A 144,179-nucleotide genomic window follows, 5' to 3' on the forward strand; every position below is an offset into this window, starting at 1 on the left:
TGGTTGTGGTTGTGTGGTGAAGAAGATGAAGCTTGTCGAGTTCTTTTCTTAGCCCTATTCTCTTTTTGCTTTTGCTTCTTCCTTAAGGCATTGTTTCTTCTACAAGTTCTTCGAATCTCTTGATCCAAAGGGACTAGATCTTCTTAAGAAACTCTACCTCACATACATGGAACAAAGCAACTAAAGAACATGTTAGCAAAGTACTCAAGAGTAATACAAAAACAGAATTTAAAAGCAAAGAATTGAAGAATAACGAATCATTGCATAGAATATGAAATTAGCATAAGTTGCCTAATACGAGAAACAAGTCCCCGACAACGAAGCCAGAAAACTTATTACATCATTGACGAATGTACCAATTAGTGTAGTATTTTCAATAGTAAGTAGAAAGATGGTCACCTCAAGGACTTGTTTGTACTAAGCTTTTTTGTGTAAACTCAACAACTAAGCAATGGTAATTTCTTGTTTTGAGATAAGGTTGCAATAAATTGAAGTTCAGCTCTAAAATTAAACTACTTAAAATAAGGTACATTTCACAAAGACAATATATCAAACAGTTGATGTGCAGTAATTGGAAACAACAATTAAACAAACTACTTAGGGTTTTTAGTGGTACTTGGCAAACATCTCGATAAAGAATTATTTTTATCTATTTAATGAGAACCATAACAATATCTCAATCCACTCAAGTCTTCTAACCTTGATTTCTCGAGTAAAAGAGGCTAAATCACTTAACTCTACTCCTAACTCCTAAGCAAGTTAAGTTAAATGAATTATTTAAGAGAAAGGATTGCCAAGAGAATAATAAACATTACTTTATCCCCAAATGAGACATTCATTATATAGTATTCTCAAATCTCAGTTTTAAAGCATTTTCTAATGACAATGAAACATACAAATAAGTGTTTGGGTGATCAAGCCAAGAACAAACATTAAAAGCAGAGAAATAACATTATTATTGAATAATCATTAAATAGATAGTAGACATAGTTACATGAGATTTGTTAGTACACAAAATCCTCAACTTCAAAGAGATTAACTCCTCATTGTCATGAGAAGCTACCAAAACATACAAGGGAAAGTTAAAAAAAAAATGGAAGATTGGTGAAGGAAGTAAAAGAGAGTAAGTTCTTGAGTCTCTAACCGCTACACACGCAACCCTAGATTGATATTGAATGTCTCCAATGATGAGTGGATCCAAATTCCATGCAGTATCTTTGTTTTGTTGTTTCCTCATTAAAGCACACTAAGTGAATTTTTCATGGGATCACTTTTTTTCTTCTTCCAAAGAGGCTGCGTCACTCAACGAGCCTTGATGTTGTTGACATGGCTTCTTCAAGAGAAATTTGCTAAGAGAGATAGACTTCTCGCTTAGCCACCAGCTACCACGTGTCTTCTTCTAATATGGCTTCCTAGTTAAGCTACTTGGCAAACTCATTGAGTGATCAATTTTCACTTCCAAACCCTCAATTTTTTTCCAGGTGCACTAAAATGACTAAATTACTGTAAAAACATGTAAAAGCTAATAAATTTTCTAAATTTTCACTGTATGAAAATATCTAACTAATTATATATATTCCCTAACTTAAACAAGGACAAACTTAGCTACGATTCAAGGAAAAGTGAGATAATTGTTGTGAAATAGATTGCAAATATAGGAATGCACAACCGTTATCAAACTCCCTCAAATTTAAAGCTTTGCTTGTCCTCAAGAAAAAGTAAAATAAACAAAAATAAGTTAGATTAACGACAAGACTAAGGACTAGGATCAATTACAATTCCCAAAACATAAGCATGTTCACCAAAACAAAACAAGTTCACACGATTTCAAAATCACACTTGTTATGGTGATTTTGATATATAGAATCATAAAAGAAATGAACTCAAGAGTTCAAGGGATCAACAAGAATGGCAATTGGCAATGAAAAGATAAAAAAATACAATTCATTTCTCACAAGGATAGTATTTTACTTAAGTACACAAGTGTTTCAGCTGCACATGATATTCAATCAATCCATATTGGAATTACACAATCCCAACTTTGCATACCATCTCATTCAATGCAATTGCACACACACAACATGGATCACTAAGGACTTTATTAAAGTTGTAATTTGACTAGGCTACAAAGGAAAATTGTTTTTTTATATCCTAGAAATCAAAGCGCCCAAGGGTCTAGGAGAACACTAACTAATTTCCTTTTCAATTCATGAGACAAACAATTCTAAACACTGTTTCCCAACATTTTATTCACAAATTTAAAATAGCAACAACAACTTGAAATTGTTTTTGAATTTGATTGATTTTCTACTTCTTTTTAAACATTGTAGCTTTCCCAAATGTGTATGCTTTTGTTTTACAACAATCCCTTGAGCATTACAAAACAAACTCCCCTAAATTTGGAACAAATTTGCCTCAAACCATATGATATGATTTTCTATTCCTTAAAGTAAGGTAGATATTTTTTTCCTTTTTAGGCTCAAGGATTCAAGTACAAACTCATTTATTGTTTTTGGGTCAAAGGTTAATGCAAGGGAATTCATAATTAAAAAGTTTTTTTTTTTTGCTATAAGTGGCTGAACATTTAAATTAAAAACACACAATGCCTTAATCATATCCACATAATGGATGCACTTAAACAATCTTCAAAGAATCATGCAAAATCGAGTGTGCAAAACCAATGGAAAAATAAAATACAAATATATTTTACTTACAATTAATTTAAGTAGTTATGAAGGTACATCCCATTTTGGAGTTTATGTAGAATGACAAAAAAGAGATGGAAAGAAAAAAAAAGTAAAAGAAAAGAGAGAAAATGACATATGATGAGTGATATATAATTGGAAATATAAAGAGAAATAAGAAGAAAATTCAATGAAAGAAAATAGATAAAAATATGAGCATAATTATTATATTAATATTCTATATTGTAAATCTACTTATAATCAACATAAAATTATTATAAAATTGAATTTATTTTTTTGGATTTATTTTGTTAGAAATATAATTTTATCTCAAAACAAATGGGCTAAAGAAAATAAGGTGACCTTAAATATCAAACTATTATGTAATACATAATTGCATGATAATGATTAATTATAACCTTGTAAAATTAATTTAACTTTTTAAAAAGGTTTAAGTCTCTAATTGGTTCTTGAAATATACTCAAATTTTTTTTGGCTCCCTAGTAAGATTTTTCTTGTCTTTTCGTCATTGGATTTTTTTTATTTTATATTTGGTCCTTGCCATTAGGTTGGCTCTATTAAGTGTTGACGCATATGTGAAAATTTTTAAATTTTTTTTTGGTGGTTTTTAAAATTGGTTGTATTTATTTAAATAATTAAATTACAATTTTTGGTATTTTAAAATTTTCTAAAACCATTTAAATGCAACCACACCATGGACCAGTTGTTTTAAAACTTTAGATGTCATTTAAATAAATCAATAGCTAGGATATAAACCACTAATTATTATTAATTTAAAATCTGTAAATAATCAAGAAAATTGATTCTTGTTAACCCTAAACCTAAAGGCTTCTCCTTCCTTTTGATTCTTGTTAACCCTCAATTGATTAATCCTAATTCCTTAGGTGATTAATCTTTTATTCCTTAGCTAAATTCCTAATTCCTTAGGTAACTTAACCAAGAACTTAGAACATGAACAATGAATCTCTTCAATGCAAAAATTGATTTCATTCCTAAAATTAAGCTCTCACACAATTCCAATTCAAATCTAGAATCAATTTTTTTCAACACAATTCAATTCCTAAAAGTTAGTTTGATCAAGCCTAAGCATGCATTTAAGCAAATATTTGGAATATGATCACATGTATAACAAAGAAAATAAATCAGAAAATGAAGAATCACATACTTGGTTACTACTTCATTCAATTAACAACTTCAATGTTTAGCTGCAATGGATCTTGATTTGGTCTAAAATAACATTAACATCAAAAGTTACAATAGAGAGAGAGAGAGAGAGAGAGAGAGAGAGAGAGAGAGAGAGACAGGAAAAAATGCAAATCTATAAGTCTGAATCGAAAAAATGACAAAAGGTGCCAATTATGATGTTACAAGTTATTTTATTTAGAGCCAAATCTATATATTTTTTCTGTCACATTAGACTTTCATTGTAGCGAGGACACTTCTTACTACAACGAGGCTTCATCTTTTGCAAATGACACTTCACTTTAATCTTCTTGCTCTATGACCAACTTACGCTATGGTGAGAGTTGTACTCATTGTGGCGAGTGCTTGCTCAATATCTTAGTCTTCAACATTCATATTCGTTGTGGCAAGTCTTCACATTCATTCACTTGATAACTGGTCCTCTTTTGCTGTGGTGAAGGGTCATCTAGCTATGGTCAGCTTAAGTCTGCAACTTATCAATCCTTTAAACTAAAAAATATCTTTGTAACATCAAAATTTAAAACAAAACAATAAAAACTGTCTTTTTATTTTCTGAAATGATTTTTTATAATAGTTTATTCACAATAGCAACAATATATTAACAAAAATCCTAAAAAAGTTAGGCTAATTGCTCACAAAAACAAAGTGTGAGAAACAATTATCACCTCACCCGCACACAACATTGTGGAAGGATAATAAAAGGGTCATCTTCAATTACCTTTGTGTTTTGGGTAGCATTGGGGTAGTTATGAAAAAATGGTCAAGGTTGTGACATCTTTAATTCAAGTGTTTGGACTTTTTTTTTTTTGCTTTAATTGATGAGGTGCTTGTCATTGAAGGGAAAGTTAAAGTTGTGGCCTTAATGAATCATCCTTGTGTTCCAATGATGTTTTTGTTTTTATTTTGGATTGTGAAGAGTTGCATAAGAGTTGGGGATTTATGTACTAGATCTATTTTCTTGGAAAATGCATATGTATTATTGAGAAGAGTTGCATGAGATTTTGGATTGTAAATTGTCTTTTCTTCCAAAAAAAAATTTCAAGGTAAGTGCATATGTATTATTGTCAAGAGTTGGCATGAGGTTGTGGATTGTGAATTGTCTTTATGTTCCAAATATGTTTTCTTTCTTTCTTTTTTTCTTTAATTGATTTGACGGTTTTTAAGCTGCTAGAAATTTTAATTTGAAATTATAAATGAATATTGATGATTTAAAAACCCACCACAAATTGTTGTTTAAAAATTTAATGGACATATGAACACTTAACAGAGCCAACCAAATGGTCGGGACTAAACACAAAATATAAAAAATTTTAAAATATTGATTGCATGCATTTTATGAATTCCATTTTGGCTTAATAATACTTTTGGTCCTTAAGGTATCACAATTGAGAATTGAAATACCTAAAGTTTCAATTGAGCTAGTTGGATCCCTCAGCTATCACAAATGTGTGACTTTAGTCCCCTATATATCAATTGCGTCAATTGGATCCTCATGTACACAATTGTATAAATTTCATTTAAGTATTGTAATTGTGGGATTTTAGTCCCCAAAGTATCACAATAATGTGATTTTTTCCCTGAAAAATGATAGTTCTAATAGTGCAATTATAAATTTTAAGGTACTAAAATCGCACAATAGAGACACCTAAGGCACTCAATTGTCACAATTGAAATCTAAGGGACTAAAATCACACATTTGTGATACGTAGGGGATCCAATTGGCATAATTGAAATTTAGGAGACTAAAAGAATAATTAAAAATATATTTTAATTACTTAAAATACATTAAATATTTTACTTATCTATTTAAAATACATTAAATTATTCTTTGACCCCCTACGAAATTGAATGGAGATTTAATTATTTGTGCTGTTCTATTTTAAGCTTACCTCCAAACTCGACCTACCTTAGTTGAAGATGAGAAAATGAAAATCCTCAACCAAAGTTCAAAAGGTTGGAATTTCTAATAGAATTGGATTTTTATGTATTTAAGATGCCCTTTCATTCAAACACTAAATCATGTAGAAACTACATCACAATTACAAACTCCACTAACAAAGCAAAGAAACAACATAAAGGAAACATAGTTTACCAACACATGATGAAGACTATTCAACATAACGAAAACATAAGTCCTAGATAATCAATCCTAACCACATCCCAAACATTAATTTGATTAAGCTAGTGCTCATTCTAAAACATATTAAATTAAAAAACATTGACTAAAACTTTAAATAGGGCATCATCAGTTGAGGTTCCCACGTTTTTCTTTGAGTTGTCTCTTAAACTCCTCTAACATCTTCTTATACTTGTCAAGTTGGGAATCGGTCATGCTTTCAATAGGCCTAGCCCACCAGAACTGATCCTCTGCAGCCTTCGCTAAATGATTTAAATCCTTTGTGCGCTTCTTCTCAATAGCAATTTGGTTGGACAAGCAGTGGAGGTGTGTGTGGAGCTCAACTTCGTCCGCAGTGGAGTGCACCTTGTTGAGGTCCAAGGTAAGGAGGGGAGGTGGGCCCTGTGTCTTATAGCGTTGGACAACAGAATCAACACTGGGACTGCCAAACGAAAATACTCGATTACCGGGTGAGAACATAATCACAGCGACATCCACGCCACAAAGGGTTGCAAGCTCACTGGCTTTCTTGAAAACCCCAGTGCGACGCTTCGAGAATGTCACCCGAAGGTTACTCTCGTTTCTCATCTTCTTCATTTCGATCTTTTGTCGGCCTTTAGTCTTCTTAGCGACACCGTTCAAGTCTGGCATGTTGTTTGACTCCATGGGTTATAGGCTTTGCTATCTTATATGATATGAAATATGAATATTGATGTGCAACATAGAGGAGATGTTAGGCTCAATTTATAGGAAAAGGTTTGGTTTGGCGAACTAGAGTCTGATATGGTGAGCCAAGCGCGCCTCTGTGGACTTTCTGACCTGTATTTTGACTGCATTAAAATGGTTTCAAGATTAAGTGAATCTCAATTGAATGCCTTATATGGTATGTGCAAATTATTTTCTATATATACCATTCTGGGTACATAAATGTATATCTGTACTGAGTTTTTTTCCAGGTAGTTTTCTTTTACAGTGTCAGTCTTATCTGTTATTTGAAGAATAATTTGGTTCAATAATTAATTAAGGAAAATGATAGTTAATTTATTACCAAAGGATGGCTATGAAATAGTTTTTAGCATACTCCTTCTAACACGCCATCTGTAATTAGTTGGAATTTATTGAAAACTACAAATTCAAGAGAGAGAAAATCATTACATATGATGTGGGACCCAACAAATTTTGTCATTTCCAATGAATGTCAACCAATAAAAGAAAATCTATTGAAAATAATTTGTTCCTAATTTTTATCTTTTTTACTATATGTCAATTATATTTTGGTACAATTGACTTTATACTCCCGTTGCAGTTTGCACCATTGAGAAATGAGTCATATCATGTTGAACTTGTTTATCTCAATTTGACTGGATAAGAATCAGTTATGTTTGAAGCTCATTTTAATTTATTTTTTTTCAAGCTGAAAGTCAATTCAATTCAAGCTCATGAACGAATTAGGTTTAGAGCTGAAAGTCAATTCAATTCAAGCTCATGAACCAATTTCAAGCTAAAAGTCAATTCAGTTATGTATGAAGCTCAATTTGAATTTATTTTAGAACTAAACATTGGTTAAGTTGTTTTGATCTTTTTCCGCAAGATCGATTTTAACCGCACAAAAAATCGTTTAAGGCATTGGACCATTAAACGATCTTTTGATTCTTTTGAAAGGACAAAAACGCTAAGGTGTTGGACCATTAACGATCTCTTATTTTAGAAACGTTAAGACGTTGGACCATTAACGATATCTTGTTTTTGAAAGGAGAGAAACGTTAAGGTCTTGGATCATTAACGATCTCTTGGGGTGGTCGACAAAAGCAGGGCTTTTGCTCCTACGCATCCTCAATTGCAATGAGGAAATCAGATGTACGTAGTTCTTGCAAAAGCGGTAAAGTTATGGGTTGATTTTATGCTTTTGAATGGTCCATGTTAACCGATAAAAGCAAAGAGGACCGTTTAAGGCGTTGGACCTTAAAACGGTTTTAAGTGACTTTTACGGACAAAGCTTGATGTGTGAGTTGATTTTAACCTTAATTTCACTTTGGTTATTAGTCAATTCATTCAAGGAAACTTCCAAAGAAAAACATCCGATTGATTTTTTTGATTATTTTATTCAAAGATATTTTTATTATTTTATTATTATTTTTCAAGATATTTTGATTATTTTATTATTATTTTGCTTTTTTTTTGTTTAACCGAGGTTATAGCGTGAACGATCGGTTAGATTTTTCTTTAATAGTGATTAAACGACATTACAACATAAATGATCGGTTGAAATTCATTTTATCATTTATTAGGCGAGATAACGGCTTAAATAAACAGTTAAAACACGTTAAAAATGGAAGAAAAGAAAATCGAAAGTGAACGAGATGAAGATGAAAGCAAACAAAACAAGAAATGAATTGAAATTCTCGGATTCGAACACTTACCGATTGAAGAACGAAGAACGGACGAAGAACGATGAAGAACGCAGGAAAATCTTCACAGATTTACTCACGGAAACGTCTCGGAAGCGTTACGGAAGCACTTCGACTCGATTCTTCTTCACGGAAACATGTTTTTTTACCCAAAATAGCTGAAATGCATAGCCTAGGGGTCATGAATATTTTGGAAACAGCACCCTCCCCTATTTATAGGGAAAAAGGGAGTTGCTTGCCGCCCAGAGGCTTCTTGAGGAAAATTTCTAAGCGCATCCCAATTACTAAGTTCACCCCCTTTTCGTACTTTATGAAAAAGTTACGGAAGCCTTACGGAAGTTTTTCGGATTTGATTTTCATCTTTTTTTCTCTTTCCTTTCACCAATATAAAGTGAAATATGCTTACCCAAGATTTTTGGAAATTTTACAGAAACCATTTTTCAACAAAACGTGGAGGAGCTTGCTGCCCAGTTGCTTCCTCCTTAAGCAACCCAACTTCCAAAATATTCCAGAAGGGCCTAGATTCGAATTTCTATTTACACCCTATCTTGATAAGTTCACCCCCTATTTTTATGTTTTTGGCTGTTTTCTTTCCAAAATCTCACAAAACTTTACGGATTCCACCGCGATGAGTGTTAAGCCTTCCGAAGCAATCAACAATGGTCCTCAGATGAAATTATAGTATAACAGTTTATTTACACAAACTCCACTTTGCTAAATACACTCCCGTTTTCGTGTTTTTGACTGGTTTCTTCCCGAAACATCTCAGAACTTTACGGATTCTACAACGATGGGTGTTAAACATTTTGAGGTGGTCAAACGAAGGTCGCATGCTGACAAACAATGGTTCCCGGATGAAATTAGGGTATGACAGTTGCCCCTCTTTACTTATCTTTTATCGGAGATAAAAAGGAAGTAAAGATAAGACACTAATTTCATTTGAGCGGATCCTTACTCGAGCAATCAATAGCCCAACCAGCGAAACGCGTCGTCAGACTTGGACGTCTTTGGATGGCAAAGGAAAAAATTTGGGAAAACCTGCAAAAATCTTCAAAATGATTAGAAATGGCCGACCATCATCATTCTGATGTCATCGGACTTGTTTGTCTCTGGATGATAAAGCTGCGGATAACCATAAGGTATATCCACGTGCTACCGGACCCTTGAGTCTGACGGATAGCAAAATGAGACTTTTTCACAATCTCGACCAAAAGACGCTGACTTCTCCGAAAAAGGTGCAGATGACGATGTTAGTCACAAAATGCTATCAGGCTTTGAGTCTTACGAATAACAAATGAGACTTTTTTGCAGTCTCGGCCAGAAAACGCTGACATCTACAGGAAGGTGCAGATGACGACGTTAGTCACTGCATGCTACCGGGCTTTGAGTCTTACGGATAGCAAATGAGACTATTTCGCAGTCTCATCCAGAAGACGCTGAAATCTCTGGAGAAGGTGCAGATGACGACGTTAGTCACTGCATGTTATCGGGCTTTGAGTCTTACGAATAGCAAATAAGACATTTTCGTAGTCTCGACCGGAAGATGATGACATCTTCGGGAAAGGTGCAAATGATGATGTTAGTCACTGCATTCTATCGAGCTTTGAGTCTTACGGATAACAAATGAGACTTTTTCGCAATCTCGGTCGAAAGTCCCAAACATCTCCGGGAAAGGTGCAGATGACGACGTTAGTCACTGCATGCTATCGGGCTTTGAGGCTTATGGGTAGCAAATGAGGCTTTTTCGCAGTCTCGGCCGGAAGACGCTGACATCTCCGGGGAAGGTGCAGATGACGACGTTAGTCACTGCATGCTATCGGACTTTGAGTCTTACGGATAGCAAACGAGACTTTTTCGTAGTCTCGGCCAGAAGACGCTGACATCTCTGGGGAAGGTGCAGATGACGACGTTAGTCACTGCATGCTACCGGGCTTTCAGTCTTACGGATAGCAAATGAGACTTTTCCGCAGTCTCGGCCGGAAGATGCTGACATCTTTGAGGAAGGTGCAGATGATGACGTTAGTCATTGCATGCTATCGGGTTTTGAGTCTTACGTATTGCAAAATGATACTTTTTCGCAGTCTCGGCCGGAAGACGCTGACATCTGCAGGGAAGGTGCAGATGACGACGTTAGTCACTGCATGCTATCGGGCTTTGAGTCTTATGGATAGCAAATGAGTGTGTGCGGGTTACCGTATAAGGCGTCTCCGCGTGCCAACGGACTCACAGGTCACGATAGAAAAAAGTGGGGTGGTCGACAAAAGCGAGGCTTTTGCTCCTACATTTCCTCAATTTATGATGAGGAACTCACACCAACATAGTTCTTGACTTTGTGTGAGACTAAAATAGTCTCGGAGTTCTTTCGCTAAAATGCGAACATGCTTTAGCAAAGAAACAGAACCTCCAATTGATTAGAGCAACATATAGTTTTTGGAGAAAAACAAACGTGTCTACCGGGGGGAATGAGGGTATGCTGATAAAATTTTCTTCTAAGCGACCATTTAGAGGAAACACTGGGTCCAACAAGAAAGAAGAAAAATCACTCAAAGTGTATAAATCTCACACAGGTAAGTGTTTTATCCTAATTCCGAACCATAGATATGTCATGACTTGATTTTGCAAATCATTTCCTATCAAATTAAATATTACACGTGTAATCATGGATCAATATGACTTTTTCAGGAATGTTGCTTTGGTGGGATATTTGGCTCTGAGTGTTTGAGCCTTTTCCTTTTCTGTTTTTTTTAGTGCGGGGCGAGAAAGTCGTCGGTGCACAGGATTTTGATTGGCGATCAAAGGGAGAGGACCACTTCAAGTCGTGGTTTCCTTTCTTTTCTTGTTTGCTCGTGACAATTCTGTATTGTTCAGATATTGTCTAGTCCAAAGACATTTCTGTATATTTCTTTTTTTTTCTTCGATCTTTGATTGGGAATTTTCTTCTTTTCCTCTTCTTCCGATCTTTGATCAGGAACTTCTTTTTTTTTCTCTTTTTTTTTCTTTTCTTTTTCTTTTCTTCCGAGGGCAAAGATGGACATTCTCACCCTTGGTCAATGTTTATGGTGAGTTGGTATTTTTGGCTCAGAGCTTGTAGAACGACTGGACATGATATATGTCAGGGTGTTGGTTTGGTCAGCAGTCCAGGGGTAAAGGGATGTCCCACATTATTTCCATGACACGCGCGCAACGATGATGATTCAGAAATTTAATGCAAAACTAGTCACGCATGCACCTATGTGGACACTCAAGCATCAAGTTTTTGTGGTCACGCGACACTAGGGTTCAGGATTCATCATTTTTCCTATTTAAGTCACCCCAGTGTTTCCAAAATATGCTCTTTTATCAATTCATACATTTGTCCGAGTTTATCTTGGGCGTCCGGGAAAATTTTCACAGCATTCACCCTTTAGGTGCGTACACACATTTTTTTTAACAAAGCCTTTGTGTCACGATCAGTAAATCTTTTCTTTCAAAGAAAAGCCAGAAGTTATTTCTTTTCCAAAGCATGTTGGCTTTTTAGTTAACCAATTTATTTTTATTTTGTTTTTCTTTTTGACAAAGTTGATATCTACGATCACATATGTTTTTTTTCTTTTCTAAAAAGTCGTGCGAACGAGGGTACGCAAGGCCCACCTACGTCAAAATAAACGAAGAAAATGCAATGATAAATCGCAATAAAAAACAATGACAAAACAAATTGAGAGACGTAATGCCGGACCACGGTGGGAGCAAACACAATAACTGAAAGCAGCAGTGTTAAATCACAATGGAAACAAAAACAATAACTGAAAGCAGTGATGTTAAACGACATGGCATCACAAGTGTGACGACCTTGGTTGTGTAGCTTCGCCCTCTCCCAGGTAACCGAGCAGGTCGGTCATATCCTCATCCATGTGGGCTTCCTCCTCTTTGCCCAGGGATCCTGCGGGCTCGGTTCCCTCCTCAGTGGGCCAATCTCCAGGCCACGCGACCTCAGCCCTGAATTGCTCTGGGGTAGGGCATACAAAAGGTGGGGAGCCCTGCCCCTACTGGCTGAGGCTAAAACGGTAGAAGCACTCATGTAATTGCACCTGCCCGCGGTGGTTGGCCGTTTGCTGGCGAACCATATGCTGTAGATACTGCTCCACACTCAGTGGTATAACCGGATCGGGCTGCTGAGGTGGTGGTGCATCCGCAGCCTGTTGTGCGTCACCCTTCGCTTGCCTAGGGGTGCAATATTTCTCGATGAAAGCTCGAGTGATCAGCAGCCGGATTACCTTGCTGGGGATGACAAGTACCCCGTAGAACTGGCAGAGGCCCGTGATCAAGGCCGAAAATCCCAGGGCCCTGTTGGACCTCTCTGGGTCCAAAGGGTGCCTAGTGGGCGTCGTCCTTGCAAATAAATAAATGGCGTCAGCAATTATCTGGGCCACGTGAACAATCATCCGTGTCAGGATGGTGTACACCATCTGGCACTTAGGCAGAGGGAGGTCAAAATTATGGTCGCTGGGCAGGATGTTGCTGAGTAGCAGCGTCATCCATATCTGAGTCAGAGTAGTCATGCTGGTGCGCATAATCCACACCCGCCTCCCCGCAGCGGTCCAGGCAAAGTCTTGCCCCGGTATGCACAACAGCTGGGCGATGGCCTCCTCGTCAAAGCCGGAGGCCTGGTCCCTCCACTGGCTGAATTCACACCGATGGTCCTCCTCCAAGATCAGTGGGTGGCCCAGGAACTGGCTGAGGGCATTTGTGCCAAAGGGAATCCACTGACCCCTTACCCACGAGCGCATATCTCGAACTCCCTCCTCCGTGGGCCAGGAATTAGCGTAGAACTCTAGGACTATCTCAGGGTCGTAGTTGGCCATGGGAGTCACTAGAGGTGTCCAATGCCTGTGTGCTATCTCCTCCTGGAAGTTTGAGTACTCATCCTCTATGAGTTGGACGCGCCTCTCCTTATGGAATGACTATCCCTTGATGACCTCAAAACGCTGTTGGTGCTCGGCACTCCGGAACTAGTGACTGTCGAACTCCACATAGGCGCTGGAGCTTTCCCCATGGGCATCCCTCCTAGACCTCTTTGTGGAGAGCCTTTTCAGAGCCATCTCTTGTTGGGGATGAATAACAACGCAAAATGGAATCAAAAAACGTTGAGAAATGGTGACCTAAGGCTGGAAATCCTAGGGATCCAGTGAGCTTACGTTTTTTGGATGAGAGGAAGAAGTTTTGGGTGAAAAGTTCACCCCTTCCCTCTCCTTTTAACCTTTCTTGTGCAGGGGGTGCTCGCCCAGGCGAGCTAACCTCGCCCAGGCAAGCTAACCCTGTGCATTCTTTTTTTTTCAAACAAGAAAATCATGCGTTTAACGTATCGCTTAATGCCAAAATACCAAGGTTTACCGTCCTGCTCCTCCTCTACCAAACAACAATATGCGGGCCTGCCGTGACACCTGAACTCAATGTATGGTAGGTCTCCGTGCGGTGTCGGCTGGAACATGGACGCTAAAGTGGCGAGCGCATCGGCCATTTGGTTTTCCTCTCGGGGAACATGATGGAAAGAGATCTCATCAAAGAACTCAGCCAGCTCCTTGATGTAGGTCTGGTAGGGTATTAGCCTCTGATCCCTAGTTTCCCGCTTATCTCTTAGCTGGTGAATCACCAGTGTCGAGTCTCCGTACACCTTGAGCAGTTTGACGTTGAAGTCAATTGCTGCCTGGACACCCAGGGCACATGCTTCGTATTCAGCCATGTTATTGGTGCAGTCGAAACCAAGTCTGGCCGTGAAAGGTATGCATTGATTGTCCGGAGAGACCAATTCCGCCCCAACGCCATGGCCCAGAACGTTAGATGCTCCATTGAACCACACGATCCACTTGTCCCTATCCTTTTCTAGCTTCTCTTCAAATAAGGCCATGATGTCCTCATCTGGGAACTGGGGATGGATGGGTTGATAATCATTGAGAGGCTGCTGAGCCAAATAGTCCGCCAAGGCGCTTCCCTTTATCGCTTTTTGGGTTACGTAGACTATGTCGAACTCGGATAGCAAAACCTGCCACCGAGCGATCCGCCCCGTGAGAGCGGGCTTCTCAAAGATGTACTTGACTGGGTCCATCTTGGATACTAGCCAGGTGGTATGGCTCAGCATGTATTGTCTTAGTCGGTGGGATGCCCAAACCAAAAGCACAACATGTCCTTTCCAGCAGGGAGTAGTTCATATCACAGGCCATGAACTTCTTACTTAAGTAGTAGACGACTCGCTCTCTTTTTCCCAACTCATCATGTTGCCCCATCATGCACCCCTTCTGACTTATGATGAAACCCAACAGCTTTCCCGACTTGACCCCGAAGGTGCACTTAGCGGGGTTTAACCTCAATTGATACCTCTTATGCCTCTCGAACAACCTCCGCAAGTTGACGAGGTGTTCTTCCTCAGTTATGGACTTGGCAATCATGTCGTCTACGTAGACTTCGATTTCTCGGTGCATCATGTTGTGGAACAAAGTCACCATAGCCCGTTGATAGGCTGCCCCGACGTTCTTGAGTCCAAAGGACATCACCTTATAGTGGAATGTTCCCCACAGGGTAACAAACGTGGTTTTTTCCATATCTTCTGGCGCCATCTTTATTTGATTGTAGCCTGAGAAACCCTCCATGAAGGAAAACAAAGCAAAATTGGTTGTGTTGTCTACGAGGACATCGATGTGTGGCAGAGGAAAATTATCTTTGGGACTGGCTTGATTTAGGTCCCGATAGTCCACACACATTCATACCTTCCCATCTTTCTAAGGGATCGACACAATGTTGGCCACTCACTCGGGGTATCGAGCCACCGCCAAGAAATCAATGTCGAACTTCTTTTTCACCTCCTCCTTGATCTTCAGCGACGTCTCGGGTTTCATTCTCCTTAGCTTTTGCTTCACCTCCTCCTTGTTGTTCTGCCTCTATTAGAAACAATCGATAGATATATATACAAGGTCATCCAACCACCTAACTAAGATTTCTCTTATAGCTTTTCCTGACATATCTGATACAGCTATCTATCCTAAAAATAAGTGATCCCAATAATCAAGAGATCAAGATACAAAATAAAATTAAAATACAATAAGAATTAATACATACAATCAGAATTAATACATATATAATCAATTAAGATCAGCACAATCATGTAGCAATATTCTCAGTACAATTAGGATTAGCACAATCATACAACAATATTCTCAATATTGTGCATTATATAATCATCCTTTTTCAGCCCCCTGGACTCTTTACAACCGCTAGGTGAATTGTATAGATCCAACTAAAAAGTTTAGTTTTAGAATTTTACATATCTACTGCGAAGGCAATGCTTATGTTGACAAGCTTGCTTCTTTTGGTGCATAGAATGTGGGGAAAAACTAGTAAGTGTCATGAATCTCTGACATAAGCTTCAACCAATTAACATTGTTTGAATGACAACTGTTGTAATTGCACCGCAATCACATAGTTTGTCCACCATGGTATGCTTTATGTTCCTATTGGTTATAGTTTTGGTATGCTTTATGTTCCTTTGGTTATAGCTTTGGTGCTAGAATGTTTAATTTGGAGTCCACAAGAGGAGGATCTCCATATGGTGCTGGAGTTTTTGCTGGAGATGGTAGAAGACAAGCAAGTGAAATGGAGCTGGAGCTTGCAGAGTATCATGGCAAGTATATATGAAATTAGCCCATAAAAGCTAGATTGGATTCTGTTATTAAAATTCCATTAAGCCCTCTAAATCAAACTTCTTAATGCACTCAAACAAACCATTGGTGACCTCAAAATCAAACTCCAAGTCAGTGTTGTCATAAAAGTACTCTAGATTTAAGAAGTGGGCAGCTGCATGCAATGGTCTATGAAGCTGACAATTCCATCTTTTATCAATGATTGCAAACACATCTTTGTACTTGCTTTCATTGTTGTTGAAAGACTTGATAATTGTTTCTTTTGCCTTTTCCATTGCTTCATAAATATAGCCTATGGCTAGTTTCCTTTCACCATCCACAAGATGAAGCACTTTCACAAGTGGAGCCATGACTTTAAGAGTGTAAACCACACTATTCCAAAATAAAGGCATGAGCACTACCTTTGCAGCTTCTTTTCCCTTAAGCTCCTTATATAGCTTGTTCAAGGTCCATTCATCAGAAGTAAACATCTTTCTAATATTGGCTTTCTCTTTGTGGAGCCTTTCTAAGGTTAGATAAGAAGTGGCAAATCTAGTAATAGCATGTCTCACCAATTCTCTCTTGTGTGTAAAATTTCTCAACAAACTTAAGGTACTAGAATAGGCATAGATAAACCCAACTAGATTAATTGCCCTTCTAATTGTCTTCCTTATCAAGGGAAGCTTCCCAATATCTTCAAGCATCAAATCAATACAATGAGCTACACAAGGAGTCCATTAAATATGTTTCCTTTTCTCCTCCAACAACTTACCCGCTAAAACATAGTTGCTCCCATTATCGGTTACAACTTGAACAACATTCTCTTCTCCAACTTCCTCCACAGTGGCATCAAACAACTCAAAAATCTTTTCACCCATCTTTAAAAAATCAAAGCCATCAACAGACTTCAAAAACATGGTACCAACTTGAGAGTTAATCAAAAAATTAATGATGCATCTTTGTTTCCGATCAGTCCATGCATCGAACATAATAGTACAACCATACTTGACCCATTGCTCCCTGTGGCCTTTTATCAAATTTTCAGTATATTCAACTTCCTTCTTCAGGAGTGGAACTCTAATGTCATGATAGCTAGGAATGGGCAAATGTGGCTCATATTGACCAATGGCTGCAACCATATTCTTAAAGTTTTTCAATTTAATGAGATTGAATGACAAACCGCTTGGTACCAAAAGCGAGAAATATGTTGATGCACCTTCAATACTTCATTCTTATCCATTGACTCTCTTATGTTCATTTGCCTCAACATCTCCATTTTTCTCCGATTGATTGTATTTTCTGGATTCTTACAAAATTTGTCCATTGGTCCTTTTTTAGTCCCACACTTTGTCTTTGCACTTGCAGTAGCATTATAAGAGTCCGCAAACTCATCATCTTCACTTCCATCACATCCAATTGGTTCACCAAATTCAAAATCTCTTATATTTGCCATATTACCACTGCCAGAAGTACTGTAAGTGGTCCCACTTTTTTTGGTAGTCATATATTCCTTCAACTCTTCGACTACATTTGGTGGAGTTTTCTTTCAAGCTGCAATGTTGCCCGACTTCCCAATCAGGTGTTTGTTTGGCTCTGGTTATTCCTCCCTTTGTGATTTTTCCACAGAAATTACAAACCATTATGTTTGTTTCTCCTTCCACCAGTGGATGACAATATTTCCAGCCTGGGTCTGTCTTATTTTTCCTCGTTGCACTTGTAGTAGCAGCATCGGATGATGGTTCAGCCAATTAAAAGAGGACTAAACAGAAAAAAAAATGTGGTGTCAAATAGAAAAAAAATAAAAATGGGACTATCAAAAGTAAAATGAGAGCGTCAAATAGCAAAAGGAAAAAGAAAAGCTGCGGCCAAACAGCAAAAACAAAATTAAAAAAAAATTAAAGCTAGCACGCACCACTTCGTAAACGCTGTGATGTTCACTGCCTTCGTGCGGGTCGTCGCCGGTGCTCGTCACCGCCGTGGGGTCGTTGTTGTTGGCTGCGTTCTGCGTGCGGGGGGTCGCGGATGGGTGAAGGGGTTGTGCTTTTAGTTGGAGGAGGGCTGCGTTCTGAATTCTGATTCAACCTGCGTGGGAGGGGACGACTACGCTTTTGATTAACTTTCCGGGTAGGGTTGGGTCAGGTCAGCCCAACTTCTACCGCGAAAAAAAAAACAAAAAAAATGCTATTTCCACCATGCTGCCATGGCGGCGTCATTCGCAACCCGTCATGCCACCACTATTCGGTGGTGTTTTTTCAAAAAACCGCGACGCCTTTCCGCTTTTGCACCGCCATCACTGCCATTTGACAACACTGGTCCCAACAGATCAAATAAAATTTTCATCAATATAATGATTGATTTAAATAAATAAAAAATCGATGTAATATACTTCATTATAATTTAAAATATGTCACCACATCGTCTTTTTTTATTGATATTGTTATACAACCAATATAGATTTTCAACGTGAAATATCATCTTTGTAGTATTGTTAGCCTTAACTCAATCACACTAAGGTATCTTCCCCTATCCCTAGGAGACAAATTAATTACTTATCTATTAGGGAATAAAAACTTAAATGATTAACAGAGTGTTAGAAACAATGTTATAAAACTCTGACCAATGATTGACTTTATAGAATACTATGTCAATGGGTTACAACCTGAATTAGTGAGTTATTAATTGAATTTTATGATCTAGACTTGTACACTCCCCCGCCCCCCCCCCCCCCCCCCAAATACAAATCAACAAATTCATATAGAGTAGTGGTCTAAATTTTGTACGCTATTAGGTGCTATGTTAATTTGATCCTTGCCTACTTTAATGCCGCTTGCTTTGTACACGAGGGAGTAAAACAGGAAAAAGCTAGCAACCAGGGACTGAGCCAGCCCCCCTCCCGGGGGGAATGTATACGTATATAAATTTATACGAAATATTATTAATCTATATATTATAAAACATTAATTACAATAACAATATATATAAAATATATATTTTTGAATTTTTCATACCATAAAAAATAGATTTAAATATATTTTTCATCCTTACAATTTAGTATTTTTTTCATTTTTGTTCTTGTGATTTTTTTTAATCATTGTAAAATGTGTTTGTTTTATTCTTAAAAAGCTTTGAAAAGTAAAAAAAAATGCTTCGAATAGCAAAAAAAATGTTATGTAAAATGCTTTAAGAACGAAAATGAAAAAAAAAATACTAAATTGCAAAGATAAAAAAGATATTCAAGCCTACATTTATTTATAATTAAATTTACACTAGAATTTTCAAATCAAGTTTATAATAAGTTTTCTTTGTCGACGAAAGTTAATAAATAAATTTTAATTTTCGAATCAATTAAATCTAAATCAGTATAAATGAAATACTAATAAAGTTATTTGATTTCTAAAAAATAAAGTTATTTTATTGCAAATGAAACTATTTTTAACTTTTAAAATAACAATAACTAATTATAAAAATAAAATATTACTTGAACAATTACACTTGAAATTTTTATCTTATATAAGTTAAAAAGAATGCAATTATCTCTACTTTAAAGTCTATAAAGAAAAAAAATAAAAAATTTATTTAAAATAAGAAAAATGTCATTATGTTAAATACTGTTATCTACAAAATTAAATCTTATTAAATAAAAAATAATATTAAAAATATAATCTATATATATACCAAAAAAATATTGCAAAAAATTAAGAGAAGTATCTTTTTTTTTGGGAACATCATCAACAAAAAATTATTATGTTCACTATTTTTCATCCACCGATGTAGAAAATTATCTAGTTTTCCGTTCTCGTATGAGGTCGGAAAGTTTATTGGCAATAGGTCGGTAGAAGAATTTTGGAGGGTTATTTGATTCATTTGTTTTAGTTTTATTCATAAATTAATATTAATTTATTTTCAAATAAATTTGTTTATTTTCTTAGTTTCTATCCAATATTTTTTTTAATAGAAACTAAGAAAAAAAGAAAATAAATTATTATTTGAATATTCTTGAACCCGACTAGAAAACGGATCCAATACTTCAAAAAAGAATTAAGCTTAGAGTCATATGAATGAAAATCTCATGCAAGCATGAACATCCATCCGTCACACAGGACTTTAGAGGGGAGAAGGCACGGGTACTAATCCCCTTTTCTTAAAATTTTTCATGTACATCATCTAACTATATACAAACAAGGCCCTGGACGCCTACGTGTCGCACTGTGGTTAACCCAATTTCCCGCCCAAAAATGTCACCTCCAGCTACAGTGCACCACTACATTTCCCATTCCAAGCCTTTGCAATACGTGTCCAAGCTTCTCCAATACGTTTCTAAAGCGTTTCCAATACGTTTTCCTTCTCCCGATGTGCTTGGGTAACCGAAATGTCAAGCATTTATTGTGGCACGCGTTTTGCAATTTTCATTTATTGTTGCAGACCTTTTGCATCTCTCTTCCTTCAGAAATCCCAAGCGCCATTTTTTTTACCATTTTCACTTTCTCTCATTTCTCTCTCCCCAATTGTTCTCTCCCCCTTCTCTGTTCCTTCTTTTCATTTTTTTATTCTCCCTATTTTTCTGCATTTTTTTACATCTAAAGCTATGATTTTTTACACCAAAATTATGATTTTTATCTCAGATTTCATGACAACGATATCATATTTGCGTTCCTCTCCAGGTTTGCATTTCTATATCGTGTTCTTGGTGGAAGAACACACCAAAGTTTAAATATTTTTATCTCAAAACTCTATGAGTGCGGGTTCGTTTTCTTTGTGACTTCTGACAATACAAAAGTTTAAATTTTTTTATTTTGTTTTCTGACTTCTCACAATACCTTCGCTATTGTATGCAGAGAAGGTGAAAGAACACTAAAGCTGCAATTTTTATCTCCAAAAAGCTAAGATTTTTATCTCAAATAGATTTGTTTTCTGTGTTTTTCTGCATTTTTTTACATCTAAAGCTGTGATTTTTTACATCAAAAACTGTGATTTTTATCTCAGATTCCATGACTATGATATCATATTTGCATTCCTCTCCAGGTTTGCATTTCTATATCGTGTTCTTGGTGGAAGAACACACCAAAGCTGACATTTTTATCTCAAAACTCTGTGAGTGCAGGTTTGTTTTCTTTGTGACTTCTGACAATACAAAAGTTTAAATTTTTTTATTTTGTTTTTTGACTTCTCACAATACCTTCGCTATTGTATGCAGAGGAGGTGAAAGAACACTAAAGCTGCGATTTTTATCTCCAAAAAGCTTCGATTTTTATCTCAAACAGATTTGTTTTTTGTATTTTTCTGCGTTTTTTTACATCTAAAGCTGTGATTTTTTACACCAAAACTGTGATTTTTATCTCAGATTCCATGACAACGATAGCATATTTGTGTTCCTCTCCAGGTTTGCATTTTTATATCGTGTTCTTGGTGGAAGAACACACCAAAGCTGTCATTTTTATCTCAAAACTCTGAGTGCGGGTTTGTTTTCTTTGTGACTTTTGACAATACAAAAGTTTAAATTTTTATATTTTGTTTTGTGATTTCTCACAATACCTTTACTATTGTATGCAGAGAAGCTGAAAGAACACTAAAGCTGCGATTTTTATCTCCAAAAAGCTTCGATTTTTATCTCAAACAGATTTGTTTTCTTTGTTTCTCACAATACAAAAGCTTACATTTTTTTAGTCAGTCTCTATTGCATGCAGAGAAGGTGGAAGAGCAGACTACAACGACAGTTTTTATCTCAAAACTCCACGAGTATGGGTTCATTTTCTTTGTTTTTTTGGTTTATGGTTAAATTTTTTTCGTCTTTGTCAGCCTTATCAAACGTGTTCATTCTTTCTTATACCCATTTTTTTGGGGTTTTATGATTTTTCACGAGACAAAAGCTTTAATTTTTTTGGGTGTTCTTCCTTTATTTTGTTTTCTAAGTTCTTGCACTACAAAAAGTTTAAATTTTTTTATTTTATTTTCTGACTTCTCACAATACCTTTGCTATTGTATGCAAAGAAGGTGGAAGAAGACACTAATCTACAAAAAGCTTCTATTTTTATCTCAAACAAGTTTGTTTTCTTTGATTCTCTGACTACATTTTGTTTGTTTCTTTGTTTCTCACAATACAAAAGTTTAAATTTTTTTGTGAACCTCAGCCTTCTCCGATGTCCCACTTTTTTTGGGTTTTATGATTTTTCGCAAGACAAAAGCTTTAATTTTTTGGATATTCTCCCTTTATTTTGTTTTCTGAGTTCTCGCACTACAAAAAATTTAAATTTTTGTGTGTTCCTAAGCCAGTAGCTTGCGTTGCATTTTGGGTTTATATCTGGATCATTGGGTAACTTTTTTTTTTGTTTTTTATTTTTCGCAACCCAAAAGCTTAAATTTTTTTGGGTGTTCTGCCTTTATATTTTTTTCCTTTAATGCTGGCTGAAGTTATTTCAATGGGTTATATTTTTATATTTGTTCAATCCCTTTGAGTTAGACACTTTCAACTTTGATTTTCAAATATATGACATGCTTTATTATCACATATATGTCATCCTTTATTTATATGGTCAGATAATTGAATATAGTAGTTTTGGACTTCTTTGTTTATGGTTTTTTTAGGGTCACAGAGATTTCAATTTACATTTTGATGCAGAGGCTCTCAACATTCACAGCTTGAATTACATTTATTCTTTATAGTAATATAGATATTTTTTATTGCTCATTGTTAGGTTTTAGTTAATTTATATTATTTTATTAGTAATATAGATTATTTTAGTTAATTTTTGTTTGCGTCTCATTTTTGCGTTCAGTTGTAGCAATCGCAGGAATTCTTGACAAAAAATCAGCTGACTCCAATGATAGGGTAGCTAATAATCAAGAAGCAACAAAATTGGAGTAATGATGACCCCATTTGATTGATGAAGAAATTTTGATGTTACTTTGTTTTAACAATTTAAAGTTGTAATTTCATAATTATGATTTCCAGACATTGTATTTTATTAATATTGTATTCAAACATTGTCAAAATAGACAGAGTTTCACAAAAGTTTCTTAAGAAGTCGGGTTTGATTATGATTAATATATGATTCATGTTGAGTGTTTGATCAATTTAATTTCATGTAGTTTTTTAATGGCTGAATTTCATATATATACAATTTTATTATATATGTCAAAAAGAATAATGTTCACGTTACTTTAGTTGAAATCTATATAACAAAAAATTATTGAATTAATAAATAAATTTTAGAGAAATAAAAAAATGTTAAGATGATGAGTTAACGTTTTAATTTTCATTTTCAATCATAAAAAAAATAATGATCAATTGGGGAGTTTGGGTGATTAATATTAAACTAATGTTAGTGAAATAACCTCTTTAGCATTTTTTTAGTCAGTCTCTATTGCATGCAGAGAAGGTGGAAGAGCATACTACAACGACAGTTTTTATCTGAAAACTCCACGAGTATGGGTTCATTTTCTTTGTTTTTTTTTTGTTTATGGTTAAATTTTTTTCGTCTTTGTCAGCCTTATCAAACGTGTTCATTCTTTCTTATACCCATTTTTTTGGGGTTTTATGATTTTTCACGAGACAAAAGCTTTAATTTTTTTGGGTGTTCTCCCTTTATTTTGTTTTCTAAGTTCTTGCACTACAAAAAGATTAAATTTTTTTATTTTATTTTCTGACTTCTCACAATACCTTTGCTATTGTATGCAGAGAAGGTGGAAGAAGACACTAATATACAAAAAACTTCTATTTTTATCTCAAACAAGTTTGTTTTCTTTAATTCTCTGACTACATTTTGATGTTACTTTGTTTTAACAATTTAAAGTTGTAATTTCATAATTATGATTTCCAGACAATGTATTTTATTAATATTGTATTCAAACATTGTCAAAATAGACAGAGTTTCACAAAAGTTTCTTAAGAAGTCGGGTTTGATTATGATTAATATATGAGTCATGTTGAGTGTTTGATCAATTTAATTTCATGTAGTTTTTTTAATGGCTGAATTTCATATATATACAATTAAAATATTTTATAATGGAAATATGCATGATTGCTCCTATGCTAAGATTACGCTATACTTTTGTTTAACTTTTCTGTCAATTTTTTATTATATTTATATCGTTCTATATATCAATTTGTCGTTTTTTTGTTTTGTTTTTCTCATTTATTGTTAATGGAAATATGCGTGATTGCTCTATTACAAAAAATTAATTAGCTTCATACTTAGGAAATAGTTCTATTTCTATTTCACCCAGCTTTACAGTGTGGTTTTGTTTATACCGGGGTCACATAATTTTGAACCAGTCATGGAAATTAATTTATGAATAATAAAATCAATTCGTTCGGTTGAATAGTCAATTTAAAATATTATGTGGATATAAAAGTCACAATTTCAAATTTCTATCATCAAATTTCAAATTTAAAATCAATTTGTTTGATTTAACAGTCAATTTAAAATTCGTTTGTGTTTATCTTCACTCGTTTGTGTTTATCTTCACTTCTCTGTTTGAAAGTGACAATTTCGTTAACAATTAGTTACATATTTTGTTGACGTTTAATTAATAAGCATATTTTATTCATATTTTTGTTAATTTTCATTTCAAATTAATAGGTACTTAAAAATCAATTTTAAATATTATGTTAGGATATAGAAATAATGATAATTTTCAAATTAATAACCATATTCTGTTAGGATATGAAAATAATCATAATTTAGACGATGATTTATTCCTAATTAATAGGCACTTAACAATCAATTTTAATTATTACAGTATCAATTTTAATATGTTATTAAAACAACTTCAATTTTGTATTTATTTTTGCTGTAATCATTGTTAATTTATTGACATTAAATTAATAAGCATATTTGATTCATATTTTTGTTAATTTTCATTTCAAATTAATAGGTACTTAACAATCAATTTTAAACATTCTGTTAAGAAATAGAAATAATGATAATTTTAAAATTAATAAGCATTTGTTTTAGGATATAAAAATAATCATAACTTAGACGACAATGAGTTATTCTTAATTAGTAGGTACTTAACAATCAATTTTGTATTTGTTTTTGCCGTAATCATTATAAATTTATTAACGTTTAATTAATAAGCATATTTTATTCATATTTTTGTTAAATTTTATTTCAAATTAGTAGGTACTTAACAATTAATATTAAATATTACATTATCAATTTTAACATATTATTAAAACAGCTTCAATTTTGTATTTATTTTTATCGTAATCATTGTCAATTTATTGACATTTAATTAATAAGCATATTTTATTCATAATTTTGTTAATTTTCATTTCAAATTAATAGGTACATAACAATCAATTTTAAATATTCTGTTAGGATATAGAAATAATCATAATTTTAAAATTAATAAGCATTTCTTTTAGGATATAGAAATAATCATAACTTAGACGATGAGTTATTCTTAATTAGTAGGTACTTAACAATTAATTTTAAATATTACCGTCTCAATTTTAACATATTATTAAAACCAGCATCAATTTTGTATTTATTTTTGCCGTAATCATTGTCAATTTATTGACATTTAATTAATAAGCATATTTTATTCATATTTTTGTTATTTTTCATTTCAAATTAATAGGTACATAAAAATCAATTTTAAATATCTGTTAGGATATAGAAATAATCATAATTTTAAAATTAATAAGCATTTCTTTTAGGATATAGAAATAATCATAACTTAGAAGATGAGCTATTCTTAATTAGTAGGTACTTAACAATCAATTTTAAATATTACAGTATCAATTTTGACATATTATAAAAACTAGCATCAATTTTGTATTTGTTTTTACCGTAATCATTATAAATTTATTAACGTTTAATTAATAAGCATATTTTATTCATATTTTTGTTAATTTGCATTTCAAATTAATAGGTACTTAATAATCAATTTTAAATATTTTGTTAGGATATAAAAATAATCATAATTTTCAAATTAATAAGCATTTCTTTTAGGATATGGAAATAATCATAACTTAGACGATGAGTTATTCTGAACTGAGTGAATTCGAAGGGTTTTCGTGATATGCTCACATTTGCATCCTCTCCATCTTCCATTTTCGTTCCTCTCCATTCATTATACTGATCAATATTAAATATGGATGACGCACGAAAACCATAAAAGGTTAGCGCTTAATATACTAAGTAGATTATTAGAGTATATATATGGATTAATAGATTAGATATTTGCTGAGGTGCAAAAGATTATCATGGTAAATGAAAAAGATTATCATTATATGATCAACAATAAATATGGATGACCCACAGGACAAATATATTACTTTCCATGTTGACGTGGTTAGCACTTAATATACTAAGTAGATTATTAAAGTATATATATGGATTAATAGACTAAATGTTTGCTGAGGTGCAAAAGATTATCATGGAAGTGAAAAAGATAATCATTATATGATCAACAATAAATATGGATGACCCACGGGACAAACATATTACTTTCCATGTTGACGTCATGGGACCTCTCATACGTTTTTTTTTTTATAATTGTTTGTTCGTGAATATATGGAAAAGATTATCATTATACTGATCAACAACAAAGGGACCTCTCATGCGTTTTTCTTTTTATTACAATTGTTTGTTCGTGAATATATGAAAAAATTATCATTATACTGATCAACAATAAATATGGATGAGAAACAGAAACCGTAAAAGGTTAGCACTTAATATACTAAGTAGATTATTAGAGTATATATATGGATTAATAGACTAAATGTTTGCTGAGATACAAAAGATGATCATGGGAAGTGAAAAAGATTATCATTATTCTTCTGATTATTAAATGATCAATAATTGTATCAAAAAATCTAATGAACTCATTTATCTCTCTTTATTGTGCAACCTCTCTTTCATTGCTACATCAACACCATCCAACAATTTACAATAGAATTAGGTTTGTTTGTATTCTTACTTTATGTTACTTTTTTCTAAACATAGCTCAACATTATTATCATACAAATAAACATCGTTATTAAACTTTGCACATATATTAGTAATATTCAAAAAGGAGTATGAGCCCGGGCGTCGCACGGGCAAAACTCTAGTTATTAAGTAAAGTTATTTCTCACGGATTTCTGGATCTATCCGTCGAAGAGCACGATAGAAAGTTATTATTACATAGACTATATTGATTTAAGAAAAAGATAAAAGTTATTACATAGAGGTGTTTTAACCTAATTTGATGACATCAACATTAAATCAATAACATATGATTCTAAGAATTAACTCGAACGGGTTAGTACACCAAAAATAAAAAACTGGAACTGGTTATAAGTTTTGTTCCTAATCCATCCGACCAATTAGTTTAATAACACTAGTTAGAACTTAAAACATTCGAACCGCACACTTGAATCTTGAATGGACTAATCATACACAGTCTTTAGGCTGGTAATAATAATAATAATAATAATAATAATAATAATAAAAGATCACTCTCAAACTATATGGATTAAAAAAGTAAGAATCATGAAACTATAGGGATCAAATGAGTAATTTAACCTTATTATTATTATCATTTAAGGAAATGCAGTTTGTATAAAATGTTAAGAATTTAAATTTAAGCAATTTAACTTTTTTTAGAAAACTATTATTTTTGTTTTGTAGATATGTAGTTCACATCAATCAATTTGATTTTTATGTTTTTTTTTGTGATATTAAGTAAATATTTAAAATATTAAAAGAAACAAAAATGATCAATTTTTATCTTAGCAAATTTCTATAATAAAATTAATGTTAAGTAAATATTTTAAAAATGAATAAGTAGATAATATTTTTTAATAAAAATTATGTTTTTAAAATTTATAAAATGAAAATTATTAATATTAATATTGTTAAAATAACAACAGAGACCCGTGCAATCCACGGTTCTAAATCTAACCCGATTGGATGTGGATCAGTCGCTACTCGTTAATGTACGCCTTTAATAAATAGGAAACTATAAAATAAATTTGATCAAATCAATGGAATGCTAAAAGATTTTCAACTCGTTTGTTTTTTATTTAGTATATATTTATGAATGTATAAGTAGCTTCATAATCAGTAGAGATATTATTATTCATCAAATGTCCACATCATGTCATATAAAATATTCCATGGATGGAAAACGGGAAAATGACCAAATTCAAATTCCATTCGAATTCAACTTTTCATAAACTATAGGATTTATAATACGTAAAGTAAAAACGAGAGTATTTATTTGACATTAATTTGAAATAAATTAAATTTATAAGATATTTTTATTAAGTTAAAGGTGAATAAAGCTTTTGCATAAAACTGAATCTAATTAGTGTACCTAAAAGTAACAATATTGAATGAAAATGTATAGTTAAACATTTTCAAATATTAATAAGTAGTGGTTTGTTTTGTGTGAATATATTAGTAAGTACTGGTGAGCATTACCCAATCCGGTCCATTAACTTTTTTTTACATGAAATTGAGAGATGTGCTAAGACCAATTGAAGGGAGCAATCCTAATTATAGATTGACACTACAACCTTTAATAGCCAAAATAACACATTCCAATATGAAGTGCCTTTGCACAACATGTGCAATATAGTCTCCAAGTGTCCTTCTAGGATGTTCTTCTTCTGCCATTTCAGGCTCCTCAAAGATAGGAAGAGGTAAGAGTAATGGCTAGTGTGGTGGAGGTGTAGGTTGTGGTTGTGGTTGTGTGGTGAAGAAGATGAAGCTTGTCGAGTTCTTTTCTTAGCCCTATTCTCTTTTTGCTTTTGCTTCTTCCTTAAGGCATTGTTTCTTCTACAAGTTCTTCGAATCTCTTGATCCAAAGGGACTAGATCTTCTTAAGAAACTCTACCTCACATACATGGAACAAAGCAACTAAAGAACATGTTAGCAAAGTACTCAAGAGTAATACAAAAACAGAATTTAAAAGCAAAGAATTGAAGAATAACGAATCATTGCATAGAATATGAAATTAGCATAAGTTGCCTAATACGAGAAACAAGTCCTCGACAACGAAGCCAGAAAACTTATTACATCATTGACAAATGTACCAATTAGTGTAGTATTTTCAATAGTAAGTAGAAAGATGGTCTCCTCAAGGACTTGTTTGTACTAAGCTTTTTTGTATAAACTCAACAACTAAGCAATGGTAATTTCTTCTTTTGAGATAAGGTTGCAATAAATTGAAGTTCAGGTCTAAAATTAAACTACTTAAAATAAGGTACATTTCACAAAGACAATATATCAAACAGTTGATGTGCAGTAATTGGAAACAACAATTAAACAAACTAGTTAGGGTTTTTAGTGGTACTTGGCAAACATCTCGATAAAAAATGATTTTTATCTATTTAATGAGAACCATAACAATATCTCAATCCACTCAAGTCTTCTAACCTTGATTTCTCAAGTAAAAGAGGCTAAATCACTTAACTCTACTCCTAACTCCTAAGCAAGTTAAGTTAAATGAATTATTTAAGAGAATAATAAACATTACTTTATCCCCAAATGAGACATTCATTATATAGTATTCTCAAATCTCAGTTTTAAAGCATTTTCTAATGACAATGAAACATACAAATAAGTGTTTGGGTGATCAAGCCAAGAACAAACATTAAAAGCAAAGAAATAACATTATTATTGAATAATCATTAAATAGATAGTAGACATAGTTACATGAGATTTGCTAGTACACAAAATCCTCAACTTCAAAGAGATTAACTCCTCATTGTCATGAGAAGCTACCAAAACATACAAGGGAAAGTTAAAAAAAAATATGGAAGATTGGTGAAGGAAGTAAAAGAGAGTAAGTTCCTGAGTCTCTAACCGCTACACACGCAAACCTAGATTGATATTGAATGTCTCCAATGATGAGTGGATCCAAATTCCATGTAGTATCTTTGTTTTGTTGTTTCCTCATTAAAGCACACTAAGTGAATTTTTCATGGGATCACTTTTTTTCTTCTTCCAAAGAGGCTGCGTCACTCAACGAGCCTTGATGTTGTTGACATGGCTTCTTCAAGAGAAATCTGCTAAGAGAGATAGACTTCTCGCTTAGCCACCAGCTACCACGTGTCTTCTTCTAATATGGCTTCCTAGTTAAGCTACTTGGCAAACTCATTGAGTGATCAATTTTCACTTCCAAACCCTCAATTTCTTTCCAGGTGCACTAAAATGACTAAATTACTGTAAAAACATGTAAAAGCTAATAAATTTTCTAAATTTTAACTGTATGAAAATATCTAACTAATTATATATATTCCCTAACTTAAAAAAGGGCAAACTTAGCTACGATTCAAGGAAAAGTGAGATAATTGTTGTGAAATAGATTGCAAATATAGGAATGCACAACCGTTATCAAACTCCCTCAAACTTAAAGCTTTGCTTGTCCTCAAGAAAAAGTAAAATAAACTAAAATAAGTTAGATTAACGACAAGACTAAGGACTAGGATCAATTACAATTCCCAAAACATAAGCATGCTCACCAAAACAAAGCAAGTTCACACGATCTCAAAATCACACTTGTTATGGTGATTTTGATATATAGAATCATAAAAGAAATGAACTCAAGAGTTCAAGGGATCAACAAGAATGGCAATTGGCAATGAAAAGATAAAAAATACAATTCATTTCTCACAAGGCTAGTATTTTACCTAAGTACACAAGTTTTTCAGCTGCACGTGATATTTAATCAATCCAAATTGGAATTACATAATCCCAACTTTGCATACCATCTCATTCAATGCAATTGCGCACACACAACATGGATCACTAAGGACTTTATTAAAGTTGTAATTTGGCTAGGCTACAAAGGAAAATTGTTTTTTTATATCCTAGAAATCAAAGCACCTAAGGGTCTAGGAGAACACTAACTAATTTCCTTTTCAATTCATGAGACAAACAATTCCAAACACTGTTTCCCAACATTTTATTCACAAATTTAAAATAGCAACAACAACTTGAAATTGTTTTTGAATTTGATTGATTTTCTACTTTTTTTTTAAACGTTGTAGCTTTCCCAAATGTGTATGCTTTTGTTTTACAACAATCCCTTGAGCATTAAAAAACAAACTCCCCTAAATTTGGAACAAATTTGCCTCAAACCATATGATATGAGTGATATATAATTGGAAATATAAAGAGAAATAAGAAGAAAATTCAATGAAAGAAAATAGATAAAAATATGAGCATAATTATTATATTAATATTCTATATTGTAAATCTACTTATAATCAACATAAAATTATTATAAAATTGAATTTATTTTTTTTGGATTTATTTTGTTAGAAACATAATTTTATCTCAAAACAAATGGCTAAAGAAAATAAGGTGACCTTAAATATCAAACTATTATGTAATACATAATTGCATGATAATGATTAATTATAACCTTGTAAAATTAATTTAACTTTTTAAAAAGGTTGAAGTCTCTAATTGGTTCTTGAAATATACTCAAAATTTTTTTGGGTCCCTAGTAAGATTTTTCTTGTCTTTTCGTCATTGGATTTTTTTTTTATTTTATATTTGGTCCTTGCCATTAGGTTGGCTCTATTAAGTGTTGACGCATATGTGAAAATTTTTAAATTTTTTTTGGTGGTTTTTAAAATTGGTTGTATTTATTTAAATAATTAAATTACAATTTTTGGTATTTTAAAATTTTCTAAAACCATTTAAATGCAACCACACCATGGACCAGTTGTTTTAAAAATTTAGATGTCATTTAAATAAATCAATAGCTAGGATATAAACCACTAATTATTATTAATTTAAAATTTGTAAATAATCAAGAAAATTGATTCTTGTTAACCCTAAACCTAAAGGCTTCTCCTTCCTTTTGAATCGTGACTGTTTACAAACCTTTCCTCGATGCTGATTGGCTCGACACCCCCCTTAGAAACTCAACTCCAAATATGTGTGGTCTTTTGTTCTCAGTACATGTTTTTGGGTTTCTTGAGACCCCTAACTCATATCACCAACTTCAAGTTCACTTCTCAACCAATCACATTTCCCACTCGGATGAGGTTGACACATCACCTGACTCACCATCATGTTGGCTCATGATCTAGGAAAGTGTACCTAATCTAGTAGTAAAGAAACAATAAGTATTATGTATTGTATTCACAAAGACTTGGTGTAATATTTATGAATTGAGCAAAAAATGTAATCTAAAACATTCACTGCATTGTGTTGTCAATTTGTTTTAGTGAGTGAGACAATGTTTTTCAGTTTTCAAAAGAGAATTTTGTTGTAGCAAGACCCGAGTTTGCTATAGCGAGAAAAGAACAATTGGTGGATTTTGAAAAAAAATTGGAGCAAAAATGGAAATCAAAGAAAAAAGGCATTGCTGACTTGAATTCCATCGCATTCAACATATGGAAGTCAAATCTATATATTTTTTCTGTCACATTAGACTTTCATTGTAGCGAGGACACTTCTTGCTACAACGAGGCTTCATCTTTTGCAAATGATACTTCACTTGAATCTTCTTGCTCTATGACCAACTTTGGCTATGGTGAGAGTTGTACTCGTTGTGGCGAGTGCTTGCTCAATATCTTAGTCTTCAACATTCATATTCGTTGTGGCAAGTCTTCACATTCATTCACTTGATAACTGGTCCTCTTTTGCTGTGGTGAAGGGTCATCTAGCTATGGTCAGCTTAAGTCTGCAACTTATCAATCTTTTAAACTAAAAAATATCTTTGTAACATCAAAATTTAAAACAAAACAATAAAAACTGTCTTTTTATTTTCTGAAATGATTTTTTATAATAGTTTATTCACAATAGCAACAATATATTAACAAAAATCCTAAAAAAGTTAGGCTAATTGCTCACAAAAACAAAGTGTGAGAAACAATTATCACCTCACCCGCACACAACATTGTGGAAGGATAATAAAAGTGTCATCTTCAATTACCTTTGTGTTTTGGGTAGCATTGGGGTAGTTATGAAAAAATGGACAAGGTTGTGACATCTTTAATTCAAGTGTTTGGACTTTTTTTATTTTTTGCTTTAATTGATGAGGTGCTTGTCATTGAAGGGGAAGTTAAAGTTGTGGCCTTAATGAATCATCCTTGTGTTCCAATGATGTTTTTGTTTTTATTTTGAATTGTGAAGAGTTGCATGAGAGTTGGGGATTTATGTACTAGATCTATTTTCTTGGAAAATGCATATGTATTATTGAGAAGAGTTGCATGAGATTTTGGATTGTAAATTGTCTTTTCTTCCAAATTTTTTTTCAAGGTTAGTGCATATGTATTATTGTCAAGAGTTGGCATGAGGTTGTGGATTGTGAATTATCTTTAGGTTCCAAATATGTTTTCTTTCTTTCTTTTTTTCTTTAATTGATTTGACGGTTTTTAAGCTACTAGAAATTTTAATTTGAAATTCTAAATGAATATTGATGATTTTAAAACCCACCACAAATTGTTGTTTAAAAATTTAATGGACATATGAACACTTAACAGAGCCAACCAAATGGTCGGGACTAAACACAAAATATAAAAATTTTAAAATATTGATTGCATGCATTTTATGAATTCCATTTGGCTTAATGATACTTTTGGTCCTTAAGGTATCACAATTGAGAATTGAAATACCTAAAGTTTCAATTGAGCTAGTTGGATCCCTCAGCTATCACAAATGTGTGACTTTAGTCCCCTATATATCAATTGCATCAATTGGGTCCTCATGTACACAATTGTATAAATTTCATTTAAGTATTGTAATTGTGGGATTTTAGTCCCCAAGGTATCACAATAATGTGATTTTTTCCCTGAAAAATGATAGTTCTAATAGTGCAATTATAAATTTTAAGATACTAAAATCGCACAATAGAGACACCTAAGGCACTCAATTGTCACAATGGAAATCTAAGGGACTAAAATCACACATTTGTGATACGTACAGGATCCAATTGGCATAATTGAAATTTAGGAGACTAAAAGTATAATTAAAAATGAATTTTAATTACTTAAAATACATTAAATATTTTACTTATCTATTTAAAATACATTAAATTATTCTTTGACCCCCTATGAAATGAAATGGAGATTGAATTATTTGTGCTGTTCTATTTTAAGCCTACCTCCAAACAAGACCTACCTTAGTTGAAGATGAGAAAATGAAAATCCCCAACCAAAGTTCAAAAGGTTGGAATTTCTAATAGAATTGGATTTTTATGTATTTAAGATGCCCTTTCATTCAAACACTACATCATGTAGAAACTACATCACAATTACAAACTCCACTAACAAAGCAAAGAAACAACATAAAGGAAACATAGTTTACCAACACATGATGAAGACTATTCAACATAACGAAAACATAAGTCCTAGATAATCAATCCTAACCACACCCCAAACATTAATTTGATTAAGCTAGTGCTCATTCTAAAACATATTAAATTAAAAAACATTGACTTAAAATTTAAATAGGGCATCATCAGTTGAGGTTCCCACATTTTTCTTTGAGTTGCCTCTTAAACTCCTCTAACATCTTCTTATACTTGTCAAGTTGGGAATCGGTCATGCTTTCAATAGGCCTAGCCCACCAGAACTGATCCTCTGCAGCCTTCGCTAAATGATTTAAATCCTTTGTGCGCTTCTTCTCAATAGCAATTTGGTTGGACAAGCAGTGGAGGTGTGTGTGGAGCTCAACTTCGTACACAGTGGAGTGCACCTTATTGAGGTCCAAGGTAAGGAGGGGAGGTGGGCCTTGTGTCTTATAGCGTTGGACAACAGAATCAACACTGGGACTGCCAAACGAAAATACTCGATTACCGGGTGAAAACATAATCACAGCGACATCCACGCCACAAAGGGTTGCAAGCTCATTGGCTTTCTTGAAAACCCCAGTGCGACGCTTCGAGAATGTCACCCAAAGGTTACTCTCATTTCTCATCTTCTTCATTTCGATCTTTTGTTGACCTTTAGTCTTCTTAGCGACACCGTTCAAGTCTGGCATGTTGTTTGACTCCATGGGTTATAGGCTTTGCTATCTTATATGATATGAAATATGAATACTGATGTGCAACATAGAGGGTATGTTAGGCTCAATTTATAGTAAAAGGTTTGGTTTGGCGAACTAGAGTCTGATATGGTGAGCCAAGCACGCCTCTGTGGACTTTCTGACCTGTATTTTGACCGCATTAAAATGGTTTCAAGATTAAGTGAATCTCAATTGAATGCCTTATATGGTATGTGCAAATGATTTTCTATATAAACCATTCTGGGTACAAAAATGTATATCTGTACTGAGTTTTTTTCCAGGTAGTTTTCTTTTACAACGTCAATCTTATCTATTATTTGAAGAATAATTTGGTTTAATAATTAATTAAGGAAAATGATAGTTAATTTATTACCAAAGGAGGGCTATGAAATAGTTTTTAGCATACTCCTTCTAACACACCATCTGTAATTAGTTGGAATTTATTGAAAACTACAAATTCAAGAGAGAGAAAATCATTACATATGATGTGGGACCCAACAAATTTTGTCATTTCCAATGAATGTCAACCAATAAAAGAAAATGTATTGAAAATAATTTGTTCCTAACTTTTATCTTTTTTACTATATGTCAATTATATTTTGGTACAATTGACTTTATACTCCCGTTGTAGTTTGCACCACTGAGAAATGAGTCATATCTTGTTGAACTTGTTTATCTCAATTTGACTGGATAAGAATCAGTTATGTTTGAAGCTCAATTTGAATTTATTTTTTTTCAAGCTGAAAGTCAATTCAATTCAAGCTCATGAACCAATTTGGTTTAGATCATTAACTCGATTCGATTTAAAATTATTATGTTACATTAATTTATTTGATAAAAATGGAATTAATTTGAAGTTAATTACAAGAATTTGTTAATATAAAATATGGATATATATATATATATATATATATATATATATATATATATAAAATTGATATTATATATAATTAATGTGGAAGCAATGACTTCCAAGATTATTTTGATGATGGCAAAGAATCAAGAGTTAAGCAAATTCCAAAGATTCAAGAATCAAGTTTTAAGAATCAAGATTCAAGAACAATCAAGATCAAGATTCAAGAATCAAGAGAAGACTCAATCAAGATAAGTACAAAAAAAGTTTTTCAAAACATTGAGTAGCACAAGAATTTTTCACAAAATCTTTTACCAAAGAATTTTTACTCTCTGGTAATCGATTATCATAAGGTAGTAATCGATTATCAGTAGCCAACATTGTTTTCAAAACTGATTTACAAAGCTGTAATTGATTACCATGAGCATGTAATCGATTACCAATGTTTTAAAATGTTAGAATTCAAACTTCAACAGTCACAACTAGTGATAAAACATTTTCAAATCATTTTTAACTTCTGTAATCGATTACACAATACTTGTAATCGATTACCAGTGTTTCTAAATGTTTTAATTTTCATATTTAAACATGAAGAGTCACATCTGTTCTTACGCACGGGGAAGGTATTAGTACCCCACGCGTCCGTCAGAATGGATGGCAGCCTTTAATCAAGTGTGCAAATATGACTTCAAAATGTTTTATTTTCCCTTTTTTTTATGTCTTTTTGTGTTTTTATGCATTTTATGTTTTTTTGTATTTTTTATCTTTTTGTGGTCGACAAGGGTGTTTCCCTCGCTCCAACGTATTCTCAATTGCGATGAGGAAATCAGATCTACGTAGTTATTTTAAAACTAAACGTTGGTTAAGTTGTTTTGATCTTTTTTCGCAAGATCGATTTTAACCGCACAAAAAATCGTTTAAGGCATTGGACCATTAAACGATCTTTTGATTCTTTTGAAAGGACAAAAATGTTAAGGTGTTGGACCATTAACGATCTCTTATTTTAGAAACGTTAAGACGTTAGACCATTAACGATCTCTTGTTTTTGAAAGGAAAGAAACGTTAAGGCATTGGATCATTAACGATCTCTTGGGGTGGTCGACAAAAGCGGGGCTTTTGCTCCTACGCATCCTCAATTGCGATGAGGAAATAAGATCTACGCAGTTATTGCAAAAGTGGTAAAGTTATGAGTTGATTTTATGCTTTTGAACGGTCCATGTTAACCGATAAAAGCAAAGAGGACCGTTTAAGGCGTTGGACCTTAAAACGGTTTTAAGTGACTTTTACGGACAAAGCTTGATGTGTGAGTTGATTTTAACCTTAGTTTCACTTTGGTTATTAGTCAATTCATTCAAGGAAACTTCCAAAGAAAAACATCCGATTGATTTTTTTGATTATTTTATTCAAAGATATTTTTATTATTTTATTATTATTTTTTTAAGATATTTTGATTATTTTATTATTATTTTGCTTTTTTTTTTGTTTAACCAAGGTTACAGCGTGAACGATCGGTTAGATTTTGCTTTAACAGTGATTAAACGACATTACAACACAAATGATCGGTTGAAATTCATTTTATCATTTATTAGGCGAGATAACGGCTTAAATAAACGGTTAAAGTACGTTAAAAATGGAAGAAAAGAAAATCGAAAAGGAACGAGATGAAGATGAAAGCAAACAAAACAAGAAATGAATTGAAAGTCTCGGATTCGAACACTTACCGGTTGAAGAACGAAGAACGGATGAAGAACGGTGAAGAACGCAGGAAAATCTTCACAGATTTACTCACGGAAATGTCTCGGAAGCGTTACGGAAGCACTGCTACTCGATTCTTCTTCACGGAAATGTGTTTTTTTTTACCCAAAATAGCTTAAATGCATAGCCTAGGGGTCATGAATATTTTTGAAACAGCCCCCCTCCCCTATTTATAGGGAAAAAGGGAGGTGCTTGCCACCCAGAGGCTTCTTGAGAAAAATTTCTAAGCGCACCCCAATTACTAAGTTCACCCCCTTTCGTACTTTACGAAAAAGTTACGGAAGCCTTACGGAAGTTTTTCGGATTTGATTTTCATCTTTTTTTCTCTTTCCTTTCACCAATATTAAGTGAAATATGCTTACCCAAGATTTTTGGAAATTTAACGGAATCATTACGGAAGCCACGGAAGCCCCAAAAACCATTTTTCAACAAAACGTGGAGGAGCTTGCTGCCCAGTTCCTTACTCCTTAAGCAACCCAACTTCCAAAATATTCCGGAAGGGCCTAGATTCAAATTTCTATTTACACCCTATCTTGATAAGTTCACCCCTTATTTTTATGTTTTTGGCTGTTTTCTTTCCAAAATCTCACGAAACTTTACGGATTCCACCGTGATGAGTGTTAAGCCTTCCGAAGCAATCAACAATGGTCCTCGGATGAAATTATAGTGTAATAGTTTATTTACACACACTCCACTTTGCTAAATACACTCCCGTTTTTGTGTTTTTGACTGGTTTCTTCCTGAAACATCTCAGAACTTTACGGATTCTACAACGATGGGTGTTAAACATTTTGAGGTGGTCAAACGAAGGTCGCATGCCGACAAACAATGGTTCCCGGACGAAATTAGGGTATGACAGTTGCCCCTATTTACTTATCTTTTATCGAAGATGAAAGGGAAGTAAAGATAATACACTAATTTCGTTCGAGCGGATCCTTTCTCGAGCAATCAATAGCTAACCAGCAAAACGAGTTGTCGGACTTGGACGTCTCTGGATGGCAAAGGAAAAAATTTGGGAGAACCTGCAAAAATCTTCAAAATGATTAGAAATGGCCGACCATCATCATTCTGATGTCATCGGACTTGTTTGTCTCTGGATGATAAAGGTGCGGATAACCATGAGGTATATCCACGTGCTACCAGACCCTTGAGTCTGACGGATAGCAAAATGAGACTTTTTCGTAGTCTCGACCGGAAGACGCTGACATCTCTGGAAAAGGTGCAAATGACAACGTTAGTCACAAAATGCTATCAGGCTTTGAGTCTTACGAATAACAAATGAGACATTTTCGCAGTCTCGGCCGGAAGACGTTGAAATCTCCGGGGAAGGTGTAGATGACGACGTTAGTCACTGCATGCTATCGGGCTTTGAGTCTTACAAATAGCAAATGAGACTTTTTCGCAGTCTCGGCCGGAAGATGCTGGCATCTTTGGGAAAGGTGCAGATGATGATGTTAGTCACTGCATTCTATCGAGCTCTGAGGCTTACGGATAGCAAATGAGACTTGTTCGCAGTCTCGGCCGGAAGTCGCTGACATCTTCGGGGAAGGTGCAGATGATGACGTTAGTCACTGCATGCTATCGGGCTTTGAGTCTTATGGATAGAAAATGAGACTTTTTGGCAGTCTCGGCCAGAAGACGCTGACATCTCCGGGGAAGGTGCAGATGACGACGTTAGTCACTGCATACTATCGGGCTTTGAGTCTTACGGATAGCAAATAAGTGTGTATGGGTTACCGTATAGGGCGTCTCTGCGTGCCAACGGACTGACAGGTCAAGATAGCAAAAAGTGGGGTGGTCGACAAAAGTGAGGCTTTTGCTTCTACATATCCTCAATTTATGATGAGAAACTCAGACCAACGTAGTTCTTGACTTTGTGTGAGACTAAAATAGTCTCGGAGTTCTTTCGCTAAAATGCGAACATACTTTAGCAAAGAAACAGAACCTCCAATTGATCAGAGCAACATATAGTTTTTTGGAGAAAAACAAACGTGTCTACCGGGGGGAAGGAGGGTATGCTGATAAAATTTTCTTCTAAGCGATCATTTAGAGGAAACACTGGGTCCAACAAAAAAGAAGAAAAATCACTCAAAGTGTATAAATCTCACACAGGTAAGTGTTTTATCCTAATTCCGAACCATTGATATGTCATGACTTGATTTTGCAAATCATTTCCTATCAAATTAAAGATTACACACGTGATCATGGATCAATAGGACTTTTTCGGGAATGTTGTTTTAGTGGGAAATTCGGCTCTGAGTGTTTGGGCCTTTTCCTTTTCTGTTTTTGTTTAGTGCGAGGCGACAAAGTCGTCAGTGCACAGGATTTTGGTTAGCGATCAAAGGGAGAGGACCACTTCAAGCTGTGGTTTCCTTTCTTTTCTTGTTTGCTTTGACAATTCTGCATTGTTCAGATATTGTCTAGTCCAAAGACTTTTCTGTATATTTATTTTGTTTTCTTCCGATCTTTGATCTGGAATTTTTCTTTCTTCTTTTTTTTTGCTTTCTTCCAATCTTTGATTGGGAATTTTCTTCTTTTCCTCTTCTTCCGATCTTTGATCAGGAACTTCTTTTTTTTCTCTTTTTTCTTTCTTTTCTTTTTCTTTTCTTCCGAGGGCAAAGATGGACATTCTCACCCTGGGTCAATGTTTATGGTGAGTTGGTGTTTTTGGCTCAGAACTTGTAGAACGGCTGGACATGATATATGTCAGGGTGTTGGTTTGGTCAGCAGTCCAAGGGTAAAGGGACGTCCCACATTATTTCCATGACATGCGCGCAACGACGATGATTCAGAAATTTTATGCAAAACTGGTCACGCATGCACCTATGTGGACACTCAAGCATCAAGTTTTTGTGGTCACGCGATACTAGGGCTCAGGATTCATCATTTTTCCTATTTAAGTCAACCCAGTGTTTCCAAAATATGCTCCTTTATCAATTCATACATATGTCCGAGTCTATCTTAGGCATTCGGGAAAATTTTCACAGCATTCACCCTTTAGGTGCGTACACACATTTTTTTTTTAACAAAGCCTTTGTGTCACGATCAGTAAATCTTTTCTTTCAAAGAAAAGTCAGAAGTTATTTCTTTTCCAAAGCATGTTGGCTTTTTAGTTAACCAATTTATTTTTATTTTGTTTTTCTTTTTGAAAAAGTTGATATCTATGATCACATATGTTTTTTTTTTTCTTTTCTAAAAAGTTGTGCGAACGAGGGTACGCAAGGCCCACCTACGTCAAAATAAACTAAGAAAATGCAATGATAAGTCGTAATAAAAAACAATGACAAAACATATTGAGAGACGTAATGCCGGACCACGGTGGGAGCAAACACAATAACTAAAAGCAGTAGTGTTAGATCACAATGGAAACAAAAACAATAACTGAAAGCAGTAATGGAAACAAAAACAATAACTGAAAGCGATGATGTTAGACGACATGGAATCACAAGTGCGACGACCTTGGTCATGTAGCTCCGCCCTTTCCCAAGTAACCGAGTAGGTCGGTCATATCCTCATCCATGTGGGCTTCCTCCGCTTCGCTCGAGGATCCTGCGGGTCCGGTTCCCTCCTCAGTGGGCCAATCTCTAGGGCATACAAAAGGAGGGGAGCCCTGCCCCTACTGGCTGAGGCTAAAATGGTAGAAGCACTCATGCAATTGCACCTGCCCGCGGTGGTTGGCCATCTGCTGGCGAACCATATGCCGTAGATACTGCTCCACACTCAGTGGTATAACTGGATCGGGCTGCTGAGGTGGTGGTGCATCCGCAGCCTGCTGTGCGTCACCCTTCGCTTGCCTAGGGGTGCAATATTTCTCGATGAAAGCTTGAGTGATCGGCGGCCGGATTACCTTGCTGGGGATGACAAGTACCCCGTAGAACTGGCAGAGGCCCATGATCAAGGCCAAAAATCCCAGGGCCCTGTTGGACCTCTTCGGGTCCAAAGGGTGCCTAGTGGGCGCCGCCCCTGCAAACAAATAAATGGCGTCAGCAATTATCTGGTCCACGTGAACAGTCATCCATGTCAGGATGGTGTACACCATCTGACACTTAGGCAGAGGGAGGTCAAAATTATGGTCGCTGAGCAGGATGTTGCTGAGTAGCAGCGTCATCCATATCTGAGTCAGAGTAGTCATACTGGTGCACATAATCCACTCCCGCCTCCCCGCAGCGGTCTGGGCAAAGTCTTGCCCCGGTATGCACAACAGCTGGGCGATGGCCTCCTCGTCAAAGCCGGAGGCCTGGTCCCTCCTCTGGTAGAATTTGCACCGCTGGTCCTCCTCCAAGATTAGTGGGTGGCCCAGGAACTGGCTGAGGGCATCTGTGCCAAAAGGAATCCACTGACCCCTTACCCACGAGCGTATATCTCGAACTCCCTCCTCCGTGGGCCAGGCATTAGTGTAGAACTCTAGGACTATCTCAGGGTCAAACTTGGCCATGGGAGTCACTAGAGGTGTCCAATGCCTGCGTGTGGAGAGCTCCATGGAGGCACTGGAGCTTTCCCCATGGGCGTCCCTCCTAGACATCTTTGTGGAGAGCTTATTCAATGCCATCTCTTGTTGGGGATGAATAACAGCGCAAAATGGAATAAAAAAAACGTTGAGAAATGGTGACCTAAGGCTGGAAATCCAAGGGATCCAGTGAGCTTACATTTTTTTGATGAGAGGAAGAAGTTTTGGGTGAAAAACTCACCCCTTCCCTCTCCTTTTAACCTTTCTCGTGCAGGGGGTGCTCGCCCAGGCGAGCTAACCTTGCCCAGGCAAGCTAACCCTGTGCATCCTTTTTTTTTCAAACAAGAAAATCATGCGTTCACCTATGGGTCCGTGCTCATTTGCTTGGAGTCTATAGGATAAGTTAGGCATATAAAAAGATAGAAGCTTTAAAGGATACTAGGCTGTCTCTTAACAGGGCCTCCTCAACATGCGGAGCCAGTCGCGGGATGATGATCAGCTGATCACCAGCCTAGTGCCTGCTCATACCCGTCCCCGAGCATCTGAAAGCAAGAAATGGCATTTATGCAGTGAAAATATGGCCACGCTACCACTTACCTTGGTTCATCCCTGTCTAGGATTTGACGCTGTATTGACCACCTCTTGAAATGATCATGTCCCTGTCTGTCGATTCATAAGGTACAAAATGCATGTGCATGCGTATGCATGAGCAGTTTCAAACGCAATAATTCTTTAGCAAAAACCCATTGGGTTCAGTTTTAAATAAGCACTTAGAGCATCCCTATAGGCCGAGCGAAAAGGCTCGGATCATTTAAAAAGAATATGCATCCTTAAAGGCACAAAACCAAGGTTGAAACAACAAATCATCAATCTCGCGCTCTTTAAATGATCGCGACAACAATTTACAGAGGACAGGAATCCCTGGGGGAAACCAACAAAAAATTAAACATGCAACGACTCTCCTAATTGCCCCATGTCTCAAGCGTAGTATCGCTTGACGACATTGACATTTACGGGTGAAGGTAGTTCCTCGTCATCCATGTTAGTGAGAACATGGGACCTTCCGGAGAAAGCCTTTTTTACCACGAAGGGCCCTTCGTAGTTCGGTAACCATATAGCGCGAAAGGGAGCATTCTGTGCCGGTCCTTGTATGACACGGTCATCTTCTGAATAATCTTCTTGATATTCTTGTTGGCTGCCACCACTGCTCCGTTCATCTTGGGCCTGTAGGGTGTGGAATTGTGGTGTTGGATCTTAAATTCCTCGCACATTTCCCTCATCATTTTATTATTCAAATTGGTGTCGTTGTCTGTGATAATCTTCCTTGGCAAACCATACCGGCAGATTATCTCCCTCTTGATGAACCTAACCACCACACTCCTTGTGACACTAGCGTATGAGGCAGCTTCGACCCACTTGGTGAAGTAATCGATTGCCACCAAGATGAAACAATGTCCGTTCGCAGCCTTGGGCTTTATGGCTCAGATCACATCTATCCCCCACATGGAAAAGGGCCACGGTGTGGCCAATACATTCAATGGCAAGGGCGAAGTGTTGACATTGTCTGCAAATGTCTGACATTTGTGACACTTCCTTACATGGAGGCAACAGTCGCTTTCCATGGTGAGCCAATAATAGCCCGCCCTCAGGATCTTCCTAGCCATGGCGTGCCCGTTAGCATGCGTACCGAAAGAGCCCTCATGGACCTCCTCCAGCATGCGTCCAGCTTCCTTAGTGTTCACGCATCGGAGCAAAACCATGTCATGGGTTTCTCTTGTATAGTATGCCCCCGTTTTAAAAGAAACCGGCCACCAACCTCCTTAACGTCCCTTTGTCGTTGTCGAAAGCTTCCGGTGGGTACTCTTTGCTTTCAACGTATCGCTTGATGTCAAAATACCAAGGTTTACCGTCCTGCTCCTCCTCTACCTAACAACAATATGCGGGCCTTCCGCGACACCTGAACTCAATGTATGGTAGGTCTCCATGCAGTGTCAGCTGGAACATGGATGCTAAAGTGGCGAGCGCATCGGCCATTTGGTTTTCCTCTCGGGGAACGTGATGGAAAGAGATCTCATCCAAGAACTCAGCCAGCTCCTTGATTTAGGTCTGGTAGGGTATTAGCTTGTGATCCCTAGTTTCCCACTTTCCTCTTAGCTGGTGAATCACCAGTTCCGAGTCTCCGTACACCTTGAGCAGTTTGACGTTGAAGTCAATTGCTGCCTGGACACCCAGGGTACATGCTTCGTATTCAACCATGTTATTGGTGCAGTCGAAACCAAGTCTGGCCATGAAAAGTACGCATTGATTGTCCGGAGAGACCAATTCCGCCCCAACGCCATGGCCCAGAATGTTAGATGCTCCATCGAATCACACGATCCACTTGTCCCTGTCCTTTTCTAGCTTTTCTTCAAATAAGGCCATGATGTCCTCATCTGGGAACTCGGGATGCATGGGTTGATAATCATTGAGAGGTTGCTGAGCCAAATAGTCCGCTAAGGCGCTTCCCTTTATTGCTTTTTGGGTTATGTAGACTATGTCGAACTCGGATAGCAAAACCTGCCACCGAGCGATCCGCCCCGTGAGAGTGGGCTTCTCAAAGATGTACTTGACCGGGTCCATCTTAGATACCAGCCAGGTGGTATGGCTCAGCATGTACTGTCTTATTCAATGGGACGCCCAAAACAAAGCGCAACATGTCCTTTCCAGCAGGGAGTAGTTCATCTCACAGGCCGTGAACTTCTTACTTAAGTAGTAGACGACTCGCTCTCTTTTTCCCGACTCATCATGCTGTGCCAGCATGCACCCCATCGACTCGTCCACAACTATCATGTACAGGATGAGAGGTCTCCCGGGCACCGGCGGCATAAGTGCGGGAGGCTTCATGAGGCGCCATTTGATCTTTTCAAATGCCTCTTGACAGTCCTTGTCCCAGTGGACGGACTGGTTCTTGCGTAAGAGTTTGAAAAGTGGCTCACAGGTAGCTGTGAGCTGTGATATGAATCTGGCAATGTATTTTAAACGCCTCAGGAAACCTCGGACCTGCTTCTCGGTTCGGGGTTCCGGCATCTCAAGGATGGATTTTACTTTTTCGGGGTCCACCTCTATTCCCTTCTGACTTACGATGAAACCCAACAGCTTTCCTGACTTGACCCCGAAGGTGCACTTAGCGGGGTTTAACCTCAATTGATACCTCCTAAGCCTCTCGAACAACCTCCGCAAGTTGATGAGGTGTTCTTCCTCAGTTGTGGAACAAAGCCACCATAGCCCGTTGATAGGTTGCCCCGGCGTTCTTGAGCCCAAAGGACATCACCTTATAGCAGAACGTTCCCCACAGGGTAACGAACATGGTCTTTTCCATATCTTCTGGCGCCATCTTTATTTGATTGTAGCCTGAGAAACTGTTCATGAAGGAAAACAAAGTGAAATTGGCTGTGTTGTCTATGAGGACATCAATGTGTGGCAGAGGAAAATTATCTTTGGGACTGGCTCGATTCAGGTCCCGATAGTCCACACAAATTCGTACCTTCCCATCTTTCTAAGGGATCGACACAATGTTGGCCACTCACTCGGGGTATCAAACCACCGCCAAGAAAGCGACGTCGAACTGCTTTTTCACCTCCTCCTTGATCTTCAGCGACATCTTGGGTTTCATTCTCCTTAGCTTATGCTTCACCTCCTCCTTGTTGTTCTGCCTCTATTAGAAACAATCGATAGATATATATACATGGTCATCCAACCACCTAACTAAGATTTCTCTTATAGCTTTTCCTGACATATCTGATACAACTATCTATCCTAAAAATAAGTGATCCCAATAATCAAGAGATCAAGATACAAAATAAAATTAAAATACAATAAGAATTAATACATACAATCAGAATTAATACATATAGAATCAATTAAGATCAGCACAATCATGTAGCAATATTCTCAATACAATTAGGATTAGCACAATCATACAACAATATTCTCAATGCATTATATAATCATCCTTTTTCAGCCCCATGGACTCTTTACAACCGCTAGGTGAATTGTATAGATCCAACTAAAAAGTTTAGTTTTAGAATTTTACATATCTACCGCGAAGGCAATGCTTATGTTGACAAGCTTGCTTCTTTTGGTGCATAGAATGCGGGAAAAAAAATAGTAAGTGTCATGAATCTCTGACATAAGCTTCAACCAATTAACATTGTTTGAATGACAACTGTTGTAGTTGGACAGCAATGACATAGTTTGTCCTCCATGGTATGCTTTATGTTCCTATTGGTTATAGTTTTGGTATGCTTTATGTTCCTATTGGTTATAGTTTTGGTATGCTTTATGTTCCTATTGGTTATAGCTTTGGTGCTAGAATGTTCAATTTGGAGTCCACAAGAGGAGGATCTCCATATTGTGCTGGAGTTTTTGTTGGAGATGGTACAAGACAAGCAAGTGAAATGGAGCTGGAGCTTGCAGAGTATCATGGCAAGTATATATGAAATTAGCCCATAAAAGCTAGATTGGATTCTGTGATTAAAATTCCATTAAGCCCTCCTAGCTAGGTCAGCATTCTAGTCTGTCCCAAGTTGGTGACCTCTAAATCAAACTTCTTAATGCACTCAAACAAACCATTGGTGACCTCAAAATCAAACTCCAAGTCAGTGTTGTCATAAAAGAACTCTAGATTTAAGAAGTGGGCAGCTGCATGCAATGGTCTATGAAGCTGACAATTCCATCTTTTATCAATGATTGCAAACACATCTTTGTACTTGCTTTCATTGTTGTTGAAAGACTTGATAATTGTTTCTTTTGCCTTGTCCATTGCTTCATAAATATAGCCCATGGCTAGTTTCCTTTCACCATCCACAAGATGAAGCACTTTCACAAGTGGAGCCATGACTTTAAGAGTGTAAACCACACTATTCCAAAAAAAAGGCATGAGCACTACCTTTGCAGCTTCTTTTCCCTTAAGCTCCTTAGATAGCTTGTTTAAGGTCCATTCATCAGAAGTAAACATCTTTCTAATATTGGCTTTCTCTTTGTGGAGCCTTTCTAAAGTTAGATAAGAAGTGGCAAATCTAGTAATAGCATGTCTCACCAATTCCCTCTTTTTTGTAAAATTTCTCAATAAACTTAAGGTACTAGAATAGGCATAGATAAACCCAACTAGATTAATTGCCCTTCTAATTGTCTTCCTTATCAAGGGAAGCTTCCCAATATCTTCAAGCATCAAATCAATACAATGAGCTGCACAAGGAGTCCAATAAATATGTTTCCTTTTCTCCTCCAACAACTTACCCGCTAAAACATAGTTGCTCCCATTATCGGTTACAACTTGAACAACATTCTCTTCTCCAACTTCCTCCACAGTGGCATCAAGAACCTCAAAAATATTTTCACCTGTCTTTACAAAATCAGAGCCATCAACAGACTTCAAAAATATGGTACCAACTTGAGAGTTAATAAAAAAATTAATGATGCATCTTTGTTTCCGATCAGTCCATGCATCGGACATAATAGTACAACCATACTTGACCCATTGCTCCCTGTGGCCTTTTATCAAATTTTCAGTATATTCAACTTCCTTCTTCAGGAGTGGAACTCTGATGACATGATAGCTAAGAATGGGCAAATGTGGCTCATATTGACCAATGGCTACAACCATATTCTAAAAGCTTTTCAATTTAATGAGGTTGAATGACTAACCGCTTGGTACCAAAAGCGAGAAATATGTTGATGCACCTTCAATACTTCATTCTTATCCATTGACTCTCTTATGTTCATTTGCCTCAACATCTCTATTTTTCTCCGATTGATTGTATTTTCTGGATTCTTACAAAATTTGTCCATTAGTCCTTTTTTTAGTCTCATACTTTGTCTTTGCACTTGCAATAGCATTACAAGAGTCCGCAAACTCATCATCTTCACTTCCATCACATCCAATTGGTTCACCAAATTCAAAATCTCTTATATTTGCCATATTACCACTGCCATAAGTACTGTAAGTGGTCCCACTTTTTTTGGTAGTCATATATTCCTTCAACTCTTCGACTAAATTTGGTGGAGTTTTCTTGCAAGTTGCAATGTTACCCGACTTCCCAATCAGGTGTTGTTTGGCTCTGGTTATTCCTCCCTTTGTGATTTTTCCATAGAAATTACAAACAATTATGTTTGTTTCTCCTTCTACCAGTGGATGACAATATTTCCAGCCTGGGTCTGTCTTATTTTTCCTCGTTACACTTGCAGTAGCAGCATAGGATGATGGTTCAGCCAATTAAAAGAGGACTAAACAGAAAAAAAAATTGTGGTGTCAAATAGAAAAAAAATAAAAATGAGACTGTCAAAAGTAAAAAGAGAGTGTCAAATAGCAAAAGGAAAACGAAAAGCTGCGGCCAAACAGCAAAAACAAAATTTAATAAAAAATTAAAGCTAGCACGCACCACTTCGTAAACGCCGTGATGTTCGCTGCCTTCGTGGGCGTCGTCGTCGGTGCTCGTCACCGCTGTGGGGTCGTTGCTGCTGGCTGCGTTCTGCGTGCGGGGGGTCGCGGCTGGGTGTAGGGGTTGCGCTTTTAGTTGGAGGAGGGCTGCATTCTGAATTCTGATTCAAACTGCGTGGGAGGGGACGACTGCGCTTTTGATTAACTTACCGGGTAGGGTTGGGTCGGGTCAGCCCAACTCCTACCGTGGAAAAAAAACAAAAAATAAAATGCTATTTCCGCCATGCCGCCATAACTGCCATGACCGCCATGGCTATGGCCGCCGTCATTCGCAACCCGTCACGCCACCGCTATTCGGTGGCATTTTTTCAAAAAACTGCCACGCCTTTCCGCTATGGCACCCCCATGACCGCCATTTGACAACACTGGTCCCAACAGATCAAATAAAATTTCCATCAATATAATGATTGATTTAAATAAACAAAAAATCGATGCAATATACTTCATTATAATTTAAAATATGTCACCACACCGTCTTTTTTTTTATTGATATTGTTATACAACCAATATAGATTTTCAACGTGAAATATGAGGTTGACACATCACCTGACTCACCTTCATGTTAGCTCATGATCTAGGAAAGTGTACCTAATCTAGTAGTAAAGAAACAATAAGTATTATGTATTGTATTCACAAAGACTTCGTGTAATATTTAGGAATTGAGCAAAAAATGTAATATACTGCAGTGTGTTGTCAATTTGTTTTAGTGAGTGAGACAATGTTTTTCAGTTTTCAAAAGAGAATTTTGTTGTAGCAAGACCTGAGTTTGCTATAGCGAGAAAAGAACCATTGGTGGATTTTGAAAAAAATTTGGAGCAAAAATGGAAATCAAAGAAAAAAGGCATTGCTGACTTGAATCAAATTTGATCGAGGCCGTACCTGAATCAAATAAACATTAAAATGTAGTAACTAGGAAGTGATCCTAGGTCGTTTCCCAACGAGCAATGATACACCAAATGTTCATGACAGATAGTAGGAAAATAGTAACGAATGGGGGGGGGGGGTTGTTTGCTTTTGTAAATTAAACAACGAGTAAAATTGAATTAGAAAATATCAAAATTAAAACACGCTGCTTCCCCTTGATTCATAAGCAAGTTTCTTATCCTAGGTTACGAGAGTTTATCCTTTATCAGTTCAACCACTTAATCCAACCCTAAATTAAATTACTAAGCGAAATTTAACATAAGGCATTCATTATGTGATTAAGCAACACATACACCAATTAATCATAAACGATCATTAAGCATGAACGTAAATTAAGCGTAGAGACTATTAATCAAGCACTAAGCATGCATGAATTAATAACAACAAATTCAAAGTAATTAGTGAAGAGAAAAAACTGAACATAATTTAACAGTAATAATATAACCTCAAAGAGAACTGTGCTTGATCCTCAAGAGAAAACAACACTAGAGACTTAGCCTTCCATTAATCAATAGTGAACGAAATTTTATTGCTGAAACGAAAAGTAAAAACTAGAATTGCAAAACGAAAAAGTGTCTAAAAGAAGAAGAGAAGCCTAAAACTAAAACGAAAAAGGAGAGAGAGAGAGAGAAGAGAAGGTCTAAACTAGAACCTTGGTGCTGCTATATAGTTTTCCAGCCCCAAAGCTTACAAATCTGTTTTAAATCCAAGCCCATAAATAAAATCAAATCAAATCTTAGATAAGATAAGATAAGATCTAGATGAAATAATATCTAGATGAGATCAAATCTAAATAATATCTAGATAAGATAAAGTCTAGATAAGATAAATTTTTGTAGAATAAAATAGTCTGCCCTCTTCAAGTCCAAGCCCAATTCTGGATTCAAGTCCAATGCTTCATTAATTCCTGAAATTAGATTAAAAACATCAAATTAGCTGAATGGGCCCAAATAATAAAACTGCTTAATTAATTTGACAATTAAGACTAATCAGTAATTAAAATGGTGCAAAAAAGGTTAAGAAATAGGAGAAAATAATGGCACATCAAAACCCCCCATACTTAGCCTTTTGCACTCCTGGGCAAAATGAAACAAAGAGCAAAATCCAAGGATATCAAAGAGAGACAAACAAAAACATTTACATATTTCTCAATGAACATCTAGGAATGAAAGGAATCGGTAACATCTAACATGAAGAGATCCAAAGAGTCAAGACATTCGTGAAAATCATCCAAGCAACTCAATCATGGCAAAATAGTTAATCAGCTCAAGAATGAAAAGTGATAAAGCCTCACAAGATATACACTCTATCTCTCAAGTGTCTAGGCTATTGTTTACTCTCGAAGCACCCATGAAAACAAACACCACATAGACTTGGAAAAATTATAAAATTGACAAACAACTTGACAAACACATGCACATGAGGATCAAAAGGTCTTTAAAGGTTGTAATGAGGCCAAGGACAAGGTAGGGAAAAAGTATGGAATAAGTAGCTAAATCCCAAAGGAATAGAGGAGCAATGGGGAATAAGTGGGAATTAAGCACAAGTAGTAAACCCAAACCCTCTAATATCAACAAAATCGACCAAGGCTCCCAAATCAAGTCCTCATAACAAGACCTCATTTATTCAACTTCACTTCTTTTCTTCTTTTTTTTTTTGAACAGTAAAAATTTGCAGCAATTGATTTTTTTTTTCATTTTTTTTAAACAGTACGAATTTGAAGATTAAAGCAAGAACTAGGCAATATATATATACATCAAGCATGGCCAAAATAAAACATTAAGCATGGCCAAAAATCATATCTTCCAATGAAACATACCCCCCCACACTTATTCCCAAAACAATTCCAAAGCTCCAAAATTCCTTAAGGGTAAGGTGATATCATGGTTTTTCACTTAAGGCTTGTAATGAGCTTAAAAACAAAGAAAGGGGAACAGAGGCTCAAAGGGGCTATCAAAGGAATTAATTCAGGGTAAGTCCATTTGGCTAGAAGCTTATAAGAACAAAATTGCCTAAATCATTTTCAAATATGCATGTGAATTAGGAAGCATCAACAAGAATCAAGCCAAGGCTATTGTGCAAGCAATCAATGGGGCAAAACACACCAAAAGATTATGATAATGGATGGCTCAAATTCTCACAAAGGTAAACTTATAACTTTCAAATTGAGCTTTCAAAACCATCATGACATGTAGAGGAAAAACAAGGATTTCGAATCACAAAATGTCAAGAGACTTTTATTTTCAAAACAATTACCCATTTCTTGAACATATCCTATAATTCAAATAAAAATATGCAAAGTTGTACATGCAAACAGAATTGACCTAAAATATTAAACTAGAAACCCAACAAAACTAACAAAACTAACAAATTTAACACAAACAAAACTAACAAAACTAGCAAAACCAAAACCAAAGAACACTCCCCCCATACTTAAACAACACATTGTCCTCAATGTAGCAAGATTAAAAGCAATTAAACCATCAAATAGAATCGGACAAATGTAATAAAAGTAAAGAAGGAGATAGGAAAAGAAAAAACTCCCTAAGTCATGATGGAGGAAGAGTAGGGTGGAGTAAGGAAGTCTCTTCCACCACTACGTCCACTAAAGAAGGGTTCGTGAGGAATGACTTAAGTCAGTGCCCATTGACCTTGAAGCTCTTGTTTATGGAGTCACTTTTGATCTCAAATGTACCATAAGGAAAAACATTAGTAACAACAAAAGGACCAATCCACTTAGACCTCAACTTACCACTCATGAGTCCAAGCTTAGAATTATACAATAACACTTTTTGCCCAACCATGAAGTCCTTCTTAATTATCATGCTATCATGGAACTTCTTGGTCTTTTCTTTGTAGAACTTGGCATTCTCATACGCTTCTAGGTGGATCTCATCTAACTCACTCAGTTGCAACTTTCTTTCCTCACCAACTTGATCCATAGAGAAGTTGCAGGTCTTCACTGCCCAGTATGCTTTGTGCTCAATCTCAACTGGAAGATGACATGTCTTTCCAAAGACAACCCGATAAGGAGACATTCCTATAGGTGCTTTGTAGGCAGTCCTATGTGCCTAAAGAGCATCATCTAGCCTGGTACTCCAATCTTTCCTGCTTGGCTGCACAATCTTTTCTAAAATTCTCTTGATCTCCCTGTTAGAAATTTATGCCTGTCCATTGGTTTGGGGGTGGTATGCTGTGGATACCCTGTGTACAAACCTGTACTTTTTAAGCAAGGCATGCATTGATTTGTTACCAAAATGGATTCCTTGATCACTAAAATTGCTTTAGGTACTCCAAACCAGCAAAACAGATTAGATCTGACATAATCTGCAACAACCTTAGCATCATTAGTTCTAGTGGGCTTGGCTTCCACCCATTTTGAAACATAATCAACTGCAAGGAGAATGTAAACATAACCAAAAGAGACAGAAAAAGGGCCCATGAAATCTATACCCTAGACATCAAACACCTCACAGAATAGCATAGGTTGCTGAGGCATTTGTTGTCGCCATGTAAGTGCACTTCCTGCTCTCTGACACTGCTCACAAGTGCTACAAATCTTCCACGCATCTTTAAAGATGGTGGGCCAATAAAAGCCACAGTCAAGTACTTTGCGAGCTATCCGTTGAATACCCAGATGACCTCCGGTGCGGAAGAATGACAGAACCGCAGGACTGAGTCAGTCTCATGGTCTGGAATGCATCGTCTAATGACTTGATCACTGCACAATTTCCACAAGTAGGGGTCATCCCAAATAAAATGCTTAGCATCACTTTTAATTTTACCTTTTTGAGCCTTAGATGCTAAGGGAGGAAAAACAGAAGCAACTAAATAATTGACAATGTTAGCAAACCAGGGAGTAGAAAGAGAATCAGAAATACTATACAATATATATAAATGATAATCCGGGAAATCATCCCGAATGGGTGAGTCCTTATCAAGCACATGTTCGATCCGACTCAAATGATCAGCAACCAAATTTTGTGCTCCACTCCTATCACGGATCTCCAAGTCAAATTCTAGGAGCCAGAGCATCCATCGGATCAACCTAGGCATTGAATCAGCCTTCTTCAACAAGTAATTTAAAGCTGCATGGTCAGTATAAACAATAATGCAAGTACCAAGCAAATAAGAACGAAATTTTTCAAGAGCAAAAACTATGGCTAGTAGCTCTTTCTCAGTAGTAGTATAATTCGCTTGGGCAACATCTAAAGTCCTAGAAGCATAATATATCACCTTAGGCAATTTATCAATTTTCTGAGCAAGGACAATCCCCAATGCATAATTGGATGCATCACACATAACCTTAAAAGGGACTATCCAGTCGGGTGCCTGGATGATGGGGGTGGTAGTCAGTGCTCTTTTGAGGCAATCAAAAGCCTCTTTGCATTTATCATTAAAGTCAAACTCCACCTCTTTTTGTAACAAGTTGGATAGTGGAAGGGCTACTTTGCTAAAATCTCTTATAAAGCGCCTGCAGAATCCTGCATGACCAAGAAAAGATCGCACCTCTCGCACGCAAGAGGGGTAAGGCAATTGTTAAATAACAGAAATTTTTGCAGGATCTACTTCAATGCCCTTATTGGAAATAATGTGGCCTAAAACTATACCTTGCTCAACCATAAAATGACATTTTTCACAATTTAGAACAAGGTTAGTTTCAGTGCATCTATTCAAAACCTTGTCCAGACTATCCAAACAAATATCAAAAGAGGATCCATATACAGTGAAATCATCCATAAACACTTCTATGCAATTTTCTAAAAAATCACTAAAAATACTAATCATGCACCGCTGGAAGGTACCAGGGGCATTGCATAGGCCGAAAGGCATCCTCCTATAGGCAAAAGTGCCGAAGGGGCAGGTGAATGTGGTCTTTTCCTGATCCTCATGAGCAATAGTGATTTGCATATAACCAGAAAAACCATCAAGGAAACAATAGTGAGATTTACCTGCCAGGCATTCAAGCATCTGGTCAATGAATGGCAGTGGAAAATGGTCCTTTTTGGTAACCTGGTTCAGCCTCCTATAGTCCATGCTGACTCTCCAACTGTTCTGCACCCGAGTAGGAATCAACTTCTCCTTCTCATTTTTTATCACGGTGAGGCCGGTTTTCTTCGGGACTACCTAGACGGGACTTACCCATTGGCTGTCGGAGATAGGATAAATGATTCTAGCTTGCAAAAGCTTGGTTACCTCCTTCTTTACTACATCAAGAATCACCGGGTTAAGTCTTCTCTATGGATGTCTTACTGGTTTAGCCTCATCCTCTAAATTTATCTGATGCATACATGTGGATGGGCTAATACCAGGAATGTCTGCCAGGGTCCAGCCTATAGCCTTCTTATGCTTCTTGAGAACTGATAACAGCTTCTCCTCTTGCTCATCAGCAAGGGAGGCAGATATAATTACTGGAAAACTTTTGCTATCATCCAAGTAAGCATATTTTAAATTTGATGGCAAAGGCTTCAATTCTGGTGTGGGCAGCTGGATAATGATAGAAAGAGATGGTTTCTCAGCCTGTACCTCATAAAGAAAGTCAGAGGTATGTGTACTTCCTGAAACATGGTTAGTTCTATCTGACTCTAGAAAATCAATCTCAAGAGGTAAAACATCACCAGACATGTAATCAATATCAATTTCAGATTCACTCTCAGCATCAAATTCAGACATATGATCAAGTACAAATTCAGATTCAATGCATGAAGAGTGACAGACATGCAGATTAGAATGAAGATCAGTCATGTATTCATCAACAATATGGTCAATTATTTCAACACGAAATACAGAAAGATCTTCAGATGGGTGTTTCATAGCATCAAGAATATTAAAATGAACAGTTATATCACCAAACTCCATAGATAGTGTGTCTGCATATACATCTATCTTAGTTCTAGCAGTTTTCATAAAAGGTCTGCCTAGAATGATGAGAACTGATCCTTTAGAAAATCCCTCCTCCATATTCAAAATATAAAAATCAACAGGGAAAATCAGTTCACCAACTCTAACTAAGACATCCTCTATGAAACCAACAAGATAGGCAACACTTCTATTAGCTAAATGAATTACCACATCAGTTGACTGCAAGGGACCAATAAATAGAGAATTAAAAATAGACATAGGCATCACACTAACAGAAGCTCCTAAATCTAGCATGGCATTGTCAAACTTATTGTTCCCTATAAGACAAGGTATGCTGAATGTACTTGGATCTTTACATTTTTCAGGGATTTAGGGAACAGATTTACCAATCAACGCGAAGACATTTCTGCCCATACTAATTCTTTCACTTCCTTTAAGCTTCCGCTTATTAGTGCACAACTCCTTCAAGAATTTAGCATATCTTTGAATTTGCTTTATTGCATCCAGCAGGGGTATGTTTACCTCTACTTTTCTAAATGTTTCCAATATCTCATTCTCTGTCTCTTCCATTTTTTTTGTTGGAAATTGCTCTTGGAGGGAATGGAAGAGGGATATGCTGCTTCTCTTTAGATTCACCTGCATAGAAATTGTTAGGTAACTTACTCTTTAAATTTTTGTCGTCATCTTTTTCTGGAGTAGAGTGAAGTTGGACAGGTTCATTTGTGGATGAGGAAGATGTTGCTAGTTGAGGTCCTTGACACTGCTTTCTCGACCTCAATGTAATGACACTCACATTTTTGGGATTCTGGACAGATTGAGAAGGTAATCTGTTAGAATTCTGGGACTGTTGTTGATTTAACTGTGTAGCCAATTGTCTCATCTGATTAGTTAAGCTCTGAATGGAGGCTCTGGTCTCTTGTTGAAATTGCATGTTTTGCATAGTCATTTGCCTCACAAGTTCTTCAAGGGAAGGTTGCGGAGGAGCCTCAACTGTTTGCTGTTTTTGGGGCTGTTGCTGTTGGATTGGTGGAGGAACGTATGGTCTGCTTGGGCCAGCAGCATTTTGAAAATAAGGTTGTTGTTGCTGCTGTTGTGAAGGAACGTATGGTCTGCTTGGGCTAACAGCATTTTGTAGCATAAGCTTCAGGCTATTCAATTGCTTCAGATTGTTGCACATAAGGGCAAAGGTCTGTGTGGTGGTCGGCAGAGGAGCATAAACCACAAAGTCTGGCGACAGATGCAGATTTTTGATTCATGGCCAATTGGGTTACCTGGTTAACCAAGGCATCTAGTTTACCTTCAAGCTTCTTAGTCTCAGTTGATGAAGATAAATTTGTGGCTACTTCATGTACTCCTCTAATGACAATAGCATCACTTCTGGCACTAAATTGTTGGGAGTTTGAAGCCATCTTCTCAGTTAAATTTCTGGCTTCAGCAGGGGTCATGTCTCCAAGGGCTCCACCACTAGCAGCATCTATCCTATTTCTCTCCATGTTACTGAGTCCTTCATAAAAATATTGGAGGAGAAGCTGCTCAGAAATCTGGTGGTGAGGGCAACTGGCACATAGTTTCTTAAATCTCTCCCAGTATTCATATAAGCTCTCTCCACTAAGTTGTCTAATGCCTTAAATATCTTTTCTGATGGTCGTGGTCCTGGAAGCAGGGAAAATTTTTTCTAAGAATACTCTCTTGAGGTCATCCCAGCTCGTGATTGACCTTGGAGCAAGGTAATATAGCCAGTCCTTTGCCACTCCCTCTAAAGAATGAGGAAAAGCCTTCAGAAATATGTGATCCTCCTGGACATCTAGGGGTTTCATGGTGGAGCAGACAATATGGAATTCTTTTAGATATTTGTGTGGGTCTTCACCTGCAAGGCCATGAAACTTTGGAAGCAAATGGATCAGTCCAGTTTTAAGAACATATGGGACATCCTCATTAGGGTATTGGATGCACAAGCTTTTGTAGGTGAAATCAGGTGCAGCCATTTCCCTTAGAGTCCTCTCACGGGGTGGAGGTTGTGTCATGTTCTCAGAATGTTCAAAACAATAATGCTCAAAATCACGAATAATAGAATGCTCAGGATGCTCAAAAGGTACTAAATGATGTCTAACTAATCTATGAAATGTCTTATCTATCTCAGGATCAAAGGGTTGTAAGTCAGATGGATTGCCTCCAGTCATACACTATATTCAGCATGCACAACTAGTTCCCTTCTTATGCAAGTAACAGTGTAGGTTTGAACTACAGCTACCATTAAATGATATCCAAATGACTTGAAATTTTGTGATCAACCTTATAAAATGATGAGAAGATAGCACAAAAAATTTCAAACAATAATTCAAAGTCTAACTATAGAAGCTAAAAATGATAAGTTAAGAAAAGTAAGAGAATAATACTTGGAAAATAAAAAACTTTTGACAGAATCACAATTTTTGGAAGAAGGAGACCTCTATGGCTAGCTGCCATGGCATGGGAAATTTTTTTCTACCCCAAATACATATATAATAATAGCGATTCTGATAACCGGAGCAAAAGTTATGGCCGTTTGAAGTTTTGACAAAAATCACATTTGCTACTTTTTTGGAACTTTCAAATCTAACCAAACTAAGGGCTCCAACTATTTTTCCCACAAAATATGGATCAAAACAAGTGACCAAAAAAAATTCAGCCAAAAATAACAACTATAGCTACCAAAACAAAAAATCATAATTAATTCAGCAAGTGTGGTCTCTAAAATCTGTCGCTAAGGGATTTCCCCTACTAACCTGTTTTCCAGTTTAACAAAAGTGGTCGCTAAATCCGTCACAAAACACTATTCACAGCAAAACACAAAAACTGAAACAGGGGAAGCACTGAACAGAAAAACTAAAACAAAACACCACACTAAACAAAATAGCAAGACACTAAACAACACTTAACGCAACATGAACACAACACTAACACAACACACGAAAGCATAAAACAACTAAACATAAAACACGAATTACTAGCTATTATGAACCTTTGGACACTGCTCCCCGGCAACGGCGCCAAATTTGATCAAGGCGGTACCCGAATCAAATAAACATTAAAATGTAGTAACAAGGAATTGATCCTAGGTCATTTCCCAATGAGCAATGATACACCAAATGTTCATGATAGATAGTAGGAAAATAGTAACGAATGGGGGGGGGGGGGGGAGGGTTGTTTGCTTTTGTAAATTAAACAGCGAGTAAAATTGAATTAGAAAATATCAAAATTAAAACACGTTGCTTCCCCTTGATTCACAAGCAAGTCTCTTATCCTAGGTTGCAAGAGTTTATCCTTTATCAGTTCAACCACTTAATCCAACCCTAAATTAAATTACTAAGAGAAATTTAACAAAAGGCATTCATTATGTGATTAAGCAACACATACACCAATTAATCATAAACAATCATTAAGCATGAATGTAAATTAAGTGCAGAGACTATTAATCAAGCACTAAGCATGCATGAATTAATAGCAACAAATTCAGAGTAATTAGTGAAGAGGAAAAACTGAACAGAATTTAACAGTAATAATAGAACCTCAAAGAGAACTGTGCTTGATCCTCAAGAGAAAACAACGCTAGAGACTTAGCCTTCCATTAATCAATAGAGAACGAAATTTTATTGCTGAAACGAAAAGTAAAAACTGGAATTGCAAAACAAAAAAGTGTCTAAAAGAAGAAGAGAAGCCTAAAACTAAAACGAAAAAGGAGAGAGAGAGAGAGAAGAGAAGAGGAGAGAGAGAAGAGAAGGCCTAAACTAGAACCTTGGTGCTGTTATATAGTTTTCCAGCCCTAAAGCTTACAAATCTGTTTTAAATCCAAGCCCATAAATAAAATAAAATCAAATCTAGATAAGATAAGATAAGATCTAGATGAAATAATATCTAGATGAGATCAAATCTAAATAATATCTAGATAAGATAAAGTCTAGATAAGATAAAATTTTGTAGAATAAAATAGTCTGCCCTCTTCAAGTCCAAGCCCAATTCTGGATTCAAGCCCAATACTTCATTAATTCCTGAAATTAGATTAAAAACATCAAATTAGTTGAATGGGCCCAAATAATAAAACTGCTTAATTAATTTGATAATTAAGACTAATCAGTAATTAAAATAGTGCAAGAAGGGTTAAGAAATAGGAGAAAATAATGGCATATCAATTCCATAGCATTCAACATATGGAAGTCAATTTATAATCATTTTCCTAGTTCAATGCAACCAAGATTCAGCTCAATTGATTAATCCTAATTCCTTAGGTGATTAATCTTTTATTCCTAAGCTAAATTCATAATTCCTTAGGTAACTTAACCAAGAGCTCAAAACATGAACAATGAATCTCTTCAATGCAAAAGTTGATTTCATTCCTAAAATTAAGCTCTCACACAATTCCAATTCAAATCTTGAATCAATTTTTTTCAACACAATTCAATTCCTAAAAGCTAGTTTGATCAAGCCAAAGCATGCATTTAAGAAAATATTTGGAATATGATCACATGTATAAGAAAGAAAATAAATCAGAAAATGAAGAATCACATACTTGGTTACTACTTCATTCAATTAACAACTTCAATGTTTAGCTCCAATGGATCTTGATTTGGTCTAAAATAACATTAAAATCAAAAGTTACAATAGAGAGAGAGAGAGAGAGAGAGAGAGAGAGAGAGAGAGAGGAAAAAATGCAAATCTATAAGTCTGAATCGAAAAAATGACAAAAGGTGCCAATTATGATGTTACAAGTTATTTTAGTTAGAGCCAAATCTATATATTTTTTCTGTCACATTAGACTTTCATTTTAGCGAGGACACTTCTTGCTACAACGAGGCTTCATCTTTTGCAAATGATACTTCACTTGAATCTTCTTGCTCTATGACCAACTTTCGCTATGGTGAGAGTTGTACTCGTTGTGGCGAGTGCTTGCTCAATATCTTAGTCTTCAACATTCATATTCATTGTGGCAAGTCTTCACATTCATTCACTTGATAACTGGTCTTCTTTTGTTGTGGTGAAGGGTCATCTAGCTATGGTCAGCTTAAGTCTGCAACTTATCAATCCTTTAAACTAAAAAATATCTTTGTAAGATCAAAATTTAAAACAAAACAATAAAAACTCTCTTTTTATTTTCTGAAATGATTTTTTGTAATAGTTTATTCACAATAGCAACAATATATTAACAAAAATCCTAAAAAAGTTAGGCTAATTGCTCACAAAAACAAAGTGTGAGAAACAATTATCACCTCACCCGCACACAACATTGTGGAAGGATAATAAAAGGGTCATCTTCAATTACCTTTGTGTTTTGGGTAGCATTGGGGTAGTTATGAAAAAATGGTCAAGGTTGTGACATCTTTAATTCAAGTGTTTGGACTTTTTTTTTTGCTTTAATTGATGAGGTGCTTGTCATTGAAGGGAAAGTTAAAGTTGTGGCCTTAATGAATCATCCTTGTGTTCCAATGATGTTTTTGTTTTTATTTTGGATTGTGAAGAGTTGCATGAGAGTTGGGGATTTATGTACTAGATCTATTTTCTTGGAAAATGCATATGTATTATTGAGAAGAGTTGCATGAGATTTTGGATTGTAAATTGTCTTTTCTTCCAAAAAAAATTTCAAGGTTAGTGCATATATATTATTGTCAAGAGTTGGCATGAGGTTCACTATTAGAAATTACACTTTCAACATCGGTTATTTATGACATTCTACATCGGCTCTAAAACCGATGTTGAAAGTGACGATGTTGAATGTATCATCGTTAACATCGGTTTTCAAAAACCGATGCTAACATAAATATGATAACATCGGTTTTCTAAATAACCGATGTTAAATACAAAGAACTACAACAAAAAAAGTGTATGCATGATGAAAGTTGACATCGGTTTTGTAGTAAAACCGATGTTAATGTTATATATTGACATCGATTCTTTAGAAGAACCGATGTTAATGTAATATATTAACATCGGTTTCAGTAGAAAACCGATGTCAATGTTGATGATGCATATACTTATTTGTTGTACGTCTTTGTATATAACATTGGCTATTCATAGAAAACCGATGTTAATGTACAACTTTAACATCGGTTATTTATAGATAACCGATGTTAACTTTTGTACATTAACATTAGTTATGTATAGATAGCCGATGTTAACTTATGTACATTAACATCGGTTATGTATAAATAGCCGATGTTAATATAGAAACGGTAACATCGGTTATGTATGAATAACCGATGTTAATGTACAAAAGTTAACATCGGTTTTCTGTAAGACTGATGTTAAGGTTCATGTCGACATCGGTTTTTGTACGAAATTCCCAAAATGGAGGGACAACTCTTAAAGAAAAATTCCCAGAATTATACGAAATATCATCTCAAAAACTTCAGACAGTGGCAAGTATGGGGTCCTTTTGTGAATCTGGTTGGGAATGGAAATTTTCCTGGAGGAGAAATCTATTTGACAATGAGATGGGGAGAGCTTCAGCTTTTATTGACCAAACTACAGCAATAAGTCCTAATGCAACCTTGAAGGATTCTTGGGTTTATGACTTGATATGGGAAGCACAAATGGGAGCTAATCAGAATTTGGACTTTGTGGACATTTGGAAGCTCAAAATACCAGCTAAATCATTGGTTTTTGCTTGGAGGCTAATTAGGGACAGACTTCCAACTAGGATGAATCTTAGAAGGCGGCAGGTTGTGATAAATGAGGTACAATGCCCATTTTGTGGAGATGTAGAGGAGGAGGTTGCTCATTTATTTTTCAATTGTAAAAAGATCCTACCTATATGGTGGGAGTCCTTATCTTGGGTTGGATTAGCAATAGCACTACCACAAAATCCTAGGGACCACTACCTGCAGCATATGGCTGCTTTACAGGGGGAAAGCAACTCACAAGATGGAGATCCTGGTGGATTGCTATGACTTGGACAACCTGGAAGTACAAAAACAAAATAATATTCCAAAATGACACGTTTGACGGAAGTAAACTGCCTGATGATGCACTCCTAGTACTTTGGACGTGGATTAGATACATGGAGAGAGACTTTGCAACACATTTTAATCAATGGTCCTCCAACCTAAAGGAAGCGTTTAGTAAATAGGCTGGAGAGGATTCATAAACTATGTAACAATTATATGCATGTATTAAGTGGTTCTATGAAATAACAACAACCAACTGCACAAATATATCTACATATGTAACCTTTGTACCACTGGTACTTTTCAATATATATAATATCTATTTTTGCTGAGCAAAAAAAAATGCAACCTTGAAGGATTCTTGGGTGTGGGGAGTTGAACACAAGGGGATTTTTTCTACTAACTCTGCTTATCTTTGTATTAAAGCTGAACAGTCCTCTGAAGATCAAAGTACTGGCTTTTGTCAGCTATGGGACATCAAAATCCCTCCTAGAGCTCTATCTTTTGCATGGAGTTTACTTTGGGATAGGCTACCTTCTAAGGAAAACCTAATTAGGAGGCAAGTTATGAACTTATGCCCTTAACATATAAGTGTGTTGAGCAGAAATGCTCCATCTTTGACCACAAAGTTGTTGGTCAACATCCAAAGTAAATTAAGCTTCAAAACCTAATACCACCTTAAAGAAAAAAATTTAGAAATTCAAACTATTTGAAGCTGTTGGGTCCATTAATGATGAATTGGTGCCCTTCTACTCTGGCCTAAAAGATTGTGGGGACATAGGTTTTTGATCGTTACCAATTTGGAGTGCTCTAAAACTCAAACTAATTTGGTCTCACATGGGGGCATATGTTCCCCCTCCATTAAAAGACCCTTTTGTCACTAGCTAAAAAGTATCCTAGGCTCTACTTGATCTCTTCTCAACAACACCAGCTTATTGGACAAATGGGGAAGCATAATAACTCTAGATAGGAGTGGTATTTTAATTGGAGAAGACCACTGTTCGACAGCGAAATTGGAATGGCTATCACTTTTCTTTCTGAAGTTGAAGGTAAGCCTATTCTCAATTATGGGTCTGATAGCTGGGATTGGGCAGCAGACCCGTGGGGTATCTACTCTACAAATAGTGCTTATTCAATGTTTTGGGAGGAAGCAGCAGTGGACAATCTCGAGGAATGCTTTGAGGAGCTATGGAAAATCAAGATTCCTAGTAAAATAGCGGTTTTTACTTTGATAGATTAACCCATTCCCATGTTTCATTTGCTTTGATATTTTTTAAGGTAGATTAAGAGTGGAATTCTTTTGACCCTAAACTATCAGAAAAATATAAGGAATAAATCCCAACTCTGGAATCCTTGATTAGTTGTTTGACCATTTGTATATGTCGAAGAATCTTATAGAACTCAAGCAATTGTGAATAACAAAATTAAACTGTAGCCACACATATGTAGGCCTAATATCAAATATACTTCCTACACAAAAGCACAATGATGACAACAATCTGATTTGTGACTTGACTGCGGGCAATACGATCAAATATTATTGCACATGCAGATTTAAAGAACAACAAATGAAATGATAGCAGAACACTTCATTTTAGAATCTTGTACTACTTTTTTCTATATAGTATCCTAATCTTGGATTTACCAATAACAAATTTGTTTACAAAACAACCAAATGTTCATCCAATACAAACTTAAAGCATGTAAGGCTTCAAAGAGCACCTTGACAACCATCTCTATCAGATCTTATTTTTGAAGTTAAAAAGAATTCTATTTTACTTATGTGCTACATTTCTTGTAAAACCCAAAACAAACAATGGGGTTCTTAAGGAAATGTGCTAAAAAAACCCAAAGAAATAATTAACACAATTTTCATACATTAGCCACTATTGAGGTTCATAAGTGTAATTAACCCATAAAGGATTATGATTTTGAAAGGTCTGTAACTTCATAAACTAAAGAGCAAATACAAACGAACAAAATAAAAATACATTCAGCAACATCAAATGACTCAAATCCATTAATTCAAAATGCAAATACCCAAAGGAACTACAACACAACATATTTTAATTATTAGCAACAAGCATATTCTCATCTTGGTAAGAAGCACAAATAGAGATGCATATACTCACCGATTGTCAATTGTCGTCAGTGGCGAAGATATTCCTAATCAGCACTGATCACTTTGCAGCACACAGAACACAAGCAACAACGAACCTTGACAGCGACTAAAGAAGATGAAGAAATCACCTGAGCAACAAAGTAGACATGATATATACAAAGTTAAGCAATTGGTTTCGAAACATGACAACAGAGACATACCTTCGATCGCTTCCCTGGGAGTCTTAAAGCCAACCACAATGGACTCCCAAAATTGATTCCCACCTTTTCCGGGACTCTTTCCTTTCCTAGTTTTCTTCAAGCTGTGAAAGTGAGCAAATGTTAAAACGAGGAACGCTTAATGTTAAAACGAAAGGGCGTACCTCAATCGATAAGTGGCAGACACGAACTCCACAAAGATGAACTCCACAATGTGGTTGAAGTCATGGAAGCACAACCCAGTTTGCGACAAAGACGAACTCAGGCAGAAGGAGAAAAAAGAAGAATGCCCTGGGAGTCTTAAGGCGATCCACAATGGACTTCCAAAATCGATTCCCACCATTTCCGGGACTTTTTCCTTTCCTAGTTTTCTTCGAGCTTCAAGTGATCAAATGTTAAAACGAGGATCGCCAAATGTTAAAATGAAAGGACGTACCTCAATCGATAAGTGGCAGAGACGAACACCATAAAGACGAACTCCACAATGTGGTTGCAGTCACGGAAGGGCAGGCCAGTTTGCGACAAAGATGAACTCAGGCAAAAGGAGAAAGAAGAAGAACGATAGGGTTCAAGCGTGCGGGTTGTGCAATTTCAGATTTTTAATATATAATGATAACAACATCGGTTTTTTAAAAATAACCGATGTTAACATCAACTAGGTAACATCGGTTTTCTTAAAACCGATGTTAACATCAACTCGATAACATCAGTTTTTCCCAAACCGATGTTAACAACTCGATACTAACATCGTTTTTTCCAAAACCGATGCTAACTACTCCATAGTAACATAGGTTATTTAAATAACCGATGCTAATATCGAGTAGTTAACATCGGTTTCGGAAAAACCGATGTTATATAAGTCTACTTATTTACAAAAATGCCACCGCGCTTTTGTTAACATCGGTTTCGTGAATAACCGATGTTAACCGTGCGATGTTAAATCTAAAAATTGTAGTAGTGGTTGTGGATTGTGAATTGTCTTTATGTTCCAAATATGTTTTCTTTCTTTCTTTTTTTCTTTAATTGATTTGACGGTTTTTAAGCTGCTAGAAATTTTAATTTGAAATTCTAAATGAATATTGATGATTTTAAAAACCACCACAAATTGTTGTTTAAGAATTTAATGGACATATGAACACTTAACAGAGCCAACAAAATGGTCGGGACTAAACACAAAATATAAAAAATTTTAAAATATTGATTGCATGCATTTTATGAATTCCATTTTGGCTTAATGATACTGTTGGTCCTTAAGGTATCACAATTGAGAATTGAAATACCTAAAGTTTCAATTGAGCAAGTTGGATCCCTCAGTTATCACAAATGTGTGACTTTAGTCCCCTATATATCAATTGCGTCAATTGGGTCCTCATGTACACAATTGTATAAATTTCATTTAGAGTGTGTTTGGATGGAGAAATTTAAAATTTTGAAAAATTTTAAATTCTAAGAATTTCAAATGCTTCAATTGAAATTCTTTAATTTTCAAAATTTTGTGTTTGGATAAAAAAATTAAAATTATGAGGATAAAAAATATGAATGAAAAAAAGAGAGAAAATATGATTGGTGTACTAGTTATACGTGTGTTCCTCTATGCTCACACTTGATCGTCAGATTTTTAGCTATTTAAAATTCTGTTTTAAAATTCCAAAATTTTAAATTCTTCATAAAAAGCATCCAAACAATGAATTCTAAATAACATAAATTCAAATTCTCTGATAAATTACTTTCCTCAATTAAAATTCTCTATCCAAACGCACTCTTAAGTATTGTAATTGTGGGATTTTAGTCCCCAAGGTATCACAGTAATGTGATTTTTTCCCTAAAAAATGATAGTTCTAATAATGCAATTATAAATTTTAAGGTACTAAAATCGCACATTAGAGACACCTAAGGCACTCAATTGTCACAATTGAAACCTAAGGGACTAAAATCACACATTTGTGATACGTAGGGGATCCAATTGGCATAATTGAAATTTAGGAGACTAAAAGTATAATTAAAAATATATTTTAATTACTTAAAATACATTAAATATTTTACTTATCTATTTAAAATACATTAAATTATTCTTTGACCCCCTACGAAATGGAATGGAGATTTAATTATTTGTGCTGTTCTATTTTAAGCCTACCTCCAAACTCGACCTACCTTAGTTGAAGATGAGAAAATGAAAATCCCCAACCAAAGTTCAAAAGGTTGGAATTTCTAATAGAATTGGATTTTTATGTATTTAAGATGCTCTTTCATTCAAACACTACATCATGTAGAAACTACATCACAATTACAAACTCCACTAACAAAGCAAAGAAACAACATAAAGGAAACATAGTTTACCAACACATGATGAAGACTATTCAACATAACGAAAACATAAGTCCTGGATAATCAATCCTAACCACACCCCAAACATTACTTTGATTAAGCTAGTGCTCATTCTAAAACATATTAAATTAAAAAACATTGACTAAAACTTTAAATAGGGCATCATCAGTTGAGGTTCCCACCTTTTTCTTTGAGTTGTCTCTTAAACTCCTCTAACATCTTCTTATACTTGTCAAGTTGGGAATCAATCATGCTTTCAATAGGCCTAGCCCACCAGAACTGATCCTCTGCAGCCTTCGCCAAATGATTTAAATCCTTTGTGCGCTTCTTCTCAATAGCAATTTGGTTGGACAAGCAGTGGAGGTGTGTGTGGAGCTCGACTTCGTCCACAGTGGAGTGCACCTTGTTGAGGTCCAAGGTAAGGAGGGGAGGTGGGACATGTGTCTTATAGCATTGGACAACAGAATCAACACTGGGACTACCAAACGAAAATACTCGATTACCGGGTGAGAACATAATAACAGTGACATCCACGTCACAAAGGGTTGCAAGCTCACTGGCTTTCTTGAAAACCCCAGTGCGACGCTTCGAGAATGTCACCCGAAGGTTACTCTCGTTTCTCATCTTCTTCATTTCGATCTTTTGTCGACCTTTAGTCTTCTTAGCGACACCGTTCAAGTCTGGCATGTTTTTTGACTCCATGGGTTATAGGCTTTGCTATCTTATATGATATGAAATATGAATATTGAGGTGCAACATAGAGGAGATGTTAGGCTCAATTTATAGGAAAAGGTTTGGTTTGGCGAACTAGAGTCTGATATGGTGAGCTAAGCGCGCCTCTGTGGACTTTCTGACCTGTATTTTGACCGCATTAAAATGGTTTCAAGATTAAGTGAATCTCAATTGAATGCCTTATATGGTATGTGCAAATGATGTTCTATATAAACCATTCTGGGTGCAAAAATGTATATCTATACTGAGTTTTTTTCCAGGTAGTTTTCTTTTACAGCGTTAGTCTTATCTGTTATTTGAAGAATAATTTGGTTTAATAATTAATTAAGTAAAATGATAGTTAATTTATTACCAAAGGAGGGCTATGAAATAGTTTTTAGCATACTCCTTCTAACACACCATCTGTAATTAGTTGGAATTTATTGAAAACTACAAATTCATGAGAGAGAAAATCATTACATATGATGTGGGACCCAACAAATTTTGTCATTTCCAATGAATGTCAACCAATAAAAGAAAATGTATTGAAAATAATTTATTCCTAACTTTTATCTTTTTTACTATATGTCAATTATATTTTGGTACAATTTACTTTATACTCCCGTTGCAGTTTGCACCAATGAGAAATGAGTCATATCATGTTGAACTTGTTTATCTCAATTTGACTGGATAAGAATCAGTTATGTTTGAAGCTCAATTTGAATTTATTTTTTTTCAAGCTGAAAGTCAATTCAATTCAAGCTCATGGACCAATTTGGTTTAGATCATTAACTCGATTCGATTTAAAATTATTATGTTACATTAATTTATTTCATAAAAATGGAATTGATTAAAAGTTAATTACATGGATTTGTTAATATAAAATATATATATATATATATATATATATATATATATATTATATAATTGATATTATATATAATTAATGTGGAAGCAATGACTTCCAAGATTATTTTGATGATGCCAAAGAATCAAGAGTTAAGCAAATTCCAAAGATTCAAGAATCAAGTTTCAAGAATCAAGATTCAAGAACAATCAAGATCAAGATTCAAGAATCAAGAGAAGACTCAATCAAGATAAGTACTAAAAACGTTTTTCAAAACATTGAGTAGCACAAGAATTTTTCACAAAATCTTTGACCAAAGAGTTTTTACTCTCTGGTAATCGATTACCATAAGGTAGTAATCGATTACCAGTAGCCGGCATTGTTTTCAAAACTGATTTACAAAGCTGTAATCGATTACCATGAGCATGTAATCGATTACCAATGTTTTAAAACGTTAGAATTCAAACTTCAACAGTCACAACTAGTGATAAAACATTTTCAAATCATTTTTAACTTTTGTAATCGATTACACAATACTTGTAATCGATTACCAGTGTTTCTAAACGTTTTGATTTTCAAATTTAAACATGAAGAGTCACATCTGTTTTTACGCACGGGGAAGGTATTAGCACCCCACGCGTCCGTCACAATGGACGACAGCCTTTAATCAAGTGTGCAAATATGACTTCAAAATGTTTTATTTTCTCTTTTTTATGTCTTTTTGTGTTTTTATGCTTTTTATGTTTTTTGTATTTTTTATCTTTTTGTGGTCGACTAGGGTGTTTCCCTCGCTCCTACGTATCCTCAATTCCGATGAGGAAATCAGACCTACGTAGTTCTTTTAGAATTAAACGTTGGTTAAGTTGTTTTGATCTTTTTTCGCAAGATCGATTTTAACCGCACAAAAAATCGTTAAAGGCGTTGGACCATTAAACGATCTTTTGATTCTTTTGAAAGGAGTGAAACGTTAAGGTGTTGGATCATTAACGATATCTTGTTTTAGAAACGTTAAGACGTTGGACCATTAATGATCTCTTGTTTTTGAAAGGAGAGAAACCTTAAGGCGTTGGATCATTAACGATCTTTTGGGGTGGTCAACAAAAGCGGGGCTTTTGCTCCTACGTATCCTCAATTGCGATGAGGAAATCAGACCTACGTAGTTCTTGCAAAAGCGGTAAAGTTAAGGGTTGATTTTATGCTTTTGAACGGTCCATGTTAACCGATAAAAGCAAAGAGGACCGTTTAAGGCGTTGGAGCTTAAAACGGTTTTAAGTGACTTTTGCAGACAAAGCTTGATTTGTGAGTTGATTTTAGCCTTAGTTTCACTTTGGTTATCAGTCAATTCATTCAAGGAAACTTCCAAAGAAAAACGTTCGATTGATTTTTTTGATTATTTTATTCAAAGATATTTTGATTATTTCATTATTATTTTTTGAAGATATTTTGATTTTTGTTATTTTTTGTTTAACCGAGATTACAGCGTGAACGATCAGTTAGATTTTGTTTTAACAGTGATTAAACGACATTACAACACAAATGATCGGTTGAAATTCATTTTATCATTTATTTGGCGAGATAACGGCTTAAATAAATGGTTAAAGCACGTTAAAAATAGAAGAAAAGAAAATCAAAAGTGAACGAAATGAAGATGAAAGCAAACAAAACAATAAATGAATTGAAAGTCTCGGATTCAAACACTTACCGATTGAAGAACGAAGAACGAACAAAGAAAGAACAAAGAACGGTGAAAAACAGAGGAAAATCTTCACATATTTGCTCACAGAAACGTCTCGGAAGCGTTACGGAAGCACTTCGACTCGATTCTTCTTCACAGAAACGTATTTTTTTTACCCAAAATAGCTGAAATGCATAGTGTAGGGGTCATGAATATTTTTGAAACAGCCCCCCCCCCCTCCCCTATTTATAGGGAAAAAGGGAGGTGCTAGCCGCTCAGAGGCTTCTGGAGGAAGATTTCTAAGCGCACCCCAATTACTAAGTTCACCCCCTTTTTGTACTTTACGAAAAATTTACGGAAGTGTTTCGGATTTGATTTTCATCTTTTTTTTTCTCTTCCCTTTCACCAATATTAAGTGAAATATGCTTACCCAACGTTTTTGGAAATTTTACGGAAGTATTACAAAAGCTACGGAAGCCCCGAAAACCATTTTTTAACAAAACGTGGAGGAGCTTGCCACCCAGTTGCTTCCTCCTTAAGCATCCCAACTTCCAAAATGTTTCGGAAGGACCTAGTTTTGAATTTCTATTTACACCCTATCTTGATATGTTCACCCCCTATTTTTATGTTTTTGGTTGTTTTCTTTCCAAAATCTCACAAAACTTTACGGATTCCACCTTGATGAGTGTTAAGCCTTCTGAAGCGATCAACAATGGTACTCGGATGAAATTATAGTGTAAGAATTTATTTACACACACCCCACTTTGTTAAATGCACTCCCTTTTTCGTGTTTTTGACTGGTTTCTTCCCGAAACATCTCAGAACTTTACGGATTCCACAACGATGGGTGTTAAATATTTTGAGGTCGTCAAACGAAGGTCGCATGCTGACAAACAATGGTCCCCAGATGAATTAGGGTATGACAGTTGCCCCTCTTTACTTATCTTTTATCAGAGATAAAAGGGAAGTAAAGATAAGGCACTAATTTCGTTCGAGTGGATCCTCACTCGGCCAATCAATAGCCCAACCAGCGAAATGCGTCGTCGGACTTGGACGTCTTTGGATGGCAAAGGAAAAAAATTTGGGAAAACCTGCAAAAATCTTCAAAATGAAAATAAATGGCCGACCATCATCATTCTGATGTCATCGGACTTGTTTGCCTCTGGATGATAAAGGTGCAGATAACCATGAGGTATATCCACGTGCTACCAGACCCTTGAGTCTAACGGATAGCAAAATGAGACTTTTTTAGTCTCGGCCAAAAGACGCTGACATCATCGGAAAAGGTGTAGATGACGACGTTAGTCACTGCATGCTATCGGGCTTTAAGTCTTACGAATAGCAAATGAGACTTCTTCGCAGTCTCGACTGGAAGACGCTGACATCTCCGCGGAAGGTGCAGATGACGACGTTAGTCACTGCATTCTACCGAGCTTTGAGTCTTACGGATAGCAAATGAGACTTTTTCGCAGTCTCGGCTGGAAGACGCTGACATCTCCGGGGAAGGTGTAGATAACGACGTTAGTCACTACATGCTATCGGGCTTTGAGTCTTACAGATGGAAAATGAGACTTTTTTGCAGTCTCGACCGGAAGACGCTGACATCACTGGGAAAAGTGCAGATGATGACGTTAGTCTCTGCATGCTATCGGGCTTTGAGTCTTACGGATAGCAAATGAGACTTTTTCGCAGTCTCGACCGAACGATGCTGACATCCCTGGGAAAGGTGCAGATGACGACGTTAGTCACTACATGCTATCGGGCTTTGTCTCTTACGGATAGCAAATGACACTTTTTCGCAGTCTCGGCCGAAACACGCTGACATCTCCGGGGAAGGTACAGATGACGACGTTAGTCACTGCATGCTATCGGGCTTTGAGTCTTACGGCTAGCAAATGAGACTTTTTCACAGTCTCGGCCAGAAGACACTGACATCTCAGGGGAAGTTACGGAGGATGACGTTAGTCATTGCATGCTATCGAGCTTTGAGTCTTACGGATAGCAAATGAGACCTTTCCGCAGTCTCGGCTGGAAGACACTGACATCTTCGGGGAAGGTGCAGATGATGATGTTAGTCACTGCATGCTATCGGGCTTTGAGTCTTACGTATAGCAAAATGATACTTTTTCACAGTCTCGGGCGGAAGACGCTGACATCTCCGGGGAAGGTGCAGATGATGACATTAGTCACTGCATGCTATCGGGCTTTGAGTCTTACGGATAGCAAATGAGACTTTTTCGCAGTCTTGACCGGAAGACGCTGACATCTGCGGGGAAGGTGCAAATGACGACGTTAGTCACTGCATCTTTTGGGCTTTAAGTCTTATGGATAGCAAATGAGACTTTTCCGCAGTCTCGGCCAGAAGATGCTAACATCTCCGGGGAAGGTGCAGATGACGACTTTAGTCACTGCATGCTATTGGGCTTTGAGTCTTACGGATAACAAATGATACTTTTTCGCAGTCTTGGCCGGAATACGCTGACATCTTTGGCAGAGGTGCAGATGACGACGTTAGTCACTGCATCTATCGGGCTTTAAGTCTTATGGATAGCGAATGAGAATTTTCCGCAGTCTCGGCTGGAAGACGCTGACATCTCCGGGGAAGGTGCAGATGACAACATTAGTCACTGCATGCTATCAGGATTTGATTCTTACGGATAGCAAATGAGTGTGTGCGGGTTACCGTATAGGGCGTCTCTGCGTGGCAACGGACTCATAGGTCACGATAGCAAAAAGTGGGGTGGTCGACAAAAGTGAGGCTTTTGCTCCTACGTATCCTTAATTTGTGATGAGGAACTCAGACCTATGTAGTTCTTGACTTTGTGTGAGAATAAAATAGTCTCGGTGTTCTTTCGCTAAAATGCGAACATGCTTTAGCAAAGAAACAAAACCTCCAATTGATCAAAGCAACATACAGTTTTTGGAGAAAAACAAACGTGTCTACCGAGGGGAAGGAGGGTATGCTGATAAAATTTTCTTGTAAACCGCAAATGAGATTTTGGACGTTAGCGTTTCGTTTCTAAACGATCATTTAGAGGAGACACTAGGTCCAACAAAAAAGAATAAAAATCACTCAAAGTGTATCAATCTCACACAGGTAAGTGTTTTATCCTAATTCCGAACCATAGATATGTCATGACTTGATTTTGCAAATCATTTCCTATCAAATCAAAGATTACACGTGTGATCATGGATCAATAGGACTTTTTCGAGAATGGTGTTTTGGTGGGAAATTCGGCTCTAAGTGTTTGGGCCTTTTCCTTTTCTGTTTTTGTTTAGTGCGGGCCAAGAAAGTCGCCAATGCACAGGATTTTGGTTGGCGATCAAAGGGAGAGGACCACTTTAAGCCGTGGTTTCCTTTCTTTTCTTGTTTGCTTGTGACAATTCTGTATTGTTCAGATATTGTCTGGTACATAGACCTTTCTGTATATTTATTTTGTCTTCTTCTTTTTTTGCTTTCTTCCAATCTTTGATTGGAAATTTTCTTCTTTTCCTCTTCTTTCGATCTTTGATCGGGAACTTCTTTTTTTTTTTCTTTTCTTTTTCTTTTCTTCCAAGGGCTAAGATGGACATTCTCACCCTGGGTCAATGTTTATGGTGAGTTGGTACTTTTGGCTCAAATCTTGTAGAACGACTGGACATGATATATGTTAGGGCATTGGTTTGGTCAGCAGTCCAGGGGTAAAGGGATGTCCCACATTATTTCCTTGACACACGTGCAACGATGATGATTCAAAAATTTTATGCAAAACTGGTCATGCATTCACCTATGTGGACACTCAAGCATCAAGTTTTTGTGGTCACGCGACACTAGGGCTCAGGATTCATCATTTTCCCTATTTAAGTTAACCCAGTGTTTCCAAAATATGCTCCTTTATCAATTCATACATTTGTCCGAGTCTATCTTGGGCGTTCGGGAAATTTTTCACAGCATTCACCCTTCAGGTGCGTACACACACTTTTTTTTTAACAAAGCCTTTGTGTCACGATCAGTAAATCTTTTCTTTCAAAGAAAAGCCAGAAGTTATTTCTTTTCCAAAGCATGTTGGCTTTTTAGTTAACCAATTTATTTTTATTTTGTTTTTCTTTTTGACAAAGTTGATATCTACAATCACATATGCTTTTGTTTTCTTTTCTGAAAAGTTATGCGAACGAGGGTACGCAAGGCCTACTTACGTCAAAATCCAACGTCAAAATAATCGAAGAAATTGCAATGATAAGTCGCAATAGAAAAACAATGACAAAACAAACTGAGAGTCGTAATGCCAGACCACGGTGGGAGCAAACACAATAATTGAAAGCAGCAGTGTTAGATCACAATGGAAACAAAAACAATAACTGAAAGCAGTAATGGAAACAAAAACAATAACTGAAAGTAGTGATGTTAGACGACAATGGAATCACAAGTGCGGCGACCTTGGTCGTGTGGCTCTGCCCTCTCCTAGGTAACCGAGCAGGTCGGTCATATCCTCATCCATGTGGGCTTCCTCCGCTTCGCCCGGGGATCCTGCGGGTCTGGTTCCCTCCTCAGTGGGCCAATCTCCAGGCCACGCGACCTCAGCCCTGAACTGCTCTGGGGTAGGGCATACAAAATGAGTGGAGCCTTTCCCCTGCTAGCTGAGGCTGAAACGATAGAAGCACTCATGCAACTGCACCTGCCTGTGGTGGTTGGCCGCCTGCTGGCGAACCATATGCCGTTGATACTGCTCCATGCTCAGTGGTATAACCGGATCGGGCTGCTAAGGTGGTGGTGCATCTGCAGCCTGTTGTGCATCCCCCTGGGCCTGCCTAGGGTTGCAATATTTCTCGATGAAAGTTCGGGTGATCGGCGGCAGGATTACCTTGCTAGGGATGACAGGTACCCCATAGAACTGGCAGAGGCCCGTGATCAAGGCCGAAAATCTCAAGGCCCTATTGGACCTCTCCGGGTCCAAAGGGTGCCTAGTGGGCGTCACCCCTGCAAACAAATAAATGGTGTCAGCAATTATCTGGGCCACATGAACAGTCATCCGTTCACTCGCCTCCCCATAGCGGTCCGGGCAAAGTCTTGGCCCGGTATGCACAACAGCTGGGCGATGGCCTCCTCGTCAAAGTCGGAGGTCTGGTCCCTCCTCTGGCTGAATTCACACCGCTGGTCCTCCTCCATGATTAGTGGGTGGCCCAGGAACTGGCTGAGGGCATCTGCGCCAAAGTGAATGCACTAACCCCTTACCCACGAGCGCATATCCCGAACTCCCTCCTCCGTGGGCCAGGCATTAGCATAGAACTCTAGGACTATCTCAGGGTCGAACTTGGCCATGGGAGTCACTAGAGGTTTCCAATGCCTGCGTGCTATCTCCTCCTGGAAGTCCGAGTACTGATCCTCTCTGAGCTGGACGCGTCGCTTCATGTGGAACGACCATCCCTTGATGGCCTCAAAATGCTGTTGGTGCTCGGCACTCCGGAACCGGTGACTATCGAACTCCATCGGGGCGTTGGAGCTTTCCCCATGGGCGTCCCTCCTGGACCTCTTTGTGGAGAGCTTCTTCGGAGCCATCTCTTGTTGGGGATGAATAACAGCGCAAAATGGAATAAAAAAATGCTAAGAAATGGTGACCTAAGGTTGGAAATCCGATGGATCCAATAAGCTTACGTTTTTTGGATGAGAGGAAGAAGTTTTGGGTGAAAAACTCACCCTTTCCCTCTCTTTTTAACCTTTCTCGTGCAGGGGGTGCTCGCCCATGCGAGCTAACCCTATGCATCCTTTTTTTTTCAAACAAGAAAATCACGGGTTCCCCTATGGGTCCGTGCTCGTTTGCTCTGAGTCCATAGGATAAGTTAGGCATATAGCAGGGCCTCCTCAATGTGTGGAGCCAGTCACGGGATGATGATCTGCTGACCGCCAGCCTAGTGCCTGCTCGTACCCGTCCCCGAGCATCTGAATGCAGGAAATGGAATTTATGCAGTGAAAATATGGCCACTCTACCACTTACCTTGGTTCATCCCTGTCTAGGATTTGACGTTGTATTGACCACCTCTCGAAATGATCATGTCCCTGTCTGTCGATTCATAAGGTACAAAATGCATGTGCATGCGTATGCATGAGCAGTTTCAAACGCAATAATTCTTTAGCAAAAACCCATTGGGTTCAGTTTTAAATAAGCACTTAGAGCATCCCTATGGGTCGAGCGAAAAGGCTCGGATCATTTAAAAAGAATATGCATCCTTAAAGGCACAAAATGAGGGTCAAAACAACGAATCATCAATCTCGCCCTCTTTAAATGATTGCGACGACAATTTACAGAGGACAGAAATCCCTGGGGAAACCAACAAAAAATTAAACATGCAACAACTCTCCTAATTGCCCCAAGTCTCAAGCGTAGTATCGCTTGATGACATCAACGTTTACGGGTGAAGGTAGTTCCTCATCATCCATGTTAGTGAGCACAAGGGCCCCTCCGGAGAAAGCCTTTTTTACCACGAAAGGCCCTTCGTAGTTCGGGGCCCACTTTCCCCTATTGTCTCTCAGGGCTTGGGCAACTTTCTTCAGCACCAGGTCCCCTTCGTTGAACTTGCACGGGTGTACCTTCTTGTCGAAATCATTCTTTACCCATCTCTGGTACAAACACTCATGGCTCATAGCGGTCAGACGCTTACCTTCTATGAGATTGAGCTGATCGAAACGCGCTTGAGCCCACTCCGACTCCTTTAATCCGGATTTTGCCAAGATTCTTCACGACGGGATCTCCACCTCAAATGGCAAAACGACCTCCATTCCATATACCAAGGAAAATGGCATTGCCCCAGTCGAAGTGCGCACCGAAGTTCGGTAACCATGTAGCGCAAAAGGGAGCATCTCGTGCCAGTCTTTGTATGACACAATCATCTTCTGAATAATCTTTTTGATATTCTTGTTGGCTACCTCCACCACTTCGTTCATCTTGGGCCTGTAGAGTGTCGAATTATGGTGTTGGATCTTAAATTCCTCGCACATTTCCCCCATCATTTTATTATTCAAATTGGTGTCGTTGTCTGTGATAATCTTCCTTGGCAAACCGTATCGGCAAATTATCTCCCTCTTGATGAACCTAACCACCACACTCCTTGTGACACTAGTGTATGAGGCAGGTTCGACCCATTTGGTGAAGTAATCGATTGCCACCAAGATGAAACGATGTCCGTTCGTAACCTTGGGCTCTATGGCCCCGATCACATCTATCCCCCACATGGAAAAGGGCCACGGTGTGGCCAATACATTCAATGGCAAGGGCGGAGCGTTGACATTGTCTGCAAACGTCTGGCATTTGTGACACTTCCTTACATGGAGGCAACAGTCGCTTTCCATGGTGAGCCAATAATAGTCCGACCTCAGGATCTTCCTAGCCATGGCGTTCCCGTTAGCGTATGTACCGAAAGAGCCCTCATGGACCCCCTCCAGCATGAGTCCAGCTTCCTTAGCGTTCACGCATCAGAGCAACACCATGTCATGGTTTCTCTTGTATAGTATGCCCCCGCTTAAAAAGAAACCAGCCGCCAACCTCCTTAATGTCCTCTTGTCATTGTTGGAAGCTTCCGGTGGGTACTCTTTGCTTTCAACGTATCGCTTGATGTCGAAATACGAAGGTTTACCGTCCTGCTCCTCCTCTACCAAACAACAATATGCGGGCTTACCGTGACACCTGAACTCAATGTATGGCAGGTCTCCATGCGGTGTCAGCTGGAACATGGACGCTAAAGTGACGAGCGCATCGGCCATTTGTTTTTCCTCTCGTGGAACGTGATGGAAAGAGATCTCATCAAAGGACTCAGCCAGCTCCTTGATGTAGGTCTGGTAGGGTATTAGCTTGTGATCCCTAGTTTCCCACTCTCCTCTTAGCTGGTGAATCACCAGTGTCGAGTCTCCGTACACCTTGAGCAGTTTGACGTTGAAATCAATTGCTGCCTGGACACCTAGAGCACATGCTTCGTATTCAGCCATGTTATTGGTGTAGTCGAAACCAAGTCTGGCCGTGAAAGGTGTGCATTGATTGTCCGGAGAGACCAATTCCGCCCCAACGCCATGGCCCAAAATGTTAGATGCTCCATCGAACCACATGATCCACTTGTCCCTGTCCTTTTCTAGCTTCTCTTCAAATTAGGCCATGATGTTCTCATCTGGGAACTCGGGATGCATGGGTTGATAATCATTGAGAGGTTGCTGAGCCAAATAGTCTGCCAAGGCGCTTCCCTTTATCGCTTTTTGGGTTACGTAGACTATGTCGAACTCGGATAGCAAAACCTGCCACCGAGCGATCCGCTCCGTGAGAGCGGGCTTCTCAAAGATGTACTTGACTGAGTCCATCTTGGATACCAACCAGGTGGTATGGCTCAGCATGTACTATCTTAGTCGGTGGGACGCACATACCAAAGCGCAACATGTCTTTTCCAGCAGGGAGTAGTTCATCTCACAAGCTGTGAACTTTTTACTTAAGTAGTAGACGACTCGCTCTCTTTTTCCCAACTCATCATGCTACCCCAGCATGCAACCCATCGACTCGTTCAAAACTGTCATGTACAGGATGAGAGGTCTCCTGGGCACCGGCGGCATAAGTACGGGAGGGTTCATGAGGCGCCGTTTGATCTTTTCAAACGCCTCTTGACAGTCCTTGTCCCAGTGGACGGACTGGTTCTTACGCAAGAGTTTGAAAAGCGGCTCACAGGTAGTTGTGAGCTATGATATGAATCTGGCAATGTATTTTAAACGCCCCAGGAAACCTCAGACCTGCTTCTCGGTACGGGGTTCCGGAATCTCAAGGATGGCTTTTACTTTTTTGGGGTCCATCTCTATTCCCTTCTGACTTACAATGAAACCCAACAACTTTCCTGACTTGACCATGAAGGTGCCCTTAGTAGGGTTTAACCTCAATTGATACCTCCTAAACCTCTCGAACAATTGTGTGTACCTTATGAATTAGAATTCTTTATAATTAGCATAAAAATTGTGTGATGGTGATTTTGTTTGTACCAGATATCTTGGCCTTTCAATCTTGTTCATTTTTATTTTTTATTTTATTTTTTTCCTCACCGCAGTGTATACGTGTACATATATATTGATTCTCTTATTTCACAAACTTTATATTTTATTTCACCTGGGTGATTTCTCGTCATGAAATTCATGTGTAGGGATTGCTGGATAATTGAATTGGCTAAAATCATTTAAAGAAATTAACTAAAGCTGGATTCACATCGTAATTAGGCATTTTCTTGATGTTAGTAACTTAGTTGAAATATGTTTAGAATATAGGTATACATGTTGTTCATATAAATCAATATGAGTATATATTTTTATTGTTATATATAATTTGTAATTACTTAATGATATGTTTCATATTATTGTGATTATTTTATATTAATATATACTTAATACATTTTATATGTTATATATATATATATATATATATATATATATATATATATATATAATATGTACATTTACGTTAATATTTTATTATATTATATTTATATTGATGTACATTTACACTGATAATTTAATTTACCAAGTTAATGTACCGTATCGTTATTATGTATAAATAATAATAAGCTTAACGCTTAAGTTAATATATATATATATATATATATATATATATATATATATATATATATATATTGAATATAATATATTTATACATATGTTTTACGTGTATTTTATAGTTATTTGTTTATAAGTCTTGAAGTTAAATATTGTATGTTATTATTATGATGATACATTGTTATTTAATTGTTGAGTATATTTTGTAATTAGTTAAAGTGTGAAATGTTAAACTATAGACATGAAATATGGTTGTGAATGAGTGTGTGTTGATATTTGTAGTGATATTACTTGTCTTGTGAGTTATGAGTTATACAGTAACCCGGCGAGTGTTTACCTTGAGCGAACTATTATGCGCAGTGTTAAAGGAAATTGTAGGATTCCTAGTTAGGATCCTGAAGGGTTAAACTGTAGCGCAATTTGTTAAATATGTTTGAAATACAAGAGTGAGGTCTTGGGTATTATATAACTCATAAACAGTGTCTGCGTGCAAAAGAAAAAAAATTATTTTAGAGGTTGGACCTGAATTAGGAAGGTGAGGCCCAAACGGATTCTTCGGAGTCTAGGCCTTGGGGGTAAAGATACTCGGTTTGAGTGCTCCTTTAAGCCCATGTTGATCCCATGTGGTTGGGGCATTCTCGCAAAACAGAGTAACCCTGACTAGTCACCTTATGATTTTACTTAGTGAGAGTGACCTAGTATACCCATTGTGTGGTGTGTCTTGTCATGTACTCCTAAGCGCCCCAGTGTTGTTTTTCACTGGCATGGTACCACATTGCATATAGGCTTGAGTCTTAGTATAATTGTTGCATAATGCTTGAATTAGAATTTCATTGAGTTAACAATTGTGGTTGATGTTATTTTATGGAGTGTGTGAACTTGAATGGGTGTGAATAATGTGTGCGATGTTGTGAAGTAATGTTATTTATATAAATTCAGCTTTAAGTATTATATGTTTCACATGCTCTAATGTTTTATTATATACGAATGTGATAACTTACTCCCGATGTGTGTTTGTGTTTGGGATGATTGCCACTTTGTTTTAGGTGAGCCTTCATATGATTAGTCACATGCTAGAGATGTGATAGGGATATGCTCTGATAAGTGTGACATTGGGGCATAGGATTTTACTTCGCATATTATGATTTTCGCATGTTATGATTTACTGAATGATATAATTGCATTATACTTTTCTATTTTAGTTTTTTATTTATTTATTTAGAGTGGACGACCTTGTTTTGAGTCGGGACAATTTTATCTTTTATTCAAAAAAAAATAATTTCTGTTGTGTTTTCACTAAGTGGATGTGAACCTTTTATCCTTTTGAATTGATTTAAATTAAATGTGTTTTAAAAAAATTATTAATTAATTTTGCATTTTTTTTCTTCTTTTATTATTATGTGTTTATAAAGATTTAAATAAATTTTGTATGATTTATTTAGTTACTTATTTATATTTGTGAGGTAGAGGGTGTCACATTTAGTGGTATCAGAGCAGGTCGGACCTTTCGACTATGTGTGTTATGAGCTTTCTGTGTTTCCTTGTGTACGCTGATGCATTGTGTTTGTTTTGTTTGATTAGAGGTGTACTCTATTGTGTTGGTATATTTGTTTTTTTTTCTTTTCAAAGTTTTGTTTCTTGCGTGACATAGGAAGTAATGGCTGCGAGAAATGAGCGAGAACAACTTCTTACTGAGGCCTTGAACAACTTGGCGCAAGTTATGGCCAATCAGGGAGGCGATGGAGGAGCAACTATGTACCATGGTTTAGATCGCTTTCAGAGGAACAACCCGCCTACCTTAAAAGGGGGTTATGATCCTGAGGGTGCTAAGGCTTGGCTGAGGGAGATTAAGAAGATCTTTTGGGTGATGGAATGTCAGGACCATCATAAGGTGTTGTTTGCTACTCACATGCTAGCAGATGAGGCAGAGTATTGGTGGGAGAACACTCTCCCACGTTTGGAGGGAGCAGGTGGTGTTGTTGTCCTATGGGGGACCTTCAGACAAACTTTTTTGGAGAAGTATTTTCTAGAAGATGTGAAGAATAGGAAGGAGATGGAGTTCCTTTAGCTAAAACAAGGGAGTATGACGGTGGCAGAGTATGCAATGAACTTTGAGAACCTTGTAAGGTATTTTCCTCATTATCAGGGGGAAGCTGGGGAGAGGTCCAAATGCGTGAAATTTGTCAATGGCCTTCGACCAGAAGTAAAGATGATGGTAAATTATCACGGTATTCACAACTTTGCACAGTTGACCAACATGTGTAGAATCTTTGATGAAGATCAGCAGGAGAAGGCTGCTTTTTACAGGAATGCCAATACCAGTGGAGGACTTCAACCAGTTGGTGGGAGTTCTCAGCCAATTAATAGGGTGTCTCAACGCAGGTAGAGGTAGTGGTGGTAGTGGTGCTCCTGCTATTGTTACTACACTACTCAAGTGTGGGAAGTGTGGTCGGCTTGGGCATATTGCCCGTGAGTGCACAGATAGAGAGGTGACTTGCTTTAACTGCCAAGGTAAGGGCCACCTCAGTACCAGTTGCCCATATCCGAGGAGGGAGAAGAGGAGTGAATGTCTGAATAACCAGAGTGGACGACCAAGGACCACGGGGAGAGTGTTTGCTCTTAGTGGTGCTGATGCCAAACAGTCTGATGAACTCATCCAAGGTATGTGTTTCATAAGTCAAGTTCCCTTGGTTGTATTGTATGATTCAGGTGCGACCCATTCATTTATTTGTCGTGTCTATGTTGAAAAACTTGCCTTGCCTGTGTCTTCCTTGAAATTTGACTTGATCGTGAATACACCTGCTAGTGGGTCTATTTTAACTTCTGATGTGTGCTTGCAATGTCCTGTCTTAATTTTTGATAGACAGTTTCAGATTGATTTAGTTTTTTACCTTTGAGTCAGATTGATGTTATTCTTGGTATGGACTGGTTATCTTCCAATCATGTCTTATTAAATTGTTTTGAGAAATCTGTTGTCTTTCCTGAGTCTGGTGTGAGTGAAGGTGATATGTTTTTGTCTGCTAACCAAGTTGAGGCATCTTTGAGGGAGGATGCACGGGTATACATGATCTTAGCTAGTATGAGTGTCGAGACTACAAACCCTGTGAGTGATATACCATTGGTGAGAGAGTTTCCTGAGGTGTTTGAGGAGGTGTCAGGATTATCACCAGAAAGAGAGGTCGAGTTCTCTATAGACCTAGTGCCCGGTACTGGACCCATATCCGTAACACCTTATAGGATGTCCCCTGTAGAGTTGAGTGTGCTTAAGAAACAGTTAGAGGAACTTTTAGAGAAACAGTTTGTGAGGCCTAGTTTGTCACCCTGGGGAGCACCGGTGTTGTTAGTTAAGAAGAATGATGAGACTATGAGGCTTTGTGTAGATTATCATCAGTTGAATAAGGTAACGATTAAGAATAGGTACCCTTTGCCTAGGATAGATGACCTGATGGACCAATTAGTAGGGGCTTGTGTGTTCAGTAAGATAGATCTTAGGTCAGGTTACCACCAGATTAGAGTGAAGCCTGAAGATGTTCCGAAGACTGCCTTTAGGACTCGTTACGATCATTATGAGTACTTGGTTATGCCTTTTGGTGTGACCAATGCCCCTGGTGTGTTCATGGATTATATGAATAGGATCTTTCACCCCTACCTAGATAGTTTTGTAGTGGTCTTCATAGATGATATCTTGGTGTATTCTAAGACTAGAGAGGAACATGAGGAGCATCTGAGAGTTGTGTTGCAAACCCTCAAAGACAATAGACTGTATGCTAAGTTGTCCAAGTGTGATTTTTGGCTAGAGGAGGTGAGCTTCTTAGGGCACGTTATATCTAAGGGAGGGATAGCAATAGATCCTTCCAAGGTAGAGGCGGTGATGAGTTGGGAGAGTCCTAAGTCAGTGTTTGAGATTAGGAGCTTTCTTGGCTTAGCAGGATACTACCATAGATTCATAGAGGGTTTTTCTAAGCTAGCCTTACCTTTGACTAAGCTTACTCGTAAGGGTCAAGTTTTTGTGTGGGATGCCCAGTGTGAGAGTAGTTTTCGTACCCTTAAGGAAAGGTTGACCACTGCACCAGTTTTAGTGTTACCTGACCTGAGTGAACCTTTTGTGGTGTACTGTGATGCGTCCAAGATGGGTTTGGGTGGAGTGCTTATGCAACGGGGACAGGTAGTGGCCTATGCTTCTTGACAGCTTAAGATACATGAAAGGAATTATCCTACACATGATCTTGAGTTAGCAGCCGTAGTTTTTGCTCTTAAGCTTTGGAGGCATTACCTTTATGGATCTAAATTTGAGGTGTTTAGTGACCATAAGAGCCTTAGATATTTGTTTGATCAAAAAGAGCTTAACATGAGGTAGAGGAGATGGTTAGAGTTCCTTAAGGATTACGATTTTGAGCTTAGTTATCACCTAGGTAAAGCCAATGTAGTAGCTGATGCCTTAAGTAGGAAATCCCTTCAAATGTCTGCTTTGATGGTTAGAGAGTTGGACCTCTTAGAGCAGTTTAGAGACATGAGTTTGGCATGTGAGATCACCTCTAGTAGCATTAAGTTGGGTATGTTGAGAGTCACCAGCGAACTCTTAAGCGAGATCTATGAGGGTCAGAAGTCTAACCCATTCTTGTCAGCCCATTTAGAGTCCATAGTCGCAGGGAGAGAGAGTAGTTTTAGAGTGGGAACTGATGGAGTCTTGAGGTTTCAAGATAGGGTGTGTGTTCCTAGTGTACCCAAGCTTAGGAGAACGATCTTGGAAGAGGGCCATAGAAGTAGTTTGAGTATCCACCTGGGAGCGACTAAGATGTACCAGGACCTTAGGCAGATGTTTTGGTGGCCGGGTATGAAGAAAGAAGTTAATGAGTTTGTCCTTGCATGCCTAGTGTGTCAGAAAGCTAAGATAGAACACCAGAAGCCTTCAGGGAAGTTGCAACCTTTAGAGATACCTGAGTGGAAGTGGGATAGCATCTCCATGGATTTCGTGGTGGGGTTACCTAGGACCCCTAAAGGTTTAGATTCCATTTGGGTTATTGTAGACAGGTTGACCAAATCTGCTCACTTCATCCCAATTAACATCAAATATTCTTTAGAGAGGTTGACTAGCTTGTACGTCAGTGAAATAGTTAGACTACACGGTGTTCCTTCTAGCATAGTCTCTGATAGAGACCCCAGATTTACCTCTAGATTTTGGGAGAGTCTTCATAAAGCCTTGGGGACCAAGCTTAGGTTGAGTTCTGCTTACCACCCACAGAAATCCTTAGAGGACCTCTTGAGAGCCTGTGTGTTAGAGCAGAGGGGTAGTTGAGATAGTTTCTTACCCTTGATAGAGTTTACATACAACAATAGTTTTCACTCCAATATAGGTATGGCGCCTTACGAGGCATTGTATGGTAGAAGATGTAGGACACCTCTATGTTGGGTAGATTCCAGTGAGAGCATTGCCTTAAGACCTAAGGTAGTTCAGCAGACCATTGAAAAGGTCAAGTTGATCCAAGAAAGGATGAGAGCAGCCCAAAGTAGGCAGAAGAGCTACTATGATAAGAGAAGAATGGATCTTGAATTTGCTATAGGTGATCATGTATTTCTGAGAGTTACTCCGTGGACTAGGGTTGGTAGGGCGTTGAAGTCCCGTAAGCTCACACCTAGATTCATTGTGTTAGTGCTTAGCTTTACTGAGTTTTAAAAGATTGGCTAAAATTTTGTTAAAACATAAGCACTTAGACAATGAAGGAAAGCTGGAGTTGCTGCACATGATGTCTAATATTATGTCAAGGAATCAGATCGGGCTGCATAATGCACAAGGCAAGATAAAATGTCAAATGAAGAATTGAAGCTGCAGGATCCACGATGTCGGATACAATGTCCAGGACATCCTGCCCGAAAATACTGGACACATAAATCTGTTATATCTTTAACAGATTAATGTGCAGTCAGCAACAGATTAGGCGCTCTATCTTTAGGAACGAATTAAAAGATAATTAAAGTTTGAATTACAAACTTGAATAGTTTCGTTCAGGGATTAGAGATTGAAGATAAAAACTAAAAGATAAAACTTTATCTTTTAGATCTTTAAGTGCAGATTTTTCAGGAGAATGATAGAGCTTATCCAGCGCAAGTTGTTGCAGCCCAGATACGTACACTGCTATATAAACATGAAGGCTGCACGGGTTTTTAATCAAGTCAGAGATTGAAGAGTTATTTTGTGAGTTTTGTGACTTGAGTGTTTTGTGAGCCACCTTGATGTTACCCTAACATCAAGTGTTGGACCTGAGTGTGTAGAGTTGATCTCTATTGTTCAGAGAGCAATCTCTGGTGTGTCTTTGATTTGTTTGTAAACACGGGTGAGTGATTGAGAGGGAGTGAGAGGGGTTCTCATATCTAAGAGTGGCTCTTAGGTAGAAGTTGCATGGGTAGTGGTTAGGTGAGAAGGTTGTATACAGTGGCTGTTAGATCTTCAAACTAATACTATTCTAGTGGATTTCCTCCCTGGCTTGGTAGCCCCCAGATGTAGGTGACGTTGCACCGAACTGGGTTAACAATTCTCTTGTGTTATTTACTTGTTTAATCTGTTCATACTGTCATATACAATCTGCATGTTCTGAAGCGCGATGTCGTGACATCCTGTACGACATCTGTCCTCAGTATCAGAATTTCACATTGGTCCCTTTGAAATCCTAAAGCGTGTCGGCCCAGTTGCGTATCAGGTGGCTTTGCCACCATCTCTCTCAAATCTCCACAGTGTCTTCCATATCTCTCAGCTCAGCAAATATGTCCATGATCCGTCGCACATGATCGAGTTGGACAATGTCCAAGTGAAAGAGAACTTGACCTATGAAACACAACCCCTGAGGATCGACGATCGTATGGTTAAGCAGCTAAGGGGGAAAGAGATTCCCTTGGTCAAAGTAGTATGGGGAAGTGCTTCAGGCGAGGATGCCACCTGGGAACTAGAGGGTCAGATGCGTGATGCATATCCTACCTTATTCGATACCGGTAAGTTTCGGGGGCGAAACTTTTTTTTTAAGGGGGGTGGAATTGTAACAGCCGTAACTTTTAATAAATAAATAAGAAATTAATAAATAATAAATAAGTAAAAAAAATAATTAGGTCATAAATTCCCACTATATAAGTCAAATGTTAACCTAGAGCAGCTTTTAGAAAACACATTTTGTTCCTTTCTTCTTTTCAGACGCACAAGAACTCTAATAGAGCAACTAGAGGAGGAGCTCTAGAGAGCACCAGAGACGTCACAATTGCTAACGGAGAACATTTAAGCGACTACATCGAGGTAAAGGATGAGTTACTCACGCTTGGGGATTAGAATGAACATGTGTAGGGATCCCTAGAGGATCAATTTTTGGGTTACTTTTGGGTGTTTATGAAGTTTAATTATGTTTTCATGTTTAATTGCATATTGAGTGTGTTTGATGAACTAATTGGTGTTCTGATGCGAGTTTGTTGTAGAATTGATTTGTTCCTGTGTTAGGTGTGTACCTTAGGAATTAGAATTCTTTATAATTAGCATAAAATTGTGTGATGGTGATTTTGTTTATACCAGATATCTTGGCCTTTCAATCTTGTTCATTTTTATTTTTTATTTTATTTTTTTTCCACACCGCAGTGTATACGTGTACATATATATTGATACTCTTATTTCACAAACTTTATATTTTATTTCACTTGGGTGATTTCTCGTCATGAAATTCATGTGTAGGGATTGTTGGATAATTGAACTGGCTAAAATCATTTAAAAAATTAACTAAAGTTGTATTCACATCGTAATTAGGCATTTTCTTGATGTTAGTAACTTAGTTGTAATATGTTTAGAATATAGGTATACATGTTGTTCACATAAATCAATATGAGTATATATTTTTATTGTTATATATAATTTATAATTACTTAATGATATGTTTGATATTATTGTGATTATTTTATATTAATATATACTTAATACATTTTATATGGTATATATATATATATATATATATATATATATATATATATATATATAATATGTACGTTTACGTTAATATTTTATTATATTATATTTATATTGATGTACATTTACACTGATAATTTAATTTACCAAGTTAATGTACCTTATTGTTAGTATGTATAAATAATAATAAGCTTAACACTTAAGTTAATATATATATATATATATATATATATATATATATATATATATATTGAATATAATATATTTATATATATGTTTTACATGTATTTTATAGTTATTTGTTTATAAGTCTTGAAGTTAAATATTGTATGTTATTATTATTATGATACATTGTTATTTAATTGTTGAGTATATTTTGTAATTAGTTAAAGTGTGAAATGTTAAACTGTAGACATGAAATATGGTTGTGAATGAGTGTGTGTTTGATATTTGTAGTGATATTACTTGTCTTGTGAGTTATGAATTATATAGTAACCCGACTAGTGTTTACCTTGAGCGAACTTTTATGCGCAGTGTTAAAGGAAATTGTAGGATTCCTAGTTAGGATCCTGAAGGGTTAAACTGTAGCGCAATTTTTTAAATATGTTTGAAATATAAGAGTGAGGTCGTGGGTATTATATAACTCATAAACAGTGTCTGGATGCAAAAGAAAAAAAAATTATTTTAGGGGTTGGACCTGAATCAAGAAGGTGAGGCCCAAACGGATTCTTCAGAGTCTAGGCCTTGGGGGTAAAGATACTCGGTTTGAGTGCTCCTTTAAGCCCATGTTGATCCCATGTGGTTGGGGCATTCTCGCAAAACAGAGTAACCCTGACTAGTCACCTTATGATTTTACTTAGTGAGAGTGACCTAGTATACCCATTGTGTGGTGTGTCTTGTCATGTACTCCTAAGCGCCCCAGTGTTGTTTTTCACTGGCATGGTACCACATTGCATATAGGCTTGAGTCTTAGTATAATTGTTGCATAATGCTTGAATTAGAATTTCATTGAGTTAACAATTGTGGTTGATGTTATTTTATGGAGTGTGTGAACTTGAATAGGTGTGAATAATGTGTGCGATGTTGTGAAGTAATGTTATTTATATAAATTCAGCTTTAAGTATTATATGTTTCACATGCTCTAATGTTTTATTATATACGAATGTGATAACTTGTTCTCGGTGTGTGTTTGTGTTTGGGATGATTGCCACTTTGTTTTAGGCGAGCCTTCATATGATGAGTCACATGCTAGAGATGTGATAGGGATATGCTCTGATAAGTGTTTCATTGGGGCATAGGATTTTACTTCGTATATTATGATTCTCGCATGTTATGATTTACCGAATGATATAATTGCATTATACTTTTCTATTTTAGTTTTTTTTTATTATTTATTTAGAGTTGACGACCTTGTTTTGAGCCGGGATAATTTTATCTTTTATTCAAAAAAAAAATTTATTATGTTTTCACTAAGTGGATGTGAACCTTTTATCCTTTTGAATTGATTTAAATTAAATGTGTTTAAAAAAATTATTAATTAATTTTGCATGTTTTTTTTCTTCTTTTATTATTATGTGTTTATAAACATTTAAACAAATTTTGTATGATTTATTTAGTTACTTATTTATATTTGTGAGGGTAGAGGGTGTCACACTGGTAGTCCACACACATTTGTACCTTCCCATCTTTCTTAGGGACCGACACAATGTTGGCCACCTACTCGGGGTATCGAGCCACCGCCAAGAAACCGGCGTCGAACTGCTTTTTCACCTCCTCCTTGATCTTCAACGACATCTTGGGTTTCATTCTCCTTAGCTTTTGCTTCACCGGAGAATAACCGAAGTTCAAAGGCAACCTGTGCTGCACATTGTCGTGACTTAAACCAGGCATGTCTTGGTACGACCATGCAAAGACGTCTTGGTAGTCCCTCAGCAGGGCCATTAATTCCTCACGGATGGAGGGGGGTCATACCTGTGCCTACTTTCACTTCCTTCGTTTCATTGTCGGCACCTAAGTCTACAAGCTCCGTCTCTTCTTGATGCGGCCTCATCTCTTGATCCTCTTGAGCAATTATCCTCTCTAGCTCTGGGGGAAGTCCTACGTCTTCGTCTTCTTCATCCTCCGTCTGACTCGTTTCTTGCTGGAAATCGACGGCCAGGTCCCCGATATCAGCACCTTTGCAGGACTCATCGTCGGATCTGCATTGTTTAAGCGTAACAAGGACATAAACATGCAAATGAATGAGAACAAGTGGAGGCGCAAGAACATATGAAGAAAGATCTTTATATTATAAACTTTCAAGAACAAAAGACATAATGCCTTAACAAAAGGAAACCCTAAAGCCTAGGCTTAACTATAGGGTCTGAAGCTAAAAAAATTATATTATGCTTGTCGCGTAAACCTCCGGGCATTCCTCCACCCGCCAGTTCCCTAGTTGGAAACCGGGAGGGCATGCCTATACCAAATTCGACCTCCTCGGGGAATCTTCATCGCATATCGCGGCGATTTGTCCTTCGCGTCTAAAACCCGCACTCCCAAAGCTTTTACTAATATGGCATGGCGGGACCTTGTTGGCTTGTTGTCCTAACTGTGGGCCTTGGCCTTTGTTCTTCCTCTCTAAGATATCTTTCCTCATGTCAGCTTGTGTAGGTTTATAGCCTAACCCGAATTTTCCACGATTTCCTTTGACACTTACTAGGTCGGCTCTACCGCCATTATCCTTGCCCAAACCCATTCTGGGCTCGTAGCCGTGCCCCAACATCACCGGGGCACCATCATTGCCATGCCAGACAGGTGGAGCTGTCTTGGGGGGGAATCTACAGAGGCGTTGCTTACCACCTCAAAGGATTGGAAAACCGCTTCCAACTACTCCTCCGCGGCTTCTACATATGGCATAAAGGCAGAACAACTTACCAGGAGATCTTCCTCGCCTGATACTATGACCAAATGTCCTTCCACTACAAACTTCAGCTTTTGGTGGAGTGTGGAGGGGATGACTCCAACTGAGTAGATCCATGGACACCCCAACAGATCCCTATAAGCTGGATTGATATCCGTCACTTGGAATGTAACTTGGTAGGTGTCAGGTCCTATCTGTACTGGGAGGTCGATCTCTCCCCTTACCTCTCGGTGGCTGCCATCGAAAGCGCGGACCACCATGGAACTCGGCCTCAAGTGGCAGGTGTTGAACGGCAACTTCTCCAACGTTTTCTCGGGCATCACATTCAGGCTTGAGCCGTTGTCGATGAGTACTTTGGCCATAATGTGTTCCATGCATTTGACCGACACATGTAAAGCCCTATTATGTCCTCTCCCCTCAGCGGGGATTTCCTCCTCGGCGAAGGTGAGGTAGTTGTTGGCTATAATGTTATTGACGATCCCCTCAAAGCCTTCTACGGAGATGTCTTGGGCTACGTGAGCTTCATTCAAAACTTTCACCAACAATGCTCGATGAGGCTCAGAGCTCATGAGCAATTCCAGAAGGGAGACCCTGGTCGGGGTTTTGTTGAGTTGTTCAATGATTTTGAATTCGCTTTGTTGGATAATGCGAAGGAACTCGCTGGCCTCCTCCAATGATACCTCCTTCTTGCAGAGGCCCTTTCTTCCCTCGGCGAACCTCCCTGCCGGAACATCCTCGTCCAGTGTAGGGATCACTTTGATGTTCGGTTCTTCGATCCCTTTCGCTTTCCCTTTAGCGTTCACGGGCTGCACTGGTAGGTGGGGGGTGCGAATACGCTATCGTTGCGGGTTACGCCGCTCAAACCGGTGATGTTGGTTATTTTGGTCGATGGTGAGTTGATGTTGGTAGCTTCCTCCTTCCCGTTGCCCGGAGGGGCGTACTTGCACGGGACTGCACGAATGTTCTTGTAAGGGAAAGGAATAGGTCTAACGCTTGATATCGCCGAGGGGAGTCGGGGCCTTTGGGGAGCCTTGTCCCTGGTGAAGTGTATCACCAAGGGTTTAGGCTTTTTAGGACCTTCCCTATCTGCGAATTGCATGCATATATGTTGTTCCTCTTCTCCCTCACTACTGACTTCAAGCCGGCCTTGGTATATCATTTGTTGCAATAGGTCTCCTACCGCCGAACACGCTTCCATGTTGTGCGACGTACTGGGATGCATCAAACAGGAATCCTTCTTGTGCCCACCGCGAGGAATCATGCCCGACTTTTGTAGGGCTTCATAGATAAATCTTCTGGAGGTTGTTACGTCCTTCAAAGGCTTGGGCCCGCGTGAGCTACTTGCCTCGATGGCATTAAAAGCTCCCCTTCCTTGATTGGCAAGCGGGTTTGTCTTTATGTTGGGCCCGTCCTCTTGAAATGTCAACCATTCGACTTCTATCAAACTTTGGACCTTGCGCTTGAGGGCTGATGTGTCATCATTTTCTCCTATTTCTTAACCCTTTTTGTCACCATTTTAATTACTGATTAGCCTTAATTGTCAAATTAATTATGCAGCTTTATCATTTGGGCCTACTGGATTAATTTTGTGTTTTTAATTTAATTTCAGGAGAATTATAAGCAATTGGGCTTGGACTTGAAGAGAACAGACAATTTTATTCAACCAAATCTTATCTTATCCAGATTTTATCTTATCTAGATATTATTTCATCTAGATTTTATCTTATCTTATCTAGATTTTATTTCATCTAGATTTTATTTTATCAAATCTTATCTTATCTTGTGCAGATTTTATTTTATTAATGGGCTTGTACTTAAAATAGATTTGTAAGCTTTGAGGCTGAGAACCTATATAATAGCACCAAGGTTTTAGTTTTAGGGAGTCTTTTTTCGTTTTTGGGAGAAAGAATAATTTTAGGTTTTGCAATTCCAGTTTTTACTATTCACGTAGCAATAAAATTTCATTTTCTGCTTCAATCTGCAATTTCGTTTTCTACTGATTAATGGAAGGCTAAGTCTCCAGTGTTTTTTTCTCTTGAGGATCAAGCACAACTCTCTTTGAGGTTTTATTATTACTATCGAATTCTGATCAGTTTTTCCTCTTCACCAATTACTCTGTATTTGTTGCTATTAATCCATGCATGCTTAGTGCTTGATTAATTGTCTCTGCGCTTAATTTACATTCATGCTTAATGATCAGTTTCGTTCATCATTAATTGGTGTATGTGTTGCTTAATCACATAATGACTGCCGTATGTTAAATTTCGCTTAGTAATTTAATTTAGGGTTGGATTAAGTGGTTGAACTGATAAAGGATAAATTCTCGTAACCTAGGATAAGAGACTTGCTTGTGAATCAAGGGGAAACAACGTGTTTTAATTCTGATATTTTCTAATTAAAATTTGCTCGCTGTTTAATTTACAAAAACAAACAACCCCCCCCCCCCCCAAATTCGTTACTGTTTTATTACTATCTGCTATGAACGTTTGGTTGATCATTGCTTGTTGGGAGACGACCTAGGATCACTTCCTAGATACTGCATTTTTAATATTTATTTGATTCGGGTACGACCTCGATCAAGGGCCATGCACTATTCAGTTTAGTGGCCCAGGGTTCCCCCATGGTATGCGCATGTTGCGCTAGGGTTATACCACTTCGGGAATGGAGGCTGGAAGATCCTTCTGGGAGACACCACGACCATTTGGTTGGCGATGAGGGATGGCAAGAAGTCCCCGTACGTCATTGGGATTGGGGCGAATTCCTGAGCCGGCCTTGGCGGAAAGTTCCTCACCGTGTTGGAGCTTACGCCAAGGTGGGCATTGCCGACCGGGCGAGGCGGGGTTGGAGCCGGAGCCGGAGCCTGGGGGGCCCCCTTTAGATGGGCACGGGCGCCCTTGGCTGTGCGGGTGCTGAGTTGGAAGAGTCCCTAGCGTGAGTTGAGAAGCTCGGGTGATGTTTTGCATATTGGTGGGTACCATGGGAGATTTGTGGTGGCTTCGCCCACGCAGGCGTTGAAGTGACGACATGGGAATCTCCCTCCTTCCTCTTTTCCCTAGCTGTTCCAGTCCTCCTACCGCTGGTACCTGTGGGGGAGATGTAATCAAACTTTCCTCTCTTCAAGTCCACCTCGATCCTTTCTCCGGTGAATACCAAGTTCGCAAAGCTGGAGGGCATGTAGCCCACTAATTTCTCGTAGTAGAATACCGACAAGGTATCCACCATCATAGTAACCATCTCTCTCTCGACCATGGATGGGGCTACTTGTGCTGCTAGGTCTCTCCAACACTGCGCGTATTCTTTGAAATACTTGTGTTCTCGCTTACTCCTGTTTTGCAGCTGGGTTTGGTCGGTAGCCATGTCAGAGTTGTACTGGTACTGCCTCAGGAAAGTAGTAATCAGATCCTTCCAAGTGCGAATGCAGAAAGCTTCTAGGTTAGTGTACCAGATGACCGCTGCCCCAGCCAAACTATCTTGAAAGAAATGCATCAATAATTTCTCATCCCTAGAATAAGCACCCATTTTCCGGCAATACATTTTTAAGTGATTCTTAGGGCACGTTGTCCCCTTGTACCTATCGAAGTCAGGTACCTTGAACTTCGGAGGGATGACGACGTCCGGCACTAGGCACAGGTTAGTCATGTTTGCGAAAGGATGATCGCTGAATCCTTCAACGGCCCTCAACCTCTCTTCGATGAGATCAAGTTTCTCCTTTCCTTCCGCCCCCAGGGCAGCCCTCCCCCGGTCAGAAGCATTGACTGTGTTGGGTGGGTTTGAGGCACTCCCGTGATGTTGGGTTGAGGCAGTGTGTTGGGTGTCAGCCCCACAGCGGGAAATGGGAAGTAGGAGTCGACGTCCCCCTGAGCGCGTTCTTGAGGGTCCTCATGGGCCCTGTCAGGGTGTCGAGGAGGCTGCCCTTCGAGGATGAGGGGAGTAATGTGACTCGCGTCTTCATGCACGGTCGGTGGTGTGTAGTTAGGTGGTAAATCGTAGGGGTAAGCACTTCAATTGTAACCCAGACGGGGGCCGTTGACATGCCCTGGTGTGCTTCTCCCTTGCCCCACAATGCTTGGAATGGGATGGTGCACTGCAGTCGGGAAAATGGGGTCTACCTCAGCAACCGTGCTAGCGGCGGTAGCAGTAGTCGCGTTACTCTCCATTAGTCGTTTCATTCCCAGCATGGCTTCCATCATAGAAGCCATTTGTTCTTTCAAAGCCGACATGTCGGCTTTCATCTATTCCTGTACTTCCTCTAGGTCACCCATCGTCCAAGACTTGGATTTGGTGCGATAGGGATGCCCCGATGTGTGCTTAGTTATGGTGTCTTTCCTAAAGAGACCAAAATGTGAGGAGTATGTAACGAGGATTTGTAAACATGAATGCATGCTAGAGATAAAGTGTTGGAGCATTTGATTCACATTGGGTTTTAGGAGTAAACTCATGGGATAAACTCATTTTATTCAGAAAGTTATAACTAGTCAAGATCTGAGTGACAATACAAACTTCCTAACGGACCCTAATTATATGGGTCATCAAGTCTATCATATGTTGACAATAGCCGAGGAGCCCGCGGATTTCCTCGGGGGCGGAGTATGCGTCTGCCATTGCTTTGGCCTTTACCAGTAATCGGGGAAGATCTTGACTCCTATTCAACGTAAGAGAAAACCGGTCCATCCACATCGTCGCTTCTTGATGTAATGAGTCAATCACCCTTCCCCTAGCCTCCTTTTTCGCGTACACTCGAGCGTATTCGTCCGCCACTTTGTGCTCGTGGGCGGTGGCCAAGTCCAATTCTTCTTTGTATTTGCTGATGATGGCCAACATGTTTGTTTCGGTCTCGCTTAGTCGTTGAGACAGACTCCTTTTTGACCTTAGGCAAGTCTTCAATTCGTCTTTCAGAATCATGCCCTCTATTCGGGATTGGTCCCTTTCCTCTCTTCGGAGCTTAAGTTCGCTATTACTGCCTCACAGGGCCCTTCAGAACTTGTCCCGACCGTGTTTTTCTCTGCGGGCCCTTTTGGTCTCTTGCTCCAAGGCCTTGGTGGTGGCTACGTTGATGTCTCTCAATTTGGCGTTCTCCTTTTGGATCCTAAGGGTTGTTGACTTGAACTTTTCCTTGACCGCTTAGGCTTTCCCAAGCTCCGTTCTGAGGACTTGTACCTCTTCGCCTTCCTTTGAGGCTTCAAACTCCACCTCTTTAGTGGCTCTCAACCTCGGGAGCCAATCCAAACCTTGTGCAATGGCTTTCAACCACCTATGGTAGCCGCCGATGGCCCCGTTGCCACTTCCTCTTAGTTCCTTGTCCTTCTTTCGCACCAATTCCCATGCCTTGTGGACCCCCTGAAGCACCCCCGTGTTGGGGCTATTGAAAGCTCATGCAATAAAAGGTGTGAGGCCTTCCTCTGATGGTGCCCCCCTCATGAGGTAGCTAAGTTGTCTTATAGCGAGGACATGATTATAATTAATGCAACCCCTCATTCCCATCAAAGGAACATTTGGAAATTCCCCACATGAGACGAGAACGCCGGTTCTTCCTTCCTTCCATCGAGGGAACCAATTGACGGACGCAACTTTTTTGCTTGCTAAGAGTTTGTCCCAGTTTGCCTCCTTCTTCTCGGCGCACGAGCGGTGACCTTCTAGCGGGCAAATGTGTCTTTCCCCTTTGCGGAAAAGGTGTGAGACTAACCATACATAGAGGGCCGGTGTACAGCAAACATTCCTTGCATAGTTCTTCTCACATCTTCAGTCGAATGTGTCATATAGATCGGCTAAGATAGCGACGACCGGGCTTTCCTTGTGGTCGTAAAAGGAAAGAAAAGCGTCAATTGCTGCTAGGTCCACCAACCCATCCACGTTTGGAAAGAGGACCACTCCGAAGATCAAGAGTGCCAGGACATCGATGAACAGAGCCTATTCGTCTTGGCTCGCCAAGGTTCTCGCCTTTGCTTCCAAACATTTCCTTGGTACTCCAACCACCCTATTTTCAACTTGCTTCCCCGGGTCCAATTCCTGTGCCGAGATTTTGATTATTTTGGAAATCCTAGCCAAAGAAGGATTGAACCCTGAGAAAAGATACGGTTTCCTTCCTCCTAGAGGGCATCCCAAGATCTCTTCAAACTATTCTATCGTGGGTGTTAACTGGAAGTCCCCAAAGGTGAAGCATCTCAAAGGCTGATCATAATATTGGGTGAGGGAGGCAATGGCCTCTGTGGAGACCTCTGCCATAGTCAGGTCCCAGATCTTGCCATAGGCCTTGTGAAAGGCTTGTCGCTGGAGTTAACCCATCAATTGCCCTAAATCTTTCAGACTGGTGACTCCGAGGCTCTTGATCTTGACTTGATAGAACCTCTTTTTAAGCAAAGGCGCCTGACTTTATCCCATGTTTTACTAAAGTGAACAAAAACCTGTGCGAATCAATACTTCGACATCTACCACAGGTGAAATGGATGAATGTATGAAGGAATGCTTATGGAACATATGCATTTTACGGACACAAGAGGCCGGAAGATTATCTCCCATTTTTAAAATATAGCATTTGGGGAGCACAGCGCCCCACGCATGCACTTAAAAAGGTGACACGGACCTTCCAACTTCTCGTGACAAATGAGGGGATGAACACAACGCAAGCGTGACGACATGATACAGATGCACAAAAACGCAACCAAGGGATGTACACAACATGGCGATATTGAAATAATCATACAGCAAAGGCGTACATGACATTTAGGTTATATGCATGGCAGTGTTTAAAAGGCACGTAGCGTGTTTGCTCCGTGCCTATATTTTAGGGGTCTAAATGGGAGGAACTAAAAGGGTTTTAGTGATAATTCCCAAGGTGGTCATATCTCTCTTGATGGTTTCTAGAGGTATCATCCCCTTCGACAAAACATATTGCGGCAGTAGCAATAATATGTTATCAAAGAGAAAAACTCTAGATGAGGGTTCACTGTTAACAAGCAAGTCGGAGACCCAGCATGACCACAGATTCACCTCTACTCCTAATGTTCCCATGGACCCGGGTATAGGGCCCCTTTTGAATCCACCGTGCATACAAATAGTGTTGGTGTGTGTGTGCATCAAATGAATAAATATCTATCTCATGCATACATTTAAGAAAACACACAAAAAGGCATCAAAGAGTTATATACAAGAACGTAAGAGAAATAAAAGGAAACCAACAAAAGAGGAAGTCATGATATTGCACGAGATTAGAAGGCCTAACTCTCTAAAAACAGTCCCCAGTGGAGTCGCAACCTACCCTTCGGCGGGAGGGCGATGCAAGGTTCACGAGTGCGTCTTCCAAGAAAGGAAAATGCACGGAGTCACCACCAATGTTTATTTGAGGAAAATGTCAGAAAAATCGGAAAAGGTGTGGTCGACGAACTTTAAGTGTGAAAGGTTAGGGAGTTGATTTTACGCATGGGGAAGGTATTAGCACCCCACACATCCATCACAAGGGACGGCAACCTTTAATCAACTGTGAAAATATGACTTCAAAATGTTTTATTTTCCCTTTTTTATGTCTTTTTGTGTTTTTATGTTTTTTATGTTTTTTGTATTTTTTATCTTTTTATGATCGACAAGGGTATTTCCCGCGCTCCTACGTATCCTCAACTGCAATGAGGAAATTAGACCTACATAGTTCTTTTAGAACTAAACGTTGGTTAAGTTGTTTTTATCTTTTTCTGCAAGATCGATTTTAACCGCACGAAAAACCGTTTAAGGCGTTGGACCATTAAACGATCTTTTGATTCTTTTGAAAGGAGAGAAACGTTAAGGTGTTAGACCATTAACGATCTCTTGTTTTAGAAACGTTAAGGCGTTGGACCATTAACGATCTCTTGTTTTTGAAAGGAGAGAAACGTTAAGGCATTGGATCATTAACGATCTCTTGGGGTGGTCGACAAAAGCGGGGCTTTTGCTCCTACGTATCCTCAATTGTGATGAGGAAATCAGACCTACGTAGTTCTTGCAAAAGCGGTAAAGTTATGGGTTGGTTTTATGCTTTTGAACAGTCCATGTTAACCGATAAAAAAAAAAGAGGACCATTTAAGGCGTTGGACCTTAAAACGGTTTTAAGTGACTTTTGCGGACAAAGCTTGATTTGTGAGTTGATTTTAGCCTTAGATTCACTTTGGTTATCAGTCAATTCATTCAAGGAAACTTCCAAAGAAAAACGTTCAATTGATTTTTTTAATTTTTTTATTCAAAGATATTTTGATTATTTTATTATTATTTTTTCAAGATATTTTGATTATTTTATTATTATTTTTCAAGATATTTTGATTATTTTATTATTATTTTGCTTTTTTTTTTGTTTAACCGAGGTTACAGCGTGAACGATCGGTTAGATTTTTCTTTAACAGTGATTAAACGATATTACAACACAAATGATCGGTTGAAATTCATTTTATCATTTATTAGGTGAGATAACGACTTAAATAAACGGTTAAAGCACGTTAAAAACGGAAGAAAAGAAAATCAAAAGTGAATGAGATGAAGATGAAAGCAAACAAAATAAGAAATGAATTGAAAGTCTCGAATTCGAACACTTACCGGTTGAAGAACGAAGAACAAACGAAGAACGAACAAAGAATGGTGAAGAACAGAGGAAAATCTTCACAGATTTGCTCACGAAAACATCTCGGAAGCGTTACGGAACTACTTTGACTTTGTTCGTCTTGACGGAAACGTGTTTTTTTACCCAAAATAGCTGAAATGCATAGCCTAGGGGTCATGAAAATTTTTGAAACAGCCCCTCCTCCCCTATTTATAGGGAAAAAGGGAGGTGCTTGCCTCCCAGAGGCTTCTTGAGGAAGATTTCTAAGCGCACCCCAATTACTAAGTTCACCCCCTTTTCATACTTTACAGAAAAGTTACGGAAGCCTTACGGAAGTGTTTTGGATTTGATTTTAATCTTTTTTTTCTCTTACCTTTCACCAATATTAAGTGAAATATGCTTACCCAAGGTTTTCAGAAATTTTACGGAAGCCACGAAAGACCCGGAAATCATTTTTCAACAAAACGTGGAGGAGCTTGCCGCCCAGTTGCTTCCTCTTTAAGCAACCCAACTTCCAAAATGTTTCGGGCCTAGATTCGAATTTCCATTTACACCCCTTTCTTGGTAAGTTCCCCCCCCCTTTTCCCCCCCCCCCCCCCCCCCCCCCCGTTTTTATGTTTTTTGCTATTTTCTTTCCGAAATCTCACGAAACTTTACGGATTCCACCGCGATGAGTGTTAAGCCTTCCGAAGCGATCAACAATGGTCCTCGAATGAAATTATAGTATAACAGTTTATTTACACACACCCCACTTTGCTAAATACACTCTCATTTCATGTTTTTGACCGATTTCTTCCCAAAACATCTCAGAACTTTACGGATTCCACAACGATGAGTGTTAAACATTTTGAGGTGGTCAAACAAAGGTCGCATGCCGACAAACAATGGTCCCCAGATGAAATTAGGGTATGACAACTAATATTCTACTTAAATGTTTTAGTGTTAATTGTCTTAAGAGGTAGATATGTTCATTCATTCTGAAGTGCTCATAAAGGTTGTCTCAAAATAATTGTCAAGGAGGTAAGAACTGTGAAGATTCCATGAAGCCTATCTGCATGATGAAGAATGCTTCTGTGTGAGTACTTGGTTTAGGAAATATACTAAACAACAAGGCCTTACATAGAAGACTTATCAAAGGCTACATAAAGAGCATCGAAAATCAAAATGAAGTTGTATCAGAGTCTACATCAAAATAATGATGAACTTGACTCTGAAGAACTGAACTTCAGAATGGAGTTCAAAATGGTTTAGAATGCATTTGAAGGACAACATCATGTGTTTCATATGTTGCCACAAATACAGAGGGCAAATCAAAATACTGAAGTTGACAACACCTCACTTTCCACATTCTACCACACACACTGAGGGCATATTAGAAAGTGAATAATGCTAACTGCATTAGAAGATGCAAACTTGTTGAAAGTTGAATCTGTCCATGAGAAGTACTAATAAGAAGTATCAAAATGAAAGAATGTAGGTACTTCATAGTCTAGCCCTAGATAAAAAACTAACTTGCCAATTATTGTACCTCACTTAAATGTCTATGAAGAAATCTATTTCAAAATGCTTTGAGTTGTGAAGATGTGTTAAGGTTGATGAAGTTGTGCTACTTATTCGACGGCTGGAAAGTGCACCGAATCATGCAAGTAGTATAAAACGGTAAGAACCGAGTATCGAACTCTTAGGGAACTTGTTTTACTTGGTAAAGCTGTGGTTCAGTAAATAAGTGTCTTGTTATAAAAGGTTTGTGCGTAGTATGAACACGTGTGTAAACTAACTAAACAAAGATAAATAAAAGGTGAGCAGTGGTAGGTGCGAAGGTAGATGGTCAACGTGTTGGTCTTCCTACTAGGTGACTAATGCTACTAAAGATGCTCTCTACCTAACAACATTCATGTGTTCTATGTTGTCTCCTAGATTGCTAAACCCAGATGTCTCGTGCATGTTTAGCCTAATCCTAGCCAAGTGTCATCTTCAAATTCCTCTTGTTGGACTAAACTTGACCAGAACTGCATTAAGACATACATACCAACAACTAGGTTACCGTACCTCAATCCCTCGTGAAAATACGATAAACTAGCCCTGTCCTATCAAGTTCTAAGGATCAAAACATTTCCCAATGTTGAATGACCCTAACTGAGCATGCATCTACGTGATCAAGGCAAAAGCATACTAAAAATGAAGTACTGATAGCACAGAGAACACATCCAACATCATTAGATAGATATAAGAGTATTTACATCAAGTACCCCATAGGAAGAACCAACTGAGGATTTAGCTCTCCATAACTGGGAAGCTTCTCTTACAAAGATGAAAAATAGAAAATGAAAGATTAGGAAGTACAAGTGGTGAGGATGTCTCCATCACCTCTAGAAACCTCACAATCACTCAAACTCTCATCCAATACTACGCATGATAACTTCCTCTTTAATCTGTGTTGTCCCTCAGGATCTTCACACCAGAAGTTCTCTCCACCACTCAGCCACTCAGATGAATGCTAAACGCCAAAAATTGAGTACTACTTTCCATTTCTGATTTCATGCTTTAAATAGAGTTGCTGATTTTTGGCCGTTCGCTCAACCACATTCTAGATCGCTTAGCCAAATTAAGTGACATTTGGTTTAGCGCGCCTCTTCTTTGCTGAGCCTGGAGGTGCAAGTGGTGCGCTTAGCGAGTTGATTCTCGCTGAGCACATCATGACAACTCATCTGTTTCCAAGATCTTCTACGCACTTAGCCATGAACTGCTGTGTTTAGTGGATGGCTTGCAAAGCCAGAGAATTGGCTTAGCGAGCGACTCAAAATCAGCACTTCCACAAACTTGCTTATTTTACCTGAAATTGAAATGGAAAGGTTATTAAATACACAAAAGTGGGATACTCAGTACTTATTACCTAAATTTAACAAAAAGTACTCACAATACTACAAAAAGTACTGTAAATGGAAGGAGTCGATTACAATTTACATAGCTTTTTTTACACAAAAGTTAGTCGTATTAACCGACTAACAAATGTAGAAGCAAGCTTCATGATGAATCAAGATTGACTGAAAGAAGTTTTGATGATAACAAAGGTGATGACAAAAAGCTCAAAGGTCAAGAACACTTCATGATAACAAAGATGATGATCTCAAGAATCAAAGAATGCGTTCAAGATTGAATCAAGAACACTTCAAGGTTCAAGAGGAAATTTGATTTCAAGAATCAAGTTTCAAGATTCAAGCTTCCAACAATTAAGATCAAGATTCAAGACTCAAGATTCAAGAATCAAGAATCAAGAGAAGACTTAATCAAGATAAGTATGAAAAAGTTTTTTCAAAAATTGAGTAGCACAAGAATTTTTCTCAAAATCTTTTACCAAAGAGTTTTTACTCTTTGGTAATCAATTACCAGATTATTGTAATCGATTACCAATAGCAAAATGGTTTTCAAAAAGCTTGCAACTGAATTTACAATGTTCCAATTGATTTCAAAATGTTGTAATCGATTACAATGTTTTGGTAATCGATTACCAGGGTGTTTGAACGTTGAAATTCAAATTCAAATGTGAAGAGTCACATCCTTTCACAAAAGAAAAAGCTTTGTGTAATCGATTACACTGATTTGGTAATCGATTACCAATGATAGTTTCTGAACAAATCAAAAGATGTAACTCTTCAAATAGTTTTTGACTTTTTCAAATTGGTTTTAAGTTTTTCTAAAGGTCATAACTCTTCTAATGGTTCTCTTGACCAGACATGAAGAGTCTATAAAAGCAACGCTTTGATTTGCATTTCATATCTATCTTTCCAAATCATTCTTTAGACAACAAAATTTTGCCAATTGATTTCTGAGTCTCTTTGAACTTCTTCTTCCTCCTTTTGCCAAAAGCTTTCCAAACTTTTTTGGTTTTCCAAACCTTGAAAACTTGTGCTATTCATTCTTTTCATCTCTTCTTCCTTTGCCAAAAAGAATTCGCCAAGGACTAACCGCTTGAATTCTTTTTGTGTCTCTCTTCTCCCTTTTCTAAAAGAACGAAGAACTAACCGCCTGAATTCTTTTGTGTCTCCCTTCTCCCTTGTCAAAGAATTCAAAATGACATAGTCTGAGAATTCTTTTGATTCTTCCATATACAAAAGATTTCAAAGGACTAACTGCCTGAGAATTCTTTTGTATCCCCATTCACAAAGTTTCAAAGGTTTAACCGCCTGAGAACTTTGTCTTAACACATTGGAGGGTACATCCTTTGTGGTACAAGTAGAGGGTACATCTACTTGGGTTTGACTGAGAACAAGAGAGGGTACATCTCTTGTGGATCAGTTCTAGTAGAGGGTACATCCACTAGGTTGTTCATAGAGAACAAGGGAGGGTACATCCCTTGTGGATCTTTGCTTGTAAAAGGATTTTTACAAGGTTGGAAAAGAAATCTCAAGGACCGCAGGTCGCTTGGGGACTGGATGTAGGCACGGGTTGTTGCCAAACCAGTATAAAAACTCTTGTGTGTTTGTCTCCTTCTTCCTTACTCTTTTAATTTCCGCTGTGCATTTTAAAGCCAAAAACATTATTACTTCAGCCCTAGGAATAGATGAGTATTTTAGAGTGTCAAATTGTACAAATGCCAAGGAGATGTGGGATACTCTCCAATTAACACATGAAGGAACCACTGATGTAAAAAGGTCTAGAGTCAATACCCTTACCCATGAATATGAATTATTTAGGATGAACCCTAATGAAAATATCTATAGCATGCAGAAAAGATTTGCACATATAGTAAACCACCTTGCCTCTTTAGGAAAAATCTTTCCTAATGAAGATTTGATTAATAAAGTTTTAAGATGCTTAAGTAGGGAATGGCAGCCTAAGGTAACTGCTATTTCTGAAAGTAAAGATCTCTCTTCCATGTCTCTTGCTACTTTATTTGGAAAATTGCAGGAACATGAAATGGAACTCCAATGTCTTAATCAAAATGAAGAAAATGGCAAGAAGAAGAGAAGTATAGCCCTTAAAGCCTCATCATCAATGCAAAAAGAAAACGAAGAAGAAGATTCAGATGATGAAGAAGATTTTTCTTTCCTTGTGAAGAAATTTCATAAATTTATCAAGAAAAGAAAAATTGACAGGCGTCAGAACTTCAACAATGGAAGAAAATCACAAGAAGATTCTCAAGTCCTTAGGTGTTACAAATGCAACCAAATTGGTCACATCAAAGCCAATTGTCCTTCAAATGAAGAATGGCCTAAAAAAAGTGAAAAGAAAAGGTATGATGAAAGAAGGACCAAGAAAGCCTACATTGCATGGGATGGCAATGATTCATCTGATGGTTCAGAAAAGGAGATTAATCTTCTAACCAAGGATTATGAAAGTGATGAGAACATTTCTCAAGAATCATAAACAAGGATAAAAAGTAAGATCCTTATCTTTGAAGATCTAGACACCTTGATCATGAAAAAGGTAAAATCAAAACCATTCTCTTATTAAAATTTCTCTTAAGTTGAAATTTTTCTTCAACCAATTTGATTATGATGACTAACAATTTTTCATTTGTTTGTTTTTTGATTGTTTGAAATTATGAGTATGTGCTCTTGATTGATTTTATCTTATTTGCATAAAATATTCATTCAAATATTTTAATAATATCTATAATCATTATTCCTCAATACTTGTGTTTGATTGCTTTGATATAATTGTTTATCTACATGTTTTAATGTTTTTGCATGATATGTAAATTACATGATTAAGAAACATTCATAAAGTATTTTTAATATATATTTTTTCTTTAAAAAGTATTTTGATAATCTTTCAAAATTCCTTCTCTCCTAAAAAGTCCATCAGCTTATGTTTTCTGGCTAAAATAACCTCTGGTAATCGATTACCATAATAGTGTAATCGATTACAAGCAGTTATTTCTGGCTATGTTGCTCTCTGGTAATCGATTACCATATTTGTGTAATCGATTACAACTCGTCCCTGCACCTATATATTCAAATTTCAAATTCTGAAATTTGTAACTCTCCTCTCTCTCGAAAACCCTCGCCCCCAAATCTTTCTCCAGCTATATCTCACTCATTTCTTGTCCAAATCACTTCCCACAAAGCCCAATCTTTAGCTTTTTTCATTCTCTTTCATTTGAACCGAATAAAAATTCAAATAATCTCTTCAAATGGCGGAACCATCAAAGAAGCGAAAAGGCACTTCGAGTCGGAGTCAACGACATTTCGGGTCACAGGAAACGCCGATTCCTTCTTCCATTCCCTCTGGATCATTGTTTTCATATGAGGAACATCGGATACGGTACAAAAACCTCTTTTCGTCTCATTCCATTATTGACCCAAAATTCATTGGTATGGATTTCTTTTCAAATGAGACTTTTGCATGCTTTCAAGCATTTGAAAACTCCAATCTTATTCTATTCATGTCTTTAAAATTGTCTGTTTATTCTGATTTAGTCAAAGCTTTCTATTCAAACTTAGAAATCCAAGAAGGCACCCTAATGTCTGAAGTTTATGGGATTAAGATGGTCATTGACCAATCCATATTCTATGATTTAACCCAATTTCCAAGTGAAGGTGCACTGATTGACGATTGGAAGTTTGATTTTTATGTGCATGATGCCTGCCGGTTGGTTTGCACCAACCAAGCGGATATGACCGGAAGGCTTCTTGCCGGTTCATTGGCTTTTGAAAGCCGCATCCTTCATTATCTAATTGTTCGCATCTTGCTTCCGAGATCTTGAAACCTTGCACAGGTTTCTGAAGAAGATCTCATTGTTATGTGGGCCTTTCATAAAGGTCTACAAATTGATTGGGCACATCTTGTTAGATATCACATGCATAAGGCATTGCGATTGAATGCTCCTTTGCCATATCCTCATCTAGTCACCCTTTTCCTTCAACACTTTAACATCCCTATTGATTCTGAACCCTATGTTCCAATCAAGAGATCCTTATAGGCGCTTCAGTCATTGCATCCTTTGGTTATCAAAAAGAGCATGATGGCTCTTGGATGAAAAAGGGTGCTCGACATATTGGTGAAGAAGGACATGATGGAGAAGATTCATCTCTTCTTTCAAAGATTTTGGACAGGTTTGATGGTCTTCAAACCTTTGTTGGTGAAAGGTTTGACACTTTGGAATTACAAGTGGACATGCGCTTCAATGAGATGGAGTCAAGAATCACCAAGGTTGAAGAAGATGTGTCTTATATTCGTTCAAGCTTTGATCTACCACCATCATCTTAGTTTTCTATTATTTTAATATTATTAGTACTTTGATTTCCAGCCGTGTATTTGGCTATATTATTATGATATTTGAACAATTTACTATTTCTTTATTTGCATGGTATGTTTGAACAAATATTAATTATGTTATTTGACAATGTGGTTTATATATATTTGATCTATTCATGGTTCTTGCTTCATGATTTGGTTTATATTTTTCCATGAATGTTGTATGGATGCTTAGTTGTATTTGTATGCTTCAAACTTATTACACACTTTGGCTTTTTGTTGATGCCAAAGGGGGAGAGAAATAGGGATTAAATCAAGAACTCACATGAGTAATCAACTTAATTTTAAGAGAAGCATAAATTCAAAAACAAAGGGGGAGAATGGAAATTTATGTGAGTGATCGACAAGAAAAAGTGTGTGTGTGTGTGTGTGTGTTTCTTGATTTCAGAAGTTGTCATCATCAAAAAGGGGGAGATTGTAGAAGCAAGCTTCATGATGAATCAAGATTGATTCAAAGAAGTTTTGATGATAACAAAGGTGATGACAAAAAGCTCAAAGGTCAAGAACACTTCTTGATAACAAAGATGATGATCTCAAGAATCAAAGAATGAGTTCAAGATTGAATCAAGAACACTTCAAGGTTCAAGAGGAAATTTGATTTCAAGAATCAAGAATCAAGTTTCAAGATTCAAGCTTTCAAGAATTAAGATCAAGATTCAAGACTCAAGATTCAAGAATCAAGAGAAGACTTAATCAAGATAAGTATTAAAAAGTTTTTTCAAAAACTGAGTAGCACATGAATTTTTCTCAAAACCTTTTACCAAAGAGTTTTTACTCTCTGGTAATCGATTACCAGATTATTGTAATCGATTACCAGATTATTGTAATCGATTACCAGTAGCAAAATGGTTTTCAAAAAGCTTTCAACTGAATTTACAATGTTCCAATTGATTTCAAAATGTTGTAATCGTTTACAATGATTTAGTAATCGATTACCAGTGTGTTTGAACGTTGAAATTTAATTTCAAATGTGAAGAGTCACATCTTTTCACAAAAAAAAGCTTTGTGTAATCGATTACCAAATCAAAAGATGTAACTCTTCAAATAGTTTTTGACTTTTTCAAATTGGTTTTAAGTTTTTCTAAAGGTCATAACTCTTCTAATGGTTCTCTTGACCAGACATGAAGAGTCTATAAAAGCAACGCTTTATTTTGCATTTCATATATATCTTTCCAATTCATTCTTTAGACAACAAACTTTTGCCAATTGATTTCTGAGTCTCTTTGAACTTCTTCTTCTTCCTTTTGCCAAAAGCTTTCCAAAAATTTTTGGTTTTCCAAACCTTGAAAACTTGTGTTATTCATTCTTTTCATCTCTTCTTCCTTTGCCAAAAAGAATTCGCCAAGGACTAACTGCCTGAATTCTTTTTGTGTCTCTCTTCTCCCTTTTCCAAAAGAACGAAGGACTAACCGCCTGAATTATTTTGTGTCTCCCTTCTCCCTTGTCAAAGAATTCTAAGCGACATAGTCTGAGAATTCTTTTGATTCTTCCCTTTCCCATATACAAAAGATTTCAAAGGACTAACCGCCTGAGAATTCTTTTGTATCCCCATTCACAAAGTTTCAAAGGTTTAACCGCCTGAGATCTTTGTCTTAACACATTGGAGGGTACATCCTTTGTGGTACAAGTAGAGGGTACATCTACTTGGGTTTGACTGAGAACAAGAAAGGATACATCTCTTGTGGACCAGTTCTAATGGAGGGTACATCCACTTGGTTGTTCAAAGAGAGCAAGGGAGGGTACATCCCTTGTGGATCTTTCCTTGTTAATGGATTTTTACAAGGTTGGAAAAGAAATCTCAAGGACCGCAGGTCGCTTGGGGACTGGATGTAGGCATGGGTTGTTGCCGAACCAGTATAAAAACTCTTGTGTGTTTGTCTCCTTCTTCCCTACTCTTTTAATTTCCGCTGTGCATTTTAATTCCTGCTATTACTTTTGGTTAAGTTTCTTTTCTACTCTTTATTTACTTAACAACATAGTAAAAGCCTTAGAAGAGTAAATTTTTAATTAGTAAAGGTTTAGGAATAATTAATTCAACCCCCCTTCTTAATTATTCTGAGGCCACTTGACCAACAACAAACTCCCCCAAATTTACAGTTTTGCTTGTCCTCAAGCAAATAAAGAACAAGTCATTGGTCCCCAAGTGACAAAACATGCAGTGATTATGTATAAAGGTGTGTAACTCCCAAAATATTAGTTGCATGATAACAAATGAAACAAAAATGCCTTTATCAATTGCTTTTCACAAGGCATGCAGTTTTTCAGAGAAAAGAGCATTTTAGCAAGCAACACAACTAAATAAAACTAGGCAAGAGATAGATTTCATGGAAAAATGCTTAACCAAAATCTCACGGCTTCTGTTTCACTCAAGCTCAAGTGTTTAAGCTTTTTATCATTAATGACTAGCAAGAGGTCCAATCTTTGAACTTCATCACATGTCATAAAGTCATAAATGCACAAATTGAATCAGAAGGACTTTTATTAGCTTGTAATGAGGCTAGGCTACAAAAATATTGGTTTTTTTAGGATTCAAAGGCTTAAATTCTAAGAGAGCACAAATTCTAGACTTAACTAATTAGTCTTTTTAATATACTTAGCTTGCTCATTAGCCTTTCACTTGAGTTGTTCTAACAACACACACTTATTTGAACTCTTTTCTTCTTCTTTTTTATATATTTTTATTTATTTGATATGTGTGTTTTGTTTCTTACCTTTAAACATTAACCATCTAACAGACTCCCCCAAATTTGGGGTAAAATTGTCCTAAACCAACGTGCCCTCTTAAAACCTAAGTAAGGTAAATAGGAATTACAATTCAAGGCTCACGGTTCAATACAATTAGAATTTAGCTCAAAGATGATATAATCATTGATAACAGGTAAGCTTTTGGTCAAGTGGCTTGTATATACAACAATGGCCTTCATCATTTCCAATTCATACATTTCATTCTAAATTTCAGAGATTGATGCAAAAATTATTACTCAATGCTAGTCGTTCTCTCAACAATTAAGTTCACACTCTCACCGGTTTATGATCAAGCTTTTCTTTCACAATCAACCTGTCAAGTGACTAACATTTCTAACTGTGAGCCTACTTTCTTGTTCTTTATCATCTAACATACACACTTGCTCAACTCATGATAAAACACACTTTTCATTTCAATCATGCATTCATTCCACAATCAATTCACAACACCAATAATTCCACAAAAAGATCAAGTGTTTGCACTACATACTTGGAGAATCAAGTTAAGTTGTTCAGTATACCTCAAAACATGCATACTAATTATCCACAGAAAGACAAATATATAATTATAAATATAAACCAAAATCACCAAAAACAATGTACTAAAACTATAATAATTATAATAATTCCCAAAAAGGAAAAATCAGGAATTTAGAATTCCTGTGACTGGTCCTGTGTGCCCTGTGTGTCCTGCATACCCTCTTCATCTGTTAGATGTAAAACTGGGGTAGCTGGAGGAGTGGATGACAGTCTCAGGACTGGCGTGGTAAGGTCTTCTGGCATCTCCATGATAGGTGTAGGAGGATCTGCTTGTCTCTCATGTACTGGTGTAAGAGGATCTGCTACCTGCTGAGCAAAAGATAGGTCCATCCCTGGTGAGAGTGGACCTTCTTAGGTCTGAGGTGTCCTCTTAGGAGTAGCAGCCTCCTGCTTCAACTATAACTCACCTGCTTCAACAGTCTCATGTATAACTGGCACAATTGGCTCAGGAAGAATAGCCTCATCTCTACTCCTGCACCTAAAAAATCAAAAGCTCCAGGGATGGTAGCCTCAGAAAACGCATCTTGTACCTATTGAGGTACCTGAGCACTGGGGCCTTCACCCTCTCTTACAGCAGAAGGCAAGGTTCCAAGCCAGGTTACCTTCTCAATGAACTGCTCTACTGACAGAAGGGACCCTGGAGGAGCTACCAACTGCAAGCTCTGCAGTAATAAAATTTTCCCCTGATGAATACTCTGAAGCATGGCTTCAAAGAGCTGAGAGTCCTGGGTAGCTGGTGTAGGGGTGGCAGAAGTGGGAGGAGCTGGTGTAGGAGTGGTAGAAGTGGAAGGAGCTGTGGTTTAGAAGAAGAAGGAATATCTGCTGGTCGAGCCCTTACCTTCCTAGCCCCTCTGAAGTTAACTGATAGATCATCCACATTCTAATAGTTTTTCTTAATGTAGGCCAAGTTAATGGTCGGGCTCCGGCTTTGATAGGTCAGACTGTCAAAGGTAACTCCTCTAGCTCTACATAAAGCAGTGATCAAGGTTGGGAATCTGAGCCTAGAGGAGTTACTCTAGGCAATGGTAGAAATCTGACCAGAGATTAGGGCTCCAATATTCATGTCCATGCTTGTGACTAAGCCGTAAACCAACCTGGCTCTGTCCATATTAAGGTTAGAGGTGTGGGAAGTGGGAGTTAGGTTGTTGTAGGAGAGGACACTCCATGTATGAGCAAGAGTGGTGAGATCTTTCCTCAGAAGCTTCCAAGGATGGCCATCTGCATTCAGAACAAAACCCCTACCAGAGATGCAGAGACAGACAACAAACTCTTGAGGATAGGTAGGTAGGTAGTGTCTCAATCCTCATCCTTGTAAATCTGGAATAGGTAGGTAGTGTCTCACCCTCCTCCAAAACTACTGGGGTCTCTAAGAAGGTATTCAGGCTGTCAGCATCAATCTTGATTAAATGGCCTTTTACCCTCACTTGCTTAGGGCTCTGGTCTTCCAGGTTGTATAAGTTAGCATAAAACTCCTTCACCACAGCTACATCTATGCTTCTATCTTGGAGATTGGCGAGGCATTTGTGTAAGTTACGCCTCTCCAACTCTACCATCTGTAAAAAGAACCCAAAATTCACATTAGACCAAAATTTATTCAAGTTCAAAAACAGAAAATAAAAGCTGAAATTAACTATGTGCGCTTAGCGGGCTATTGCTCACTTAGAACGCCCTCAGAAATATAACACTACAGCTTAACTCAAGAGGGGCACGCTTAGCCAATTATGACAGAAAATTTGTTTCTGCATAATTGGCTTAGCGAGGTATCCACTCGCTTAGCCAAGAGCAAGCTATTTCACACAGTGGCTTAGCGCAATAGGGTCACGCTTAGCCGAATTAGGGCCGCACTGAATAGCGCTTAGCCCACAATAAAGGCGCTTAGCGCACCCAAAACTTCACAAAATTTTTCGAAGTTAAGTGGCTTAGCGCATCGGACGCGCTTAGCCCAATGATTGTCATAACGAATTGCACTTAGCTCAAGTATTCCTGGCTTAGAGCACGACAATTGATCAGCAAATGCTTTAAGTGACTTAGGCTTAGCGAGACAACACTCGCTTAGCCTCAAGTTTTGTCTCTTCAAGGCTCTGGTGGCTTAGCGTGCACAATTGTTACTTAGCCATGTTTATACCAGATGATGAACATTCATCATAAAAAGATGAACTCGCTTAGCGCATCATGGCTGGCTTAGCAAGTTCGTCTAGAAATACATACATTCAAACACTTTTGATGAACTCGCTTAGCATAGCAGACGCGCTTAGCGAGTTCATCGCGTTTTCCAGAAAAAACGCAGAAAACAAACTTTGTTTTCTTCTCTTTTTAGGCCTCTAAAAGGCACCTATCAAACATGCAAAACCATCAAAATTACCTACACAGTACAATCTTTCACAAAGTCCTAATTTTTATCTATTCTATTTACAATATAATCCTAAAAATTAAATTGCTAACCTAATGTCTTCTATCCTAAGGTATTATCAAAAGCAACAACATAAATGAAATGAGGAACTTACTTGGATCAGAAGTGCTTCGTGAAGATTAACAGAAGATGCATGAAGAATGCACAAATGCAATGCACAAATATTTGGGAGATAGAGGATGCAGGAGATGTGTTCTAGAAAATCTGAGTAAATGTGAGTGTAACTGCTGTTACACTCACTTATATGTTTTTTGACCAACTCGTTTAGCGAGTGCGGCCGCTAAGCAAGTTGCGAGAGACATTTGGTTTCTCGAAACGCTCGCTTAACGGGCCATTTCGTTGAGTTCATGCCAAAATTTTGAAATTCAATTTTTTTTTACTGGGCTTAGCGAAAGTGGACGCGCACAACGAGTGTGTAAATTGATCCCTGACCCCTATGTTACGCATTTCAGCTATTTTGGGTGAAAAAACGTGTTTCCATGAGCAAATCCGTGAAGATTTTCTACCATTCTTCATTCGTTCTTCGGTCTTCAACCGATTTTTTTTTCATTTGCTTTTAATGAGCTTTTCAACCGATCATTTGTGTTGTAATCTCGTTTAATCACTATTAGAAAACAATCCAACCGATCGTTCACGCTGTAACCTCGGTTAAATTAAAAAAAGGAAAAATAATAATAAAATAATCAAAATATCTTTGAATAAAATAGTCAAAAAAATCAATCGAACGTTTTTTCTTTGAAAGTTTCCTTGAATGAATTGACTAATAACCAAAGTGAATCTAAGGCTAAAATCAACTCACAAATCAAGCTTTGTCCGCAAAAGTCACTTAAAACTGTTTTAAGGTCCAACTCCTTAAACGGTCCTCTTTGCTTTTATCGATTAACATGGACCATTCAAAAGCATAAAATCAACAAATAACTTTACTACTTTTCACAAAGAACTACGTAGGTCTGATTTCCTCACCACTAATCGAGGATACGTAGGAGCAAAAGCCTCGCTTTTGTCAACCATCCCTTTTTTAAAAAAACAAGAGATCGTTAATGGTCCAATGCCTTAACGTTTCTCTCCTTTCAAAAACAAGAGATCGTTAATGGCCCAATGCCTTAACATTTCTCTCCTTTCAAAATCAAAAGATCGTTTAATGGTCCAACGCCTTAAATGACCTTTGTTCAATTAAAATCTATCTTGCGAAAAAAGATAAAAACAACTTAACCAACGTTTAGTTCAGAAAGAACTACGTAGGTCTGATTTCCTCATCGCAATTGAGGATATGTAGGAGCGAGGGAAACACCCTTGTCGACCATAAAAAGATAAAAAATACAAAAGGCCCATAAAAAACATAAAAACATAAAAGAGGGAAAATAAAACAAATTGAAGACATGATATTGCACATTTGATTAAAGGTCATCGTCCTTTGTGACGGATGCATGGAATGCTAACACCTTCCCCGTGCGTAAAAACAACTCCCGAACCTTTCACACTTAAAGTTCGTAGACCACACGTTTCGGTTTTTTTGACGTTTTCCTCAAATAAACATTGGTGGCGACTCCGCGCGCCTTCCTTCCTTGGAAGACGCACCCGCGAGCCTCCGTGTCGTCCTCCCGCCGTATGGTAGGTTGTGATAGTCAGCGACTCAGCAGGGGACATGTTTTCGAGAGTTAGGCCTATTTTTGTGCAAATGTTGTAAATTCCCTTCCATCGTTTTTATTTCCTTTATGTTCTTATATAACTCTGTAATGTTTTAAGCATGTTGTAATATATGCATGAAGTAAATAGTTGTTCATTTGATGCACACAAACACAAACACCTTTTTGCATGCATGATGAGTTGAAAAAGGGCCCTATACCCGGGTCCATGGGAACCTAGGAAGCGGAGGTGAATCTGTGGTCATGCTATGTCTTCGACTTGCTTGATGACAGTGAAACCTCATCTAGAGTTTTTCTCTTTAATGATGTATTGTTGCTGGTAGTTCCTACCGCCATAATATTTTTTGTTAAAGGAAATGATACCTCTAGAAACCATCAAGAAAGATATGACTACCTCAAGAATTGTTACTAAAAAACCTTTAGTTCCTCCTATTTAGGTACCCAAAATAAGGGCACGGAGCAAGCACGCTACGTGCTGTTGTTTTCTTTAGAACACTATTATGCATGAAATGACATGTGTGTCTCTGCTGCATGTTTCAACTGAGAGTATTACCTTGATTTTGTGTCTCGACCGCAACCAAAACCTTGCACTTTTTTCGCCATGTCGTGTCATTACGCTTGCATTGTATGTTTGGTCCCGTCATGTTGTCACGGGAAGCCGGAAGGTCCACATCACCTTTTTAAGTACATACATAGGGGACTGTGCTGCCCAAATGTTGTAGTTAAAAAGAGACAATCGTCCAGCCTCCCGTGTCCGAAATATGCATTGGTGTCATGCATCGCATAAACATTTCTTCATGCATTCATCTATTTCTCCCATGGCATATGCCAGAGTATTGATTCACACAAGAACTTTCCATTCTAGCAAAGCATGGGATTAAGTCAAATGCCTCTGCTCAAGAAAAGGTTTTACCAAGTCAAGATCAAGGGTCTAGAGGTCACCAGTTTACAAGAATTAAGGGAGTTGATGGGGCAGCTCCAGTGGCAAGCCTTTCGCAAAGCCTATGGTAAGATTTGGAACTTGGCTATGATAGAAGCCTTTGCAAAGGCGATCGCTTCCCTCACCCAGCACTATGACCAACCCCTGAGATGTTTCACCTTCAAAGATTTCTAGCTAGTGCCGACAGTAGAAGGGTTCGAAGAAATTCTTGAATGCCCTCTGGAAGGGAGGAAGCCTTATCTCTTTTCTGGATTCTACCCCTCCATGTCTAGAATCGCCAGAGTAGTTAGAATTTCAGCACAAGAATTAGACCGAGTAAAGCAAAATAGAAATGGAGTGGCCGGTATACCAAGAAAATGTCTAGAAGAAAGAGCAAGGGCCTTGGCAAGTCAAAACGAGTGGCCTCCTTTCATTGATATCCTAGCGCTGTTAATCTTCGAAGTCGTCCTCTTTCCAAACGTGGATGATTTGGTGGACCTAGCAGCAATTGACGCTTTCCTCGCCTTTCACCACAACAAGGAAAGTCCAGTCGTCGCCATCTTGGCCAACATATACGACACATTTGACCGGAGGTGTGAAAAGAGTAATGCAAGAATTGTCTGTTGCACGTCAACCCTCTATGTGTGGTTGGTTTTGCACCTTTTCCGCCAAGATGCGAGACACACCTGCCCACTGCAAAGTCACCATTCGTGCGCAGAAAAGAGAGAAGCAAATTGGGACCAACTCTTGGCAAGCATAGAAGGGGCGTCGATCAATTGGTTCCCTCGCTGGAAGGAGGGAAGATCAGGAATTCTATTTTCATGCAGAAGATTTCCAAATGTTCCCTTGATAGGGACAAGGGGTTGTATCAACTGTAATCCCATCCTCGCAATAAGACAGCTTGGCTACCCCATGAGGGGAGCGTTGTTGGTGGAGAGCCTCACATCTTTCGTCACACGAGGTTTTAGTGACCCCAATGCAAGGGTGCTCCAGGGAGTCCGCAAGGCATGAGAGGTGGTGCAGAGAAAGGACAGAGAACTTAGGGGGAGTAGCAATGGAACCATCGGCGAGTATCATAGGTGGTTGAGAGCCTACACACGAGGTCTAGATTGGCTCCCGAAGCTGAGAGCACTAAAGAGGAAGAGGCTGAAGCCTCAGAGGAAAGCAAAGTGGTGCAAGCCCTCAAAGCGAAACTCGAGAAAGCCCAAGCAGTCAAGGAAAGATTCAAAACAACAGCCGTCAGAATCCGAAGGGAGAATGACGAACTGAGGGACATCAATACAGCCATTGCCAAAGTCTTGGAGCAAGAAACCAAGAGGTTTCGGAAGGAAGAACACGGCCGAAATAAGTTTTGAGGAGCTTTGTGGGGCAGCAACAACGAGCTTAAACTCTAGAGAGAAAAAAGAGACCAGTCACGAGTAGAAGGCATGATTCTAAAGGACAAATTGAAGACTTGTCTAAGGTCCAAAAAGAGTTTGTCTCAGCAGCTGAGCGAGATCGAAGCAAACATGTTAGCCATCATCGGCAAGTACAAAGAAGAACTAGATTTGGCAACATCCCATGAGCATAAGGTGGCGGATGAGTATGCCCAAGTGTACATGGAAAAGAATGCAAGGGGAAGGATGATTGACGCATTGCACCCAGAAGCAACGATGTGGATGGATCGATTCGCCCTTACTTTGAACGGGAGTCGAGATCTTCCCCGATTACTAACAAAGGCCAAGGCGATGGCAGACTTGTACTCAACCCCCAAGGAAATCCATGGGCTCCTCAGCTATTGCCAGCATATAATAGACTTGATGGCCCATATAATTAGAAACCGTTAGGGCGGTTGTATTGTCACCCGGATCTTGACTAGTTGAAAATTTTTCTTCTCTTTAAATAAAATGAGGTTGAACCCATGAGTTTGCTCAAAAGACTAGTGTGAATCCAATGCCTCGACAATTTACTTCTAGCATGCATTCATACTTAACTGCCTTGTTGCATACTCACCGCATTTTGCCTCTCTAGGTGGAAACATCATAACTAAACACGCTCCAAAGCACCCCTATCGTACCCACTCCAAGTCTAGAACGATGGCAAACTTGGAAGAGGTGCAAGAACAGATGAAGGCTAATATGTCGGCCTTAAAAGATCAAATGGCTTCCATGATGGAAGCCATGTTAGGAATGAAAAGGCTGATGGACAGCAGCCGTCGCAGCTAGTATCGCCGCTAAAGTGGACCCAGTCCTTCAGCCCGCAACAAGCCCAACACACCACCCTGCCCCGGACATGAGGGGACGAGGAAGAGACACTATGGGACGCGCCAACAGCCCGCATCCGGGGTACATCCGAAATGTCTTCCCTTATGGCTTGCCTCCCAACTTCACACCACCAACATTGTATGATAACATAGATCATGCCCCTCCCTAGCCTATTGGGGTTGCCTATGAAGGTCTGTGGGAGCATTTTCACAGGGAGGATAACTCTTACCCCCCGTTCACCGCCGAAGGACTGACACCGGACACGCTACCTCAACCCAACATAGTGGGGGTCTTTCAACCCCAATACTCTTGTCTATGGGAGGGCCGCCTCCGGCAGCGGAGGGGAGGGAAAAGCTCGACCTCCTCGAAGAGAGGTTAAGAGCCATCGAAGGATTTGGTGACTTTCCGTTCGCGGACATGATGGACTTGTGCCTAGTGCCAGACGTTATTATCCCTCCCATGTTCAAAGTACCGGACTTTGACAAGTACAAAGGGACTACTTGTCCCAAGAACCATATGAAGATGTACTATTGAAAGATGGGCACGAATTCAAGGGATGAAAAGTTGCTTATGCACTTCTTCCAAGACAGTTTTTCCGGCGCTGTGGTGGTTTGGTACACCAACTTGAAGGCATCTCGCATTCAATCATGGAAGGACCTGATTACTGCCTTTATTAGGCAGTACCAATACAACACAGATATGGCTCCTGATAGGACCTAGCTTCAAAACATGTGCAAGAAAAACACGAATCCATCAAAGAGTATGCCCAGAGATGGAGGGATTTGGCGGCCCAGATGGTACCTCCTATGATGGAAAGGGAGATGATCACCATGATAGTAGACACTTTGTCGATGTTCTACTATGAAAAGTTGGTAGGCTATATGCCCTCTAGCTTCACAGACCTCATCTTCACGCCAGCACCAACAATCAGAGGGTGGGAACAACTGAGGCAAGGAAGAAGGAAGGCGGCACCCACACTGTCACCTCCACACCTACTTAGCCTAAGTCTCAACCGGCCCCACACGGCACCCACCAGTATGCCCAGCATCACCCAAGCTTTGCGGCCCACGCCGAAAGCTCTTCTCCCTTGGCACCCGGCTAACTAAGGACACCCGCACCACCACCAAGGGTCTCCTCTCTGGCGCCGGCTCCAGCCCAGTCTCGTCCTAACAACAACTTTTCCCCCAACACGAGCTACAATGCCGGAAGAAGCCCTTCGGTGAGGAGAACCCCAGAATTGGCCCCGATTCCCATGTCCTGTAGGGACCTCTTGCCATCACTACTGTCTAACCATATGGTGGTAGTAACCCTGGAAAGAACTTATCAAGTCCCCTTTCCCAAGTGGTACAATCCCGACATCACATGCGCATACCACGGGGGAACCCCAAGGCACTGGATTGAGCAATGCCTCGCCTTCAAAACCAAGGTTCAAAGTTTGATCAAGGCAGGATGGCTGACATTCCAAGAGGATGGGCCCAATGTGAAGACCAACCCACTTGCCAATCACGGAGGACCGGCCGTCAACGTAGTAGAGGAGTGTGGGTCGCGACAGCCCAAGCATTTGGGAGACGTGATAACCTTAAGAAGGTTTATCTTTGAAGACCTGCAAGAGGCAGGTGTGGTTCCCCCCAGCGGGAACAAAGAAGACCCCTGCTTGATGCACCCGGGTCTGCCACACGACATGGAGACATGCATGACACTAGAGGAGTTGTTGCAGCGTATGATCGATCTTGGTCAGCTTGAAGTCAATAGTTGGAGCGAGAATGAACAGCATGTCTGCATGCAATCCGCGGATATGGAAACTCCTAAGAAATCGAAACCCCTAGTGATATATTTCACCCGGGTCTCTGCACCCCAGCGGCACCAAGACACGCCCACGACATCAAGCCGAGGGCCGGCCTCCTTTCCCTACAAAAGCAGCAAGGCGGTACCGTGGAAGTATGCCCCCCTAAACCTGTGCGAGAAGAAAGAAGACACCGCCAACATCAACTCACTCTTGACGAAGGTAACCAACATCACCGAGCTAAGTGGCGTGACCCGTAGCAGTCGCATCCTTGCGACACCTGACTTACCAGCACAACCCGTTAATGCTAAGGGAAAGGCTAAGGAAAATGAAGGACCAGCCAGTAACGCGACTCCCGCTCCGAAGGAGGATGTGCCGACAGGGAGGTTCGCTGAGAAGAAAGTGGAGTCTAGCAGAAAGGAGGTGTCGGTAAAAGGGGCCAGTGAATTCCTTCGAATAATCCAACAAAGCAAATACAAGATCATAGAGCAGCTTAACAAAAGCCCAGCTAGGGTCTCCCTCCTAGAGCTACTCATAAGCTCGGAGCCTCATCAGGCATTATTGATCAAAGTGCTAAACGAGGCCCACGTGGCCCAAGACATGTCCGTGGAGGGTTTTGAGGGGATAGTCAACAACATTACTGCCAATAACTATCTTACCTTCACAGAAGAGGAAATCCCTGCTGAAGGACGAGGGCACAACAGGACCCTACACATCTCCGTCAAGTGCATGGACCATGTTATGGCCAAGGTCCTCATCGACAATGGCTCGAGCTTGAATATGATGCCAAAAAGCACGTTGGAAAAGTTGCCTTTCAATGCATCCCACTTAAGGCCAAGCACCATGATAGTCCAGGCATTCAACGGGAGCCGTCGGGAGGTGAGGGGGGAGATCGACCTCTCGATCCAAGTAGGACCCCACACTTGTAAGGTTACCTTTCAAGTGATAAATATAAATCCTGCTTACAGTTGCTTATTGGGCCGACCTTGGATCCACTCACTTGGAGTAATACCCTTGACGCTTCACCAGAAATTGAAATTTATGGTGGAGGGCCTTTTGGTCATCGTCTCGGGAGAGGAGGACCTTCTAATAAGCTTCCTGTCCTCCATGCCCTATGTCGAAGCCACCGAAGAAGCTCTGGAAATGGCCTTCCAATCTTTCGAGATAGTAAGTAATACCTCGGTGGAGTCCCTCCCAATGTGTCCTCGCATGTCTAGTGCAGCGGTCATGGTAGCCCATGTCATGTTAGGGCATGGTTACTAGCCCGACATGGGCTTGGGGAAGAACAATGACGGCAGGCCCGACTCTGGAAGTTCGATTTGGGATATAAGCCTACGCAGGCCAACATAAGGAAGAGCGGCTGGGAAAAGAGAAACCGGGGCACTGGCTCACAGCTAAGGGCACATGTGAAGGAGCCCCTCCCTGTCTCCTCAACGAGAGCTTCGTCAGCGTAGGCTTGAGGTGTGAAGAGGAAGTGGCCATGGTGCACGATGAATCCCCTCAAAGGTGTCCCGACCTGGTGCAACCATGTCCCCCGGGTTTGCAGCTGGGAAACTGGCAAGTCATGGAACGGCCCGAGGTTTCCTCGGCAAGCATAATGTAAACCATGAGTTTTAAGAACCCTATGGCTGGGCCTAGGCTTTAGGGTTCTCCTTTTGATAAGGCGTTACTCATTTCAATAATACAAGATCTTTTGCTCATCTATTCTTGCGCCTTCACCCTTCTTCATTCATTTGCATATTTATTTCTTTCTGCTGTGATACAGATACGACGACGAGTTCTATGAAGGTACTGATACCAAGGACTCGGCCGTCGATTTTGGGTGAGAAGCAGATCCGATGGAGGAGGAAGAAGATGCCACAGGGTTATCCCCGAAGATGGAAAGGATGGTCTCCCAAGAGGACTGGGCGTTGAAGCCGCAACAAGAGGAAACAGAGGTCGTAGATCTTGGTGCTGGCGATGAAAGGAAGGAGGTAAAGGTGGGAACGGGCATGACTGCCTCTATCCATAACAAGCTGGTGACTTTACTAAGAGACTACCAAGACGTCTTCGCCTGGTCATATCGAGATATGCCTGGCTTAGACTCTGACATTGTACAGCACAGGCTCCCCTTGAATCCCAGATGTTCCCGGTGAAGCAAAAGTTGAGGAGGATGAAGCCCAAAATGTCCTTAAGGATTAAAGAGGAAGTAAAGAAGCAATTTGATGCGGGCTTCTTAGCCATGGTTCGATACCCTAAGTGGGTGGCCAATATAGTCCCTATCCCAAAGAAACACGGGAAGGTGCGAATGTGTGTAGACTATCGGGACCTAAACCGAGCCAGTCCCAAGGATAACTTTCCTTTACCACACATTGATGTCCTCATGGACAACATCGCCAATTTCACTTTGTTTTCCTTTATGGATGGCTTCTTGGGCTACAACCAGATAAAGATGGCACCAGAGGACATGGAAAAGACAATGTTCGTCACCTTGTGGGGAACATTCTGTTATAAGGTGATGTCCTTCGGGCTCAAGAACGTCGGGACAACGTATCAGTGGGCGATGGTGGCTTTGTTCCACGATATGATGCATCAAGAAATCGAAGTGTACGTGGACAATATGATTGCCAAGTCCATAAACGAAGAAGAACATCTCGTCAACTTACGGAAGTTGTTCAAGAGGTTACGGAAGTACTGGCAAAGGTTGAACCCGGCCAAGTGCACTTTCAGGGTCAAATCGGGAAAACTATTAGGTTTCATTGTGAGCCAAAAGGGGATAGAGGTTGACCCCGAAAAAGTTAAGGCCATCCTTGAAATGCCAGAGCCGCACACTGAAAAGCAAGTCTGAGGTTTCTTGGGGCGCTTGAACTACATCTCCAGGTTCATATCATAGCTCACGGCTACCTGTGAGCCGTTATTCAAGCTTTTGCGCAAGGATCGGTCTATTCGTTGGAATGACGATTGTCAAGAGGCGTTTGGAGAGATCAAGCAATGTCTCATGAACCCCTCGGTGCTGATGCCACCGGTGGCTGGAAGACCTCTCTTCCTCTATATGATAGTGTTGGATAAGTCAATGGGGTGCATGTTGGGGCAACATGATGATTCTGGAAAGAGGGAATGCGTTGTCTATTACCTAAGTAAGAAATTCACAGCCTGCGAAATGAATTACTCCCTTTTGGAAAGAACATGTTGCGCCTTGGTATGGGCGTCCCATCGTCTGAGACAGTACATGTTGAGCCATACCACCTGGTTGGTGTCCAAGATGGACCCGGTCAAGTACATCTTTGGAAAGCCGGCCCTCACAGGATGAATTGCTCGGTGGCAGGTGTTGCTATTCGATTTTGACATAGTCTATGTTACCCAAAAGGCTCAGCAACCCCTCAACGATGACTAGCCCATGCATCTCGAGTTCCCAGATGAGTACATCATGGCCTTATTTGAGGGGAAGCTGGAAGAAGAGGACAAGGAGAAGTGGGTCGTATGGTTCGACAGAGCATCGAATGCCGTAGGCCACGGGGTTGGAGCAGCCTTGGTCTCTCCTGACGATCAGTGCATACCCTTCATAGCCGGACTAGGTTTCAACTAGACCAATAATATGGCCGAGTATGAGGCATGTGCCCTCGGAGTCCAAGCGGCCATCAACTTCGGTGTCAAGCGGCTCAAGGTCTACGGGGACTCAGCTCTGGTAATTCACCAACTAAGAAGGGAGTGGGAGACTTGGGATTATAAGTTGATACCCTACTAGGCTTACATCACGAAGCTAGCTGATTTCTTCAATGATGTCTCCTTCCACCGCGTTCCCCGAGAGGAAAACCAAATGGCCGATGCACTTGCCACTTTGGCATCCATGTTCCAGCTGACTCCGCATGGAGACTTGCCATACATCGAGTTCTGGTGTCGCGGCAAGCCCACACATTGTTGTTTGATAGAAGAGGAGCAAGATGGTAAACCTTGGTTTTTCGACATCAAGCGATATGTCGAGAACAAGGAATACCCACCCGAGGCCTCTGATAATGACAAGAGGACATTAAGAAGGTTAGCGACTGGGTTCTTCTTGAGTAGGAGCATGATGTACAAGAGGAACCATGATATGGTGTTACTCCGATGCATAGATGCTAAGGAGGCTGAGCGGATGATAGTGGAAGTCCACAAGGGCTCTTTTAGAACACATGCCAATGGGCATGCCATGGCTAGAAAGATCCTGAGGGCGGGGTACTATTGGCTCACCATGGAGAACGACTGTTGCCTCCATGTGAGAAAATGCCATAAGTGCCAGGCATTCGCAAACAATGTCAACGCTCCACCGATACCCTTAAATGTCAAGGCTGCCCCATGGCCCTTCTCCATGTGGGGAATAGATGTTATCGGGGCCATCAAGCCTAGAGCCTCAAACGGGCATCGTTTTATCTTGGTAGCAATCGACTATTTCACCAAGTGGGTTGAAGCCGCCTCGTACGCCAGTGTCACAAGGAAGGTGGTCATCAGGTTTATTAGAAAGGAGATAATCTGCCGATACGGATTGCCGAGAAAGATTATCACAGACAACGCCACCAATCTGAACAACAAGATGATGAGGGAAATGTACGAGGACTTTAAAATCCAGCACCACAACTCCACGCCCTACAGGCGCAAGATGAACGGGGCAGTAGAGGAGGTAAACAAAAACATCCAGAAAATTATCCAAAAGATGATTGTGTCCTATAAAGATTAGCACGAGATGATCCCCTTCGCGCTACATGGTTATCAGACTTCGATATGCACTTCAACTGGGGCAACACCATTTTTGTTGGTGTACGGAATGGAAGCCGTACTACCATTCGAGGTGGAGGTTCCATCTTTGAGGATCTTGGCAGAGTCTAGTTTGAAAGAGTCGGAGTGGGCCCAAGCGTGTTTCGACCAACTCAACCTTATAGAGGGCAAACAGCTGACGGCTATGAGCCATGGGCGTCTGTACCAAAGACGGGTAAAGAATGATTTCGACAAGAAAGTACGCCCATGCAAGTTTAACAAGGGAGACCTGGTGCTGAAGAAGATATCCCAAGACCCGAAGGATAGCAAGGGAAAATGGGCTCCAAATTACAAAGGACCTTTTGTCGTGAAGAAAGCATTCTCGGGAGGAGCACTGGTGCTTGCCAACATGGATGACATCGAGTTACCCTTCCCCGTGAACACTGAAGTTGTCAAGCGATACTACGCTTGACACTTGGGGAAATTCAGAGATTCCCTGCCCATTTTGTTTTTGTGTTTTTTCCGAGGCTTCTTGTCCTTTTGTATGCCCCGGTCACAAATTTAATAAAAATGAAAGATTAATGATTCTTTTCCCAATCCTTGTGTTGTGTCTATTGTTGCGTCAAGCCCCTTCACTCAGGTCCCTAGAGGGTGTCGCGGATGCTTAATTAAAATGAACATAACGGACTTTGCTCAGCATCGTTGCATTTTAAACTGCTTATGCATGTGCATGCCCATGCATATTTCCATCCTGTAGGTGAAAGCGGGGAAACACGTGCTTCAAGCGAAGGCCGATGCCGCGCCTAGTAGAAGATTCAAAGAGACCAGGGTAAGCGGGGGCATGGTCACGTCTTTACTTCATAATGTCGTTCTGCTCCCAAAGGCCTAGGGACGGATACGAATAGACACTAGGCAGAGTGTCCAGCTCAAGACGTTAAAGAAGCGCTACTAGGAGGTAGCCTAGTACCTTTTAAATTTTCTACTTGTTATTTGATCACCTTTGTTTCTTAAGTCATAGTTTGACACACCTAGTTGCTCATAATCCTGGGAATTTAAATAAACAAGCACAAACTGGGAAGGTAGTAATACCTCACAAAAAAAAAAAGAATATATATGTTTAGGTAGCAAAAATACCTTGAATATGTATGTATATGTTTAGGTAGCAAAGATACCTCACAAAAAAATGTATATGTTTATGTAGCAAAACTACTTTGAATATGTATGTATATGTTTAGGTAGCAAAATACCTCACAAAAATATATATGTGTTTAGGTAGCAAAATACCTCATGATAAAAAAACAATAAAACAAAAAAAAACAATAAAACAATAAAACTGGTTAGCTAAAAAGCCAACATGCTCTTGAAAGGAAATGAACTTGCCATTCAGAACACAAGGTTTTTGAAAAACAAATGTGTATGCACCTGAAAGGTGAATGCTGTGAAAATTTTGCCAAAAGCCCAAAATGGACTCGAATGGATGCATGAATTGATAAAAGAGCATGTTTTGGAAACACTGGGTTGACTTAAATAGGGAAAATGAATCCTGAGCCCTAGTGTCACATGACCATAAAAACTTGATGCTTGAGTGTCCACATGGGTGTATGCATGACCAGTTTTGCATAAAATTTCCAAATCATCATTGTTGCATGTGTGTCATGGAAATAATGTGGGACATTCCTTTATCCCTGAACCGTTGGCCAAACCAATGCCTTGACATATATCATGTCCAGTCGTTCTACAAGCCTTGAGCCAAAATCCCAACTCACCATAAACCATGACCCAGGGTGAGAATATCCATCCTCGCCCTCGGAAAAAGAAAAAAAAGTTCCCGATCAAAGATCGGAAGAAAACAAAAGAAAAAGAAGTTCCTGATGAAAGATTGGAAGAAAGAAAAAGAAGAAAATTCCCAATCAAAGATTGGAAGAAAGCAAAAAACAAAGGAAACCACGACTTGAAGTAGTCCTTTCTCTTTGATTACCAACCAAAATCTTGTGCGCCGACGACTTTTTCGCCCCGTACTAAACAAAAACAGAAAAGGAAAATGCCCAAACACTCAGAGCCAAATTTCCCACCAAAAACACTATTCCCAAAAAATTCCTATTGATCCATGATCACGCATGTAATTTTTTATTTGATAGGAAATGATTTGCAAAATCAAGTCATGACATATCTATGGTTCAAAATTAGGGTGAAACACTTGCCTGTGTGAGGTTTGTACACTCTGAGTGATTTTCTTCTATTTTCAGTTGGACCCAGTATTTGTAGAAGCAAGCTTCATGATGTTGAATCAAGATTGATTCAAGGAGTTTTGATGATAACAAAGATGATGACAAAAAGCCCAAGAGAATGAATTCAAGATTGAGTCAAGAACACTTCAAGAATCAAGAGAAATTTAATTTCAAGATTCAAGAATCAAGTTTCAAGATTCAAGTTTCAAGAATCAAGAATAATCAAGTTGAAGATTCAAGAATCAAGAAAAGACTCAATCAAGATAAGTACTAAAAAGTTTTTCAAAATATTGAGTAGCACATGAATTTTTCATAAAACCTTTTACCAAAGAGTTTTTACTCTCTGGTAATCGATTACCAGTTTATTGCAATCGATTACCAGTAGCGAAGATTGTTTTCAAAAAGATTTGAACTGAATTTACAATGTTCCAATTGATTTCAAAATGGTGTAATCGATTACAATGATTTGGTAATCGATTACCAGTATGTTTGAACGTTTAAATTCAAATTCAATTATGAAGAGTCACATCCTTTCACAGAAATGCTTTGTGTAATCGATTACAATGATTTGGTAATCGATTACCAGTGATAAGTTTTGAATAAAAATCAAAAGATGTAACTCTTCCGATGGTTTTCAAGTTTTTCTAAAGGTTATAACTCTTCTAATGGTTTTCTTGACCAGACATGAAGAATCTATAAAAGCAAGACCTTGACTTGCATTTTAAATTCATTCATAACAATTATTACAATCCTTTACAATCTTTGAATCTCTTTGAACATCTTCTTCTTCTTCTTCCTTTGCCAAAAGTTTTCTAAAAGTTTTCTGGTTTTCTAAACCTTGAAAACAAAAGTGTGCTATTCATCTTTTTCATTTCCTTCTCCCTTTGCCAAAAAGAATTCGCCAAGGACTAACTGCCTGAATTCTTTTTGTGTCTCTCTTCTCCCTTTTCCAAAAGAACGAAGGACTAACCGCCTGAATTCTTTTGTGTCTCCCTTCTCCCTTGTCAAAGAATTCAAAGTTTTATGTGTAGTATGGACACATGTGTAAACTAACAAAACAAAGGTAAATAAAAGGTGAGCAGTGGTGGGTGCGAAGGTAGATGGTCAACGTGTTGGTCTTCCTACTGGGCGACTGATGCTACTAAAGATAGTTGCATTTCCCACTACCTTTGTAGGAATAAAAGGACCAACTTCAATGGCTTCCCATATATTTAAATCTATGGCCTCAATAAGGATCTGCATTCGGGTTTTCCAATAGTGATAACCCTCGCCATTGAACATAAGAGGCCTATCAATAGAATTTCCCTCAAGGAATGGAAAGTTTGATGAGGCCATATCTATTCTTGAAGTTTTTAAACTTTATACAAGAATCCTGCTCTGATACCACTTGTTAGACAAATGGCCTCAGTTATCTTAAGAAGGGGGGGTTGAATTAAGATAACAAGAACTATTCCCCAATTAAAATTTCACTCTCTCTTTTTAGATTAACAATGCACCCTTAACATGAATTACTCAAAAGACAATTCAAAATAAACTTCTTTCAAGCCAAAGATAAATAGCAATAAATAAAAGAAGCTTAAGGGAAGAGAGAAATGCAAACTTGATTTATACTGGTTCGGCCACTTCCTGTGCCTACGTCCAGTCCTCAAGCAACCCACTTGAGATTTTCCACTCTCTTGTAAAATCCTTTTACAAGTTCTGAACACATAAGGACAATCCTTCCTTTGTGTTCATAATTCTTTTACAACAAGAGACCCTCGGTCTCTTAATCCCTTTTCAGAAGTAAGAAGATGAGAAGAAGAAATCTCTCTTGAAAGAGATAGATTGTACAATGAAGATCAATCACAATTCCTTGTTGAATATGCAAGTGTTTGACCAAGGAATCTTTGAGAGGATAAGACATTTCAATTCAGAAAAACTCTCTTAATCTTTTGAGAGGATAAAACTTTTTGGGCAATGAAAACTCTCATCTCAATTCGTGTTTCCAAGTCACATATAAATAGACCTTTGATGGCCATTCATAAACCATTTGAATAGATGTGACTCTTGGAAGTTATTTTCTGAAAATCTCCTCTGGTAATCGATTACAAGATTTGTGTAATCGATTACAGGTTTTAATATTTGAATTAAAACGTTTATTAACTGCTGGTAATTGATTACCAATATTGTGTAATCGATTACACAGTCTAAAATTTGAATTCAAATATTTAGTAGCTGTTGTAAAGCAGTTTTGGCCACTGGTAATCGATTACATCCTCTGATAATCGATTACCAGAGAGTAAATCTCTTGAAAAACACTTTTTAACTTAAATTACTTGGCCAAACCTTTTGCTATATCAATTAGGAATTCCTTTCCTAAAATACTAGTGATCATCTTGATGTTGTGGCTTGTATTCTTGAATCATTGTCCTGAATTTAAACTTGAAAATCCCATTTGCATCATTTGCATCAAATCATCATGATCATCATCAAAACACCAAAGGCATTTGCTTCTACAATAAAAAAGATCTACCTCAAACATGTATCCTTTCTTTTCTAACATCAGATTGGCTATTCTGATTTTACATCAAAATGCTCATCAGAAAGGTTCCTCGGGATGGAAACTTTAAAATGACTACCTCAAAATGGCTTTACAAGTTGTCAATTCATGACAACTGTTAAGTTTGTCTACTTGCTTCAAAAGCTTATCAGTTGAGTAGGCTTCACTTCAACAACCTTCTTTTGACATTTATAAGTTTATTGAAGAGCATCTTGAAGTCAAGTTGAAGCATTCTAGTGAGAGAAACTAGAGCAAAATCTCTGTGTGAGAAATCTAAGTTTTCTGCTTTAACCCTCTTTGTTGAGAATGGCCCACTTCTATAATCAACTTATAATCTATAATAGATTTGAGATAGAAATGGCATAATTTATTTTCCTGAGTGGAAACCCTCTGTGAGGTGAAGATCTATGTCTATGTAGTTCAAAAACACAAAAATCCATTTATTGTTGTAAGTCTAGTAATGGCTGGCAAGGTGGAAATTTAGTGTTGTTGCTGGTTTAGTTGAAGCTAGGTTGGAAGTCCAATGGGAGTATTAGCAGGTTGTTGGTCCAACAATGATTGGTTGTGTTAGTGAAATCACGTACCCCAAGGTTGGGGTGAACCAATATTAAAATCATTATGCATTACCCTTCTTCCCTCTCTTTGCATTGATTTTGGTGATTGATCTGTTAATTGTTTTTATTAATCTTTAAGACAGAAAAACATTTCATAAATACACATAAAACTAAACTTATTTTTTTTTATCAAAGTTTTATTTTAAACAAACCCTTTTTGTGAAACAAGAGATCTGAACTATGAAAAAAACACTTTTTCCAAAACTACTTGTAGTTTTGTTCTGAGCTCAGAATAGTTCTTCATTTTGAACTGTTTCATTCTGAGCTTACACTAGAAACCTATTTATTTCAAAAATGATTTAAAAGTTTGTAAAACCCCAATTCAATCCCTTTCTTGTGGTATTTTTCTTACTTCACGTAATTCATTAGGCAAACAAATCTATTTGAGTATTCATGACATTATGTATCAAGTAGAACTAACAAAATGAATGGCTCGGTCCTACGTGGCCTGGACTGGTCCACTATGCCAAGTGTGAAAATAGGTTGGGTTAGGCCAACCCATATTCTATATGAGCTTTATTTTTTTAAGTCCAATCAGACCTGATGGCCCATTGGACCGAACCATATTGACCAATTTTACTTTTTTGTCCAAATTTATACAAATTCAAAAAGAGAAAAATAAAAATATTAGACTTAATAAGCCTGATTGAATTTGGGCCTATTTGAGTTCAGTCTGGCTTGGTCCATTTTGGCAACTCTAGTACCAATGTCCAAATAATTTGTTGATATTGTTAATCCAATGGTACACAATGAATTTTATATTGTCCAAACTACTTATATATAAATCTTGCTGAAATGAAAAAATTAATATTTAATTAAAAAATCATATAATTTTCTAAGAAATAACATTTATTTGTTTTTACAAATTATGAAAATTATAAAAAAAGTTCAACTTTAACTAAATTATATTTTATTTACGTAGCCAATTTTCTTTAAATTATAAAAATCTTCTAAGATTTTCAAATTATGATTAATATTTAAAAATATTTTAATAATAATTATTGAATTTTTTATTTTAATTAATAATATAATTTAATTTATGTGTCAAAATTACTCTATATTATTTAGAATTTCTTGGACCGAAAAACAAATAGAAGCCCAAACGAATATTGTTTCCACCCGATCTTTTCTAACTCCACTTTTTTTAGTTTCTGGCCAGGTTTCGTCGCTGCATACTGTTTCTGTTAAATACACCCCTTCTGATAGATATTTTTTCTAGCAAGTAGGCCCAAATCTAGTTATTTTTGTAACCTTCCTTTGGCCCATGAAGCACACAACATATCAGTTAATTAAATTCTATATAATTTCAAACATATGGTTAATTATAAAATTGAATTTACAAACGTCATAATTATCAACACTATAATAATTAATTGTCACAGTAGTTAAATAATTGAACATGCACAATAATTTCAATTGTTAATCAAATCACACAATTTTAACCAAACAAAATAATATTAATATTATAAACACAAAATAAATCCATTACCAAGTAAATCAAGCACTAATAATCTAACAATAATGATTTAAGAAATTAGTCACAAGTTGTTGCCAACTTGAATCCTTCAGACCAAACAATTTCAAATGCGAAAAACAACTTAAATTCATTTAAAGTTAAAATCGGGTCATTACACACCACACGACTCACCCTTACACCATGCAAGGGTAGCGTTTGGGAGGTTATAAAAAAATGATCAAGATTGTGGCATTTGAGACAAAGAGGTTCCAATCATCCCAACTATGTTGGCACTGTTACAATAACCCGCCAACCTCCCGCCATAATCCAATAATAAACAAAGGAGAAAAACAGAAGACCATGGGGGGCATAACCAAACCCAGGCGAGGCAAAAAAAGAGGACTAACTAAACCTTTAACAAAGAAGTTTTTATTTGTCCAGTACAAAAAGTCTAGAAACAAAAGTTGGCGTGAAGTCCCACCAACAAAAGTTGGGCCTATTTGCACAAGTATTTCCTTCATGGTAAATGTGACCAACAATGAAAACCATAGACTTGGACATGGCTACAACATAATTTTCTAAAACCATTTAAATGCAACCACACCATGGACCAATTGTTTTAAAACTTTAGATGTCATTTAAATAAATCAATAGCTAGGATATAAACCACTAATTATTATTAATTTAAAATTTGTAAATAATCAAGAAAATTTATTCTTTTTAACCCTAAACCTAAAGGATTCTCCTTCCTTTTGAATCGTGACTGTTTACAAACCTTTCCTCGATGCTGATTCCAAACAACACTCCAAAAGCACCCTTTGAAGCCTTCGTTGTTGGCTCAAAACCCCCCTTAGAAACTCGACTCCAAATATGTGGTATTCTATTCTGAGTACATGTTTTTGGGTTTCTTGAGACCCCTAACTCATATCACCAACTTCAAGTTCACTTCTCAACCAATCACATTTCCCACTCGGATGAGCTTGACACATCACCTTACTCACCTTCATGTTGGCTCATGATCTAGGAAAGTGTACCTAATCTAGTAGTAAAGAAACAATAAGTATTATGTATTGTAATCTCAAAGACTTGGTGTAATATTTAGGAATTGAGCAAAAAATGTAATCTAAAACATTCACTACAGTGTGTTGTCAATTTGTTTTAGTGAGTGAGACAATGTTTTTCAGTTTTCAAAAGAGAATTTTTTTGTAGCAAGACCCGAGTTTGCTATAGCGAGAAAAGAACAATTGGTGGATTTTGAAAAAAAATTTGGAGCAAAAATGGAAATCAAAGAAAAAAGGCATTGCTGACTTGAATTCCATAGCATTCAACATATAGAAGTCAATTTCTAATCATTTTCCTAGTTCAATGTGTGGAAGCAAAGCTTCATGATGAATCAACAATGATTCAAAGGTGTTTTGATGATAACAATGACGACAACAAAAGATGATGACAAAGGTGATGAACAAAAAGCTCAAAAGATCAAAGAACAACTCAAGTGAATCAAAGAACATCTCAAGCAAATCAAGAGCAAGTCAAGAGTTCAAGAATCAAGGAGAATTCAAGACTCAAGAAGAAAGCCTAGAATCAAGAATCAAGACTCAAGATCTCAAGAATCAAGATCAAGATTCAAGAATGAAGAAAAGACTCAATCAAGATAAGTATTAAAAAGTTTTTTCAAAACTTTGAATAGCACATGAGTTTTTGACAAAACCTTTACCAAAGAGTTTTTACTCTCTAGTAATCGATTACCATATTGTTGTAATCGATTGCCAGTAGCAAAATGAGTTTGAAAAAGTTTTCAAACTGAATTTACAACGTTCCAAATATTTTCAAAAGGCTATAATCGATTACAATGTTTTGGTAATCGATTACCAGCGTCCTTGAACGTTGAAATTCAAATTTAAAAATGAAGAGTCACATTGTTTCACTCAAAAGCTTTGTGTAATCGATTACACTTATTTGGTAATCGATTACCAGTGTTTGTTTCTGAAAAATCTAAAGATGTAACTCTTCAAAAAGGTTTTGACTTTTTCAAATGGGTTTTAAGTTTTTCTAAAAGTTATAACTCTTCTGAATGGCCTTCTTGACTAGACATGAAGAGTCTATAAAAGCAAGGCTTTGTTTTTCATTTTCAATCAATCTTTCTAACAACAATCTTGAATACTTTTCCAATCATTTCATTACAATCCTTTACAAGCCTTGAATCTCTTTGAACATCTTCTTCTTCTTTGTACCAAAAGCTTTCTGAAGTTTTCTGGTTTTCTAAACCTTGAAAACTTGTGCTATTCATCCTTTTCATTCTCTTCTCCCTATGCCAAAAAGAATTCGCCAAGGACTAACCGCCTGAATTCTTTTTGTGTCTCTCTTCTCCCTTTTCCAAATGAACAAAGGACTAATCGCCTGAATTCTTTTGTGTCTCCCTTCTCCCTTGTCAAAGAATTCAACACGACACAGTCTGAGAATTCTTTTGATTCTTCCCATTCCCTAATACAAAAGCATTCAAAGGTTTAACCGCCTGAGAATTCTTTTGTATCCCCATTCACAAAGTATCAAAGGTTTAACAGCCTGAGATCTTTGTCTTAACACATTGGAGGGTACATCCTTTGTGGTACAAGTAGAGGGTACATCTACTTGGGTTTGACTGAGAACAAGAGAGGGTACATCTCTTGTGGATCAGTTCTAGTGGAGGGTACATCCACTAGGTTCAAAGAGAACAAGGGAGGGTACATCCCTTGTGGATATTTGCTTGTAAAAGGATTTTTACAAGGTTGAAAGAAATCTCAAGGACCGCAGGTCGCTTGGGGACTGGAGGTAGGCACGGGTTGTTGCCGAACCAGTATAAAAACTCTTGTGTGTTTGTTTCCTTCTTCCCTACTCTTTTACTTTCCGCTGTACATTTAATTTTCGCTTTTACTTTCTGTTAAGTTTCTCTTCTACTCCATATTCTCTTAACAACAAAAGTAAAAGCCTTAAAAGAGTAATTTTTAATTGGTAAAGTTTTAGGAATAATTAATTCAACCCCCCCTTCTTAATTATTCTGAGGCCACTCGATCCAACACAATGCAACCAAGACTCAGCTCAATTGATTAATCCTAATTCCTTAGGTGATTAATCTTTTATTCCTAAGCTAAATTCCTAATTCCTTAGGTAACTTAACCAAGAACTCAGAACATGAACAATGAATCTCTTCAATGCAAAAATTGATTTCATTCCTAAAATTAAGCTCTCACACAATTCCAATTCAAATCTATAATCAATTTTTTTCAACACAATTCAATTCCTAAAAGCTAGTTTGATCAAGCCTAAGCATGCATTTAAGCAAAGATTTGGAATATGATCACATGTATAACAAAGAAAATAAATCAGAAAATGAAGAATCACATAGTTGGTTACTACTTCATTCAATTAACAACTTCAATGTTTAGCTCCAATGGATCTTGATTTGATCTAAAATAACATTAAAATCAAAAGTTACAATAGAAAGAGAGAGAGGAAAAAATGCAAATCTATAAGTCTGAATCGAAAAAATGACAAAAGGTGTCAATTATGATGTTACAAGTTCTTTTAGTTAGAGCCAAATCTATATATTTTTTCTGTCACATTAGACTCTCATTGTAGCGAGGACACTTCTTGCTACAACGAGGCTTCATCTTTTGCAAATGATACTTCACTTGAATCTTCTTGCTCTATGACCAACTTTCGCTATGGTGAGAGTTGCACTCGTTGTGGCGAGTGCTTGCTTAATATCTTAGTCTTCAACATTCATATTAGTTGTGGCAAGTCTTCACATTCATTCACTTGATAACAGGTCCTCTTTCGCTGTGGTGAAGGGTCATCTAGCTATGGTCAACTTAAGTCTGCAACTTATCAATCCTTTAAACTAAAAAATACCTTTGTAACATCAAAATTTAAAACAAAACAATAAAAAAACTCTCTTTTTATTTTCTTAAATTATTTTTATAATAGTTTATTCACAATAGCAACAATATATTAACAAAAATCCTAAAAAAATTTAGGCTAATTGTTCACAAAAATAAAGTGTGAGAAACAATTATCACCTCACCCACACACAACATCGTGGAAGGATAATAAAAGGGTCATCTTCAATTACCTTTGTGTTTTGGGTAACATTGGGGTAGTTATGAAAAAATGGTCAAGGTTGTGACATCTTTAATTCAAGTGTTTGGACTTTTTTTTTTTGCTTTAATTGATGAGGTGCTTGTCATTGAAGGGAAAGTTAAAGTTGTGGCCTTAATGAATCATCCTTGTGTTCCAATAATTTTTTGTTCTTATTTTGGATTTTGGATTGTGAAGAGTTGCATGAGAGTTGGGGATTTATGTACTAGATCTATTTTCTTGGAAAATGAATATGTATTATTGAGAAGAGTTGCATGAGATTATGGATTGTTAATTGTCTTTTCTTCCAAAAATTTTTTTCAAGGTTAGTGCATATGAATTATTGTCAAGAATTGGCATGAGGTTGTGGATTGTGAATTGTCTTTATGTTCCAAATATGTTTTCTTTCTTTCTTTTTTTTCTTTAATTGATTTGACGGTTTTTAAGCTGCTAGAAATTTTAATTTGAAATTCTAAATGAATATTGGTGATTTTAAAACCCACCACAAATTGTTGTTTAAAAAATTAACGGACATATGAACACTTAACAGAGGAAACGAAATGGTCGGGACTAAACACAAAATATAAAAAATTTTAAAATATTGATTGCATGAATTTTATGAATTCCATTTTGGCTTAATGATACTTTTGGTCCTTAAGGTATCACAATTGAGAATTGAAATACCTAAAGTTTCAATTGAGCTAGTTGGATCCCTTAGCTATCACAAATGTGTGACTTTAGTCCCCTATATATCAATTGCGTCAATTGGGTCCTCATGTACACAATTATATAAATTTCATTTAAGTATTGTAATTGTGGGATTTTAGTCACCAAGGTATCACAATAATGTGATTTTTCCCTAAAAAATGATAGTTCTAATAGTGCAATTATAAATTTTAAGGTACAAAAATCGCACAATTGAGACACCTAAGGCACTCAATTGTCACAATTGAAATCTAAGGGACTAAAATCACACATTTGTGATACATAGGGGAGCCAATCGACATAATTAAAATTTAGGAGACTAAAAGTATAATTAAAAATATATTTTAATCACTTAAAATACATTAAATATTTTACTTATCTATTTAAAATACATTAAATTATTCTTTGACCCCCTACGAAATGGAATGGAGATTTAATTATTTGTGCCGTTTTGTTTTAAGCCTACCTCCAAACTCGACCTACCTTAGTTGAAGATGAGAAAATGAAAATCGCCAACCAAATTTCAAAAGGTTGGAATTTCTAATAGAATTGGATTTTTATGTATTTAAGATGCCCTTTCATTCAAACACTACATCATGTAGAAACTACATCACAATTACAAACTCCACTAACAAAGCAAAGAAACAACATAAAGGAAACATAGTTTACCCACACATGATGAAGACTATTCAACATAACGAAAACATAAGTCCTAGATAATCAGTCCTAACCACACCCCAAACATTAATTTGATTAAGCTAGTGCTCATTCTAAAACATATTAAATTAAAAAACATTGACTAAAACTTTAAATAGGGCATCATCAGTTGAGGTTTCCACGTTTTTCTTTGAGTTGTCTCTTAAACTCCTCTAACATCTTCTTATACTTGTCAAGTTGGGAATCGGTCATGCTTTCAATAGGCCTAGCCCACCAGAACTGATCCTCTGCAGCCTTCACTAAATGATTTAAATCCTTTGTGCGCTTCTTCTCAATAGCAATTTGGTTGGACAAGCAGTGGAGGTGTGTGTGGAGCTCAACTTCGTCCACAGTGGAGTGCACCTCGTTGAGGTCCAATGTAAGGAGGGGAGGTGGGCCCTGTGTCTTATAGCGCTGGACAACATAATCAACACCGGGACTGCCAAACGAAAATACTCGATTACCGGGTGAGAACATAATCACAGCGACATCCACGCCACAGAGGGTTGCAAGCTCACTAGCTTTCTTGAAAACCCCAGTGCGACGCTTCGAGAATGTCACCCGAAGGTTACTCTCGTTTCTCATCTTCTTCATTTCGATCTTTTGTCGACCTTTAGTCTTCTTAGCGACACCATTCAAGTCTGGCATGTTGTTTGACTCCATGGGTTATAGGCTTTGCTATCTTATATGATATGAAATATGAATATTGAGGTGCAACATAGAGGAGATGTTAGGCTTAATTTATAGGAAAAAGTTTGGTTTGGCGAACTAGAGTCTGATATGGTGAGCCAAGCGCGCCTCTGTGGACTTTCTGGCCTGTATTTTGACCGCATTAAAATGGTTTCAAGATTAAGTGAATCTCAGTTGAATGCCTTATATGGTATGTGCAAATGATTTTCTATATAAACCATTCTGGGTACAAAAATGTATATCTGTAGATGAGTTTTTTTTCAGGTACTTTTCTTTTACAGCGTCAGTCTTATCTGTTATTTGAAGAATAATTTGGTTTAATAATTAATTAAGGAAAATGATAGTTAATTTATTACCAAAGGAGGGCTATGAAAATTACAAATTCAAGAGAGAGAAAATCATTATATATGATGTGGGACCCAACAAATTTTGTCATTTCCAATGAATGTCAACCAATAAAAGAAAATGTATTGAAAATAATTTGTTCCTAACTTTTATCTTTTTTACTATATGCCAATTATATTTTGGTACAATTGACTTTATACTCCCGTTGCAGTTTGCACCACTGAGAAATGAGTCATATCATGTTGAACTTGTTTATCTCAATTTGACTGGATAAGAATCGGTTACGTTTGAAGCTCAATTTGAATTTATTTTTTTTCAAGCTGAAAGTCAATTCAATTCAAGCTCATAAACCAATTTGGTTTAGATCATTAACTCGATTCGATTTAAAATTATTATGTTACATTAATTTATTTCATAAAAATGGAATTAATTAGAAGTTAATTACATGAATTTGTTAATATAAAATGTTAATATATATATATATATATATATATATATATAATTGATATTATATATAATTAATCATATAGATCAATTATTCATTCAAGTCTTAAACTAATTTTGAGTTGGTTTGAGTCATTGTAATCCCTAAATGCAAGGATGGGTGTGAAGAAGAGTATTTTAGCTTTTTGCAAAACTAAGATTAAATAAATAATATATGCACTAATTGCATAAATGATTTTTACATTGTGATCCAATCAGAAACTCTCATTTATTTAAGTTGGTTGACTTTTATATTATTGTCTTAAGGACACATTTGGTGAACAATATTTAATAGGATAGGATATGACAGGATAACAGAGCATGACAAGTACATGATAATATAAGAGCAAAATAAGTTGTAATTATATACAATGTTTAACTGAACATATGATAACTAACCAAATAAGAGTAGAATATTGTTAGAAATTCAGTAACTCAACAGATAGTTGGTCAATGGAAGGAGTCAACAAGATGTTGAGCAGTCTAGCCCATTAGTAGGTTGCCAATATCTTATCATTTCGGTGCGTTTATTTCATGTTATAAAATTGTATTCCTAGGAATTGTATTTATGGGAATGTTATGCCTAGTAATAGCATTCCCATGAACATGTTTGGTTCTCATTAGGAATTTTGGAAAATAAAATAAAATGATTTAGTTAAAGTTTTAAAAAAATAAAAATGAAATAAGAAATGTGAAGAAAGAAGTGAGGATATGTAGTTATTGTAGAAAATAACTACCACTCTCATGAGAATCAAAGATACCCATCTCTTTACATGGGAATAAGAAGAAACAGAAACATGTGTATTTCATATTCATAGGAATATTTTCACAAAACTTGGGACAAACATGGGAATGTGATATTCCCAAGTCTAGATTCCTAGGAATCTTTCTTGATAACTTAAAACAAATGCCTCCTTAGAAATCGATGGGGATAAGGCAATGTGTCTTAGCCAACACAAAGCCCAACCCACTTAAAGAGCTCGATAGGAATTATCAGTTGTTGAGTCATAAGGGAAACAAGGTTGACTTCATCATGTGATTGAATAAGATGATTGGAAGAAAATCCCAAGAATTAAGGGACAAGCATAGGCAGTGGAGTGTAATTGTTTCAGTGGTGGCTTCCAATCGACACATATGAGCTTTTGTCTATAAATATTCGAATTGGAACAATTGCAAAGACCTTAAACTCAAATTCAAATCAATTTACCTTATTTTCAGTTATTATTTTGTAGTTTACAACATTATTCTATTTTCATCATATTCATCAAAATCCCTTTATCTCTTTCAATTTAGCTTTTTTTTTTTTTTTTACTTTGCTTATACCAAATGCTCTTTGGAGTAGCTTGAGAACCCATTGTTGGAGAGCATATTTCCCTCTTTGATGCAAATCACTTGATCATTATTTTGGAATCCTGTTGAAGCTTTTAGATGGTACCATCAATTTGATTTTACACAACTACAAAATTGGCATGCTAAGTGGGACCAGAGTGGATGAATTGATAAAATAATTTGAATCAAAGGTTGAGTCATATTGGCTTACACATTTGCACTCCAATAAGACTACAAAAGATATGGAACTAACACAGAAGAAAACGTGTAGCAAGAAGACGACTAAAGGAATAACTTTAGGAATGACGACAACATGTTAAATCCACATCCTTGGTTTTAATTATAATAAACCATTAGCAATGCAAATTGAAAGCATGATAGGTTTAAGTGATAACTAACATTCTGCGTAAATGTTTTAGTGTTAATTGTTTTAAGAAGTAGATATGTTCATTCATTATGAAGTGCTTATAAAGGTTGTCTCGAAATAGTTGTCAAAGAGGTGAGAACTGTGAAGATTCCACGAATCCTATCCGCATGATGAAGAATGCTTCTGTGTGAGTACTTGGTTTAGGAAAAATACTAAACAACAAGGCCTTACATAGAAGACTTATGAAAGGCTACATAAAGAGCATCGAAAATCAAAATGAAGTTGTATCAGAGTCTACATCAAAATAATGATGAACTTGACTCTGAAGAACTGAACTTCAGAATGGAGTTCAAACTGGTTTAGAATGCATTTGAAGGACAACATCATGTCTTTCATATGTTGCCACAAATACAGAGGGCAAATCAAAAGACTGAAGTTGACAACATCTCACTTTCCACATTCTACCACACACACTGAGGGCATATTAGAAAGTAAATAATGCAAACTTGTTGAAAGTTGAATCTGCCCATGAGAAGTACTAATAAGAAGTATCAAAATGAAAGACTGTAGATATTTTACAGTCTAGCCCTAGATAAAAAAACTAACTCGCCAACTATTGTACCTTTACTTAAATGTCTATGAAGCAATCTATTTCAAAATGCTTTGAGGTTTGAAGATGTGTTAAGGTTGATGAAGTTGTGCTACTTGTTCGACGGCCGGCAAATTCACCGGATCGTGCAAGTAGTATAAAACGGTAAGAACCGAGTATCAAACTCTTGGGGAACTTGTTTTACTTGGTAAAGTTGTGGTTCAATAAATAAGCGTCTTGTTATAAAAGGTTTATATGTAGTATGGACACGTGTGTAAACTAACTAAACAAAGGTAAATAAAAGGTCAACATGTTGGTCTTCCTACTGGGCGACTGATGCTACTAAAGATTTTCTTTACCTAACAACATTCATGTGTTCTATGTTTTCTCCTGGACTGCTAAACCTTGATGTCTCGTGCATGTTTAACCTAATCCTAGCCAAGTGTCATCCTCAGATCCCTCTTGTTGGACTAAACTTGACCATAACTGCATTAAGACATACATACCAACAACTAGGTTACCGTGCCCCGATCCCTCGTGAAAATATGATAAACTAGCCTCATCTTATCAAGTTCTAAGGATCAAACCATTTCCCAATGTTGAATGACCCTAACCGAGCATTCATCTACGTGATCAAGGCAAAAGCATACTAAAAATGAAGTACTGATAGCACAGAGAACACATGCAACATCATTAGATAGATATAAGAGTATTTACATCAAGTACCCCGTAGGAAGAACCAACTGAGGATTTAGCTCTCCATAACTGGGAAGCTTCTCTTACAAACATGAAAAAGAAAAAATGAAATATTAGGAAGTACATGTGGTGAGGATGTCTCCTTCACCTCTAGAAACCTCACAATCACTCAAACTCTCATCTAATACTCTACATGATAACTTCCTCTTTAATCTTTGTTGTCCCTCAGGATCTTCACACCAGAAGTTCTCTCCGCCACTAAGCCACTCAGATGAATGCTTCCAAGAACAGAGAAAACGCCAAAAATTGAGAACTGGTTTCCATTTCTGATTTCAGGCTTTAAATAGTGTTGTTGATTTTTGGTCGTTTGCTCAACCACATTCTAGCTTGCATAGCCAAATTAAGTGACATTTGGCTTAGCGCGCCTCTTCTTCACTCAACCTGGAGGTGCAAACAGTGCGCTTAGCGAGTTGATTCTCGCTGAGCGCATCATGACAACTCATCTGCTTCCAGGATCTTCTACGCGTTTAGCCATGAACTGTTGTGCTTAGCGGATGGCTCGCTAAGCCAGAGAATTGGCTTAGCGAGCGGCTCAAAATCAGAACTTGCACAAACTTGCTTATTTTACCTGAAATTGAAATTGAAAGGTTATTAAATACACAAAAGTGGGATACTCAGTACTTATTACCTATATTTAAAAAAAATGTACTCACAATACTACAAAAAGAACTATAAATGGAACGAGTCGAATACAATTTACACAACTTTTTTTACACAAAAGTTAGTCGTATTAACCAACTAACACTACTTCAAAAAGGCATATAAGTTGATCTTCATAAAAAAGATCTACCTCAAACATGTATGCTTTCTTCGCTAACATCTGATTGGCTATTCTGATTTTACATCAAAATGCTCATCAGAAAGGTTCCTCAGGATGGAAACTTTAAAATGACTACCTCAAAATGGCTTTACAAGTTGTCAATTCATGACAACTGTTAAGTTTGTCTACTTGCTTCAAAAGCTTATCAGTTGAGTAGGCTTCACTTCAACAACCTTCTTTTGAGATTTATAAGTTTATAGAAGAGCATCTTGAAGTCAAGTTGAAGCATTTTAGTGAGAGAAACTAGAGCAAAATCTCTGTGTGAGAAATCTAAGTTTTCTGCTTTAACCCTCTTTGTTGAGAGTGACCCACTTCTATAATCAACTTATAATCTATAATAGATTTGAGATAGAAATGACATAATTTATTTTCCTAAGTGGAAACCCTCTGTGAGGTGAAGATCTATGTCTATGTAGTTCAAAAACACAAAAATCCATTTATTGTTGTAAGTCTAGTAATGGCTGGCAAGGTGGAAATTTAGTGTTGTTGTTGGTTTAGTTGAAGCTAGGTTGGAAGTCCAATGGGAGTATTAGCAGGTTGTTGGTCCAACAATGATTGGTTGTGTTAGTGAAATCACATACCCCAAGGTTGGGGTGAACCAATATTAAAATCATTATGCACTACCCTTCTTCCCTTTCTTTGCATTGATTTTGGTGACTGATCTGTTAATTGTTTTTGTTAATCTTTAAGACAGAAAAACATTTCATAAATACACATAAAACTAAACTTTTTTTTTTTTTATCAAAGTTTTATTTTAAGCAAACCCTTTTTGTGAAACAAGAGATCTGAACTATGAAAAAAACACTTTTTCCATAACTACTTGAACTTTTGTTCTGAGCTCAGAACAATTCTTCATTTTGAACTATTTCATTATGAGCTTACACTAGAAACCTATTTATTTCAAAAATGATTTCAAAGTTTGTAAAACCCCAATTCAATCCCTTTCTTGTGGTAATTTTGTTATTTCATGTAATTCATTAGGCGAACAAATCTATTTCAGTATTCATGACATTATGTATCAAGTAGAACTAACAAAATGAACGGCTCGGTCCTGCGTGGCTTGGCCTGGTCCATTATGCCAAGCGTGAAATTAGGTTCGGTTAGGCCAACCCATATTCTATATGAGCTTCATTTTTTTAAGTCCAATCAGACCTGATGGCCCATTGGACCGACCCATATTGACCAATTTTACTTTTTTGTCCAAATTTATACAAATTCAAAAAGAGAAAAATAAAAATATTAGACTTAATAAGCTTGATTGAATTTGGGCCTATATTTCTTGAGTTCAGTCTGGCTTGGTCCATTTTGGCAACTCTAGTACCAATGTCCAAATAATTTGTTGATATTGTCAATCCAATGGTACACAATGAATTTTATATTGTCCAAACTACTTATATATATTTTGAAGTTCTCCACTCCATTGAAAGATCTATATTTGTTTTGTTTTCATCAATTTGAAAGTCTTCTTCATTTCCATTTCCTTTCGCATCAATGTGCATGTCTTCTAATGAATCTGTAATATCATCAAGTGTTTCTTTTCTTGGCCTTATAGGGTTAGTCTCATCAAAAGAAACATGGATAGATTCTTCAATAATCATAATTCTTTTGTTATAAATTCTAAAAGCTTTACTATTCAAGGAATAGCCAAGGAATATACCTTCATCAGATTTTGCATCAAACTTACCTAAGTTGTCTTTCCCATTTTTTAGCACAAAACATTTACATCCAAAAACATGAAGATGAGAAATGTTTGGTTTTCTTCCTTTGTACAATTCATATGGAGTTTTCTTTAAGATTGGTCTAATTAAAGCTCTATTCATTATGTAGCATGCAGGATTAATAGCTTCAGCCCAAAAATATTTAGGAAGATTTGTATCATTAAGCAAAGTTCTGGCTATTTCTTCTAAAGATCTATTTTTCCTCTCAACTACTCCATTTTGTTGAGGGGTTCTAGGTGCAAAAAAATTGTGTTCAATGCCATTTTCATCACAAAATGATTCAAAATCCTTATTTTCAAATTCTCTTCCATGATCACTCCTAATAGATGCAATATAGAGATTTTTCTTGTTTTGAATGATTTTAGCAAGTTTCTTAAAAGCATGAAAAATATCTCTTTTGTGAGTGAGAAATAATGTCCATGTGAATCTTAAATAATCATCAACTATAGGTGCAGGGTTTTCGAAAATAAGAGATATGGGAGAAGAGAGAATTAGGAACGAGGGTTTTCGAAAATAAGAGAGGTTGCAGATTTCTGATTTTGAAATTTGTATATATAGGTGTAGGGACGCGTGGTAATCGATTACACTAATATGGTAATCGATTACCAGAGAGCATATTAGCCAAAAATAACTGCCTGTAATCGATTACACTAATATGGTAATCGATTACCAAAGAGCATTTTCACCAAAAAAAATAAAAGCTTATTGATTTTTAAGGAAAAATTTGAATGAGTATCAAAATACTTTCTTAAAGAAAAATATATATATTTAAAAATACTTTATGAATGAATCTTAATCAAGTAATACATATTCAAAATCATGCATAATTAAAAAAAATCATGTATACATGAAATTATATAAAAAAAAAAATCAACACAAGTATTGAAGAATAATAATCATAGACACTATCAAAATACTCAAAAGTAGACTTCATGCTTTGAGAAAGAAAAAATAACACAATCAAGAATATTTAACCACATACTCACAATCTCAATCAATAAAGATAAACAAATAAAAATTTGTTAGTCATCATAATCAAATTAATTGAAAGAGAAATATCAACCAAAATAAAATTTCAAAAGAGAATGGTTTTGATATTACCTTTTTCATGATTAAAGGTGTCTAGATCTTTGAAGATGAAAGTCATACTTTTGCTTTTTGTTTAAACTTCTTGAGAGAAGTTCTCGTCACTCTCATAATCCTTGGTTAGAAGATTGATCTCCTTTTCAGAACCATCGGATGAATCATTGTCGTCCCATGCAATGTAGGCCTTCTTGGTTCTTCTTTCATCATACCTTTTCTTATCACTTTTCTCAGGCCATTCTTCATTTGAATGACAATTAGCTTTGATGTGACCAAGTTGATTGCATTTGTAACATCTAAGAA

The 144,179-nt window shown here is 37.6% G+C and overlaps 10 protein-coding genes and 1 non-coding gene across 11 annotated transcripts; 4 read left to right on the top strand and 7 right to left on the bottom strand.

The window, feature by feature from the left end:
- Positions 1-6,153: 6,153 nt before the first annotated feature.
- Positions 6,154-6,690, bottom strand: LOC102670100 (agamous-like MADS-box protein AGL62). Its single transcript, XM_006589833.1, has one exon. It carries the CDS (start codon positions 6,688-6,690, stop codon positions 6,154-6,156), a length of 537 nt encoding a protein of 178 aa, XP_006589896.1.
- Positions 6,691-16,131: 9,441 nt separating this feature from the next.
- On the bottom strand, positions 16,132-17,534 carry LOC102670240 (uncharacterized). Its single transcript, XM_006589834.1, has 3 exons — positions 17,393-17,534; positions 16,854-17,210; positions 16,132-16,775 (listed from the first exon to the last, which is right to left on the bottom strand). Exons 1-3 carry the CDS (start codon positions 17,532-17,534, stop codon positions 16,132-16,134), a joined length of 1,143 nt encoding a protein of 380 aa, XP_006589897.1.
- A 16,960-nt stretch (positions 17,535-34,494) lies between these two features.
- Positions 34,495-35,031, bottom strand: LOC102670371 (agamous-like MADS-box protein AGL62). The gene has a single exon (XM_006589835.4). It carries the CDS (start codon positions 35,029-35,031, stop codon positions 34,495-34,497), a length of 537 nt encoding a protein of 178 aa, XP_006589898.1.
- Positions 35,032-44,462: 9,431 nt separating this feature from the next.
- Positions 44,463-45,161, bottom strand: LOC106794759 (uncharacterized mitochondrial protein AtMg00860-like). The gene is made up of 2 exons (XM_014762642.1): positions 44,822-45,161; positions 44,463-44,527 (listed from the first exon to the last, which is right to left on the bottom strand). Exons 1-2 carry the CDS (start codon positions 45,159-45,161, stop codon positions 44,463-44,465), a joined length of 405 nt encoding a protein of 134 aa, XP_014618128.1.
- Positions 45,162-46,632: 1,471 nt separating this feature from the next.
- LOC102670497 (uncharacterized) lies at positions 46,633-47,739 on the bottom strand. Its single transcript, XM_006589836.1, has one exon. It carries the CDS (start codon positions 47,737-47,739, stop codon positions 46,633-46,635), a length of 1,107 nt encoding a protein of 368 aa, XP_006589899.1.
- Positions 47,740-56,898: 9,159 nt separating this feature from the next.
- Positions 56,899-57,005, top strand: LOC112998287 (small nucleolar RNA R71). The gene has a single exon (XR_003263323.1). It is a non-coding gene; the product is annotated as a small nucleolar RNA R71 (small nucleolar RNA).
- A 10,080-nt stretch (positions 57,006-67,085) lies between these two features.
- Positions 67,086-67,622, bottom strand: LOC102661614 (agamous-like MADS-box protein AGL62). Its single transcript, XM_006588827.4, has one exon. It carries the CDS (start codon positions 67,620-67,622, stop codon positions 67,086-67,088), a length of 537 nt encoding a protein of 178 aa, XP_006588890.1.
- A 13,735-nt stretch (positions 67,623-81,357) lies between these two features.
- On the top strand, positions 81,358-81,768 carry LOC102659440 (uncharacterized). The gene has a single exon (XM_006589837.1). It carries the CDS (start codon positions 81,358-81,360, stop codon positions 81,766-81,768), a length of 411 nt encoding a protein of 136 aa, XP_006589900.1.
- A 3,288-nt stretch (positions 81,769-85,056) lies between these two features.
- LOC106794760 (uncharacterized) lies at positions 85,057-88,727 on the top strand. Its single transcript, XM_014762643.1, has 3 exons — positions 85,057-85,299; positions 86,372-86,684; positions 88,696-88,727. The coding sequence occupies exons 1-3, from the start codon at positions 85,057-85,059 to the stop codon at positions 88,725-88,727; spliced, it is 588 nt and encodes a 195-aa protein (XP_014618129.1).
- Positions 88,728-118,146: 29,419 nt separating this feature from the next.
- LOC100808397 (uncharacterized) lies at positions 118,147-120,461 on the top strand. The gene is made up of 3 exons (XM_006589838.1): positions 118,147-119,890; positions 119,976-120,234; positions 120,401-120,461. The coding sequence occupies exons 1-3, from the start codon at positions 118,147-118,149 to the stop codon at positions 120,459-120,461; spliced, it is 2,064 nt and encodes a 687-aa protein (XP_006589901.1).
- A 15,361-nt stretch (positions 120,462-135,822) lies between these two features.
- On the bottom strand, positions 135,823-136,359 carry LOC100808929 (agamous-like MADS-box protein AGL62). Its single transcript, XM_003537093.2, has one exon. The coding sequence runs from the start codon at positions 136,357-136,359 to the stop codon at positions 135,823-135,825; it is 537 nt and encodes a 178-aa protein (XP_003537141.1).
- Positions 136,360-144,179: the final 7,820 nt, after the last annotated feature.

The sequence above is a fragment of the Glycine max genome, chromosome 10 (assembly GCF_000004515.6).
Source record: "Glycine max cultivar Williams 82 chromosome 10, Glycine_max_v4.0, whole genome shotgun sequence".
In the NCBI taxonomy this organism is placed as follows: Eukaryota; Viridiplantae; Streptophyta; class Magnoliopsida; order Fabales; family Fabaceae; genus Glycine; species Glycine max.

Excerpts from the sequence above, each read along its gene's own strand:
- LOC102670371 (XM_006589835.4), bottom strand. The coding sequence starts at position 35,031 with ATGGAGTCAAACAACATGCCAGACTTGAACGGTGTCGCTAAGAAGACT.
- LOC106794760 (XM_014762643.1), top strand. The coding sequence starts at position 85,057 with ATGGCGCCTTACGAGGCATTGTATGGTAGAAGATGTAGGACACCTCTA. Across the intron at positions 85,300-86,371 it reads GAGTTACTCCGTGGACTAGG|CGTGTCGGCCCAGTTGCGTA; the intron begins GTTGGTAGGGCG and ends GAAATCCTAAAG. Across the intron at positions 86,685-88,695 it reads TCCTACCTTATTCGATACCG|GTGTGAATAATGTGTGCGAT; the intron begins GTAAGTTTCGGG and ends GAACTTGAATAG.
- LOC102670100 (XM_006589833.1), bottom strand. The coding sequence starts at position 6,690 with ATGGAGTCAAACAACATGCCAGACTTGAACGGTGTCGCTAAGAAGACT.
- LOC102670240 (XM_006589834.1), bottom strand. The coding sequence starts at position 17,534 with ATGGCAAATATAAGAGATTTTGAATTTGGTGAACCAATTGGATGTGAT. Across the intron at positions 17,211-17,392 it reads AGGACCAATGGACAAATTTT|CCATTGGTCAATATGAGCCA; the intron begins GTAAGAATCCAG and ends ATATGGTTGCAG. Across the intron at positions 16,776-16,853 it reads GAGCAACTATGTTTTAGCGG|ATATTGGGAAGCTTCCCTTG; the intron begins GTAAGTTGTTGG and ends TGATGCTTGAAG.
- LOC106794759 (XM_014762642.1), bottom strand. The coding sequence starts at position 45,161 with ATGCCGGAACCCCGAACCGAGAAGCAGGTCCGAGGTTTCCTGAGGCGT. Across the intron at positions 44,528-44,821 it reads AAGTAAGAAGTTCACGGCCT|ATGAGGACATCATGGCCTTA; the intron begins GTGAGATGAACT and ends CCGAGTTCCCAG.
- LOC102670497 (XM_006589836.1), bottom strand. The coding sequence starts at position 47,739 with ATGGTTGTAGCCATTGGTCAATATGAGCCACATTTGCCCATTCTTAGC.
- LOC102659440 (XM_006589837.1), top strand. The coding sequence starts at position 81,358 with ATGGCTGCGAGAAATGAGCGAGAACAACTTCTTACTGAGGCCTTGAAC.
- LOC102661614 (XM_006588827.4), bottom strand. The coding sequence starts at position 67,622 with ATGGAGTCAAAAAACATGCCAGACTTGAACGGTGTCGCTAAGAAGACT.
- LOC100808929 (XM_003537093.2), bottom strand. The coding sequence starts at position 136,359 with ATGGAGTCAAACAACATGCCAGACTTGAATGGTGTCGCTAAGAAGACT.
- LOC100808397 (XM_006589838.1), top strand. The coding sequence starts at position 118,147 with ATGGTGGTAGTAACCCTGGAAAGAACTTATCAAGTCCCCTTTCCCAAG. Across the intron at positions 119,891-119,975 it reads CCATGTCATGTTAGGGCATG|GCCAACATAAGGAAGAGCGG; the intron begins GTTACTAGCCCG and ends AAGCCTACGCAG. Across the intron at positions 120,235-120,400 it reads GTTTCCTCGGCAAGCATAAT|ATACGACGACGAGTTCTATG; the intron begins GTAAACCATGAG and ends GCTGTGATACAG.